Here is a 106,708-nt window from a genome sequence, read left to right as displayed (position 1 = left end):
GAAACTTGCTCGGTAGGCACTAAGAGAGGCCATTCTCTCTGGACAGGTTTTGTCACTTATCATATAGTAATCTGAGATGTATTTTTCTACCTTTATTCCCTTCACTGAGCTGATTCAAAAGTCAACGCTTTCAGCAAGATAGCTATGGATTAAATACAGGTGTGCACACATAGGAGTGATTCCTTATGCCACCGAAAAAGATGTGTGTAATGTGGTGTAATAGAATGAGATTTGCATCTGATTTACAGCCTCAGTACAACTGAATTTGGAACACCTTTTGGATCGCTTAGATTTTGCCCTGTTGGAGGTCAGGTGAGAGTCTTGCCGTCGTTTGTAATAATGTAAATGATAATAGACTGGCTGTTATACATAAATTATTATAATATTAATATAAGTAAACTGGCTGTGACCTGGCCATTTTTTTTTTCTGAATTTTATTCCACTAACATAACCATTAAAAATGGTAAGCAATGTAATACCTGAAGTAGGGATGTTTCTTAAGAATCCTTTCCTCTGTGTTTGGACTAGACCATCTGTTCTGCCCAAGGATGGCTAAGATACTGAAACAGAATCACGGAATCATTTAGATTGGAAAAGACCTTTAAGGTCATCGAGTCCAACATTAACCCAGCACTGCCAAGGCCGCCACTAAAACCGAAATACCGAGGGGTTTAAATACTCCAATAGTGGATTATCAGCTTCCTTGCTAATAATCATGGCAGGTTTCAATAGGATCACTGAGGTACATGGGAGCTGACTCGCCATCCTCTTAATTCCCATCATTCCACACTTAAAGCTAGACAGCTTCTAAGGAGTATTGTGGGAAGGAGAAAAACCAAACCCACCTTTGTGTTTAATAGCTGACTAGTTAGAAACTAAGGCTCAAGCGTGGTTAACTTAGACTCGGACACGATCAAGGCAGCAGGGTTGAACCTCACGCCAGCTATAGTAACTGTACACAAGTGGACTCCACATCCACGGTGAGAGCAGGGCTGTGTGACTTTGCTTCCAATACTGCTTTCATTGGAGGGAAGAGTGGGTAAGGAAATCCATGGAAAGGCTCTTTAGTTCAGCAAAGCAGGCAGCATATGGACAAGAAAGCCTCTGAGATGTTCAGCATGGATCCTGCAGTGAGCTGCTTAGTTACAATACAAATTTACTGTATTTTTTTCCCAAAAGTAACTTTGTGAATCCCCAGTCAGAAGCTGGGAATTTTCCAGCCCCCGAGCTTGAAACAAGTTCTCAAGGATGCAAGTGATTCACTAAAAGGAAGCCAGGAAAATGATGATATATGTGTGTACAGAAATACTGACTTTGTGACTGCAAGGGTCTCTTTATAGGCAATACTTACATAGATACAACTGAAGGTGATGGGGGGGGGGTAGGCTTGCACTTCATAAAGAGCCAGTTTGAGGGCTGGGGGTCAGAGGAGAGAGGAACCTGGAAAGATGGAGCCACCTGCAGTGCTGACCAATTTAGTGTAACGTTTGCCAAGCCCAACAAGACAAAAAGGCCAAACTTGATGTTCTCTTCCTAGAGTCCATAACTTCCTGTCTGAGATCCCCAAAGGGAGGGCTGGTGTTAACCTCGGCTGTGTCATATTTAACTTGGCTATCGGAAGGCTCACTTGGCTCTCTTTGTAAATGCCACACCTTTAATGTTTCTGACTCTCCCTGTTTTAATACTGCTGTTTTGCTACGTGGAGATTTCTTGTCATAGCTGTGTGAATGTACATGGCTCATCCTCCTGTCTGTTGCTGGACTTCTAATCTGCAGACTCTCAGTGGGTGCTGATCTTGTCTCGACATTCAGATGTTGCACACGGGGGGCGTTACTGTGTGGTTTCGAGGCTGAATGAAAACAAGAGGCTTGGCTCAATACTGTGAGCTCTCAGCTTGTGAGGGAGAGCTCTAGGGGCACTGCTTGTAATTCCCACAGGGACTTTGTATTCAGCAAAGCAGTGAGAAGCCCGATGCTTTAGTCTGCCTGAGGACTGTACTGCTGGATTCGTAAATACTCATTTTGACAGCTTAACTGCATGTGAAACAACTGACAAGTTGAAAATAAGGCTTCCCTCAAAACCACAAGCTTTGTTTTGCCTTCCCAGCTGCAAAATGCCCACTTGGCCGCCTCCCTGCCTTTTACACATCCACCCTGCCTCGTCCCCTTGGCCATGCCCATGCCCATACCCTAGAAACGTACAGTTCTGCAGCGAGCAGACCGCAGAAGAACTTGCACGAAAGGCAAGAGTAAGGGCCCTTTCCAAAAGCCTCCTGCTGCCTCTCTCCTCCTTGATTCCGGAATTGTTTGCTTCACTTTCATCTGATCATGCCTACAGCTGATCACATAAGAAAGGAGACTCTCACTACTTGACAGTGAAAGCCCAACGCTTTCAACTCGCGTGCGGTTGCTTCAAAAGAGCATAGGAATAATAAAAGGGCCATGAACATCTGCTAGAGACCGTTTTCTAGTGATGCTTGAACTGGTCTGCAAGAGGCTGGCAGTGCACCCTCCAATGTTCACCAAGGCTGTGGTGGGGGCTGGACGCCTTCCTGCTGGCTCCCAGCAGTGAAGACAGACGTAGACCTTTTTGGCAGTTGGTGCTTTTGCACTCTGTAGCTGTTCTGGCAGCAAGAGTGGTGCTCCGAATGTGTCCCAGAGAAACCTACCATCACAAATCATCCCTCTGCCCCACATGGATTCTCTTCTTGGCCTCAGAGAAACCTGCTGCATGGGTAGACAGCATCACCCTGCTTTCTTCCTAAAGGGCAGATGCTTTGAGAGGATACCAGGCCTCTGCAGCTGTTGGGACACTGGGCAAGAGACATTTAAACACTCTGCTTCTTGCAGATCAAATGAGAAGTGGGGCTTTCTGCTGCTGCTTTTCTAGGGTTGTTACACTCGGGTTCCTCCACTGCCTGCCAGTGACTGTAGCAGCAGCAGCAGCAGAACTCGCTTTTATTTGTGCATCTAAAATGGTGAGGACCGTGTTAATGTGTAGGTATTTGTGCCAGGCTGTTCAGCATCTTGGTTTACAACTAATCTTGAGGTTCTGGTCACATTTTGCTATATAATATCCTCAATATAAGAGGCAGGAAAAAAAATAATCATCTAGTAGAAAAGTCCTGGCAGTGAGGCTTCCACTGGGACCACTGCTGGAGTTTGTCAGTGTTTCTGCTCCATGGGCTTGGCAGTGACCTTTGTGGAAGGGTAGCTGCTCACGTGGCCACAGAGCATATGTGGGCTCTTGGATGTCATAAATTATAGAATGGTTTGGGTTGGAAGGGACCTTAAAGCTCACCCAGGTCCAACCCCTGCCACGGGCAGGGACACCTTCCACTGGAGCAGCTTGCTCCAAGCCCCTGTGTCCAACCTGGCCTTGAGCACTGCCAGGGATGGGGCAGCCACAGCTTCTCTGGGCACCCTGTGCCAGGGCCTCAGCACCTTCACAGGGAAGAGCTTATGCCTTAGACCTAACCTGAACTCGCCCTGTTTCACTTTGAACCCATCACCCCTTGTCCTGTCGCTGCAGTCCCTGATGAAGAGTCCCTCCCCAGCATCCTTGCAGCCCCCTTCAGACACTGGAAGCTGCTCTGAGGTCTCCACGCAGCTTCTCTTCTCCAGGCTGAACAGCCCCAATGTTCTCAGCCTGTCTCCATAGGGGAGGTGCTGCAGCCCCTGAGCATCCTCGTGGCCTCCTCTGGACTTGCTCCAACAGCTCCATGTCACCCCATAACTAATGACAACGCTGCCCTTTTCAGTGTGATTGGTGTGAAAGCTGTAACTCGTTAGACCTCAGGCTGCAGTAGGGCTCCTGCACGCACACCGTTTGTGTTAGGCAGCCATCTAGAGGGCCTGCTGCCTGCGCCGACTTCACGCCGGTGACCAGAAACCGCAGAGCTGCAGGAAAACGCAGGCTCTGCTGACCCTTAGCGGCTGCGGTGCCGAGTGGGAATGGTTTTACACAGCCAGGACTGCTGCTCCTGGGCTGTTCTGAGGTGGTGTCACATATTTGTCTTTTCTAGGGGGTAAGGGACTGACTAACTTGTCGAGGGCAGAAACTGGGGGAGCGGTGTCAGCAGGGACGAGGGTCTGGGTATTACAGAGGCGAACGCACCTGACCTTGAGATTTTACAGCAGCTCCACCGAGCAAATGCAGTGTCCACCTAGGGGCCGTCACAGCTGGCACTGTAAACTGGAGGGGAGTCATTCCCTGGCAAAGAGAGGTGGGAAGGAAAACTGGAGGCAAAAGACAAAATGCTTAAGGACCACCACGTGGCTCTGATGGACAGATGTGATTCTCAGAGGCGCCAGAGGTGCGTGTCTGGGTTCAGATAGGGAAGACTTGACCCTTGTACTGATGGGACTTCACCTGGAGCATCAGACATGAGCCTGGCTTTCCAAGATCAGGAATTGGAATAAGCAAAGCAGGCCTCAGGGAGATCAGGGGTGCTCTTTTATAGGAGGATCTTGAAGGTCTGGCACAACAGCATCCAAAAGGATATGAACTGTTTCCCTCATTAAAAATTACTGGATGCTCCATCCCTGGAGACATTCCAGGCCAGGCTGGATGTGCTTCTGGGCAACCCGATCTAGATGAAGGTGTCCCTACTCATTGCAGGGGGTTGGAACCGGATGAAGTTTGAAGGTCCCTTCCAACCCAAACTGTTCTGTGAGTCAACCTGTTTGCAACACTAGGAGCAGTGAGGTTTGTTAGCTGCCTGTGAAGTGCCAGGAGGAGGGAACCCTTGCTAAAACGCAGGCTGATCCATGAAGGGGCTGTCAGTCCCAGCACTTCCAGCTTTGGCGATGCTCTTCAGCCTCGCCAGGAGCTCAGCTTGTGTAGTGGTGACTGTAAACCCAGCATCCCTGCGCTAGGGTACCTTGCTCTCCGGCCGGCGGGCGACCGAGCGCAGTCTGCGAGCGGCTGCCGCACACACCCGGTTGGTCTGGTCCCAGTCCTTCGTGCTAGCTCCGGTGTTAACGGGCACGGTGCCGGTGTTAACGACACAGCTCCGGTGTTAACGGGCACGGCTCCGGCGCCGCCCGGCCGCGCTCTCCCCGCAGAGGCCGCTACGAGGAGCGGCGGGGCCGGCGCAAGCGGCCGGGAGAGGGCGCGCAAGGGCCGCAGCTGAGCTCCGCCCCGCTCCCGCCCTCCGGCGCCGTCCGGGCGCTCGCGGGGGGCCGGCGGGGTCGTGCCGCTGCCTGCGCGGCTGAGTCTCGGCTCCAGCGGGCCCGCGGCTGCTGCTGCTCCTCCTTCGGTTCCCGGCGGCGGAGCCCTGCTCAGGTGAGCGGGGAGCGGGGTCCCCTCTCCGTTCCCCTCGGTCTCGGGTCGGCGGGAGCAGCCGGGGTACGGCCCTGGCCCGCTTCCTCCCCACCGGGCCTGGGCCGTGCTGAGCCCTCGGCCCAGGGGCCTCCCGGCGGGGCCCAGCAGCGCGGCGGCCTGAGGGGCGCTGGTTGGCGGCCGCCGGGGTCCCGGTGTCGTGGCCGTGCTCCGTCTCCCCGCAGGGAGGCGGCCGGCGGGTTCGCCGGGAGCAGCAACCAGCTCGATGCTGCTGCCGGCCTGGGAAATGCGCCTCTACGGGCTCCTCGCCGTGGGCTCGCACCTCTACGCGTTCTACGAGGCGCACCGAGCGTCCCGAGGTAAGCCCGTGACGGGGGTGCGCGCTCCGGAGCTCGCTGGAGTTGTTCTCCGAGTTGGGGTCTGCTTTGGTGCCCTGCACGGAGCGCCCGTGCTCCTCCTGCCTGCCAGCCAGCCCTGTGCGAGGAAGCAGCGGCAGCAGCCATGTGCCAGCGGGGCGGAGAGCTTGGTCCCAGGGCTCTTGGCAAGGGTGTCGGGGGAGAGGGGGGCTCAGAGCCTCGTCTGTGCAGCTTTGGGGTCGGTTTGTTTCCAGACACCTGCGTGTGCCTCGAGTAATTTCTTGGTAGCTGCTCTAGTGGTTTTGGTTCGGTGGGGCTGTGTTGTGCGGGGTGGGGGTAAACAAGTTATGTAGAGGTTCCGTGTGAAAAGCAGCTGTGTTCTAGCCCGTTGGTGTTTTAAGGTGGTATTACCTGGTAGGAGTATAGCTAGTTAGAGAGCCTCGTTAGGGGTATTGCCTGCTGTTCGGGTTTAATCAGCCAGGTGTTCTACGTTAATGACCCTAGCTGGCTCTCAGAAAAGCTGAAGGGAAGAACAGGAGTGCCGGAAAGGCAGGGCCCTGAAGGAGGTGCTGGGTACAGGGCTCTGCACCCACCCATGGCAACAGGCTGCATGCGGGTGGGTTCCGGAGGTGGCTTCTCAGAGCAGCTTAGCCCAGCTCTGCTGTACTGGTCAGTGTCAGGTTTGTGTGTCCCTTTTGCTCTGCTGGGAGAAACCAGGTAGCCCTTAAAGAGGGGAAATGAGGATTAGCACAGGTCCCGTGTGGCCAGGGGCAAGCATAGCTGTGAGCAGTTCAGTGCCCTTGCCTTTGCTGCAGGGCAGAGCTATGGCTTGGTTGGGCAGCTCACCTGGTGAGCGGTGACACGGTGAAGTGCTTCAGTGCCTCCATCAGTGGAGGCCTTGCGGGAGCGTGCAGCAGAGGCCACAGCCCTGACCGTCACATTAGGTGAGCCTTGGGTGACATGGTGTGGTGTGCCGGGTCCCTGCCCATGGCAGGGGGTGGAACTGGACGATCTTAAGGTCCTTTCCAACCCAAACCGTTCTGTGATTCTCCCTGCTCTGGCTGCTGTGTCCTTAGCAAAGGTTTACTCTTCTTTGCAGAGTATGAAGCTGCGATGGACACGGAGTTTGGGCTGGAACCAGGGACTCTCTTTCGGGGCCTCAAAAAGGTAGGATGGGTGACAGGTAATAGCATCTTTTATTTTGTGGCAGCAAACACGTCTCCATGTTTTCTGCTCACCTGAGCTTCTGATCTAGCTTCAGAGCTTGTAGTAACTGTGCAGATATGGGTGTTCATAGTCAGTTTCAGTCTGTGTCTCCTGAGGAACTTACCAGGTGTGTCTAGGTCTGAAAACCACAACGCAAGTTTGACTCCTTGACCCCTGCACTAAGCATTTCTCCTTTGTTAATTACTGAATAACCTTCTGGTTTGCTGTTTGGCCTTAAAACCTATCGTCCCCTTTGGGGTTTCCTGCAGCCTTTCCCTCTTTTTCCTCTCGCTGGGTGTTCTGGGTAACATCGGCTTAAGATCAGTGAACACACGTTTTCCTCTTGCTCAGTCTGTAGTACAGCATAGAGGAGAACAGATTTGTGAGGCATACAGGCTTAAAGAAACATGGCTGGTATAAAAAAAACACCCCAAACTAATAAGAAAGCCGAAAAGCAACCTCACCATGTGCTTTTGACCTCACGTCCTTCTGAAGTAGTGCTGATACATGTTACTAATACTGAGTGATTTGCACAAGACCAGGCACGCACAGCTGTGGAAGTATTTTGGTGTTCAGGCCCTGGTGAGGGACCCTTCACATGTGCTCTCAAGGAAGCCATAAAGCCCTTGTGGAGATGCACTTTTGGTGGGGCTTTGTATAGGACACAAGGCCACCAGCTGCTCCCTCTTAAACAATGTAGATAAAACCCCCATGTCGCAGGAACCTGCAGCTGACCTCACTTCATGTGATCCCACCTGGGCTTTGTTGAAATGGGGAGCGAAACTCCACTTCCATCAAGGTGCCTTTTCAGCCAAGTTGAAATAAATACAAGTTCCTGGCTAAACTTTGCACGGCTTCAGTGTAGCTCAGAATGTGTTTGTTTTTTTTTTTCCTGTGTACATGGAAAAGAGAGTCCTAACATTAAAAGGATGGGAGCAAGCAAAGACCTGACTTTGTTGGCTTTGAAGAGATGACGCAGATCAGTGGTAGCACACTGTAATTTGTTGTTGCCTGAGAAGCTTTCTAATGAGGAACCCAAGTGAGGCCCTGCTGGACAGGAAGCCTTGAGGACCCTTGCTGCAGTCTGCATCTCTGTGCAGTCACCAGCCTGTTCCCCATGTCCTGGGGAGGAGGTGTGTGTGGGGGGTGCCTGTCTTTGTAGTTAGGAAACTCCCTGGCATCTGGGAGGGGCAAGGCAGTGATTACTGGTCAGGTTCATCACCAGCTGAGGGGCTTAGGAGTTGTGACACCACCTAAAGCTCTTTCTCTGCATTTCACACCATTGGAAGTCAGAATGATGCTGTCAGAGCTCGATGCTGTCAGAGCTCACTGCTGTAAGTGATCCAGTTGGATTGCTGAAGTGACATTCTGCCGATGCGGAGGTCTGTGGTGTTGGGTAATGGACCTAGTGTGTAGGTGTTTCCTGTAAGAACATGCTTTTAGGGCCAGATACACACAGTGACCGGTTCCCTTGGTGCCCCAGGACCCCCTGGACTTCGAGTGGAGCTACTGGATCGAATGGGGAAGGGAACGTATACTGTGGCTTCTGGCTGGTCACCTGCTGGTATCACAAGTGTCCAGGCTCTTGGTGGAGAAGGTATGTAAGGCGTGTCTACGCAGCAGGGGGTTTCTGTGGGTTTCGGTTTACTTGGGCATGGGAAATGTGGCACTGAGCCCACTGAGTGTGAAAATCCCATTCTGGGGGGTGAATTGTGTGAGTGGGTCTATGATGATGTTCAGGTGAGAGCGTTGCCTCAGTGTCCAGAGACGTGAGCCTCCAGCCCATGAAAACCTGTGCTTTGTTGTGAGCCGTTAACCAGTGTCATTTGACCTCTGCACCAAAGAAGGTGGTAGGTATTCCTTTCCAAGACTGTGAGGTGATGACTGCTTGGGTTTTGGCATGGTTGCTCAATGAATGTATGATTGTGAGAAGTGACTGGCATGTGGTATCCCACTTGCTGGTCTGGGGAAGGAAAGGAGGAACTCGTGTTCTCCTCCAGATCAGGGAGACTCTGGATTTCATACATGCTGCTACAGAAACCCCTTCTGGAAACCCCATCCTTTATGGGTTCCCTATATGGCTTCCCAGGCAAGCGTTGGAATCGCCGTCCCTGGAGGTGTTCATACGAGGCCCTCAGTGCCATAGGTTAGGGGTGATCTTGGCAGTGCTGGGGAGTGGTTGGACTTGATGAGCTTAAAGGGCTTTTCCAACCCAACTGACTATGATTCTATGTTTGTTCTTAACCTTGTTGACTGCATTTGTTTCCACTGTCGACTCTGTGTAGGACAGCCCAGATACTGAGGGGTTGGTTGGTTGTTTTTCATTAGAAATAATCAAACTAAAGCCTGTTCATTTTTCTTTGACAGTATAAACCATGGTGCTTGATGGTTTATGGAATGGCTGCCTGCTGGTTGCTACTGGGAATCAAGGGCTTTGCTGTCATCCTGTTGCATACAACCATTTCGTTTGCTGTGGCTCAGTTTCAGCTGTCGGTCCTGACGTGGTTGTGCTCCCTTACCCTGCTATCCACCTTACGTATACCAGCTGTGGAAGAAGCCAAGGTAATGAGAGAGGGACTGATTAAGCATTGAATTAATTATGGTGGTGGGTGCCCATTATGGCAGCTCTGGTTTGACAAAGTACTGGTTTTATTTCTCAGTCATGCTGGTCAGTGCATTGAGATGAAGTATGTGTAAGTCGTGTTCAGCAGAGCTGATGTATGACAGTGCTTTACTAGTGCTCTAGTAAATGCATCTCCAGTTCTTTGAAGCTGTAATTGTACCAGTTTAAGGTGCTAGCTTTTGGGTTTGTATCCTTAGTCAAGCACAAGGTTCAGTAACATCTTTCCAGCTTTGAGCTTTCTCAGGAGTGACTGATTCTTTTCGGATCTGAACTGCAGCCTTTGGCTTCAGCCCTAGCGGTCCCTTTGCTGACAGCAGTGCTGCCAGCTGGTTTGGGTATTGTAGTACTGGGCCAAATCTGAGGGAGATAATGCCGTTCCTGTAAGAATAGGTCTCCTGCTATCACAATTATGCACAACCTGAAACTGTTGGCTCTTTATGCTGGTAGCAGTAGCTCTGGAGGCCCCCTTTCTCCATCAGTTCCATCCTTCCGGTGCTGCTTGTTCATGTGTTAATGCTCACTTCAGATGCTTGTGCCAACTGCTGTTAAATGTGGTTGCTTCCTGCTGCTGGTGACCCTGAAAGGGAGGATGTGGGTGGCCATCCCTGTCCAGCCATACAGAAATCCCAGACTTGCCCCATCAGGTTCTGGCTTTATTTTGTGTTGCAGAGGAAGTGGTACGACACTGAGAATGAGTATTACCTGCTGCTCTTCACCCTGTCTGTCCGCTGCCTCTTCTGCACTAGCTTCAGCCTGGAGTACTGCTGGCATGGACCTGCCCAGAAGTCATCCCACTCATTCCTCTGGATGCTGGCATATGTCTTTTATTACCCCACCTTCCACAACGGGCCCCTTATGAATTTTGATGAATTCAGTAAGCAGGTAAGAGAGCTTTTTTAGATCACAGTTACTGATTTTTAGTGTGTCTGTGCCTCGAGTGAACTGGGTGAAGAGCTATTGGAAGTGGATGGTGATCTCTTTCCAGCTGCCAAATCTAGACGCAGACCCCATGCTTTGAAGAATAGATTAAAGCATGATAGGGTGATCTTGAGAGATTCTAATACCGATCACGAGAATGTTAGGTAGGCAGGTTCATCCAGTTTTCCATGAGATGCTCTTTTATGGGTGTGTTTTGTAATGCAGTTTACTGGTAAGCCTGAGTTTCTGTTTATTTTCTGGTTTCCTACTTGACAGAAATTGATGCAGATGAGACTTTCAGACAGAAGGTGTTCCTAGTGTTACTCTTTATCTGTTGTCCTTTTAAGTGTTGAAGTACGCTGCATGCGAAAGGGAAGGCCATAGTTGGAAACCAGTCTTGGGTATTCACGCTTGTATGGCAGCCATGGCCCAATGAACTCGCTTTGGGCTGGTAACTAACATATTTAGTCAGCATATGTTGTCCAAAGTGTTTATATCTAGTGCTTGGTTGGAGAGGGGTATGTTAGACTCCAGTGTTAGAGAAGGTGGAAAGAAAGCCAAGCAGCTTTTCCTGGCTGGCTGATAAGTTTCCCCTATCAGATTGTGATAGCTGTTTCTGTCTGAAATAGTTTTCCCCTCAATGAGGTACTTTGGAAACAGAAAAAACCTCCAGAAAAGCAGTTTTCAGTCCTGCCCGTTTTGACTTCAGTACAGACATCTCTAATTGCTGCTGTAATAGCTTTCCTCCTTACTGATGGTTTGAAAGATCTCAGTTTTTACTTGGACTCCTTGGAGGTTAAGAATTGTTTGGGTGTCTAAAGCTGTCTTCAGCATGGTTTTGAAAATACAAAATCACGTTCTAGGAACGACTTTGAGTGTAGCACTGGGAATTCAACCGTCTCCTGGGTATCAACTTGAGGACGAACCTTCCTCCCCAAGTTCTGCTTTACAGGATGTTTTTTTGTCCAACATCAGATTTATCCCTTCAAGCAGGAACCCAGTGACACACGTTGTTAGAGTCTTCAAATGCTCATAATTCTAGCTTGCAGCTGCTGGGCTGGATTTTTGTTTGCCTCTCCTCAGTTAGGCAGAAGAAGGTAACATCGTCAGCAGCATCTGGCTGTTAACTCTGAAACAGGTTCCAGAGCCTCAGAAAGCTGCTGGTTTATGTTGGGAGTTCCTGAGTTTCCCATCTTGGTGGTGTGAAAACAGCTGATGATTACTTGGAACGCTTTTCTTCAGGCTAAATGAGGTGGTTAGCATGTTAAAATGTGAAAGACTGACCTAACTTACTGAACGTCTTCTCCTAGGGCCTTGCAGGCTGCTTTTCAAGCCTGATTTTACATGACGAGGGAAAACCCCACGTTTCCGTGTTGTTTAATGTTTTCCTGGTTTTCTTGCACACTTGAGTAAGAAGTGGAATCACCACCTGTGATGTGTGACTTCCCATTCGAAGACAGGCTGAGAACAGTGGGGCTGTTCAGCCTGGAGAAGAGAAGCTGCTTGGAGACCTCAGAGCATCTTCCAGGGTCTGAAGGGGGCTGCAGGGATGCTGGAGAGGGACTCTTCATCAGGGACTGCAGCCACAGGACAAGGGGTGATGGGTTCAGACTGAAACAGGGCGAGTTCAGGTTAGATCTAAGGCAGAAGCTCTTCCCTGGCACAGGGTGCCCAGAGAAGCTGTGGCTGCCCCATCCCTGGCAGTGTTCAAGGCCAGGTTGGACTGAGCCTTGGGTGATACCATCTAGTGTGAGGTGTCCTTGCTCACCGGACATTGGTTGATCTTAAGGTCCTTTCCAACTCAAAGCATTCTGTGATGTCTGTAGCTAACATCACTGGGATAAAGTGGATGAGCAGACATGCACAGTAATAGATGTACAAAATGTGAATAAGTTTTTAGGCAATCCTATGTTTCTGTTGTTTGAGCATATTCTGTTTTATTGTGGAAAGAGGGTAAAAGCATGTCAGTGTGTTTACTATAGTTTGGGACATCGTAAGAAACCTGCCAGCAGCAAACCTTTTCTTACCTGGTGTTTAACTTGTGGTTAACTGCCATTTGCTCAGCACATCATATAGGTCTGGCAGATCTTGGCAATGCTACAGGAGAAGAATGGAGAGCTGTCCTGAAGTCAATCCCATGTAGTGAGTAGAAGTTGGAGGTACTTTAACAGCCAGCAGTTAATTGTTTGTGTTCTGGTAGGGCTGCTGCTTGGAAAACCTTCTCCTTCATAGCTGTGTTTTCTTTAAGCTTCTTTTGATCATCTCTAAAGATTGATCAAGTCACAGGAGCTAAAAAGCGTCTCGTGTCTGGATCCTATTCAGGTTAACAGCACTTGGCCTTTCCTGTAACAGTTAGGTGCAGTTTATGGCCATGTGTGATCTCTTGATTTCTGCAGCTTACTGAGATTGAGAATGGAGAGGCCAGGTCAGGAATTAGCAAATGGCACTGTCAGGTGGTCCCCTTGGGAATGAACAGCAAATGAAATTTAATCAAGTTCTCGGGGGTTGGTATGTGAGTACCACAGTTACGTGCCATATCACCTCTCTGGGTTTCTTTTTCAGATGAGGAGCCAAGAAGCCTTCAGTTTGAAGACCAATCTTAGGATCTTAATGGTGGGCGTGATGCGTATTTTCTTTTGGTGGTGCCTGGCTGAGCTGATGATTCACCTCATGTATATCCATGCTCTCTGCAGCAGTGCTCCTCCTTTGGAAGCTGTATCATACTGGGCCTTGGGTGAGTACAGAAACAGCAGCAGAAATCTTCTTCCCCCCCCTGCTTCAAGACCCCCAGTCTACTTCTCTCATGTCCGTCTGTTGGAACTTAGGAATAGTACATTATGGCCAGTCACTGTCAGAAAGGCAGTCTTCTGGACTTCATGTAGCATGTAGAACCTCTGAGAAGCTTATGGTTAAACTGACTGAGCTGCTTCCTAAATTAAAAACCATTCTGTATATTTTCCAGCCTAAAGTGTGCGTCGAAACTTTGGTCTAAAGTGGTTTCCCATAGAACTGGACACTTAAAAGAGTTTTGGTATAGGGATGGAGGAGGGCAGATGTTAGGAACTAAAGTGTTTATTGGCCTCCTTCTGTTTGATGCTTCAGCTCTGTATTCATATTGAAAGATAAAATGACAGCACTCGTGAAAAGAGCAGGGAGAAGGAATTGCTCTTCCCCTGCTTCACTTCGCCCACTTCTGTCCCCTCCCACCTCTCTGGTGTTTCATTAAAATGCCCAACTGTGATGGGAACTAAAATGAGCACTGATAAATGTAACTGGAAAGGGCTTAGAGTGCTCCATAGGTGTAGGTTAACCCGTAAGCAACTGTTGCATGTGGTTAGTTTGATTCTTCCCCCCCCATCACAGAATAGTTTGGGTTGGAAAGGACCTTAAAGCTCATCCAGTTCCAACCCCCTACCACAGGCAGGGACCCCTTCCACTAGAGCAGCTTGCTCCAAGCCCCTGTGTCCAACCTGGCCTTGAGCACTGCCAGGGATGGGGCAGCCACAGCTTCTCTGGGCACCCTGTGCCAGCACCTCAGCAGCCTCCTCACAGGGAAAGGCTTTTCTTTGGATCACCAGGTAGGAGAAACCAAAGTGGAGAAACCCCAGGCCTTAAAAAATTGTGTTCTGAAAAAGCCTTGGTGATTGCTGAATAGAGCGAGGCGCCTCTTCCTGTACCAGCAAGTACCAGGAGCTGATACCAACACTGTATGGTCCTGGCAAACATTCATTGCACATCATGTATGATGATCAGTGTGTGTTGGAGGGCACTTGTGGATTGGACTTTGGTCAGCAGAGGGCAATGTGTGCACTCTGTGTATGCATACACAATCTATATTTGTGTATTTATATATATATATATATATATGTAAAAAAAAAAAGAGCAAGAGCAGATGGAGAGCAGAAAGTGAGAGGTTTGCCTCTATGGTTTGTTCTACCCCTCCTAACTCAGTCACTGTATAGAAAGTGGATTCTGAGTTTTCATCTCCTATTCTAAATGTCAGGGAATTGATGAGTTAAATCTGTTAGCTCCTGGTGTTGTCTGTATGTCCGACAGAAAGCTGGCCACTGGATAAGGCAGGCAAGGCTGCAGAATTAGGGACAGAGCATTCTGGCTTTGGTGTTACTGGCAGATCTCTCCTTCCCTTCAAGGCTACCAGAGTTGATGTTAAGGGGGGGGGAGTAACTTTCCAGGCAGTAGCTAAGTAGGCTGTGTGTTTATTTATTTGAAAGCAATTAAAATGTGTTTTGAACAAATGATTAGGAAAGGCTGAGATGCCTCAAAGCAACAGGTGATGAAAGACGGTGTTCGAGTAAGTCTGGACTCTGAAACCGCCTGATTAAAATATGATCATTTGAATTAGTCCTCTGGGGGATCCCTGCTCTTCAAAGTGTGACCCTGCTCTAGGTGAGCTTTGTCTTTTTAGCAGTGAAAGCCCGTGGTTAAAATACATTGCAAGTGAGAGTGAGGCAGAATTTGTCACTTCTGACAGTGTGTTCTCTGCAGGTTTTGGCACAATGATTATACCGGTCTCAGACTCAAACCAGTGACAGGCCACTTGCTTTAGGGAGCCACTGATATGAGAGTAAGGATACTGGTTTGGGTTTCTTTTCTGTTGATCCTTACCTGATCCTTACGGATCTTCCCGTGCTTCTACGGCAGTTCTTGTGCACAGCCAAACACACCCCTCTGTTACCTTGCATTCTCTGTTATTAAAACCTATTGCATCAGATAGCTGAGTCTTGAGACCAAGGAAGCAGCTTGTTGTTGGCTCGGGAGGATTAACCACATGGTACATCAGCCTTTCTGTGCTGCTGGGCTTACTGTTCATTTTGGGTTTCTTATTTAACTACAGCAGCTGCAAAGCAGTACGGAGCATCCACTTACCCTGTGATCCCTGGCTGCCCCCACAGCCTGGGAAGCTTAGGTGTGAGGCTGTTGTGCAGTCAGCCCTAACTGGGGAGACTAGAACTGCTCCTGCATTTTTCTTCTGGAGTGTCTTTGACAATAAATGCCAGCGGTGTGGGTAAGGACAGCAGTGCTGCGAGATCCTGCTCTCAGCAGCTCGAGGGTAATGATGGTCAGTCTACACCTCAGAAGTGGGAAGCTGTCCTGTGTTCCGCAGCACTTTGTCTGGTGTACCTGTGAGGTGAGACAGCAAAGAAGTAAAACCCCAAACCCTGACTTGAGTTGCAGTGCATGTTTAAAAATGTCATTGCACAATGTTATTTATGGCTGTGTAGAGCAGAAATGCTGAATTTACCTAAACAAACATTACTGAGCGCACACAGGGATAAAAGGAAGAAGAAACAGTACCTGGGAGAATGCGTTACCCAGCAGTAAGAGAAGTATTTTGTGTAAAAGGAATTGGGAAGAGAGGTTCTAGAAGCAGCAATATACAAAACAGTGCATGGGTGGCTTTGAAGCCTGTGTATTTAGCTGCAACAGAGGTGCAAGCTGCCCTCAATATCACTGTTTAGCGTTAGCTACTGTTGATACAGTCTGTGAATTATATGGTCGGTTTTTAAACTTTCCTTTTCAAACTTGGGTCCTTTTGCAACCAAACCAAGTACCTTCTTAGGTCAGATGTTCAGATTCTTCTGTTCTCCGTGCCCTTTAGAAGCCGGTACCCGAGTTGCTATAAGCGTACTCTTACCCTATAGGTTATGTTACCTCATTCCTTCCAGTTCACTTGCAGAGGCCCGGTTCTATATGTTCTCCTGCTCTTCTGAATTTGAGCATGTCAAAGGCAGTGCAGAGTTTCTCCTGTTTGAGAGGAAGGCACCTTCTGTCCAGGTAACCCCGCTGGGCTGTGTGCTTTTGGGTTACCATGGTGTCTGAAAGGCTCTAGGGGCTCTGTAGCTTTGCTTCCCCCTTTGCTTGTTGAATATCCCCCTTGTCTCTTTATCGGCTATGTAGTGTGGGTAGGTGAAGCCTGTCCCTTGAATAAACCGATGGAAGAACTGCTGTGATTGAAGTATCTGTGCAATGTCTTTAATTGCTGTTATGTATAGGTTATATTGGGAAGTGGCGAGTTTCAAGGTCATTAATTGGGTGATAAGCATGTTGGGAATTGTGAACAGAAGGGTAGCTGTAGTTCATGTCAAGGTAGAACCTTCAGTTCTCTCCTGGTCATATCTTTTCCTGGATTACTCCTCTCCCTGTGTTTCCTAACCTGGCAGCGGTCAGTAAGGACAGTTTATGTGGATCAAGGAGCTAGGAAAGTACATGGTTAGTGGCCTCCTCTGAGAGAGACCAGGTTGCATCCTCTGCGTATTGATCCTTTAATGAGTAGGGAAGCGTCATATTGCACCGTGGCCCCTGGAGTTTGAGGGGTTTCAGTCAAAACTGTTTTTTGTCCATAATATGGGAAAAAAAACCCAAACTGGCTGCATCCACATCTTCCATGGGCTAAATACTGTAGAAAAACATGGTCATGGAATACTAGCAGCAATCTGTTGGTTTGTTTGTTTGTTTTTCATCCTGCAAGATAATGATGGGGAGACTGATAAAATATTTGGCATCTTGATGTCAGTTGAAAACTGGAAACACAAACGTGACTCAGAAAGCTTAGTAAGATTTTTATTCCCTAAGCCACTGGGTAGTTCACTGCTTTATACAAAGAAGTGTGTGTGTGTGTGTGAATGGTTTATAAGCATTCCTGCAGGCTAAACTTCCAGTATTGGCTCCTTTTCTTTTACTCATGTGCTGTAGCTTAACCCCAGATGGCAACAGAGCACCACGTAGTTGCTCAGTCAGTCTTTTGATAGGACTGGGGAGAGAATCAGAAGGGTAAAAGAGAGAAAACTCGTGGTTGAGTTAAAGACAGTGTAACAGGTAAAGCAAAAGCCATAGTGCATGGAATTAATTCCCCCCCGTTCCCCAGGGCAGGCAGGTGTTCAGCCATCCCCGGGACAGCAGGGCTCCATCACATGCAAGTGTAACCTGGGAAGACAAATGCCATCGCTCTGAGCATCCCCTCTTCCTGCTTCCCCAGCTCTATATGCTGAGCATGGCCACAAATTCTGGGCTGTTTTAAATGTCTTTGTCTCCCAGACTTGTGCCATGTGCCAGGAACCCTTCTGAAATGTCTGTTTGTCTCCGAGATGAGTGTTCTGCGATCATTAATGCCATAGGGTCAGTGTAGCTGCGGAAGGGGTAGGTTTGTGCTGCTGTGCTCATCATAAAGTTGCCTGCTAAGGCACAAGTCTCGCCCATGAGTTTTGGTGATGGTAATGGACAGAAAAATGGCAAGTGTGGTTTCTGATACCTGGATCCAAATCGTCTGTCAGTTATTTAGGAGAATGTTCTGCTTGAGAGCCCCTGTCCAAGGCAGAGTTTTGAGAATGTGGAAGCTAAAGCTAATAATAATAATGCTGCTATGCTGTGGATATGCTGACTTTTAATTACTCTTGAAGCAAAGCCCTGTGAAAGTTGCAAAATGCAGCTTTGCAGTAAACGTATGGAAGGTAAAACTGTGAAGGCCAATAGAAAAAGGCCAATTTATACAGCATAGGAAAATGTAGAACGTTCTAAGGGTTTGCAAGATGACAGACTGAAAATACCCGTTTCTGTACAAATTGGTTAATTTAGTCTGGGATGTCAGCTTCGCTGCTGAAGTGCACGGGTTTAAGATTGTACCAGTGTTTTAACTTGGTTTTGGTTTTATCCCTTAAAACATTTCAGCTACAAATTAACCCTGAGTGCTTTGAATTAATTTACTCTGGGGAAAAGAGAGCATACATGTAGAATTTCTTCCCTCACAGGTATTTTTAATATACACTTGCCATAGTGTGTTTCTAATTAAAGGTGCTGCTTCTGTGCAAGTTCTTGTAAAGCTTGAAATTCAGAGGATCCCAGAGTGGTTTGGGTTGGAAGGGACCTTAAAGCTCATCCAGTTCCAATTCCCTGATGTGGACAGGGACCCCTTCCACTAGAGCAGCTTGCTCCAAGCTGCTGTGTCCAACCTGGCCTCGAGCACTGCCAGGGATGGGGCAGCCACAGCTCCTCTGGGCACCCTGTGCCAGCGCCTCAGCACCCTCACAGGGAAGAGCTTCTGCCTTAGATCTAACCTGAAAACTCGCCCTGTTTCACTTTGAACCCATCACCCCTTGTCCTGTCGCTGCAGTCCCTGATGAAGAGTCCCTCTCCAGCATTTACGTACAGTGATGAAAGACTCCAGGTTCTCAAATACAAAGTTATAATAGGTAAGTTTAAGAAAAAAAAGAAAACAACTGAAAACCAACCATCTCTATTAACATACACCCAAGTTGTCATGACCATTCCCTAGCAGACAGCTTAATACCACTGGTATCTTAAATACATGTAGGCATCACATCACAGGTCATTACCTGGCAGGCAGTAGCTACTCCGTGTGTGGCAATTCTAAGACTCACAACAGTGAGGGTGCCTATCAAAATATGTAGGCTAAGTCCTTATTGGTCTTCAACTCATGCCAGCTGTGTGAGAGTTCTGGCCACACATGGAAAATTAAGGGCAAAATTCCAGCATCATAACAGCCGGGCCGCCTTGGCAACAGGCAGACTTTAACCCTTCCTGCGTACCTGAGACGTTCCAGCTGCTTTGCATTTGCTCCCTTGCAGCCCAGAAGTGTGCACTGCTTCACCTGAGCTTGAAACATGGAGCACAAAGGGAAATTTACCATCAGGGCTCAAGTTCTCAAACACCCAATATCACAGAATTTGGTCTTTAGTGCTCAAGTCGCTCCATTAATGCCCCATCCCTGGCAGTGTTCAAGGCCAGGTTGGATGCAGGGGCTTGGAGCAAGCTGCTCCAGTGGAAGGTGTCTTTGCCCGTGGCAGGGAATTGGAACTGGATGAGCTTTAAGGTCCCTTCCAACGCAAACCAGTCTGGGGTGCTGTGATTTTTCTCAGGTCTCAAGAGAGTGGTAGTCTCTTCCTGTAAATCTCATTCCATCATGCACAGCCAAAGGGGTTTTGGATTTTACCGGTGCACAGACAGCTGTGATCTTCATAATTGGTTTGTGTGGGTGTCAGCATTCAGCTCTCCAATGAAATTTGTCAGAAGAGAAGTGAGAAACTGAATTGAGATGGGAATTAAAGCAGAAAGTTGGCTGTGTAGATGATTTAGCAGTAATCTAATGTGTGGCTAATTGGCTGGTATCCAAATTGTGCTTCTGATTGATTGTTTTCCTCTGGGAAGAATGCTACTGAATACTAGATGACTGCTTCCCTGCAGGAAACCACCATGAGCTTCATGTCTAGGTGTTTTGTTCTAACATCAGTTTTCATCTTGCATGGCACAGCTGTTTCTGATTGTGCGCATGGATCATGATATTAAACGTAAAAACGTTGTATTGTAGTAGCAAAATGCTGGCCCTGCCTAGGATGGTGGGAGTTTTGCAATTTGCAGTATTGGTGCCAAGGTTTCACCCTAGGTTGTTATATATACGGCATGAATTTTTAATGCTTAGCTTTTGGGTGGCATCCATAGTGTACCCATGAGTCAGCAGAATGCAAGAGGGATGCTTTGCCAGCGAAAATCAAAGCAGATTATTTAAGTGATCACGGCCTTGGACTGCTGGAGTCAGATTGAAAGCTGTGTCCCCAAGGAGGGGCTGCTGGGCGGTTCTAAAATCACATTAAACATCCGAGGAACTGCACTCAAATCACTGGTTGGTAGTGTCAGGGAGGGAAAGCAAAATACTGGAAAGGAGGTTTAACGATTGTATTTTACAAGTTTGGGTTTTTTTTTACTCTTCCAAGCTGTAACAATTTTACTTCCCCTCCTTTGGGATTAGATTTAAGTGATGTCAGCTGTCAGCTGGAAAAGCTCCCCAAAATCAGTGGCACTTTAGGAGTGGGCTCTCCCCGGTTTCAATAAAGGTGTTGGCCACTGCTTTATATGGATTTTTTTTCATATGATTTATTGGTGAAATACCATTTTATTCAGCAGAAAACATTTAGAGTGTTAATATGAGTCACTGTTATTTATGTGTTCTATGGTTGTTACTCTTCTGAGAGGAATACCTCTGAGAGTAGCCAGTATGGTTTTCATCTCACACCTGTGCAAGATGCTGCGTTTTGGGCCATGCCCCGGGGTTAAGCTGTGGGCAAACACACTGCCAAAACTTCCTTTGGCAATCGGGCAGCTAAAGCACCCCAAGGAGTCCTTTGTCTTGGGGTTTAAAACCTGGTACGTGCCTCAAGCATTCTGCCAAGTGGAGTAACAGTCTTCTGTGCTTCAGCTGGAGCAGGAGGGGTCTTGTAGGGGGTGTTTTGGGGGACACAGATAATCCTGATGGTGCATGAGATGGGTGTGGAGCAGGTCAGGATAAGCTGCAAAGATACCTGTGCGGGAAGAGCAAGTGGAGCATGGTTGGTTGGAGTTACTTGCAGAGGTAACATTTATCCCCATGCCTGCTTTGGTATGTTCTGATTTTTAGCTCAGCATAAGTCACTGTTTGTTTTTCACAGCAATAAATAACCACACAGGCCAAAGAATTTTGAAGGTGGAGCTACAGGTGCTTACTTACTCCTTCATATTGGGATGATGGTACTGTTCTCTGTGTGCTTGTGTCCTGTAGCTGTTGCAAAAGTAGGTATTGTATATCCCATCGCCTCATGATGCTTGCTTTAGGGCTTGGAAGTAAGTCAGTATTAAGAGGTTTTAAAACAGTTTCAGAGCTTGGTTAAGGCATGATGTTGACATTATTATGTTGTTTTAGGTGGCCTGGCTTTAGCTCAAGTGCTGTTTTTTTATGTGAAGTACCTGGTTCTGTATGGTGTTCCTGCCCTCCTCCTTCAAATGGATGGACTCAAACCCCCAGCTCTGCCTTGCTGTGTGAGCCTGATGCACAGCTTCACTAAAATGTGGAGGTAAGTCGTTACTGCTTTTCAGACAGCTTATTGCTGGTCTGTGGCAGGGAGGAAGTAAGAACATGCCTGTGTGTTGTCATGGTCGCATACATGCTGGCTTTCATGTCCTTGTGCTTTTTCCCCCTCACCCCCGTGATTCATCTATAGCGCTTTCTAAATGAACTTCAGTTTGAGGGTTACTCTCTTGCCACCGTGGAGGGTAGGGGCAAGCATTCCTTTCAGCATTTTCATCCTCTTAGTTATTAGAACTACTTAGCTTCACTAACATAGCAATTATTTTTTCCAGGTGCCTCTTAAATGGTTCATTTTCTGAGTCTTGGTCTAAACCCCACTTTCCAGCTAGGTACCCTTCCAGAGAAGGAAAAGAAATGCTTGATTAATCACCCTATGAGGAAAGCTGTAGTTGTAACCCTTCAATATGTAGAGTCATGAAGCAGACAAAGTCTTCAACACATGAAAAATACTATGAACAGTAGTAATTGTTTCTAACGTAGGGTGAACTTCAGGATCCCCTTTGGTTTGAAAGGGTTTCAGCACAGTATTTCTCAAAAAGAAGTGCCAGTTTTGGACCTTATGCTTGCTTTAAATCAGTGTTCACTGCAGTTGTTTCCCTGAAAACTGTCTCCCAGGTGGATCCTGCTTGGCGTTTAGCCTGTGTGTAACAGTGGCTTCAGTTGACGTCTCCCCTCCGCTGTTTTCCTCTGCACTGTCTCTGATGCTTTCAGTCCGTGGGATGCAGTGCCTCAGACTTCTAGAAACATTGCCTAAAATGATTTAGACTCGTCAGCTTTTTAGTGCAGAGACCTCTCTTGTGCTGTGTTGGATGCAGAGCCTCGCACAGTGGTGCTTACCCTGCTTGGTTCCCGACTGCTTTGCAGTATGAATAAAGCTTTTTCATGTTAGTCATGAAACCAGCAGGCCTGCTATTACCAGAGCTTTATTGGATGAAATTTTAATTTTGCTTTCAGCTTGAAGCTGGTTGTAACAAGAAGGTTTTATAGTTTCTGCAGTTGGCAACTGTGGATATGCGGTATTCAAATGCAGCAGGAGCAGAGTGCAGAAACCAGATGAACTGTTGACAATTATTTGAGCTACTAACAAATAGAATCACAGAATCGTTAGGGTTGGAAAGGACCTTAAGATCACCAAGTTCCAACCCCCCTGCCATGGGCAGGGACGCCTCCCACAAAACCATGCCACCCAAGGCCTTGTCCAACCTTGTCTCGAACACTGCCAGGGATGGAGCATTCACAACCTCCCTGGGCAGCCCGTTCCAGTGCCTCACCACCCTCACAGGAAAGAATTTCCTCCTTAGATCCAGTCTAAACTTCCCGTTTCAGTTTGAACCCGTTACCCCTTGTCCTGTCACTACAGTCCCTAATGAAGAGTCCCTCCCCAGCATCCCTATAGGCCCCCTTCAGATACTGGAAGCTGCTCGGAGGTCTCCACGCAGCCTTCTCCAGGCTGAACAGCCCCAACTTCCTCAGCCTGGCTCCATACAGGAGGTGCTCCAGTCCCCTGATCATCCTTGTGGCTCTTCTCTGGACTTGTTCCAACAGTTCCATGTCCTTTTTACATTGAGGGCACCAGACCTGCACAGGTGTTGGTCTAAATTCTCTTTCAGAGTTTGAACTGAACTTGCGACCTACAGAGTTAATACAGAAATCTTTGGTTTTTACCAGCTTCTCTCTTGAGAGCAGCATCTCTTGACCTGCTGGCCCTTGCAAGCAGAGCTGTAAACAGTGGTTTTTTCCTCCTCTCCGAGCAATCTGGGTCTTGCTCTGGAGGTGCCAAATGAAACTGCACTTCAGCACAAATCCTAATGACGCTGTTGTGTCAGGTAGTTGTAACACCATCAAAAAGTGCCCTGTGCCTGCAAAGGTGGGTGGTGAATCACAGTAAAAACATTGGGTTTTCTTTAAAAAACGATTCATAACGCTAAAGAAAATTGAAACTAGGATCTAAGGAGAGAGTTCAGTTAGATTTTTTTCCAGAAGGAAAAAATTCAGCTGCAGATATTCACCATTTACCCAAGTACTCCATTCATATATGTATCTGGAATCCTTGTAGCCCCCTTCAGACACTGGAAGCTGCTCCGAGGTCTCCACGTAGCTTCTCTTCTCCAGGCTGAACAGCCCCAGTGTTCTCAGCCTGTCTCATATGGGAGGTGCTGCAGCCCCTGAGCATCCTCGTGGCCTCCTCTGGACCTGCTCCAACAGCTCCATGTCCTCCTTATGCTGAGGACACCAGCACTGGATTTGTTTATTTTGAAGGTTTAACAAATCGGTTCATGTTCAGCTGACTTGGTTTCTTGCTCTCAAGGCTGTGTGGATACTGGAATTTCCTATGGCTGATAGTGAATTCGGGGTCATTGTCCATTATCTGAGTAATCTCACGTAGCTTGCCCTCTGAATCCCTGAATTACAATGCCCTTATGCCTTTACAGTTAAACTCTTTGATCGCTGCTACCCAGGGGTTTTGCAGTCTTTTTATGTGTTTTGATACGTGATATAGGAATGTCAGTGTTGAAAGTGGGAATAGCCTTTGCTTCTATCCCATATGGATGTCTGAACAGGACAGGAAGTGTGAAAATGATGGGTTTAGTATAAAAGCAAGCAAAAAGTGGTGCAAGTCAGTCGTTTGTGTTGTGACGCCTTACAAACTCTGTTTCCTTCCTTAAAGTGCTAAATAATTATTTTTGTACTTTGTGAATATGTGGACTTTTAAGTGAATGATCCCAACTTTACCAGAGGCCGTCAGATTTAAATGTCGGTAACCCAGTGCCTAGTTTTCAGCTGGCAGGCTGAGGAGATTTGCATCAGGCTTTGTTTCCAGGTAGCCTGGTAAAGCTTATTAAAGGCTCCTTGGGTCAGGTTGGGAGTTCCACCCCAGGGGAGTGATGCAATGAGCCGTGACATGGAGTGCACCACCGGTACCTCCTGGCTGGTCCTGGGGAGGCTGCTCGCAGAAGAGTGCTTGGGCGTGCTTGGCTTGCTGCTACCCTTCCTGCTCGTGTCTGCTTTAGGGTCCTATTAGGTTACTATCAGAGACGGGGTATTGTGCTAGCAGCTAGGCTTTTGGAAGGTCCAGTGTTGCGCTTTTTGTGTGGCAAAGTTATTAGTAATGCAGATTTTGAAGGGGAGAAGGTAGCCTGGAGAGACAGACAACATCAATGTCATAATGTAAGGAAGGCAAATGCACTGCTAAGGAGTCTTCCACCACCACCTGGTGCCCTTTGAGCATAACAACAAAGCTTTTGATCTCATGCATCCACACCACTGTGTATACTATAGACACTGTCTATAACCAGTACATGCTGACATCTTTCGCTATGTGATATTGCAGATAGAAGACCTTTCATTCTGCAAGGTAAGAAAAGGACCATAGTGTGTCTAAAGTATCTCTAGAGCTGAAAAGCAAAGCAGGTAATGGGAATAACAAAGCAGGTACTCTGCCTCTCTGGTGGTGGTACTAAACAGCAAAGCAGATTGTGTCCATTCAAACTTAAAAATAACAGGCTTTAATTAAAAAGGAGTTATCAGCTTTATAGTGGATTCTGCCTAATTTGCATTTTATTTAATCAAGACAGTCTCTTGAGTTGCAAAATCATCAATCTTACTTACTGTCTGAAGACAAATAGAGGAATTGAATGTATTACTGTGATTCCTTTTACCAGGATATCATTATCTTGCTAAATCTGCAGCTGCGTATCTAGTAAATGCCTGATAAATGTATTACTGTTCAAAAGCTTGATTATGGCTGTGAAAAGGAGTTTCTGAGCTCCTGGTTTCCAGAGAGGGCAGCAGTTCCGTGACACACCACCTCAGAGGTTTTAATGTCTGCTTCATCTTAATTCATGAGGAATTAAAACTTGGGTGGTGTTACCGAGGCTAAAAGCAAGGGAATGAATCATGAGAGAGCAACCAGTGGTGTTGGGGGCTTGTAAGTGCTTCTGAAGAGTTAGCCAAGGCTGATGTCTGGCATACAGTTTATCGGGTGTGTGTGCAGGGAGCTAGAGCTGTGTAGTGCAGCTGGAAATAGTCCTGCTCCTGCTGACACCCTGGTGTAAGAATCAAGGTGTGGGAAGTACAGAAACAGTTGCTAGCACCTAACTAAATCCTGTGTCAGTGAGGACATCTCACCAAGTGACTTTGGCAGTGCATTCCACAAAGAAACTTGTCACTTCATGCATTAGGACAACGTTTAGCACAGTTGCTGTTTATGGCGGGGGGGGGGGGGGGGGGGTGGGGGAAATCATGCTTCCATTTGTAGGTGTCTGTACTATGTTAGGGAGTGTAGTGAGCGCTCTCCTGCAGGGGTGTTGGACGCATTGATCGGATGGGTTTTGACGTGGTATGGGAGCAGCGTGGTGTAAGAAACTGGTTATCTCTGGTCATAGATTGATAGGGAGTGTGCAGGAGCACAGCTCCTTCTTGCCCTCCCACCTTAACATTTGTGCATTCCCAAGTATCTTATAGAACCCCAGCCTGATTTGAGTTGGAAGGGACCTTAAAGCTCACCCAGTTCCAACCCCCTGCCATGGGCAGGGACCCGTTCCACTAGAGCAGCTTGCTCCAAGCCCCTGTGTCCAACCTGGCCTTGAGCACTGCCAGGGATGGGGCAGCCACAGCTTCTCTGGGCACCCTGTGCCAGTGCCTCAGCACCCTCACAGGGAAGAGCTTCTGCCTTAGATCTAACCTGAACTTGCCCTGTTTCAGTCTGAACCCATCACCCCTTGTGCTATGGCTGCAGTCCCTGATGAAGAGTCCCTCCCCAGCATCCCTGTAGCCCCCTTCAGACACTGGAAGCTGCTCTGAGGTCTCCACACAGCTTCTCTCCTCCAGGCTGAACAGCCCCAATGTTCTCAGCCTGTCTCCATAGGGGAGGTGCTGCAGCCCCTGAGCATCCTGGTGGGCATTCCTCATGGATTATCCCAGAATGATTTGGAGGCAAGTGTGCTGGGGACAAATGAGGGTAAACCTGCATGTGTTTCATATAGGTTAGCCTCAGCAGGGGCGGAGGTTCTTCAGGGAGGCAGTAAGAAGCACTATTTGAAAAGTGGATTTCATAGGGAACAGAATTTCATGCAGAATAAAGCAAATGGAGTTGAAGAAATGCTGCCGGATAAAAAGGAAATAGTGCAGTGATGGAGAAGATCTGGCCGTTTCCAGCTTCCCTGTTGTAAGTTCCAGATTCCACCTCCTATTTAGCACCCCTATTCTTGACCAGACAGGAACCTGACATAAGTCAACGCTCCCATTTTCTCACACGTTACTGGGTGGGCTGGCAGGGCTGTACGTTGCCCCTACAGACATGACTTAGATGAATGCAGTGCGAGTTTATTCATGTGATTGAGTTTGCCAAGTTCTGGTGATGTCGAAAACTGGTGTGGGTTTGGTCTGACAGAAACTGCAGCTTGAGATGGGGGAGAGAGGGGTGGCCATGAGGGGTAAGGGCAGCAGCTGTAGAGTGTGGGCCGCTATGGGGGGAAGATGAGGGGTGGCTGCGAGGGGAGATCATGAGGGGAGGGAGATCTTGAGGGGGGATCAGTTTGCCCTCAGTGCTGTGGGTCAGTGATGAGCTTGGCAGTGCTGGGGTAATGGATGGGCTTGGTGATCTGAAAGGTCCTTTCCAACCCAGCTGGTTCTATGATTCTGTGATTTCTGGTTTACCTGCCTCGTTACTGCAGGAGTACTGCTTCCGTTCTCTGAGAAAAGCCGTCTCTGTGCAGGGTCTTGGTGAATTGCTTCAAGTTATGGATTAGAATTTTGCCTTGGGCTAATCGCATTCCCGGCCATAACAGTGCCATAAAAATACCGTCTCCTCTGCCCCTGTTCCTTCCTCCTCCTCCTCCTCCTCCTTTTTGTCTACCTTCTCCGTTGTTCTTGGAATCCCCCCTCCCTCTGGAAACAGTTCCTTGTGTCTGTCTGTCAGAAAGGACCATACGAGGCATTCTCCTTTCCTTTCAGGTTCTTTCCTAGGAAAAGGCAAGCCTGATACTGATGTTATGTGTGAGTGTGAGCACAAGAGATCAGTGTGGCCACACGGAGTAAAGGTAGAACGAGGAATAGCAGCAAAACCTCGCCGTCAATTATTTCTGGCTTAAACACTCGGTACCGTTTGCATCTAATTGCCTAGGCTTAGGCTGTGGTCAGGACTGGAGCAGGTTTTTAAACAAGGAAAATGGATTTTCTGATCTGTAGGGGAAAAAAGTAATTATTTAAGTTCATTGACACCTGTGCTCCGTGCGGTCTCAGCCTGGTTTGTCACGTATGTTGCTGCTTTGGGATCCTGATGTTTTGCATTGGAATAAGTAATTTAGGGAGTTATTAAATACATCAAGATGGGTAAGCTGCCGAAAGGCTTTCTGTTGTAAGATATCATGAAGGAAATTCAGGATCAGAAATAGTGCTTGTGTCAGTGCTTGGTTTGGGAATCTCCTCTCCTGAAGTTCCCAGATAGCCCAAGTTAACACGGGCTCTATTGTCAAACCATAACCACGCAACCCCCATGTCCGGGCAGGATGGCACCCCTGCCTCTGGGCTCAGGAGAAAGTGCCTTTCCAAGTTCAGGGGGTTCTACTCTTAAACTGCTGTAGAAAGCTCTTGCTTTCTGTTTGAGTATCGTGGTGCTCTTTTGCTGTGGTGTTTCTGCTTTAGTTGATGGATGGTCTGAAATTCGAGAGAGCAGATTTTCTCTCTGATTTTTCTCCTTCCTATGAATTTAGTTCCCCGATTACATGCTAGTAATAACAGCAAATTGCTGTCATGCAACCTGCCATTTGGAGGCGATTACAGGGGAAGAGTGAAGGATGCTAAATGATGGGTCATAAACTTGTTCCCGTGGCAGGTATCCTCAGGAGTCAGTTTAGTTACAAGTCCTCGAGAAATTAGCGCATAGAAAGGGGCAGTGAAGGCAGTGAGAAGGAAATCGACATCTCCATGGCAGCGTGAAGAAGGGATTGGGCGCAACGGCACATCTGAATTCGTGGCTCAGATCTGCTGCTCACGTGGCTGTGGAAGGGGTTGTGACGGTACCAACAGTTATAGGAGGACCTTTACTGGGGTCCTGTGCCTGGAGAGATGATGCTGTCTGGGATCAGAGCGGGGATGCTGGGCCGAGCCTACCTGTGCAGTGAACAGAGAGTCTCATTTTCAAGTGCTATAAACGATCTAGCAGTCAGCTTCAACAGGATCGGGTATTTTGAGGTGATTTGTCTTGTATCTGTCCTATAGTTCTAGATACTGTGTTTTTGAAAGCTTTCTACTCCGTGCCTCCGGTGGGACTTGCCCAACAGCTGGAACTGAGACACAAGGAAAGGAAGGAAGGACAGGCTTATGCATGTTTTCCTTTCCTCTGGAGACCAAGTGTCACTTCTGGTGTATTTTCAGCCTTCATTTTCAAAGAAACAATTGTCCAGTGTGTTTCAGACAGTTTATCAGGTAAAACAAAAATGTCTCTTAATGCTCTAGCATCTCACTGGTTTTAATCATAGAAAATGTTAGTGCTGCAACATTTCTATTTAAAAATCAAAAGATCCGGAGGCACTTTCCCCCCACCCTGTGTTTGTAGGCGATGTCTTAAGTCTAAAAAACCAAACCCCAATTCCAAGATGATAGCTGAATTAAACAGAATTACATCCACAGTGTTGAAACGGCCTGGTGCTCATGAGTAAGGGGAAGTAGTACTGAAATCTTAATAATAGAAGAAATCGAAATTGCTAAAGCATGCAGAAGTCCAAATACATCAATGCCCATGAGCCATGTTAAGCCTTCTCTTGCAGATTTTAGCTCCCTGAAACTGTAAGATCTGAGCTGTGTCCTGTCTGGGCAAGGGCACTGAATCGGGTCCCTAATCCGTAGTAAAAATAACATGCTTAAGAACAGTTTTGTCAAGTAAAACTTGTGGTTTTACATGTATTTGTGGATTATGTACTTTGAAAAACTGAAAGAATACTAGTTTTCATTCTTGAGAAGCTTGTTACATGGTCTTTGAAGACGCTGGGTGAGAGTCTCAGAAAGGAAAGGGATCTTTGTTTCCATCTTGGTACGTAAGGACAAGGGTTGGATTAAGACGGGTCTTGCTATATGTCCTTGCCATCTACAACCCCTGTTTAAATGTTACACCTGCTTGCCAGTGTGAGAATACTTAAGCTCCTTGCCCAAAAGCTGGGCATTTAATTGCGGAATTAGTGCATGGCTTTTTTCAGTTGTGGAGTACATGTTTCCAAGTTGAAAAATAACGCTTTTCCTGATTTCCTTGTTATCTTTTTTCCTAACTATTGTGATGCTTAAAACTGAGCATTGATGTGTGACACATTATTTGTAGCTAACAGGTCACCCGAATGTATGACAGGCCCTGTAGTTCTGGACCGGTTAGTCGTTTTCTCATTGCTAGAGACAAAAGGTTTAACTGCTTTTGACATCAGCCGAATCAGTGTATGCTACAGTTCTTATCTACTGTACAGCTCAATTTGCTGGTTAGATTAAAGCTTTAAAAGGCTCCTTAAATCTCTTCAGTACGCTCTTTGGAGTATAAAAAGAGGCAATAATGAGGCACCCTAATCCTTCTTGGGTCTAAATTGCATAATCATTGGGAATTTATTTGTGTAGCGACTGCTTTGTTACCGTAATGTGCAATTGCTGGGCTTTTTTAACACACCAGCTAAGCCCACCTGCTGCTGATCACCCATGAAGCCCGTTCTTCACAGCGTTCGACGTGAGCTCTGCATAGACAGAAACTATAACTGCTGCTCCCGTTTGGCAAACAGCACTCTGCCTGCTTGCAGCCACTGTAGAAAAAGAGTAATGGCTGTTAATAAACTCCCTTGTTCTGTTTGAGGTAAGGATAGGGATCTTACAGTAATTGGGCAGTCATACTGCGTTGCGAGAATCTTACTCGAGGAAGAGTGAAGGAGAACTTGCGCTATGGGAGTTTGCCACTAATGGGCATTAGGTTTCATCAGCTCTCCATGAGCTACCACCGGCGTCTGAAGAATCAGGGAAGGTGTAAAATTAAAGTAATACTTCTTCTGAAGGGTTCTAGGAGACATTAACAGACTACAAACGAGATTTGCTCTGTCCTAAAATGTGTCTGCTGAACTGAATCTCCAAGATCCAGTGTGGTGGGCAGGTGAGAAGCAGAGTTAGTTTTGTTGTCTTAAACCCTCCTAAGCAGGCAGACCCGGGTCTGCTGTTAACACTGGCAATGACTGATGCCTGCTTAAAGTTCTGCTTGTCTCTCTGGCTGAGAGATCGTGGGGTGGGGGGGGGGAAGTGACTGCCTAGAACCATTAAAACTCCCCTCAGGCTTTCTGATATAATAGGAATTGTGTGTTTAAATTGAGATGAAGCCACAAAAGATACTAGAGCATGGATCCAGTTTGTAGGCTGGAGGCCACTCGCCGTTCGTGAAGTCTTTTTATGCTGTCCACAGAAGAGCTTTCTCCTTGCGGCTATCTTACTGCAGGCTATTTTTGCCACGCAGGTCTCCAGCCTGAGCTCCCAGCTAATAACTGAAACTGCACAAATGAAGCTTTGGGACTTACTGATCTTTTCTGCTTGGAGTTGAAGGTCTCTCTGACAAGCTGTATACCAGAGTTGGACTGTATCCTTCATTCTGCATGCTGTCTGCAGTCAGTGCAGGTATTTCTGCTTCCACTGAAATCAGGGTTTTTGCCTGGTCAGGGTTTCATGGTGGCTTTCCACCATTCTCATGAGTAAGGGAAGCCCTAGCTTCTCCCTGTGATGCTATGCAGCAGTTATTTTGCAAGTAAAAGGTTTAGGGTTTGCCCTGATCAACCTGGAAGTAATCCCATACTTTGCAAAAAGAGTGCTTTGTAAGTAAGGTGAATGTTTATGCATCAGCTGTATGGGTGCTGAGGAGCTCTCCAGCACAGGCTGCATGCAGTAGCAGCTTTGGTTGTCCTGCTAATGGAGGAAACCAGAAGGCACTTGGTACTTTCGAATCATTCCAGGGAAGACCGGAACAGAAATTCCACATGTTTTTTATCTAAGCAAGAAGTGTTAAAATTTTAGTAAGTCCTTAAGCAAGTGTCAAAGAATATGATAGATCTCTTCATGTATATACAAGTTCTGCTTATTATTGCTGTAACAAGAAGTTACTTGTCAAAGATGCGGTATAAAAGTATTTGACAGTCTTCATATTTTTCTTTCAAATAACATAGATGTATCTTTTTTACTCTTAGCTGTCTTTTTACCTTGAGATAAGAGCAAGCTGCTACTACAAGTTTGCTGCTTGGCAGATGGTTCAAACTTAAAACCAAATCTTGTAAAGAAAAGACAGTCCATTAAAGCTTGAGAACTAGGCTCAAGCAGGTTCTTAAGATCTTGATGTTGAAAAGCCCATTGAATTCATTTAAACAGTATTTTTCTCGTTGGGATGAGCCAGAGTTTGTGTCACTGTATGTGGCATGGTAAGAATGGAGATGTTTTTGGTTTTGCATAGAAAATGATGGGATTTGTTGCTGTTTATCTTGAAAGAATGCCAAAAGAGCTCCCTATATATATATATATATATATATATATATATATATATATATATATATATATTTGTTCCTGATTTCAACACCGTGTTAGTGGGCAGACTGTAAAATCTGGATGTGGGTGGAATTCACCAAGGTTCTTACATGAATTTGGAAGGCTCAAGTGAAAAATGAGAGCTCCAAGAACAGGCTTGTATGTGGCAGGAGTGCCCAGAAAATGTTGCAATGTGACTTTCAAGGCTTGGGGTCCAAAAGTATATTCCATAGCATGGGTAACGGATGCATCCAAACAAGTTGCTGTGTTGGATTGGATCTCCCTTTTCTTCATGCATCCTCCCATCTTTGTTTTAATATCTAACAGCACTAAACAGTCTGGGCTCTTTACATGAATGTTTTCAGTTTGCTTGCTGTATTTATTTCTACTGTAACATGTCCTCTGTGACATTTTAATTGTTGCTTTTCTATTTTAAGTTGTGCATCTGCTTTCTAAGTAGTGTATCCTAGCGTGGTGGCAGCGATCCTGTTGAAGAAGGGTGCTGATAGTTGCTGAAGAGACGGTGAAGGTGTAGGTTTCAAGCAGACTTGCAGAAAGCAGGTTGTCTGAGTCAATGGAAGCTATAAAGTGTCAACACTGCCTTCTAAAAAGATGGATGGCTCTCCCAGTTCTTTAATAATGAAGATGATAATGAATCAATTGGTAGCAGTCACTGCTTGAGAAATACTTACTGTGCTTGGTAGGCAAGGCCCTCTATGGGATTTGCTTTAGCAAGTTTTATGGTTCATTGAGACATTAAATAATAGCACTTAGAAAACCAGCATATAGACTTTGCTATCTGCTTTCCCTGTAGTAACCTTACTCTTCAGGCAAGACGCTGAACCGCGTTTTTAGATTTATGTTGCACGCTTGTGATTACTTGTGATTTGGAAGCTCTCATCTTTGAGGCATTGCCAGCCAGGGAGGCTGCCGCAGGCAGGATGCGAGGAAAGATGAGCGGATATAGGAGGATCCAGAAAAGCAGTATAGAACCGTGAGATGCTGGGGTGTCTGCCAGGGGAATTCTCTTGTTTACGCAGGCTTGGGGCACCCCGCCGTGAGACATTGCGTGAGAGAGAGGGACAAGGAAGCGAGTGAAGAGCGCTGTGTCAGTGAAAGCAGCTGGCCTTCAATAACCTCTCGGTTTCCAGCGCAGAATGTTCTGGTGCGGGAGAGACTCCGAGTCCAGCCGCTCCCCAGCAAAATGCCAGATTGATTTGCAGAGACTGCTAATGGAAGTGCTGGTCTTGCAGGCAGTGTTCTAGGGTTAAACAGGACGGGCTGCTCTGAGGATGTGTGAATGAGTTAGGATTTCCAGTGTCAAGTTTAGCCACATTTGTAAAGACGAGGCCCGAGAGCCGTTGTTGGAACATTGCAGCAACTGCAATGCTTCTTTTAAGAGACGGTGGATCGCCACAGGGGAGAGAGTAGTGAAGCTGCAGTAAACAACCCACTAGTTGGATTCCATCACCACGATAAATGGCAGGTAGTCTAAGTGATTTGAAGAGATTTAAGCGCTATCAGTATATTGTTCGCTCCAGCGAAGTGTGAGGTAGTGCTGTTGCTTGAACTGGTTTTCCTGTAATGTGTAAATTACACCGTTCCTCTCTGCATTCAGAAGTGGTTATGTTCTAGCAGCAACATGACTGTTCTGAAGCTGGCTGGAATATGTCTGTCTACACTGCAGTGTGTTCTCTGGGCATGCAATATCACATCCGCATGTCTCCATCCAGGTTACTGATTTTGAGCTCTTTACAAATGGCAATCTATCTGCCTAGATCTGTGCCCCTGAAGGTAGTGCCCAAAGTTAGAACCATGCCGTGATCCGCTTTTCAGAACGGTCATGAACAGCCCCAATGTTCTCAGCCTGTCTTCGTACAGGAGCTGCTGCAGTCCCTGATCATCCTCATGGCTTCCTTTGGACCACGGCTCCAACAGCTCTGTGTCCTCCTTAATGCCAAGGACACCAGAACTGTACACAGTGCTCTTTTAGGGAAAGCACAGCTTTGTGGAAAGCAATCCATCGGGTAATGCATGCTTATAAGGAGTGTGGACCAGCGTGGGCATTTGGTTGGTGACGCTCGGGAAACAAGAGTCTGTCGCTGCATGTAAGCGTGTAGCTCCAGTGGGAGGCACCGTGTCTGCTGAGCTCAGGGCATGTGGCCAGGAAAGCGTGAAGCAGCTCCTAGGAGAAGGTCCTGACTAGTTTTTGGTCCTGATTTATATGTTTATTTGCCAGCCTGCGCTAGGCAGCTGCAGTTGGAGAGCCATGTGCTACAGCGCTCTTTAGCTAGCATGTGGTGGGGCACAGGATTTCACAGTAAGGTCCAACTGTAAGGAAATGGGATAGATGGAAATCTCAGAGCAAGTCCAAAGTATCCATTACACAAGGGGGAAACGGGTGACTGGCTACTCTGATACCCCGATTGCACGAACAGGAGCTTGCACCAGTCTTGCTCATTGGGCTTTCAGATGTATATAAATGCCTTTTTGCATCCTGGGGACAAAAGGAGGGGCTTTGTACTCTGTTTTTCCTGGGAATCATCAGGATTACACTTTCAGTGCATGTGCAATTGCTGCTGACTGTGGTTCATACCAGCGTGTTTCAGCCCTTTCATATCTTTTCTATAAAAGAGGACTTACCCCCCCCCACACACACCTCCCAGCTTTGGGCTGAATGCAGACTTGGAGGCAGGTTGTTGCATTATGCATTTAGCTTTCAAAGCAGAAACTGCGTGTCTGAAGTAATTTTGAATATGTACCTTGAGGAGAGGATTTCAGAGGTTGTGTTTTGGAGAAGGTCCTTGTTGGTTTAGTCTGTGTGTATTTTTGGACAGCAGTTCCTAGTTGATGTACTGGGAAAAGATAAATTTGATTAGGAAGGATTACATGTGTAATCTTTTGCTGAAATGTGTCAAACTGAAACCTCCATGCTTACCAAGGGCGTTAAAGCTGCGTGCAGAACTGTGGGTCAAAACTGCCCTTCAGAGGAACAGAATTAAAGACTTTTGGATAAAAGCGACCAAATTGCCTGCAATGAGTAACATGATTATGAACTGGAGGTTAAGTATATCTCCCCTTGATTGTTCCACTGACTAGTCAAGATTACGCCCTGTTTAAAGACTACCATTACTACTTTGATAAACCGGATCTCCTTTCCCGTGTTATTTTAGATTGGAATTAAACCCTTCATATCAGAAAATTGTGCTCATTATAGGATTTCAAAAAGCATTTGTGGAACTTCAAGGCGCTTTAGGATGCCTTAGGAAAGGAACCCTGAACTGCAAGGGCTATCAGCTGGCTCCTGGATTTTGCAGAGGGGCTCAGGGTTGACCAAGCGAAGTTCATACCAAATAGCAAGTAAATGTGGGTGTGCTTTATAGCAGTAGATAATCATGTGCATTTAGCAGGTCTAATTCTGAGTGATTGTGACGAGGTCTTGTCATTGCATGTGATGTTGAAGGATTCACTGAAGTTTTTAATATAGAACTGCAGAATAATAGAATAGTTAGGGTTGCTTCTTCTACCCCCAAGCTGCAGTGTGAAGAGTGCTACGCAGACCCTCTTTACCCCTTGTTAACTTTTCCATCTGAGAACAGAGGGACTGGTTACATCTAGCACATCTGTTTCCATTGCTGCTTCACTGTATTTTCACTTCCCTTGCAGCCTTACATGCCGCCTGTATTTAAACATGAGTAAGCAGAATGGTTGCAAGTGGCAGTGGTGGCTTTTTGTCAAAACCAGCCTCCCATAATCCTGGCTTTTCACTGTTTGTTGCCTTGTGCAGTGTCTCTGTTCATTATCCTACGTGCTTAGGAGTGTACGTACCCAGTATCAGTAGCCTTAAGTAATGCAGCTGTGTCTCCTATTTACAGTTTGAAATTGTTCTTGCTTTTGGACCTGATAAACGATACTGTCCTGAGGTGTCTTCAAGATCTAAGTGCACGCTGATGCTGCTCAATGTTCTCCTAATTTTGTGGGTCACAGTGTAGTTACATCTTTAACTGACAGCTTACACTGTGGGGAATTTAGGATCAGTTGAAATGTATCGATGCAAACTGGGGAATGATGGAGCCTATCTGTCTATGCTAAGTTATACCTAGGGAGGCTCTGAATTTTTTCGTCCTGTATATTTATTCTACTAAGTTGGTTCTGTGCGTGATCATTTTTAATACCGATAGAATATTTTATGGAAATATTTTAATACTTAAAGCCTATATGCAATAGACTTGTAAATCTGTCTTTAATAGAAAATACATTATGTTTTGGAAAGAGTGAAAAATGAGAGATGGCATCTCTGTCCACAGCAAACTGTCTCATTTTCCCTCCCTGTCTGAACCCACTCTGGCTCAGCTTTGTCTGCCCCAACCTTCTTCATCTCTGATCACCTCAAGTTAGCAGGACCAGTTTCTGTGCTTGATGTAAGCCAAGGCCTTTGGCTTTTGGTTCAGTGTCAAAAGTGATGATATTTTAATACTCTGCATCCTTGTCCACAAGAAGTTCAGCTGTTGTGTCCCCTCAGAGACAATAGCAGATGGGGTCATTGCTATAAAGGATAGATGGGATAACTTGGAAAGATGAGCTTGGCTGAAGATGTGTAAGGTGTCTGTTCAGCGTGCAGCTGTTCCCTGAAACTGAAGTTTCTTCTTCTCCCCCATCCTAGAACAAACATCCTGAAGTGCCTAATCCTAGGGAGCAAAGATGTTCAGAGCTGTAAGCGCAGACTGTGGGCAGCTCTGCTACAGAAGAGTGTATGTACAACACAGAATCATGGAATCCCAGACTGGTTTGGGTTGGAAGGGACCTTAAAGCTCATCCAGGTCCAACCTCCTGCCATGGGCAGGGACAGCTCACACTAGAGCAGGTTGCTCCAAGCCTCTGTGGCCAACCTGGCCTTGAACACTGCCAGGGATGGGGCAGGCACAGCTTCTCTGGGCACCCTGTGCCAGCGCCTCAGCACCCTCCCAGGGAAGAGCTTCTGCCTTAGATCTAACCTGAACTTGCCCTGTTTCAGTTTGAATATTTTAGTGAAGAGGGGGGAGCAAATTAAGGTGTGTCCCCAGGCAGGGGGAAATGTAGAAAGATAACTGAATGCTCTTCATGCACTGTAATTGCGCAGTAATATAGCAATAATGTAAAATGGGAAATGATTTTAGGAAAGGAATATGAATATACAGGTTTAATTAATATTTTTTGCTGTTGCAAGGCAGCTTTTAAGCAAGCCGGTTGCTCCTCTCCTCTCCACCCTGGTGAACCAGATGTCTTTCCCTCCCTGTTAACTCCTATTTCTATAGTCCATTGCCTATCGGCCATTACCAGGATGCCATTAACTGTCTGCTGACTTCTCTCGCTGCTTCAGGTAGAAGGCATCACACTGCAAGCAATACTGTTAAAATAAAACCTTGTTGTACTCAAATGACCAGTTAGGCTCTTTTTTTTTTTGCATCAGGATACTCAAGAGCTTAGTATGTGCCAGAATGTTTTCTATGTGCAGAATGTAAGGCCATTTCAGAGCAGGTCCAGCACTGGGAATGAGCCATTTGCATTCACCGGCTATGCCATTATGCGCACAGTTAATCTGGGATGATATTGATAGTGCCATAAAACTAGCACGTACTTCAGCTCGTAGGTAAATGTCTCAAATCAGCACCTACCTTCCTCTGGTGTCATGGATTTGCTGGTCCTTTGTTCATGACCTTGATTCTCCTGAGCTGTCTGAGCGATGGAGGCAGTAGGAAAGGGAAAGAAACAGTGATGCTATCTGCCCACGTACGTTGTTAGGGCTGAGGTTTTCAGGCATGCTGCTTGTAATTTAATGTGATCTACCTTGTCCGTGCTGTCAAAAAGTCCCAAAGTGATTTTCCTCACCAGATCTGAGCGGAACACATTTGCAAGGCCCAGCTATATTCTGTGTATCTGAAAGAGAAATAACGGGGCTCCTTGATTATTCTGTATTATGGAGAGAATTCACAGCAATCCCTTCCATCTTAGTGCAGTTCAGAGCAGAAATGGGCAAAGAAAAAGGATTCCACAGTAATTTTGCAGAGAGGATCTACCTGCATGTGGCAGAAATAATAGAGTATTTGGAAAGGACCTTAAAGCTCCTCCAGTTCCAACCCCTGCCACGGGCAGGGACACCTTCCCCTAGAGCAGCTTGCTCCAAGCCCCTGTGTCCAGCCTGGCCTTGAACACTGCCAGGGATGGGGCAGCCACAGCTCCTCTGGGCACCCAGTTTGAACCCATCACCCCTTGTCCTATGGCTGCAGTCCCTGATGAAGAGTCCAACATCCTTGCCATTACAGAAAGGAAATAGTATATTTCACTTCTGCTTCTGTTTTATCAATGCTAGTAATTTTATAGTTATCTTTAGCATTGTTGATTGGTTTGAAATGCTCTGCATGTACAGTAGTAATAATTTTTAGTAATTAAAATATGGTGACTCTTTCCTTACAGAAGCTTTGACGTTGGGCTCCATCGCTTTCTGGTCAGGTAAGCCAATACTTTTTTGGATTTGGAATTCCATGTCAAGAAGCATTTCTGTTGTTGGGAGTACAGGTGGCCATGTGAACCTAATGCTGCTTGGTGTTTTCTAGAGCAAGATCCTCTTTTGTCTTCCATTTACATATTAGTTTCTTCCGTTTACGTATTAGTTTGAGAAACTTTAACTCTTTGGCTTGGCTGTCTATCGGAAGTCACTAAGGAACGTCTTCAGGCGTCCTCCAGGAGAACCTTGACTTAGGAATTTTCAGTGCCAGTGTCCTACTCGCTCCTGAGGAAATCTGTTATTTTCTTGTACTGAAGAAAACCATTCAAGTGTTTTCCACTGCTAACTCGAGCACCTTCTTACTTTCTAACCAGGACTTGAATTGTATAGAAGAATGTCACTACGGAGCGTAGCATTTTCCTCCATAGAAAACCTAATTGATTGGATACACTGTGTTCTGAAAATGAATAAGGAAGGTGGAATAATTGTTGCATGCTTTGTTTGCTGACATTTAGCGGAATGCGGTGATTAAAGCAGGACACTTCAACAAGAAGAGGGAGGTTAATGCATTTGAATGCTACACCGAGGAACTGGGTTTGCAGTTTGGAGTTCTTTTGTGTGAGCAAAGCCATGGCTGTTCACTAAGAATGGGTTTGCGTTCGTTTTTAATAACATGTCTATCACTGTCTACTGGTCTTTACAAAGAAGTGTGAAAGGTGAAGTTTGTCTTCAGGCCCTTAGAGAATCCACTCTATCCGTTGTTTCATCCCACGAAAATGTTGCAGTATCCATCTGTGAAGAGCTTTCTTTGCCTTGGAAGAATGAACTCGGTGTGTGAGCCAGAGCATGCTGTTTGGGGCCCGCTGTAAGCATCAGGTGATGGTAGGTTTTCCTTAATTTGCCCTTGCTACTGAACTCATTATTTCAGGCTACTTACAAAGACTCTGTAAGCCTTCACCCTCATTGAGTCCTTGTGGCTGCAATGCAGAAGGTCTGGTACTGATTCACAGACTCCAGAGCTCTAACAGGTTGGTTGCTCCTCTGAAGCATTTTCTAATGTTTCAGAGCCCTTCTGCCAGAAAACATGCTTTCACTTGCTTCATACAAAGAATGGAATAAGATACTGTTTTTTGTTGCTGTATTGTTTTTCATTCTGTGGAGATGCGGTAGTGGAGTTGTATGCTCGTGCAGTCCTTGGACCACAAATAGCCACTGAGTCCGCACGAGTTGATTCTTGACAAGCCAGCTGTGGGTTCTCTGCGGTGTGGTGTTCTAGCCCTAGCTTTAAATACTTCATTCTCAGTCTGTCACCCCTGTTAGCAGCTTGGGGAGCCAACAGATACCTTCTCTGTAAGTGTGCTGCGAAGGAGGAAATACTGTTCCCTTCTGTTAGAGCAGTATGAGTTTTGCTTGGGTTTCCTTAACTAAAAAAAGCATTGTTTTCCTCGTTTAGTGGATGACTTTTGGACTAGGAAAGAGGGGAGTTAGTGGTATCTCTGCTGTTGGTCTGCCGTGTGACCTTTCAAAAGTTACTGCCTTTGGTTTTGCCAGTTGAGGCAATCTCTGCTCCTGAGAACCTGCAGATCTTCTCCTGCGTTCATATGGTGTCTGTCATAAATTGACTTCTTTACAGCTTGGTTTTCTATGTGTGAAATGCAAACAGTGTGTGTGGGGGTAAGAAAACCCCAAACCCTAACAAAGCAGAGTTGCAGGAAGTGTTGAAAAATCTACAAATCGAGGTCTGAGCTGTTGGAGAGATCCTATGTTGTTTTAAATACACGGACAGCACCCTGCAGTGGAAGGGGAGCCCGGTCTGCTGCTTTCACATACACAGTGTGGGGCCAATGAAACTGAAAGCATAGTTAGAACTCTGCTAAAAGGACAGTCTGTGCCTAATTACTTACGGAAGTGCTGCTGGAAGGGCCTAGGGCTGTCCGTAGCCTGGTGCCACACAGTCAATGGCTTGCCCGAGTGAAGCGTAACACAAATACGACAGGGAATGACAGCTCCACGGCTTCTGTGTTCTTAGCAAAAACCAAATATGAAATCATTCCTGTCTATCCATCTGGCTGTGGCTTGAACTGTGCTGCTGATACGGTTTTTAAGATGGCTCAGGTATGAAAATCCCCTCTTTTTAAATGTATTATTGGAAGCTGTAGATACACCGAAGTGGTGGTTACTGGCTTGGGCTGAACTGGGCTGTGGGGCTAGACTCCTCATCACTTTGCTTACATGCTGAAATCGTGCTGGCGTCATGGAACTACTGTTTGTGAAATTAAAGTGCAGGAGAGTATGGCAGGGTCTGGGCCTTTGTTAGCTGCACCGTACTGTTTGAAGCAGGGAGTCTGGAAATCCATGGGGGAAAGAAAGATCAGTAATTTTGTGGTGAAGACTGGAGTTTGATATTACCCATTAAAAAGGTGCTGCCATACTCGGAAGGTCATTTGCCCATTGTTTTCACACAATGATAGAAAAGAAAGTACTTTGTGCTACTTTTAGGATCAGCAAATGTATTAATCAGTGTTATTTAAATCACACGTGTACTGTACAAGCAGTGATATTTTCTTCCTCGTTGTGACTACAGGGAGAACAGCCGTTTCTCCTAAATCTGAGTGATCTCAGAGTGGAGCAGTGGGTGGATTTTCACATTTCAGAATGCATGAAAATAGCCTTTGGGGTAGTGCTCTTAAAGGGGAAAGAGCAAGAGAGAGACTGCCTGGTGCTGTTTGCTCGCTGGAGCTATTTCACCCAGGCATTTCATCCAGTGCTCAGAACGAAATTGCAGGCATGTGAGAGTATTTACTGTCCTAATGGCAAAGACTGCTTCCTTTAGGGCAATGCTGGTGAGGGCAGTGGAGAAGAGTGACAGTTCCTGGAGGCATGATCCTTTGAAAACTCTCCACGCTGTCAGCACTGCTGTGCCTTTGAAGGGCAGTGAATTGTGCTCCTCTCAGTACAGATCTGGCTTTGAAAAGAGCTGCAGGACCATGCACCCCCAGAGTCTCCCAGAAGCATCCATCTGCTAACAGTGCTCGCAGCTCACCACATGCTTTGCAATTGCTTTGGCTTGTTTAGAGCTGCAGGTTATTTGAGTTGAGCTTATTACCTGGTGCAAGGGTTCTCCGAATACAAAACTGGAAAATCATCCCCTTCTCCAGCTTTTTCAGGTGAAGCAAGGCACAATTGAGCTCTGGGATCCACACTGAGGGTATGTGGCCACCTCTAGTTATGTTTACCTAGAAACATCCCCGGGTAAGGGCAGTACGGTCCCATGGCATAAGAGGGGTTATTGTTCTAAATAAGGTACACCCATGGAAGAAAGTAAGGAAAATTCTGTTCATCAGCTGGCTGTTTTCATTCTCTGTGGAGCCCCTCACAATTCCGTGGTACCCAAAGGAGCGCCAGAATAATGTTAATGAACTGATAGCTGGGGTTTTTAAAGGCAGGTTTTTTCCCTTGTTATTCTCCCCTGTTCAGAAGGGAGCTGAGATGATCAGTTGCTGTGAGGTCAGACCTTTTCTAAAAGAGCAGAGATTTGCTCCCAAAAGGCATTGCAACTTGTTACTGAGATGGTGAGGAGTGGCAATATAAGTGTAACCCCTATGAGAAATGTAGACTCACTGAAAAGCTCAACAGTATTTAAGCCACCCCGAGCTGAAGACATCTGTGCCCCTGCTTAAAACCCCAAGCAGTTACCACAGTTTTGTTTCTAAAAGCAAAGCCACTCAGTCCCCCAAAACCTCACAAGAAGAAGAAAAAACCCCCAAACCAAGCAACCAGAAAAGCCCCCCTGAAACTCAGTTCTGAGATTGCACATTCTCTGTAGTGCACCCAGGTCTTTGAAAGTCAATACCTGAGGCAGCAGTGCCTTTCGCTCTCTGTTTCATCCCTCCTCCACTCCACTGCTAGGTGTAATCACCAGAGGTAATGCTGGGCTCCAGCAGTTAGACACAGATTCCCTGCTGGGGTGCCGCATGGGATGTAGCATAGAGCATTGCCCTCTCTTGGGGGCCAAATACCAGTGCTAATCCTATACAGTCTCTCTGCTGCTGTGTTGAATGTGGCTGCCCATAAAATACTCTTCATGTTGTAATATACTGGAGTTGGGCTAGAGAGCACAGTATTAGAGATCCCACTTTTCTTGGAACAGGGTTGATAGAAGTGTGTGGATAATCACTTTTGCCTTTGAGATCACTGGGTGTGAAGTCTCACAGGGATGCATCCTTCCTTCTCTGCTCTGTCAAGAAGTTTGTCTTTCTGGTTCACTCAGTGTCCTGGTCACCAGTCATCCTTACTGCACACGCAACAATGGGAGAATGGTTTGGATTTAAAGTGACCTGTAAAAGCTCCTCTAGTTCAAAGCCTTGCCATGAGCAGGGACACCTCGCACTAGAGCAGCTTGCTCCGAGCCCCTGTGTCCAACCTGGCCTTGAGCACTGCCAGGGATGGGGCAGCCACAGCTTCTCTGGGCACCCTGTGCCAGCGCCTGAGCACCCTCATTGTGAAAACTCTTCTTCCTTATCTAGTCTGAATCTCCCCTCTTTTAGTTTAAAACCATTACCCCATGTAACATTTCTCTTTTGCCATAAAATGGCCACAGTGGTGCCTGCCCATGCCTGCCTTCAGACACCTTATGAAAACTGTGGTGTATTCAGATTGAGATCAATCCTACCCCCTTTTGCCAAATCTTTGTACTGCTTTGCCTGCGAGTCCCAGATGACTGGGTGGAAAGGATGTGTTTGACTTTTAGGTGCAGGCTAGGGGCACCCGCTGAATAAGGAATACTCTTTAATGTAACCTGCAGTATGTCTCTAACAATTTCTGTCTCGTTTCTCTGACTTGGATCAGTGGTGGCACAAAGGTGCTGTATTAATTAAGCAGCAGCATATATGGGTGAAGGCAAGCAGGTTATTTCTATCTGTGATTATCAAAGTAACATACAGGGTAAAAGACTGCTGGAGATGTGACACGCTGCATCACAAGTGATGCACTAACAAGTGATAGGACAAGAGGAAACGGCCTCAGGCTGCCCCAGGGCAGGTTTAGATGGAACTGAGGAACAATTCCTGTCCCAGAGGCTGCTCAGGCATTGGAACAGGCTGCCCAGGGCAGGGCTGCAGTCACCGGCCCTGCAAGTGTTCACACAGCGTGGAGACGAGGCCTCAGTGCCATGGGGCAGTGGTGGCCTGGGCAGTGCTGGGGAACGGTTGGACTGGGTGAGCTTAAAGGGCTTTTCCAGCCCAGTTGATTCTGCGATCCTTCCTGAGGAAGGATTGGGTGGTGCTGGTACTTAGGTTGCCACGTGCGGATGTGTGTGGGATATGTGCAGCTGCTGTACTTGGATTTGCCTCTGGGTCTTTTCTGCCTGCAATCCTATGCCTTTAAACCAAGGGAGGTGTAGCAGGACATGAGACTCTAGCAAGTGTTGACCAGTCTTGGCTCCCGTGGACCGGCGTTCTCTTCTGGCACAGTGCAGATAAAGCCAGTGGCAGTAACAGAAACAGAGTTTTCAGTCAAGGGTGTCCGGCTGTGACACAAACTTCAAAAGCAGACTAAAACCGAGGCAGGCTGTTTCCAAGGTACATTATATAAACCTCCTTTCTGGGCAAAAAAGCCCCACTGTAACAATACTTCCTTAGCCAAGAAGCTAAGAAGAATAAAAGGTGATTCTTACTGTCTTTTGTACGTCTGGCGATGTGGATGTGCTGTGCTGGAGACAGCCCTTGGAGAGACTTCTCTGAAAGTTTGTGATGAAGTTAGCACATTGAGAGCTCAAGTACGTATTCTTGTTGCTAATAAAAGCAGTTGTAGTTGTCACCAGCTGTGATTCAGTGGCGTTGTGTCCAGTTCTTGTGTAGTGTTAAGGTTCAAGTGTTGATTCCTTTGAAGAGACGGTGGTTTTAGCTTAGGAATTATTTCTTCTTCAAATTTACTGTCAATATGGGGCCTTAGGGCTTCTGCAGACATCGTTTTAAAGTTCCAGAATACAGAAGAGAGCAGCCGTGTGTCAAGACCTCTCCATGGAGAGGCTGGAAGGTAGAGCTGCTCTTACGCAGTACAGCAGTTAGGTCCTGGGAGCCGTGTGTCGGACCCGCTGGGGGTTTTGAGGTGTTTGCTGGTGGGGGTGAGGTTTGAAGGGGGGTGACTTGCTTAGAGCAGGACTTGGTCTGACAGTAATGAAGAATGATGCTGAACTGCCTCAGAGCAACTGCAGCCTCCCAAGCACCTTCTCAGAATGGAACCTTGTTTTTGTAAGTAGAGCAAACAATCTGGTGTTACAAAACAAGGCACATAATGTTGTTACATGAGCATCAAGTGTGCTGCAAAGCCGAGGCTGGCTTTTGTATAAACAAACCTGAATCTTTATGTAAATGGTATGTAAATGTGACATTTAACTTCAGCTGTTGGAGTGGGGAAGTTGGGCTTAACTATGTACAGAGCTCCTCGTGTTTAGGTGTTGCAACTGTGAATTAAAGCAGTTTGTTGTTTTTGTTGCAGGGTGTTTGAGTCCCTGTCTATGAGCAAGAAGTAAGTTTGTGGAACATGAAGTGTTCTGAAATCCACTTCAGGCTGCTCTGAAATAAGTGAGTAGTTTAATGGAGCTGGATCAAAGGTTGTATTTCAGTATGATAGAAGCGGTACGTGCCCCGCAGTCGTGAACCACCTGCGCTTGTAAGGATCCTGAATTTATTCCTTTTGAAGTCCAGGGAATTATGTCACTGGAACATCTTTGTCCCTGACTGACTCTAAGGGCCAGAATTTGGCTGGAGTTTAAGTGTGGTTTCAGTCTGAGGGACTTTACACCTTTTGTAACTGAAGCAACCTGTATTTCACAGTCACACCACTGGGTATGTAAGATACGTCACTTAGATTAAAAATACTCTTTATGTAATACTTCCTCTTTAGTGTTAACTACACCAGGTGTAAAGGTTTCACATGACCTAGAGTATAAATTCACAGGTTTCTCCTCTCCTTAGTTTTTTTTCTCTTTAATTAATTCTCTTGTCTTCCTCACTTTGAGTGTTGTCTTATTTTCTTCCACATGTTGTGATTTGTATTTGTACCCTGGCATGCTGAGAGCCATGCTTACAGCTTCCAGATGGCAGGAGGTGGTTGGTATAAGCTTCAGTCTCAAAGTTAGTGCATGTTTTATGTTTGAGCCATGTTTCAGAAAGGCACGTGCTGTTTCTGTGTGATGGTATATGGGAAATAAGGTGGAGAGCAGTCCCGGAGAAAAATGTGGGGGGAAAAATAGGATGGGAGGAGCATTCTTTTCTACTCTAGCTTCTGGCAAATCAGCTGTAGGTGGCACGTCTTAGCCAGCACATGCCTCGGACTCAACCACTGTCATCTGAATCGCTTGCTGCTCTGAGGTTACCTTTCATCCTCCCCTTCAGAAGAAACATGCGAGGAGCCTGCCGCCTGCTTTTCCTGCCTGCTCTGGTGCGTTCTATCTAAGCACATGCATAAGAGCTGCCTGGCAGCATCCACAGTGCTGCGGTTTGTCTTTGTCTTGCACTTGACTTATGCCTGGCTAAGCTTGGAAATGGGTGAAGCTTTGCATGTTTCAGCTATGTTTTTCCCTACAACATCTTTCTCTGTGTCGCAAATGTGTTGGGGAGTGGCATGGGAGTCCATAAGGCTACCACTGTGTTCCTTGGAAGCCAGTATCATACTAGGAAATGCGTGTCCTAGAGGATGCAATCTGTTATGTGACTGCCTCTGCTTTTGTGCGTTCTCTTCCTGACAGTACTGGTTCAGAAAGCTGGTGGTTCATCTGCTATATGGGATTCTAGGAGCAGCTGTTCAGAATAACCTATCTGGGTCAACAGTGGAATACAGAATGACTTCCATTCTCCTTGTGGGCAGGAAAGCTCGCCTGCGTTTCTATGCTTTGGCTACTTGATTGTGCGGTGTGTTCTGAATCGTCTCCTGAAGAATCCCAGCTCTTCGGCTCATCCCTGTGCTCAGGGTCAGCTTGCTTGACTTTCCCTGGGTCCAAAGCATTCTTGAGGTACTTGCTATGTAGTATGTCAAAACAGTAACACCTTAACCTTAATCTGAAGTCGTAAGTTAAGGTTTTTCTCAAATCATCGTGTTTGGATGGTACATTATCTGATGTGCTACTGAAGGAGGTAGCTTTACTGCTTATTTTATGGCTGTATGGTAGCACACAGCATTCCCAGTCAGATCGATGCCCCAGTAACCTGTGTGGCCATCAGTACACAACCTGCTTTCAGTCCTTGTCCTTCCAAGCGCCAGTATTGGCTCTAGGTTCTCTGGCTAGGCCAGGAGAGTTTATAGAGTTTAGGAAGTCTGTGGGTTGAAACAGCTGCCTTAAAGCAAGGTACAAAGAGTGGGTATGAGAAACAAATCTAGAAGAGGGGAGGAAAAGCTGACGGCAGGAGGCCTGACAACTCCTGTCTGGTGACACACAGACCAGGGGATTTGAGGGCTCCAGTGTGGATGTAAAAATACTCTGAGACACCTCAGTGGTGACATGAGACCTTGATCTCTGTGTATCCGTCTGCAGCTGGATTGATGGCAGTATTAAAGCCCAAGTAGAGGACTTGGCTGCAGTTACTTACAGCAACTGATGGCAATGTTTGTGTATCTGGAGCAGTAAAGAAGGATACCTGGGAGAAGGCAGAGAAGGCTTAAAAAGTGCTGCCCATGTGGGATGGGAGGCGTTTTGGTGACTGTCAGGCTGAGTAAGATACCACATTGAGAGCCACATTATCTCTGCAACGTTGCCTAAGTGGTGCGTGGAGTCGGTGAGTGGAAATCACAGGCCACTGGTGTTCCGGACGGCTCTGGGGTCTGTCCTTGGGTGCTCTTCTGGCTGACTGGTGGTGTCGTGAACTGAAGTGCAGTCCTGGCTTCACTGTGGTCTGTGGGAATTTGGTGACATCCGAATTTCACCCTGAAGATCTCTCTGTTTTGTTTTTCCTTCCGTGGATGAAGCAGGATAATGATCATCCTTTGTAAAATGCGTGGGGATCTATGGATTAAGAATGCTGTATAAGAGCTCAACGTTGATATTTACTATAAGCTCTTTACGTAACATCAAGAACAGATGATAAAACAGGACAGGAAGTAAGGATTGGCTCGTTCTATCACAGAGGTAAATTTGGGTTATGAAAAGGAAATAGTGTGATTTGTTGCAGGCTGTATGCGCTCTTCACTGCATTTACTTGGGCGGATTACAAGTATAGAAAGGGAACTGGTAGTAAAAAGTGTTCTATTGAGCAGCTGCAGTAAACTAGATATTGTTTATGAGGTGCAGTTTAAGGGGAAGCACTCCTCCCCTAGCTCCGAAAGAAATTAGGCCATGTGAATGAAAATCTCATGCAGGCTTCCATACTAAAGGTCACAAATAATTGGGTAGAACTTGTTTTTGAAGGAATGAGGGGTCAAAACCTTAAGCCTTCTGTTTATCTTGCTGTCTCAAATAAGGGAGTGAAGGAACATGCTGTAGGCTTCCCGGTATAGCCTACAAATGTAATTGCAGTAACACTGTGGAGCGCTGCAGAATGAGCTAAGGTCGTGGCACCCACAGGATAATCCATTTGATCAGCTGTCATACAGTTCTCCTGGAGAAGATTCAGCATTTTCTTGCAAGCAGCATAGCTGGACACTTGCAAGGTACCTCCACTTGGCAGGCAGGCTCTGCTGCTGTGGCCTCCGTGAACAGCAAAAGGCACTTTGCTTGCCTGAGTTAGGCGCTTAGCCCACCCTGAAAAAGCAGTAAAGCAAGCAGAATTCCCCCTTGAATGATGTGGAGAGAATCAGGATGTATAAGGAACAAGTAGTGCTCTCCTTTTTTTTTTTTTTTTGTGAATATTGATATTATATAATGAACATTAGCTGTAAGGATAACGGCATCCCATGTGCTAGTGCTTTTCAGGGCCAGTTCTGGTAGATTTAGAGATTATTGCAAAATGTATCTAGCATTTTGGTTCAATGAATTGCTTTTCAAATCTGGATTAGGCTATTGCTCTGAAAATATTAAACAGTAGACCTTTACAGCTTGCTAGTAAGGTGAGGTAGTTTTGAATACTGACCTTAACTGTTTGACCCGTGAGAGGGGGAGCCAACATTGCAGTATAAACTTCAGTAGTGTTTTTCTTCGAGTTCTGCCAAACTCGAGTATCTCTAGACAAGTATGGATATGGATAAAAATAGATCAAATACCCTTTCCTGGCTGGCTAGAAAAGGGGAGCCAGAACAGGCCATTTGATGCCCTTACTGTGTAGTAACATCTCAGGAGCAAATCTTGTTGAAAAGTAACCTAAGTGAAGTCGATCCTGCCGTAGAGGAGAGATGAGCTGACCTCTGCAGGACTCTCAGTTGCCTAAAAGGGTAACAACTGTGCTTACTGATGGGAACTTGAGCAAACAGGCAGCAGCAGCAATGACATGCAGAAATTTGCCTGTAGGATGATAGACAGGCTGGTAGTGTTGAAGCTGCAGTAGCAGTTTCCAGGACACTTCTTGGCTAGGACGCAGCAGGAAAAACATTGCTGCTTGGAAAAATGTGTCTGTCTGAGTCTCCGTATGCTATTTAAATAGACGGTACTGTACTGCTTGAGTCACCATCCCTGGTGGTGTTCAGACCATGTGGAGATGTGGTGCTTAGGGACACGTTTTAGTGGTGGACTTGGCAGTGCGGGGTTAACAGTTGGACGCAGTGAGCTGAAGGGTCTTTTCCACCCCAAATGATTCAGCGGTTCTACGTACCACCGAATTCAGTACTGCGGGGCTGCTTTCGCTGTTGGAGTTGGTTTCATTGCTGTGTGATAACTATGCATACAGGACTTAGGGTGAAGTGTTGCCTTTAGCTGAAGGAAGCTGACAGCCAAATACTTCAAACTTTCCTGCACTGGGGACTCCGTGTAGAACTTTGGGGCTTTTGACTGTGAGTCTGGAGCCTTCCCAGTACTAGTGGTAGCAAAGTTTCTTGTCATTCCTCCCCCTGACAATAGGAAGCCTGTTTCTATAGGAGGTCAAAATAAAAATGGCCTGATTTAGATGACATTTTTTTTTGCTGCAAAGTGCTGTTATGCAGCTTTAACCTTTCATTTAGGGTGATGACTCAAGAGGAACTCCTTTTGCATTGGAAGTGATTAAAGCTGCAGCTGTTGGAATGGACGGAGCTTGAGAGCAGCCTGTGATGGTCAGTTAGTCAGTTGGTCCGCTGACAGCCAAGCAAGAGCTTTTCCTTCTGAGACACTTGCAATTTCCGTATTGGTCTCCAGGCAAAGGGGTCATCTTCTACTGAAAATAAATTATAGATTAAATATTAGTAAATAACCCCCCGTGTACGTTCAGGAAGGGTTTGTTCTGTGTAATGCCCGTGAGAGCACCAGGAGCTAGTCGATGTCGGCGTGTCTTTTAGAGCTTCACTGGACAGTCAGCTGATGAAACAGAAGTGACATCTGGTAGGAGCTTTCTGGAATGTAGATCTTAATAAATATTTCATTTCTTCTTGTTTGTACTGTCTTGTAGTTGTTAAACTATATAAACAGCAAACTGGAGATGGTTAACCCAGTAACCATGGAAACCTGCTTCATCTTCTTTCTCTCCCTCTCTCTGTGGAAGTGTTTTTCAGTGGTATTTATGGTCTCTTTTCCTCACTGTGATTTGAACTGAACCAACAAAATTAACCCATAAAAATGTAGTTTAAGTTGTTGGTTATCTAGTCACAACCAACAAGCCAGTGTTTGTATGATCAGTATAAAGAGTTTGTACTCATACTGTTTATTTGGGGTAGCACCACAAGAATAAACTGATACCAAACAATTGGCACTTGCTATCAGCAAGCCGTGATTGGATAAAACACATTTCTGCAGCTCTGAAGAGTGGCATCTTCAAATTGCAGTGCCTTTTTCCCTTCTGAAATGCTGGATGAGCAAAACAGATAAGCAATCATTTGGGGGGTTTATTGCTGTTTCAAGCATAGGAGAGCTAACTTGGCTACAATTAGAGCATCATCAGGCAAGACTATTGTACCTTTTGAGGGGGAGGGATTCTTAAATGAAGTAATGAACTCCACTTGAAGTAATGAAGGTCGCCTGAAGTCTTGTTTAGTTCCTTAGATTTTGGGAGACCTTCTCACGTGTGATGGTCTGTAGCATATGCTGGCTCTGTGGGGTTAGACTGGAATTTCCCCCGTGCAGATGAAATGCCCCCTGAGGAGAGGGCTGCCTGCAGCACTTGGTTCTTTTTTGAGCAATCCCAGTAGGAGCAGCAGGCTCTTGGCACTTGTAGTCACTGAGCAGTTTGTAAACGGGAGATGGTTGCTTGCTTTCGGCATCATACAGCCTAGTGTCAAAATAGAGGCAGGTTCTGCAGAGTTGGGCATCCCTGAATGTAGAGAACTGAAAGAACATGGGACAGGAAATAACATTTTCTGGTTAGAAGTCATTAGGCTTTATACTGGAAGAAAGCAGACTGGTACTAGGTATAATTTCCCTTCTCATTAATTCCTTACAAAGCAACAATTGCAAATATAAAATATATATGTTAAATAATGGGAGGCAATTTAAGGGAAGTTTAAGTATGTAAAACTTTGACAACGCTTCAGATTCATGTTTTAATTCTGGGCTCTTATTTCAAGCTGAGTCTCTGGATGGTGGCATGGCAGTAATTAGCTTCAGCTGAGCAGAAGGGCTCGGTGCTCTTCAAGTTTTGTCACACGGAACGACTGACTTCAGTAATATAAAACCAAATCTTTTCTTGGATTAAGCTTCAGTGATTAGATAAAATGAGACATCAGTTACCTGAAGGCTTTTATTGTCCCTTGACTTCTCCGACTTGGAGTTGGAGAAGAGTGGTCTTCCAGTGGTTGGAGCATTACTCTGTTTAATACAGTACTGGTTGTGCTGCGTTCAGTCCGGTTTGGGGAATTTCTGTTGCCAGGATTTCCATCACTTTTTGTCTCTGCTTTTAGAATCGTAAAATCCCAGACTGGTTTGGGTTCAAGAAACCTTAAAGCTCACCCAGTTCCAAGCCCTGCCACGGGCAGGGACACCTTCCACTAGAGCAGCTTGCTCCAAGCCCCTGTGTCCAACCTGGCCTTGAGCACTGCCAGGGATGGGGCAGCCACAGCTTCTCTGGGCACCCTGTGCCAGCACCTCAGCACCCTCACAGGGAAGAGTTTCTTCTTTATATCTAACCTGAACTTGCCCTGTTTTAGCCTGAACCCATCACCCCTTGTGCTATGGCTTCAGTCCCTGATGAAGAGTCCCTCTCCAACATCCCTTATAGGCTCTCTTCAGACCCTGGAAGCTGCTCTGAGGTCTCCACGCAGCTTCCGTCTCTTCTCCAGGCTGAACAGCCCCAATGTTCTCAGCCTGTCTCCATAGGGGAGGTGCTGCAGCCCCTGAGCATCCTCGTGGCCTCCTCTGGACTTCCTCCAACAGCTTCATGTCCTTCCAATCCTGAGGACACCAGCACTGCACACAGCGCTGCAAGTGGGGTCTCACCAGAGCAGAGGGGCAGGATCACCTCCTTTACCTGCTGGTCTCGCTGCTGGTGATGCAGCCCAGCACATGGGTGGTTTCTGGGCTCAAGCCCACACTGAAGCTGGATTGTGTTCAGTTTGTCATTGACCCACCCCCCCAGCTGTTACAGGTAACAGTTCTAGTTTATTCAGATACCCTTCTTTGCAAGGTTTTCCCTGTCTTCTCCGATTCCTGATTCCAGAACTGAGTATTTGTTAATGCTTTGAAGTGTCTGCTCAGAGATTTGCCTGACTGAAGAGCAGTTAAGGAGCAGAAGTTATAATGAGTAATTCTGCTATTTCTTATTCATGGCTTTGCCTTTGGTTTTGGTTTGCGGTACTGCAGGGCATTGTCTTACACAGGTTTCTAGTTGCCTTTATGAGTTGTTAGACAGGAATTAAGCCTGATTTCAAGTGAAAAATTGCGTAGAAGCAATCAGTGCTTCCCTTCTGTATGAGAAATAGCCTTAATAGGGACAAAATGTTGACGACACCATGCAGAAATTGCTCCTGCAGGCTAATCTCATATCTGTATTCTCCTATAGATGTAATATCAAGAGTATCTGTGGGGGTTATTTCTGTTCTCAGAAAAGAACAGCGTCAAGCTAGCACAGCTATAACCACGGGAGAAGCTGTGATTGAATGGTCTGTGGCTGAATTCCTGGGCACGATTTGTGAAGAAGAGTTATGGCATGTGCCAAAACCCCTGCCCGTGTGGTGCAGTGATCCATGGATTGCTCAAAGTAGACATGATCTTACTTGCTTAATGTTAACCCAGTTAAAAGCTATTTTGTGCTAGGAGGCAAGTATCTATATTACAGAACATTAACCTTTGCTGCTTCTTGGACAATGCTTAGGGCAGGGTGTGCAAAGCAGAGGCACAGCGCTCAAAAGCGGGTTTCCAAAGGTGAGTGTCTGCTACCACACGTGCCCTTAGTTCCTCCTAAATGACTTTTGTGCCTCGCATTACAGTTTTAAATGGGTTTTTGCTCCTCTTCTCTCAGAGCAAAGATGAAAACTGGGTGCACCTCAGACAGGGAGCAGTGACACAAGCGTTGATGAAGTGCTGTCAGGGAAAGCCTGGGATTATTGTTCTCAAACTCCTTTCCCCTTAAGCGTGGTTTATAACAAAGGGCTCAGGAAGCAATATCCAGGCAGGATGTGTCTCGCTTCAGCTCATGGTGTCTCTGAAGAGCTCACAGGTAAATTACAGGTACAACGAGTGCTTTCAGTAAGGTGTTTCAGCTGCAGAAGCAAATGCAGTGGAGTTCCATGCTCTGCTCTGCAAGTCAGTCCTAGGATCAGGCAGACAAACCATTTAATCACAGAAGCATCGAATGATTTGGGTTGGAAAGGACCTTAAGGTGATCCTCCTGCCATGGGCAGGGACACCTCACGCTAGACCATGTTATCCAAGGCTGGCCCTGAACACTCTCAGGGACGGTACATAATTTCTCTTGCATCCACAAGTGCCTCACAAAACATGATCCAAGAGCAGCGGGCTTTAATTCCTCTTCACTTTACAGAAACTATAGCCACTAAATGTGCAAATAGGCTGAGAATGGCCGTTGTTTCCTTTTGGTGGTGTTTTTTACCCATGCCAGAGGGTAAACTGTAACACTGGGCACTGGAAAAGCAATTCCTCTGCATGCAGGGGAAGAGTGAAATGGTGGAGAGTAGGAAGCTGGTGCGTGGATTGAGTTCTGACAGCGTGGCAGGCTGGGCTTCTTTGCAGCAGATGGCATTAAAATGTCAGAGCATTAAAATATGCATGTCAGGAATAGGATTGGGCATGTACGAGGTAATTATTCCACAGAAAAGTGGTATCTCTATGAAAGAGCTTCTGAGAGGATTTAGGATGGTTGCGGCTGTAATTAGCTATGTGAGGCTTATCACCCTGTCTTTCAGGCCTGGCAGGAGACTGCCACAATTACTGTAGTTAATAGGCTCTCAATTATTTAAATAAAGGCAGAGATGAATAAATCTTCCAAGCCTGCCTTTCTGATCTGGGAACAGAAGACCTTTGCTTGGAAAAGGTCTACAGAAAGTCTCCTTCCAGGTTACTCAAGACCTGCTCTGAAGCAGGTTTCTGTTGATCATTTCAGGCACGAGTATTCTTCCCAGCTGCTGTCCTGCATCTCTGCACCGTGTGCTGTTAGAGCAGCACCCTCTATTTCCCTGGTCCTTAAAGCTCACCTCCGTTTTGCTGTCAGTATTGTGCTAACGTCTGGGTTCTGCAGTCCTGGGAAATCACGCAGGCTGGCCAAGAAGCGCTGTATGAATAGAGAAACGTGATGGGTTTATCTTGCAGGCTCAGCAGGTGAGTACTGCGGGCTGAGTCCTGGCTGGCTGTGCTCCTGGGTGCCCAAACTGATGGGCCTGCTGACTCTCACAGGAATAGGTGTCTGTGTAGGACTCTCCAGTGTGTTGCCTATAGATGCAGTATCTGCTTTACTTACTTGCCTATAGATAATCCTTTTTTCTAACGCAACACACCAAAGGCTGTGACTTTGCATCTGACTGAACCAGGTTTTTGGCTGTGAATCCTCATCTCAGATCGGTGCCGTGGGACAGTTTTGTGTCAGGAACATTTGGCTCCGGTGACCGGTTTTCAGCAGTCTGGCTGTTAAACTCTGTTCATCCATCCTCTCCTGGTGCTTAACTCATTCTTTTGTGTTATGATGGGTCTCTAGGCCTTCTTGGGTGCCTCCTCCCTAAGCCCTTGTTTTGATCCAGAATTCCTGTCTAATGAGGCCAGTGTGCTGACCTGTGTTACTATCTTCTGGACTAAGAAACATGAAAAGCCAATGGATCCTCCTTGTCCCTACCTTTCCTGCTATTGTGGATGCTCCAAAAGAGCTGTATAGGATTTGTAAGTTGATTTAGGAGATTTTCTACAGCGAGGTCTTGTATTCTTTGGTTATTTTTAGTATTAGGATCTCAACTCATTAATTACTTGTACTGTTAGTCATTGAAAACCTCTCATTGTATCCTAAGGAAGGTAGATGCTAAGCATTTAACTGCAATAGCCCGCCTTACTTTTAACTCAGTGTTCATACCAGTCTTTTCAGCTACAGACTGTATAACTGAGAGTGAAGCTTTCAGTGTTTTCCAGTCACCTTATGACTGTTTGCCTTGCACTAGCTGAGAAGTCCTCCAGGGACCAGTTTTCATTTGGTTTCTTGCCTCCTTGTTTGGCCAGCGAGTTGCACAGAAGGGGCAGTTCAATCACTGCAATGTGGAAGCCATGGGAGGAAAGGGGAAGGAGTTGTTGGCATGAGCATTGTCTGCTCCCTGGGTAATTACACTGAGTTCAAGCTCGGGTTGCTCTGCTTGGTTCTCGAGGGTTTCACGCTATGTATCAGAGACTGAGATGAAAGAGGTGAAGGATGTTTTAAATGTGACCGTGTTGTGAAGCATAGACTCGTAGAATCAGCCAGCTTGGACAAGACCTCTAAGCTCATCCAGTCCATCCATTCCCCAGCACTGCCAAGGCCACCACTGCCCCATGGCACTGAGGCCTCGTCTCCACGCTGTGTGAACACTCGCAGGGCCGGTGACTGCAGCCCTGACCTGGGCAGCCTGTTCCAATGCCCGAGCACCCTCTGGGGAAGGAATTGTTCCTCAGCTCCATCTAAACCTGCCCTGGGGCAGCTTGAGGCCGTTTCCTCTTGTCCCATCCCTTGTTCCTTGGGAGCAGAGCCCAGCCCCTCCTGGCTCCATCCTCCTGTCAGGCACTTGTAGGGAGCCATCAGGTCCCCCCTGAGCCTTCTCTTCTCCACACTGAACCCCCCAGGTCCCTCAGCCCTTCCCCATCACACTTGGGCTCCAGGCCCTGCACCAGCTCCACTGCCCTTCTCTGGCCCCTCTCCAGCTCCTCAATGTCTCTCTTGTAGTGAGGGGCCCAGAGCTGAACACAGGATTCAGGGTGCAGCCTCACCAGTGCACAGCACAGGGGACAATCACTGCCCTGGCATGAATGTAAATTAGTTATATGGAGGGTTTTCTTTTATAATCATACTTCCCTTTCTTAGACTTTTCCAAGCCCTCTGCCTATTTATACTATTAAATAGTAGAGATGCCTATAAAGTGCCTTACCCTGGGTTTAAGAACTGTAGCTTCAATATCCTACTTTTGATGTGTTTACAGAATTAGCTGAAATTCTCCATGTTGAAATAGGCTGTTTTCACTGAGGCACTTAGTATTACAGAAAACTTGGGACCAATCATCATTTTCTGCTACACGATGAAAATTTGCTAACGTCTTCTTTGCATCGTGTACATCTACTGACTAGAATTGCAGAAAATGGGATGCAGAAGCCTTTGCTTGTGGACAAGAAATAGGATTACAGCATGTTTACATGATAGAGAATTCTACACAGCCAGGCATTATCATCTTGTGCCTCCTTGCTGTCAGTCCCAAATTTTGCCTGAGACAAAACAGGTTTTGAGGCTTTTGGCTTGAAAAAGGAAAACTGCCAAGGAAAATGACTGAAAACTGTAGTTTTGTATCATAGCACTGAGGTGACTTTTCCGTTGCAGCGCGAGTTACTTTAAGCTGCTTCTGTAGCTTGTGTTCCTCTGATAGCTGCTCTATCTCTGCCTCTTAAACCAACTTGAATTCTTTAGCAGAACCTGTTCCAGTGCATGTAACAGCTTGGGATTTTGAGGGTAGTGGGTAAATTCATTCGCTGTCTCTTTAAAACACCTGATCACTTAATCTCTGTCTTTCTCTTTTCCTCATTCTCAGTCAGCTGGGTTTTTTTTCTAGCCTTTATCATTTCTGCCCCTCAGCTTTTGGTTTTGCCCCTTAGCTGGTCTGCTTAGTGCTGTGGTGCCCTTATCTAGCCACTGTCTCAAAATAGTTCTTGATGATGGCAGCGTTCAAGGCCAGGTTGGACGCAGGGGCTTGGAGCAAGCTGCTCCAGTGGAAGGGGTCCCTGCCCGTGGCAGCGGGTTGGAGCTGGGTGAGCTTTGAGGTCCTTTCCAACGCAGACTGTTCTGTGATTAAAACAACAACAGCAGTAAAGGTGGGCAGCAATTCCAGCTCATCCCAGTGTCTGCTCCGTGACAGTGGGTCATTCTTCCCAGTCTGGTTTCTGACTTTCCACAATTCCACCTCATTATCTTCCATGTAGGGAGCTGCAGCGGGTGTAGCATTGAGGGACAGCGGATGTGGCATTGTGGTGGCTGTTCTGGAAGCATTTGTTAAGTCCCCGTGTTTTCTGTGATACCCTAGGGGAAGTGTTCCTATATCCTGGTGAACAGTTCAGAGTTTCTCTACAAATCCCTGTGTTGAGCGATGTATAAGCATCCAATGCATATGAAACACTGAAGATGTAAGCGAGGCTCCATAGGGTTCATGCAGGTTGTTTGCTGTTAGTGCAGTGGCTGGTTTGGGGGGATCATAGGGGCAAGCTCTGCTCATTCTGTCAGTAGAAGGTGTTTCATGTTTTCCTACCTCCAGGATAAGTGTTTTAGATCCAGTTACAAACGATGAATGATTGGTTTTACCCCTGGAAGGGTGACTTTGAGGATGGTTCTTAGTATCCCTGCAGCAGATTGATTTAGGTTGTTTACAGCCTCCTTGTCATCTTTGTTTTTTTCTCCAGTGAAATAGTATGTTTATAGGCTGTCATTATGCTACGTTTCATATCCATAGATGGCATCCCTATTTTCATACATAGTTACAGAAGTATAATGGGTAATATAATAAGCAATTTCCTCCTTTGGTGCAGCCAATTACTAGCTCATACAACTCAAGAGTCAGGGGAGGACAGGGTAGGGTTTGGAACTGGATTCTAGGGCAGCACTGCTTGATTTTGTGCAGGGATTTTTCACTGATTGCTTTTTATATCATGCAGATAGTCCTTAGCTAAGCTATCTTCAGCAGCACAATGTCTCGTGCCATTGGAATGATATTGTTACACTGTGGAGTGTTCTGCCTCATAACTTTGGTTCCTAGCTTGGGTACCACAGTGGGATGATGTACATGCTGTGGCCCGTTTGGCACTGAATACTCTAGCGTGGTTTTCACTGCCATGGGCTTCTACTGGCACGCGAGAGCTTGTCTGCATTCTCTATACTTCTGCCCTCCTAAGCGCTAGTCAAGATCAAGGGTTTGAGCCCATTATAAAGCTCTAGAAGGCAGACCAGGGTTAGTAACCCTCATCCTCCAAGGTAATGAATCCTTCGGGGTGCAGGTTAAAGATGATCTTTCCAGGAGATTATTCTCTGTGGCAATATAGCCGTGGTTTTGTAGTGAGCACCTCCCCAAACGAAGGGCCGTGGAATCACCTTTTAGTCTGTAGGCAGAGCAGGGTTCTCAGACCTTACTTCGTTCCTATCCAAATGCACTTTGCAACTGTGTTTATAGTCTCCCTCCATGCCACGCTGCTATGCTGTATTGCACACATTCCCTCTGTGGTGAGTGAATGAACTGGGGTATAGTGGTTCTGGGGTTTTGGTGGTGTGTTTTTGTTGTTAATACAGTACCAGAATGAATTCAGATGCTGGTGTGATGGGGATAGGCTAAGTGGTTTTATAGAACAAGCAAGCGTGTGGTTCGACAAGCACAGACTGTTTCACATAAAACACAGAACACGTACCAGTGCCTGAAAACAACTTTGGAACAAGCAGAAATCATTGGAGTGTTGTTTTTAATAGCTATACTATCCTGGCTCCCACACGACATGTAGAGAATAAACAGCATGTTAAGATGATGTTCAGTGTAACTTTCTGAGTGTCTGAGTGATGTAAATGGAAACAATAGAATCTGCAATGGTAATCGTTACAGTTCTGGCAAATATTCTTTTGCTTACCTTTTAATCTGATTGGAATCTGATTTCATATGGGTTTGCACGACTGTTTCATGCAGGCAGTGTAAGGGAAGCTTTACCAAACTTTCCCATGCTGAATGTACAGAAAGCTTTACTGAAGAGCTCAGTAAAGAGAGAATGTGGATGAGCTGAGTCCTACCAGATCAGGTTGCATACTTTAAAGGTATTTTCCTATGCCTTTGGAGAGTGGTTACAATGTGGAAGTTTATCTTCCTTGCAAGCAGCTCTCCCTTCCCAAGTGTGCAGAAGGAAAGGGACTGCACAGATTTTAACCGGTGCCTCACGTTGCTTCCAGTCAGCTCATTCTCGCTGGGCCAGAGCACATTATTTCTCGGTATGCAATTTTTCAGCATAATCAACTTTCAGCTTGCAGGCAGTCTAAAATCTGCTCTTTCGAGTGTACAAGCAGTTCTTAAGACCTACACACGGCAAGGTCACTTGCGTTGGAATAATTATGGTATCATTTGAAAATATAATTACCATCTGGGCAGTAAAACCATTTCCATCATTATGGGTCAAGTGGCAGATTTCGGAGATACACTTAATTTCTGTGTCCCATTCCGTCTTCATCTCTGCCTTAATTTTCATAAATTAAGGCTTGCATTTAATTGCATAGGAAGAAAAAGATGCTGAAAAGGACCAGAAAACACGGTGGGTGCAGTTCGTTTCCACGTAGAACCCTTTTCATATTGTTTTCTCCATTTCTGCAGAACTGCTGATGAAAACAAGAAGGTGCTTGCAAATGGTGCCAGCACACTTGGCTATGTCCTTATCTGTGTTTGCTTTCAGGGATGCGTTCAATCAGTTACTATTAGATGAAGCTGATCCCAGTGCAGTGCGGTAGGGGTTAAGACTTCGGGACTGTATGTCTATATAAAGTAGGTTTGGATATTTGTTTAGTCATGTTTTATCTGTCGTTAATGTTGGAATCATCAACCCTCAAAGCCGAGCATTTGACGGTGAACGTGTCAGGCAATTACTGTCTCGTTACGATAGAGCTCTTGGTCACGTTTGATAACTGGAATATTTTGTGTGTTTGGTCATCTCTTGCCAGCAGCAAACGTAAGTGAGAGGCACAGAAGTGAGAGGCGCTGCTTGATGCCTGCCTCTGGACTGGTCAGGCGCTGTCAGTAAAACGTTCTCCACTTTCCTCTCGGCCCTTTTTCCCCTCTCACATGCGCACGCAAAAACGTGCATGGACTCAACTGAATGGTAGGTGGGGTGCACAGGCCTTGCTGTGCTCCATGGTGCTTTGGTAAGCCCAGTGCAGCGTTACCTGGCAGTAAGCCGGGAAGTCTTCCTCTTTGTCAGAGGTGAAACCGAGATCGCACTGTAAAATCCTGCCCAGTGCTTTCCTGCCGAAGCATGAGAGATGGTGAGCGTTGAGCCAGGGATGCAGGGTATGTGTCGGGGCTGATGTTGCTGTGTTGTCTAAGTCATGCTGTTGTCCTAGTCTGTGGCCTTTTCCGAGGCAGAGGTGGGACAGTTGAATACACCAAGTGCTGGATCTGGCTGTGTGCTTGAGATTTAATGCCTGGTAATCCTAAGGTTTGGGTTTTGAGGGAATCCTCTAGGCATGGTAACTAAAAGGCAGGTTTGCAGCGTGCAAAAAATACTGTGTCTGCAGTCTAGGAGCCTGTAAGAAACAGGAAAAGTGGTGAGTGTTGGTTACTACTCCTTTGAAGTGGAAAGCTTCTTTACCAGATTCGGGTACTACATGCTGGTTTAGTACATGCCTGATGTTAAGTGTGTACACACTGTCCCAGTAAAGCGAGGTGAGCCTGTGCTTGACGTGGGATCAATGGAGCTTAAATATGCCATTGCTATGGAATCACTTGTTTGTTCACAGAAGGGCTCTTGGAGCCAGTGACAGCAGAACAGCATTTGTACTAGAATGGCTTTATCTGAACTGGCAAAATGCTAAATCTAAGTAGAACATCACATCAGGTGTAAAATCTGCAGCATGGCCAGGACAGGCTTGCCTTGCATGTCAAGCTCTCTGTCCAGGCTGCTGCTGGAAGGTGGATATGCTGTACAGTCAGTCTTCCTGAGCCTCACGAGGCTGTGTGGTGTCATTGATCCATGCAGGATTACGTACAGAAAAGATGAGGTGCTTGGATTCAGGAAAGAACTGTTTGCTGCTTTATTTCTCGCTATAAGGAATGTGGGAAGAGGACGCTGTTGTAACTACTGAATCTCAATGACCTGACTAGAAGTGGTACTGACATAAGGCTGGGATGGTTTTTGTGTTCCACTTCAATTTTAACTAAAGCAGCACTGATGTGGATTGATTGCTGGTAATAGATAACACAGTAAAGAGGTGATGCAGCCCGTCCCTTTGTCTTGTTTGCACCCAGTGCAAAAACCCCAAGAGGCAGGTATCAAGCCTGCACGCTCTCAGGCTCTTCTGCCTCTCTCCTAGCAGTCTGACCTGTTACAGCTTATTTGCAGTATGTTTGTGTCACACTGCCAACCAGCTCTTTCCTGCAAGGGGCTGACTATTGTTAGAGTGTATCAAACACCATTATCAAGGAAATAAATGGCTTTTCTTTCCCTTCTCTCTCTTTCTTGAATGGAGGACTCGGCCCGTACTTCCTTTGTCTTTGGAGCGTACACAAAGTATTGGCTGCGTGTTTTGTTCACAAAAGATTGGTCATAAATACATTTTCTCGATAATCTCACCTTTCGGCGTTAGAATGGAGCAGCGTGGCGGTGTTTTGTATTGCTGTTTTCCTTCAGAACGTTCACAAGCAGAGCAAAGGTGCATGAGGGACGAGGAAGAATGCACTTACCGTTGGTTTAAACACTACCTACTCAGCAAAACAAAGAGTCGCGGCTAGGCTTCCTTCCCACAATGTACTCCTATGTAACATTAGACTCCATTAACAAGGTTGAAAAATGCTGTATGGTAACTAAACGGGTTTTCTTGCTCACGTAACAGCTAGCAAAGAAGAACACTGACCCTGTGCAAAGATCCTTTTGCTCGCACGGGTTATGGTAGTTAAGAAATGTGTATTACGGAACTGAGGGCTCAATTTACAATTTAAATGTTGCCTGCATTTGCTTGTGTCCGCTCTTTGTTCTTGTTACATTAGGAGCTAAAAATCACCTCCTGCTCCCAGAGGCAGCAGCCTCACCTAAAATCCTCATCCTTCTGCCAGCAGTGGATGCTCTCAGGGTTTTAACGCCAGCTCTTAACAGCTGGCTTTATGCTGTTCCCTGTAGCTTTAAAGGGAGACTGGAGATGCTTAAATGAGTCTGGGATCAGATCCTTTGATTCCAGCCTTACTGCTGGGTTCTCCTTACTGCTAGGCAGGAGCAGGAAAGCCATGACCTGCTGGGGTCTCAGGAGTAGCCCCAGCAGCTTGTGCTTTCTGGCTCAAAGGAGAGGTGAGGGAAGAACAACTATCCAAGAGGGATTACCTCAGGAGGCTCTGTCATATGCTCACTTGTCCCATAAAGGCACAGAAAAGAGTGTGAGATACAGAGAACAGTGTCAGTATATTTGTTGTTTAAATAGAACCTAAGCTTACCAGTGACACCTCGGTGCTTAGCAGCAAAGTTAGTACTGTGCATGTGCTCAGGAGAGGGTGTAACTGGCAGGCTTGATGGATGTTGGGTTTAGTTTGCACTGTTTTTCTTGATGCTTTCTCCACCTTATGGATACGATTACTTCTCAGTCAGTATGGAACTAGAAATATAAATTGATTAGGGGAGCATAGGAGGAGTTCTTATACAGGAATGCTTAGAAGAGTAAAACTGGCCAGGCAGGTCCGAATTCTGGCCAGCTATTCCGACCAGGATGGGATACAAGAAAGCCATTGTATCTTGCACGGGGTAGCAGACTTTTAGAATGAAGAGGTCGTAATGTAGGAGACGTTCTTTTTAACATTAAAATGGCAGTCCTTTAATGAGCATCTTCTGGAAGTTGAACAAAATAAAATCGCATTGAGACAGGAAGAAATGAGTCCAGTTCACTCTGTCAGTCCAACCTCCAGACAAGGTTAGTGGTGAAAGAATTGATTTTTGTCTTGCTGCTCTACTAAGCATCCGTGCATCCACAAACTCCACAAACCAGGGCAGCATCCAGCCAAAGCCTGTATGTAAACCCACACAGAAAAAGAAATACAAAGACGCCATTATTCACTGCTTTCTTCTCTTGAAATAGCAGTGAGCAGCCATGGAAGGATCGAAACATCTTTGATTCTTCAGGCCTCAAATAGTGAAGAGGTTGGGTTTGGCTGGTTTTAGGGTTGGAGCAGAGGGGGCTTGGTGCAAAAGGTACCCTATGAAGATGAGCACAGAGCACAGATCCCTATCCATCGACTGATAAAGAAAATCTTGTTGGCAGTAAAAGAAAATCTGGTCTGGCCTTTTGACATGCGTGTGCACAAAGTGATGTGCAAATGCAAAAGACTCATCAAGCTGTCCACGAAGGAATCTGTGAGGGTTAGAGAGTCTTCTCTGTTACCTAGCAAACTGCAAGGGCTGTTCAGCTTCATCCCCTTGTCTCTAAGGAGAAACATTTTAGTAAGGAAAATACTAGAGATTCTCTTGTAGTGACTACATTTCGTGCACTCCTTGGGCACAGGTGGGCTGGAAAAGGTAGCTGTTAAGCGCACAGTGATGAGTATTTTAAGTATCTGAAGGTAAGATGCAGATGGATCTGCGTTTTGGCTGATGCACCTGGCATGCGAACGTCAGCAGGATGGCCAAATAGCTTATGCGTTACACTTATGGAATTAGTAGTGGCTTTCTAAGAGGGGGAAGAAAATGTAGTGCTTCATTCTTGACATGGACAAAGCAACAAATGACATGTACCTGACAGTTTTTCACTACCTCAGCCACAAATAGTTCAATATGTGCAGTCACGAGCACAGGAAGAGGTGGTCTCTTGCTTTAGCTGTAGTTGAAACCTGCTGTAAAATGTGCTGTGGTGAATGCATGCATGCAGATGGCAAGGGAAAAGATTTGCTGCAAAGGCTTTATTTGTGTGGGCAAATGATGCCGATGCGGCCTCTGGTGCAGGTATATGCAGAGCTCTGAATTTTGAGCTGGGCCCTTAAGTGTCGGAGTCAGGAGAAGTAAAGAAAATGAGGGGGGAAAGATAATCCTTTAATGCATGGTGTTGCTTCTCCGTTTTGTGTAATGGTTCTTTGGGCAGAGTGAGTGACTCGTGGTGCAGAAAGCAGGGCTGGGGTCTCTGTGCCTCTGGGTTATGCCCTAGCTGCAGAGCTGGAGCTTTCCTGCATACTCACTTTCTGAATCTCGTTTTCTTTTCTGCCCGGTGGCAGCCTGGTAACAGGGAGCTGGAGCACTCCTCTGGGAGACAAGATACGTTGGTCTCCCTGGCAAAGAGCCTGACCTCTACCGTGTTATAAGCCAAGGGTGACAGTGCTATTAATAGGTGCCTCCTCCAGCCAGGTTTTCAAAGGCACGCAGCTCCATTCCTGCGCTGCTGCCCTTAGGTCTTACCAGCACAGTAAGTGCACGGTAAGTGCATTGAGAGTAGCTGGAATGGATTGGGCCCCTCAGGGGAGTGATGTTCAGAACAGCTCCAGGGAGCCCTGCAGGCTCCTCGTGGAAGGAGGCAGGAGGTGCCTGCTTCCTGCTCCATCACCTGGGGACACAGCCCCTTCCCACCCAGGAACTGAGCTGTAGGCACTTAAGGCTCTTTTGGGAATCTGTTAGCTAACATTTAGGCTCCTACCCTCAGCACTACGCCTGGGGCCCTGGTTTGGACTTAATGATTTAACCAGTCTTGGGGCGCTTTGATCATCGGGAGCCTCTCCCATTTCCACTGGGATCAAAGGCAGCTGACTGATAGCTCTGTGTTTGAGTGCACGCGCGTGCCGGTAGCCTTGCTTTCCTAGATGTGGCTGGGAGAAAACTGAATGCAGCGCTCCATCAGGAATGAAACTCTTCCTATTAAAAGGAAGCGTTACGATTTCCATTAGAATTCCATTTGAATTTAATGAATCTCTGCAAACATGAGCTCCCCTGGAAGAGTGAATTCAAAATGATGTGTTCAGTGTTCGCCAGTTACCTGTCCCTTGACGTAGGGACTTGGATCGTTTTTTGTGTTGAATGCAAGGAAAGAAACATCCAATGAAGACATCTCAGATTTCAGTAGGGAGCAGCACGCTCGGTCTTTGCTGGGAAGCATGCTAGCAACTGGGAGGGGAACCCCAGTTCAGGTCGTATTTGTAAAGCCCAGTGTTCTTGCATGTGAATATTCTCATTAATGCTTTGTAACCCAAATGGCCTTAATTTCTCATTAAACCTTTTTGAGCTACTTTAGCAAGGCTTGCCTAGAGCCAGCATTAGCTTCGGGATTTTAAAGGGTCTGTGTTTCTCAAAGTGCCTCTAAACACTGCATTAAGCTGGGGAGGTGAGAGGACCTGACAGAGCTTAAACCGCTGTGCCAACAGCCCAGCAAAGTTATTGCACCTTGGAAAAAGCTTGACTTTCACAGTAAGAATCTCTTCTATTAGAAGTTTTTCCCATGGTATTCCAAATACCTCTGGTTATTTCTTTTACGTCAGGTGCAAATTCGTGAGGCTCAGCCTTTAAAGTCACGTTTACGGGAGATGTTTCTGTGATCGAAACTGGATTTATTCGTGGAATCAGAATCAACCAGGCTGGAAAAGCCCTTTAAGCTCACCCAGTCCAACCGTTCCCCAGCGCTGCCAAGGCCACCACTAACCCATGGCACTGAGGCCTCATCTCCACGCTGTGTGAGCACTTGCAGGGACGGGGACTGCAGCCCTTCCCTGGGCAGCCTGTTCCAATGCCTGAGCACCCTCTGGGACAGGAATTGTTCCTCAGCTCCACCTAAACCTGCCCTGGGGCAGCTGGAGGCCGTTTCCTCTTGTCCCATCCCTTGTTCCTTGGGAGCAGAGCCCAGCCCCTCCTGGCTCCATCCTCCTGGCAGGCACTTGTAGGGAGCCATCAGGTCCCCCCTGAGCCTTCTCTTCCCCAGCCTGAACCCCCCAGGTCCCTCAGCCCTTCCCCATCACACTTGTGCTCCAGGCCCTGCACCAGCTCCGTTGCCCTTCTCTGGCCCCTCTCCAGCACCTCAATGTCTCTCCTGCAGCGAGGGGCTCACAGCTGAACACAGGATTTGAGGTGCAGCCTCCAGTGCCCAGTGCAGGGGCACAGTCACTGCCCTGGCCCTGCTGCCACACTGCTGCTGTTGCCCTTCTTGGCTGCCTGGGCACAAGGTGGCTCATATTGAGCTCCATCAATGGGCACCCCCAGCTCCTTTTCCATGGGCAGCCTTCCAGCCACTCTTCCCCAAGCCTGTCATGTAGGACGCAGTCTTGCAAAGGCTTAGAGGTGTGCTTTATTTCTGCCCTCTGTAGCTCCATCCAAGTCAGTGAGAGCTCAAACTGACAAAACGGGAGTCTTAAGAGCTCACCCAGAAGCGTAAATTTGTAGAACCGGGCCTGAGATCTTTTTATGGTGCAGCAGAGAAGAAGTTTGAAGTCAGGGGCCACAAGAAGAAAACACAGGATTAAAAAGGACTAAATGGAAGTAGCCCAGCTCCAGCTGTAGAGGGAATTCCCCTCTGGTTCTCACCCTGTGTCCTGCCACGCTTTCCGTTTCAATCAGATCTCTTTTGTGGTGACAGTCCTTGGGATAATTTGGGTAACAACATGAGTGGAAACTTGGCTGTTTATCCTCAAAGCTGTTCAGGCTCATGCTGAGCATTGCTTTCACAGCTGATGATGAAGAACTTTTTATCCACTGAAGGGTCACTTTCATTGTATACACGTCCACAAATGGGCACCCTCAGTTGAGGTCGAGAACCTCAGGCGACGGCTGTTGTTGGGATGTGAGATGGAAGACTTTAGTGGTGCTCTTTTAACGTTTCCTCTGTTGGCTCTTCTGCTGTCCAGCTCTACACAGTATGGTTAACCCTTGAATGCTCAGAAATGTAGAGAGGCGTTGGCATTTCAGGCATCAAATTTGTGCCCTGAAACAAAACACACACAGCTCAGGAGCTGATTTGATTTACAGGAAGCTTGCCGTTACAAACAAATCCACATTTCACCTGGTTCTGGACAAGACGTTGCAAGAGCAATAGCTAAGGAGAGAGGAACAAAAATCATGGCTTCCTCCAAGGAAGAAATGGAAGCAAGTGTTGAAGGCAGCCCCTGCACAGAACTCCATTCAAACAGGTGCTTTACTTGCACTTCAAGATTTAAATATGGTTAAAATTGCGTGCATGGGGAAGTAGGAGCAGTGTATTGAGGCCTGGAGGAATAAAAGCCCTTTAGAGCGATTCTTCCCTGGTTATAAATGCTCCTCTTAGTGTTTTTCTGAAGTTCTTAGAGTAAAATCTTGGTAATGTAAATGTCATTAAAAGAAAAGCTGTGTTTTCCCAGGGCATGATTGCCAGCTCTCCTGTGATTGTTCTCTAGATTCCCACTTCAAGAAAACTAACAAAATGGTTATTGGATTGAAAAGTTATGCTTTGTAAGTAAATGTCACTTTTAAATACCTCAGCTATTATGTTTGTGTTTGCATTACTGTAGGGATTTAAATGGTACCATTTACGTATTTAATCCAATTCTCAAATGTTCACTTAGCGAGCTAAAATTAAGATCAGTTGTGTAAGTGGAACAGCTTGCTGGCTGTGGAGAAGCTGATTGAAGCTGCTGGACGGGGGACTAAAAGGCAGACACACCAGGTTATGCTTGGCTTGTGAAAGCAGCCTGTTTAATAGCATGTAAGTTTTGGGTTGAAATCAGAATGGAGTCTGTGGAAATATGGGACAGGCTGGCAGCATCGTTGCCAGGGAAAGGCTAAGGACAGGTACTCGGGTCAGGTGTGTCTGTGTGTGTCTTCAGGTAATTCTTACTATGCATAGCATTCTCTCAGTATTTGTCTGTATTTATATCTCCCAGATGTTGTGAGATATTTAATGTGCACAGAGTTCTCTTCCCCATTCTCTTCTCTCCATCTAATATGCGCAACTTTTTCTTCTGACGACGTGAGGTCTAGCCAGCCTAGGAGTGGTTGGCAAAGCCTGGCCTAAGGTGTTCCCGAGTTCCTCTCCACAGCCTGCCTAGAAATGTCTGTTCTTTCACCTCTGGAGTTCTGGTAGGAATTGACTGTAGATCCCGTAAGTCGATGCTTTATCTTTAGATACTCTCAGCCTGCATTTTCTGATGCTAAGCATCTTCCGTAGGTCTGATCTTCCTGTCTGTAATTTCTGCGGCTTGTAAGGGGCACCAGTGTTACCCATCCCTCCCAAATAACCTGGAGGGATGTGACCAATGATCATCCTCAAGTCTACTTGCCTTAATACCCTTTTCTCTTTAAAAACCACTTTATTGCTTTCCTTCATTTATCCATCTTTGGGCCATTGCCTGCCTTTCCTGCACATCGATGGTACATGTGTAATCTGCTTGTGAGCTGTTAAATTCTGCTAGGAGGGTGTCCCTTTGAGTTGTGGTAGTCTGCCATGAGGAGCCGTGATGACTTTTATGTCCTCGTAGTCCCTGAAATGGGCGTTTTGAGCTTCTCTGTGGATTTTCTGTGATTAGAGATGGGAATAGTCTTAACTGCTGCGTGGAAGCTTAACATGAGATATTTATGTAATGCTGTGCTGCATGTGGTGCAGCAGATCCGTGTGTTCTCCAGCAACCTCTCTGTTTGTGTAAACCCTGAGTTTGCAGTCAGGGTACAGAGGGACTGGGGCATAGCTTGCAGGTAGATGGTAGTGTCAAGAAGAAGGAAAAACGTTGGGAAGATTCTGATGGTCAGATGGAGAAAGCAAAACGCATTTCTGTAACAACAAGGGCTCTTGTGGTGGTTCTTTTGCAGGCCAGCTTGGATTCTGTCAGAGCACAAAGTGCCAGGCGTGGAGGCAGGTTGTGTCCCTGGCTGCACGCTGAGCTGCCTGTTACTTATCCACAGGACTGCCCATGCAAGCGTGTGTGCACGCGTGGATATGGGGGAGGTAGGAAGTGGATCACAAGGTGGATAGTGAGGCAAGAAGTAGGTTTGCTCCTGATGTGTTCTGTGATGTGGTAATGGGGTTTTCCCACTTTTTTCCTGCACAAACCCCACAGGCGCATGCAGAACTGCTCTTCACCCTGGCTGAGAGAAGTCATTCAACATCCATCAGGCCTTGATAGCTACTGAAATGGTGGGAATGCACTAACCAGGGAGGGCAGAGCATGCTGCCTGAGGGCAGTTAGTGCCCTTGTGTCAAGAAGGCACGATTGTGTCAGTTTGTCTTTATATCTATGTGCTGAGAAAAGAGTAGACCTGAGGAGAACATAGGGAGGAGAGGGGGAAGAAAGGCACAACAGAAATGAAAACTATTGATCTTAATTTCTGTTTATTTTCATATGCCTAGTAAAAAGCACACTGGTACCGAAAATGGCTATAAACGTAATCGCATGCTCCCTGTAGCAGGCTGAAGTGCTGTGTTGATGTTAGGCTTATAGAGAAATGGGACAATTTGAGAGTTGGTTTTTTTTTAATGACTCTTCTGTTTAGGTTTTAGTCACTCTCATCAGTTTGTTTTCCCGTCATTGAATTTTCTTACTTCCTAACATGAGGAATAAAGCACTCAGATTAATTTCCCCTTTAAATTTTTAAGCTGGTATTTATCTCTGAATGTAAAACCTGATAACCAGAAATAGAAATCTCATTGCAAAAAGATTTCCTTTCATTATCTTAGCAAGCAGAAATAGTCTCAAATACGAGTACAGTGCGTGATGCCAGAGGAATGACAGCTCAGGAGGACCATCGCCACCAGTTCACCTAGACTTCATCTCCTTGCTGGTACCCAGCAGCTGGGTGGTGACTCTGTTGCCTGATGATTTCCAGGTGTTAACAGAAATATGTGACTGGCTGGCGAGTGGCCATGCCTTACTTGGAAAATACCAGGAGTGGCTGTAGCTCTCCAGGCAGGAAGAAGTGACCCCAAAACCAATGTCAGCTTTCAGAATGACATTGCTTCTGGTAATCTTACTGAACGAGCACTGGTGTCTGGACACTTACAAGCATCAGTTAGAGACTAAGGTTCTGAATCCTGGATTTAGTTTAAATACAGAATATAATTGCGTGCAGGGTGCTTCATATAGGATTGCAGGGGGTGGGCTGGTACATGAGCTCTGAAGGTCCTTAGGCAGGCATAGAACCCCAGACTGGTTTGGGTTAGAAGGGACCTTAAAGCTCATCCAGTTCCAGCCCCCTGCCACGGGCAGGGACCCCTTCCACTAGAGCAGCTTGCTCCAAGCCCCTGTGTCCGACCTGGCCTTGAGCACTGCCAGGGATGGGGCAGCCACAGCTTCTCTGGGCACCCTGTGCCAGCGCCTCAGCACCCTCACATTAAGACTACATGTAATTTCTGTGTGTATAGGAGTTAACTTACAACTACTGCAGTTGAAAGACCTGAACATTTGTCTTTCGCACTTGAGAATGGTTTATGATAGGTATTTGCCTAATACGGAGTTCCTGTGACTACAAAATTGTCTCTTCACCAAATGGTACGTGCACATACTTTGTAAAGCAGTCTACAGCTTTGGAGAAACTAGGGCAGGTAAACGGAGAATGTCAGGTAATTGTTCAGATTCTCTCTTTATGCCACAAAATAGCAGATCTGTTCTGTAGCTGTCGTTCTTCCCAGATTTATGTGAAATCCCCAAATAATGCCACTGATCTGTTGTTTCCCCTACAGGTACATCTATGTTCCAATGGGAGGATCTCAGTCCAGTCTGCTGGGAACACTCTTCTCCACAGCCCTCACTTTTGCCTTTGTCAGCTACTGGCACGGAGGGCAGAGCTACCTGTGGTACTGGGGAGCACTGAACTGGCTTGGAGTAATTGTGGAAAGTGGCATCAGGAAGATACTTTCTATTTCACCTATTCAAGATTTAATTGTAAGTTGAATCTTTCTTCATTTCATAGAATCGTAGAATGGTTAGGGTTGGAAAGGACCTTAGGATCATCTCGTTCCAACCCCCTGCCGTGTTCTTGTTTCCGTGCTCCTCTGAAGTTTCTGGCTGCTAGTTTGATTCCGTCTAGATTAGAAGTTGCAGATAACAGCTAAGAGTTAGCATTCCCTTGCCCACCCTCAGTGTTTAAGGAAAGCCATGTAACTAGAATTCTGCAAAGTACCAGCAAATAAAATGCTGGAATACGGTCTTAAAAGCTTCCTCTGCAGTCCTGCTGTAAGAAGCTGCTTGTCACATTGCCTGAACAGAAGCCAGTTTTAACATTTGTATTTGGATTTCACTCAGGATGCCCTTAAAATAGTCATCTTCACTAAAATTAGGAGTATGTATTTCTAACCATGTGTTTCCTGGACAAATACATATGGAGCAGCTGCTTGCATCTGGGAACAAGCTTACACTGGGAAATCTTACGCCACTCAAGAGCCAAGTAATGAAAATATTATTTTGCTTTAAAGGCCTCTGATATTTATAATTTTGACCTTCATGATGTCACTTCCAAAGGACAAAACTGTCCTTGAAGCCCAGGCATGTGCAAAACACAGTGTTTTTAATCTTGAGGGTCCTTTTAGTCTGCAGGTTTGCTCACCCTTAAATCCCAGATCTTCTAATGACTTTGTAAGGATAAGTAATTCCTGTGTCTTGCTTCCTTAGTAGTGATAAGTGCACATAATTTGTTTTCCTATATAATGTGATGGTGGTGGTGGTGACTCACTCTGCAGCCTGATAAAGTCCTGATGCTCAAGTAATTCTGCTTGTTGTCCCTCCTGCCCATCTCAGTTTTCACTGTTGTGGCATCCCATGTGTGGCAACTGATAGAGCAAAGTCATTTAGTTGCTAATAACAGCCAGTGCTAGCTTGTGTCATCCAACTGGCCATCACTATGAATTCAGCGACAGTCTGGAAGCAGCTTTTTTCCTTCCTAGAGAATGAGTTTATCAGACCCATTAATCCTCCCTCTAGGGTGAAAGGGAGCTTCAGCTGCATACATTTGCCTCTGGTCTGGAAGACAGCATAGTTTTTCAGGCCTGCAGCTGTGAGGAAATCCGAGTGTTGAGGCTCTTTGTATTTGATGTCACTGTATCAGAAATTTTAAAAGAACTCTTGATTAAGTGCTTAAATTCCATAGAAATGGGAAGGATGTTGCATTATGAGGGGGAGGTTAGATGTGTTGGATTAATTTCTAAAGCATAGTTGTAATTATATGCTGGCAGTAGGGCTCTTTCTTGTGTAAATGAATTCCCTAACAATGAACCAAATGCCTTTTACCCTTCCCCTTTGTTTTCATCCAGTGTTAAGGGCCTATCCCACGTCTTCCATGTCTCCTTCTTTCCTGTTTCTCTTTGGAAACATGGCTGCAGGCCTTCCTTAGAAGACACGTTCCCATCTTTCCCTGAACTCTTTCTGACACCAGTATTTGTAATATGAATGGTTTGGCATCTGCATTACGCATTAGGCAGATCTTCCTGCATTCAGTTGCGGTTGAATCATGCTTGCTTTGCCTTGTGCCTTGAAGGTTTCTCTCCAGCAACATGAGCTCCAGTCTTTGCATACTTTCTCCTCACACTTAGAACAAATACCCATTGACTTCTTGAGCGCTGAGACTGGGGAGCAGACGAGCGGTTGGACTTTGACCCTTCCCTGTCAAGAGGTGATGTGGCATTCGCATTTTATCTCTTGGCCAGGTGAAATCCTTTGCATTCTTGTGCTTCGCTCCCTTGCTCTGTTTGCTCTTGCAGGCTGTTTTTAAAAAGGAAAGTTCACTTTTGTCCTCAGAATAGCAGATGAGTTTCTGAAGAACACACAAAGCCCAGGTTTCTGCTTCTTTTAACCCCTTCTGTTCCCCAGACCTCCTCATCTATGGGTGTTCATGTTGAGTTCCATAATTGAGTTGAGCAGCAGATGTTTAATCAGTAAAATCTAGTTAAGAAAAGCTCAAAGAGTAAGTTGTATTTTAATCTTGCTGGGTTTAAAATGGAGTTGATCCCAAAGGATGACAATAATTGTATCAAAACTGCTTCCCCTTTTTCCCCCACTATATTGGGTTAATTCTCTAGCCACAGGAAGATACAGAAATCTAAAGGAAGCACATTTGAGTCTAGTCCTTCACTGAATCCTTGTGCTGACTAAGAATATATATAAAAAGAATTGGACCCTATATTGCTGCAGATTTTCTGGTAGTTTAAATCTCGGCACTCGAAACCCAGCGCAACACAGGTAGCTAACACTCGTGTAGCAGTCCGGCAGGTTTTAAATGTCATCTCAGGCATGTTGAGCCAGAGTGAACAACGTGGCATGAGTAATATTTACTGAAAACGCTAAATATCCTGACCCAGAAGGTTGGAGCTGAAACTTCACTTGCGCTGGCTGCAAACCAGGGCTGGCTTCCTGATTTCAGCTCGTGTTCCTTCTTGTGTACTTTTCAGCTTAGGCTGCTGTGAGCTTCTGTGTTTCAGTGAGTTGTGTATCTTCTTTCCCCTAAAGATTACTTGTTAGCTATCAGTAAATTAGATCTGAATTACCATCTTTTCATTAAAACATTGTCTATAAAGCAGCAATAAATGCTGAGCATCATAAGCCAAGGCATATCTGGGAGCTTTATAGCAAACTGGAGAAGTTTAGTTTGGTTTTATCAGTTCTTTTGTTTTACTTTTTCAGAAGCTATTTAGACCTGTATTGAGCAGAGAAGTGCTTTGTTTCACTGCTTCTGTGTTTCTTAGAGATGCACAGTAGTAACTGGTTCAAAATCAGTGTCAGAATTTTATTGAGTTTTAATAGATAATATGTCAGAATTCAAAAAGGAAATGCTAATGGCCATCATCCAGTGATTTAAATTCCTTCTCCTTTTTCCTTAAGGAAAGCAAGCTACAGATCTATACAAGAAACTAGGTGTCAGTATAAAAATAGATCTAGAATGATTTAAACCTTAGAAGAGGTGACAACAACATTGAATCAATGGATTTGTAAACCAGAAGTCTTTGGGAATCGTTCTAAAGAAGGTGGAGCAAAGGAGTTGAAGTTGGCAGGTTGTTATGATCAGTGTTTGAGTTGAAACACCAACATGGATCTTCTTAGTTCTTTTGGAAAGTGAAAACACACCATTCAATCCAGCCAGAATTTTTAAGTTAAGACATAAAGATCTCCCTTCTAAGAATAATGCTATGAGGAATTTCTAGTCTCCAAGTCTTATTTCTAGCTTTATTTAGTAGGAAACTAAATACACCAGAAACGATTCAATTTTTGAAGCCAACTAATTTTAAGCATGGCTTATTTTCCAGTCATTTGAGCTATCCTTGTGAGTGCTTTGGGTTTTTAAAGTATAAAATGCTTTGATTTCTCCATTTCCACGCCTGGCTGTAGCGAGGTGCTCTAATGAAGTCCATTTCAGTGCACTCCAGTTGCATTCCCACCCCATGTTTTGTATGATGCCCGTGCTTTTGGTTACTGTTAGATTGCTTTTTTCCCCTCCAGAAGCATGAATCCGTGTATTTGTCTCTGTAGTTAAATACCACCGTTGCTTTGGGTACCAGAGATGTGTTCAGTGACCACAGGCATCCTCAGCTTTGCAGAGAACAGAATTGTAGATGGCTTTTAAAAAGTTGGGTGTGGTGAGGGGGTTTTGTCTGGTTTTTCCTTGATTTGATTTGATTTGCCCTGTTTCCTCTGCTAGGTGCATTAAAATGCCTACAGTTAATTCCGAATAAGTTATGCATTATGCAGTGATCCTGCAGCCAGCTGGTGCGGAGCATGGCAAAGCACTGACTGGAGAGCCTGACCTCTGGGTTGTGGTCCCACAGGGAATTAAGCTGGCCTAACAGCTCCCTGCTCCTGCAGGGGAAGAGGTTCCATCTCTTTCCTCCCTCCTTTGCAGTCTCACCGCTTTCTCCTCTGCAGATTTCCCTGCTGGAATCTTCATGGAGCTGACCTAGCTCTTTACCCCAGCAGAAAGCTTTATGTCCTCTGGTTATTTTATTGGAAGGTGATGTGCCTCATGGAGAGGAATCTGAGCAGCACCCCAGGCAATACAGTCTATGAGACAAAAGCTGAGGGAAGAAGATGGAAAAGGAGGAGCTCAGCTACCTGTAACCTCCCCCTTGCTGATGTGCATAAGCAGTCCAGGGTAGTAGCTTGAGCCTCCGTATTTGAAGTCGGTGGGACAGAGAAACCAAGTAGGTTCTGCTGCAGTACCTATGTTGGGGCCCAAATTCAGCCTAGCCAAGGTAAAGGCTGTTTGAATTTCACATTGACCAAATGTGGAACCATCTCCTTTAATGACAGAATTTCTCTTAGCAAGTAGAACTCGCTCTGAACTGTAAAGCTTCCTCCTGCAGCTGACTGAGGCAAGAAGGGGCCACATATTAGGAACCTGTTCAAGGGAATTATGTTTGTTGACCACCTTGATCTTTAATAAGATCTCTGTAATAACAACAGACCCTTCTCAGCTGTTCTTCAGTACAGACTAGGCTTTGGTCTCTGTTTTGCTTCATTTGGTGAGAAGAGTATTTGTATTACTGGTTTACTGCTGTTAAGCCTGTCTGGCCTTGCCTTTTTTACCAATAGTTTTATGTAATTCATGCATGGTTTTAGGTGCAACACGGTGATTATATTTAGTGGCAAGCATTGCCAGTGATATTCATAACATTTTATGTGCTTGCTGTAGACTTCTGCTGGGTTTGTCATTTCCCTCTCCGAGAGTCTGTAAGAATGGAAAGGGAGGTGGTTGAGCAAAGTCCCCTCATCAGACTCATTTTCTAGTGCAGAATTGGCTTTTGAGATATAAGTGTCGCCCGTAATGTCAAACCCAGACCAGGGGATGAGGCTTGTCCCCCACCCCAGCCTTGAGTTCAGCCATATCATTGCTCTAACCAGAAATCCCTCCTATCCAAAGGAGATACCCTCTGTCTCAAAACCAATGGAAACTGCTTTCCCTGGATGTGAGCATTAGCCAGAGCAGGCTTGTGCCAGCTGTCTTTGTGTGTGGTACCTGGAAGCAGCAAGCTGAGTGATCAAGGTGCTGTTTTGTACCGAGCTGTTGAATGACCATAAAGGTGAATATGGGCTGGCTGATGCATCCAGGGATTTTTCCCCTAGATGCTAAAAGTCGTTTTAGCTTTGCCAGCAATAATTCTGACTCAGGCAATAGATGTCAGCATTTAATGGAAATACAAGTTAAAAGTGCTGAGGAGTGGTTGCACTCTGGTCTTCCTGCTGTGCCGTATGCTACAGAAACTTACCACGGGGAAAGCAAGTCTGTGTTTGCTGAGAGTCTCCATAGGGATTGTTCCTGTGTAGTATTTATTTGTTCACAGTTTCCCCGTGGCAGTGTGGGAGGAGCACGGGGGCAGAATCACCATGCAGCACCAGCGATTGGTGAACTTACATCCTTTCCCAATTGGATTGCAGTTTAAAAGGTAAACCCGTTAAAAATGTGGATGAAGGAACCGAGAGAGCCAGAGTGGGAACAAAACCAAGGACGTCAAGGACGAGTGTGTGGCACTCTCAACCTGTCCTCCTTGGTGAGAGCTGTGTATAGGAGCATGTACATTGCCATCACTTGGTTAAATTCCCTGCTTTAAACAGAAACCACGAAGGAGGATGGTGCCTTTCCATGCTGTTCATTTTGTACTGTTCACAAGCTGTCACTTCTTAAAACAAAAATATGTTTGGGCAGGTTCTTTGAGGGTGAGGAGCGAGGTGGAGGAGCAAGTACAGAAATTTCCTTCAGTGTATGTCAAACTGTCACACATGCATCTCCAAGTGTAGTGCATACATACGAGCTGGTAGGAGGCTGTCTTCAAACAGAAGGGGGGGTTGGCTCTTGCTGAGAGATGCTATAAATGCAGATCTTCTGGAAGATCTAAAAATGAACTGGTGCTAGTGCAAGACAGCATTTTGTCGAGTGAATGTTTAGTAAGGCATCAATACAGAAGATGAGTAGCTTCTCAAAGACTATATATGGCATTTATTCCTAAATTCAGAAACAAGTTCTATTTGTGAGACTAGGTCTTAACTGACAGCTGCTTGATTTTAAATACATGGTCCTCTTCTTCTGGGAGCGATGCAGGCAATTACAGGTCATTTGCATCGTCCTGTCCCTTGGAAAATGTTGCCGGTTCCCACCTTCGTGTGTAAACCTTCCAGGAGCTCATTTTTGCCTTTGCTTTGGAAAGGGAAGTCTGTGCCTTGGAAAGAAACAGGAGGTGACCTCCGGTCAGTTTGGAGAGAAGGGAGGGAACGACTGCAAGCAAAATGAAAAGCCAGAACAATAAAGCAAAGTAAAGGGGACTGGCTCTGGCTTAGAGCTAGAGGAAGGAGGAGCAAACAGGAATGATTGCCGTGAATACTGAAGGGTACAGGATCTGTTGGTGGGAAATGGTATTTATTCTTCCATTCGGTGTGGCAGTTGTTGATGGCTAAGATCTGGTAGCACATCTTGTTCACTTTCTGCTTGCAGCCTGTTCCTTATCTTGTTACCGGTATAGCGCTGGGGATTCCACAGTTTCTTTTGGATTCTCTCATAAATGGCTGTTTTGTCTGTGTGTTCAACCAGAAATCTTTATTTTTGTTGCTTTTCTGTGGTGTGGTACAGTCGCTACTCATATCCTACTCACCGTCTGTCCCTCAGCTTCAGAGTGCGGGAGGAGGCTTTATATTGCCATGCCAGCCCCTCATCAGCTGGGTTCCCCTTGCTCCTGCTGCTTTTTGAGCCCAGCTTGCCCAGCGTTACTGAGCACGTGCACTCCCTCCCTTTGTTTCTGCGGTCTCCCAAACACGCTTTTGTGGCTATTACCCGCTGACAATGTGTATTAACAACGGTTTGTGGAAGTTTCCCCTCTGCTTGGATCCAACCCATCTTCCCTTTACTGCTCACTTTGGAATTTGAAGACACTGACGTTCTGTTTGGCAGAGCTCTGTCACAATTTCCAGCCTTTCCTCCCTCCATCCCATCTGCTCCCCCAGCTGCTCAGTCACACCCTGCCCTCCACTTTGAGTGCTCCTAACTGCAGCTAGAGAAAATAGCCAGGAACTGTTAGTCAGGATGTGTTGCTTCCCTTCCCACCACCCCATCTGCTCCTCGCTCGCTTTCAGCTTCTCACCCGTGCTCCTGCCTTTGTGCTGCATTGCGGCTGACCCACATTCCAGGGATGCTTGAGGTGTTCGCTCTCGTGTGATGGGGTGATCGCCAGGGTTGGGGATAGACACCGAAGAGTTGGCCTGTCATTTATCTAGCAGCAGTTTCTAAAAGAAAGCAGCCCTTAGAAGTGCTTTCTTAACTTCTGATGCTTAGAAGTTAACATTGGCTGGTTGGTTTCTATTGCTTCTGCAGAGAGAGAAACAAATTTGGGCTGTACTCTTCAGCTGTGATGCAGTGGAGGTGAAGAACAGAGTTCACATCCTTAAAGAGCACTGGGAAAACCAACACCAGCAAGGGATTTAAGCTTTTTTCCAAGCACTTACCTGATAGGCATAATGGCACCAACAGTGCCTGTACTTGCAGTAACTTTACCCACAAGCATTTTACCCACTGTCCCCCCCCTCCACCAAACCCTATAGAACAGAGCATTGCAAAGAACATTGAATTTAGGTTTTGTGACGTGAAGGTGAGTCGGCATTACATCAGCTTTTAAGCATTGCTGCTCTAGTAAAAACCTTCAGGAAACTGAAAGGCTGGAGCTTTAATAACTGTTGGAAGTACACTTACTCCCCTCGTACACTAGGCAGTGAAAGATAATGCAGGACTAGGGGTTATAGTCGTAGTAGTGAATTTGCTTGCTTTCTTCAACCCAAAAAAGAGCGCGGTTTATGTATCTTATTTTAAAGTTACCGTGGCTAAGTTTGCTGGTAGGTTTAGGAGGAAGAGGATGAACTCTGTAGGGCAGTGTATTTAAAAAAGACAACTCTTCTAAAAACTGAGCTAGTTTATTCTGACCCTTTAAAAACCAAAGGCAGATGAGCCTCGGGATAATGTAATTTGTAGTGTTGCAGTTTGCAGCGTCAAGCACATTTCATGTCACTCTGGCCATAGTATCTGACACTCTTATTCCACAGTTCATGCACTCCCATAAGAAATACTCAACTGCTTCTCCAGTTTTACCACACCCCCTTATTTTTGCTGCGTGCTTGGATTATCCCGTCTCTGGAAGCGTAGTTCAAGAAAAACTCAACGTGTTGAGTCCCTGTTTTACTCCATGAAGACGGCTGCTTTTTGACTTGCAGCCAATTTAATTCTCTTATATGGGACTTGATAAAGTGCTTTTAGTAAGCAAGTTTGAGAATGGCGCTGATTTTATGTAGAAGTTTTCTCTCACCTGTCCCAGGTTGATCTTGAAGGTCTTTTCCACCTGGTTGAATCTATGGTTCTCTGCCAAGTCACCATGGTGTCACTGCTGTCGATAGACAACTTGGCAGAATGGCCACTGTGGGAAGATGTAGGAGTGGGTCCTCGGGAAAACACTGGGGAATATAGTTCTGTAGGACTGCCTGGTTTTGACTACTGTGCAGTTTGGTCTTGGGTATCTCCTCAACTTCCACATGGGAGGGTGGATGACTTACTGAGGTCAGGATTCCCCAAAGTCTTTTCTGTGGTGCTGGCTAGCTAGGAGATGTAAATGCAATTAGGAAAACATTTCTGGTCCCTTGACTTCATCTCTCATGCCATTCAGTAATGTCATTTAGACTGCCCTGTAAATCAGTGGAAATGGGATATATTGCTGATTAGCTCTAACTCCCCTTAGGAAGAAGCTCTTTTAAGAGACGCCCTGCTGTCTGAAGCCCCTTCTCCTGCCATGCTTTCTTGTTTCACGCTCATAGTGGTTTAATGGTCTTGCAAAGCTAATGAAATGAGTCTTTCCTCTCACATCCTCTCCGACTTCAAAATTCCACCCCGTCCTCTAGCTTGACTCTTAATTCTAACCTAAATGATCTGTTCTGGCACATGCTCTCCTTCATAAGCTATCTTTTCTACAAAAACAGCCACTACACAAGCTTCCTGTGTCTGGCTTGGCTTGAGCTCGGAAGCTGAATGTGACATGCAAGTGTCGCTGGAAACGGATTTAGGGATGGGTATGTTTGGACCATGCAAATCCTTTTCAAGCTTAGTTTCGTCCACCCCTCTCAACCACGTACACAGGTTTACTTTCCAAGGTACCCCACTACATGATAGTATCATTTATTTTTGTAGGATGACTGAGGAGGCCCAGTTCAGAGAGCTCTGATGGCAGCCAATTGTGCTAGACCCAGCTGTGTGCAGAGAGAGGGTTTTCCCAACATCCCACTATAATGTCTTTGTCCTTTTAGAGCAGGAATTGGATTGGAATAATATCCCCAACTCCATTCAGTCCCAGGAAAGGTAGCCTGAGCCAGCCTGTGTAAATCACCTCCCACGTCATGCTGCATACCTTTGGACAGAGGGTCTTGACAGTGGCTTTTGTGTAGTTTAAGTGTTACAGGCCGTTTGTTTCGGTGTGTGTGGAGGTGGGGGTGTCCCTGAAAGTAAAGCATGACGAAGAGTTGATGTGGGATTGCAAGTTAAGGTGGAGCACGGAGGAAGGATGCAAATACAAGGGCTTCAGCCAGCAGCCGTGGCTTCGTTGTCATTTTAACACAAGGTGCTCTTTTGCCACCCAGTCTTCTGGCTGTGTTTCCAACAGGAAAAGAAGCAGCAGTAAAATCCAGAGAATCCTCACAAATCTGTGGCAACTGCTTCTACCGTTGGAATGGAGCATTGTTAAATCATTGTTAAGTCATTAAATAGCATAATGAACAGTTGGGGGGGGGGGGTGTGCGTTGAATTTTGTCTGCTTTGATGAAGCCAGCTTGCTGTATACTCTGAAAAATCCATATGTGGGGAGCTGTTTAAATCACAAATGTTGTTCTGGGTTATCTAGAGTAGCCTTATTCATTTTCCGTGGGTAAATTAATGCTTTCAGAGTATTAATGTGAGCACAAGAGCTGCTCAGGTGCATTCAGAGTTAGCTTGTTGTAGATGACATGAGATGTTTCAAGCATGTTGTCTTCTTTTACCTTCTTTGCAGCTGGGTAAAAACTGCATTGACATCAGGGACTCCCAGGAAAATGTGTACTGCTTTTTGGATCAATGCCTAGCAAAGTTAATGGAAATTAACTGCACAAAGCCCAGAAAGGATCCAGTGTTTGTCTAAACTCTTTCTGTCTTAGTCTACTCTCTTAGACTTTATAAATGACTGAAGGCTTTTATGGTCTGTGCCGCAGTTAGCTTGCCTTGTTTGACACAGCATTTTTGTAGAGAGTGATGTATTGGATGTGACAGTTTCATTTGTTCCTTTTAGTGACTGTATTAATTCATTTTTTTTTCAATGGCAGAGCTTTTGTATCTGTTCGTGTTGGTTCAGTCGCACTGGTTCGGGTTGTAAAGCAGGCAGACCTCACAAACTTCCTGGGTCTAATCCGTGCCTTGGTGGGGAATGCAGCCCAGCACCAGCTCTACCTCTTTCTGCAGCATTACCACAAGATTGTTCCCTTCCTCTTACTTAAGTAAAGCCTTAAGTTTCTTAAACTTAAGTTTCTCTGTAGGGTTAGTGGCTTAGTTTGAAAGACAAAGGGAGAGGTATAAGTCCATCCACTGGTAGGCTGTGTGCTACAGATAAGCTACAGCTCAGGCGCAGCTCATCAGCATGCTGTAAGAGGGTAAGTTTGGTGATTGTTAAACAAAAGCTCAAGTTAGCGTGATCGTAACTTCTCTTTGTTTAAACTTGGTTGATCGCATGGGTTTAATAGCAAGATTTCAAACATTCTGTCTGTGTGCATATGCTTGCACGTTCCTAAAAGGCACGTATTTTTCACATATGGGACCACGTATTTATGATTTCAGGAGGAGACAAACTGAAGAGATCCCCTCCCTGTTGTGAACTTAAGGAGAATGCTTTGGAAGTCCTTGGGCAGCTTTGGAGGTGCAAAGGACTAGAAAGGGGAAAACTTGTGTCACTGAGGAACTACTGGTGTCTGTGAATGTTTATAGACTTGGGGTACAGCGTGCAATTCTGGCATCTCCAACATAAGAACATGGAGCTGTTGGAGCAAGTCCAGAGGAGGCCATGAGGATGCTCAGGGGCTGCAGCACCTCCCCTATGGAGACAGGCTGAGAACACTGGGGCTGTTCAGCCTGGAGAAGAGAAGCTGCGTGGAGACCTCAGAGCAGCTTCCAGGGTCTGAAGGGGGCTACAAGGGTGCTGGAGAGGGACTCTTCATCAGGGACTGCAGCCATAGCACAAGGGGTGATGGGTTCAGACTGGAACAGGGCAAGTTCAGGTTAGATCTAAGGCAGAAGCTCTTCCCTGTGAGGGTGCTGAGGCGCCGGCACAGGGTGCCCAGAGAAGCTGTGGCTGCCCCATCCCTGGCAGTGTTCAAGGCCAGGTTGGACACAGGGGCTTGGAGCAAGCTGCTCCAGTGGAAGGGGTCCCTGCCCATGGCAGGGGGTTGGAACTGGATGAGCTTTAAGGTCCCTTCCAACCCAAACCAGGCTGGGGTTCTATGATTCTATAATTATATATATTCTCTTCCCTTATCCTGTCATGCCCTAGTTTTCATCTAGAATTTTCAGAGAGAAATCTCAGTCCCTGTTTTCATATTTTAGTGTTTTCCATAGCATTGTCTGGGGGATTGACTGTTGCTGCATTGCTCACACAGATTGACACAGAACGCTTTTCCTTGGAGCTTGTATCTCCCCATTTTTGTGCTGGCTCACGCTGACTCATACACTAGATGTGGTTCTGATTGGGGCTAACATTCAGTTTAACAGAGATTTGCTTTGCAGTAATTTGTTAGAATGGTGGTTTTATGCTTGTAAGTGTCATTTGTTTGAAGAATTGTCACTTTATGTAATCTAGTAGTTGAAACATTTATTTTGATGCTTACGAAACTAGCAGCTTAATTGTCTGGGGATGTATTTGTAGGTCTGGTTTGAGCCTGTTTGTTGTTTCAGGTGTCTGAGCATGAATCCTAGTCTGGCTGCAGCTATTAAAGATTAATTACTGGTTTGATGCTGCAGTCACACGACTCTTCCCTGCAACATCCCCGTTCATGACATGAAGGCTGAGCAGCTCCTGATGTTTTCCTTAGTTCCCATTCCTTGCCAAACGCTCATTACTTCACTCGAAGCATGCAGTCTTTAGGAGATTCAGGCGCTATGTAATGAGGCTTTCAGCCCGGGACCGTGATGAACAAGGCATTTTACTTCATGCAGTAATGAGGCAATATTTCCTTATGAGGTGCTGTAATGCTTTGGAAATTTGTTCTAACAAGTGAATATTGGAGGAAGCTAAAACCTCCTCATCCTTCTTCCACCATCTTCTTGTAGTCTCTGTGCTGCCCTCACACCTCAGGTGATAATGTGAAATACAACAAAAGCAAACTAGTATATGGTGGAGAGAGACCTCCTTTATTTGCGTCATTAGAACAGCAGCAACCCAAACTTTACAACATGAGCAATAATGTTTGCACTGAAAAGAAGTATTGAATATGAATATATCATATGAAGATAGGCTGAGAAAGTTGGGGCTGTTCAGCCTGGAGAAGAGAAGGCTGTGTGGAGACCTCAGAGCAGCTTCCAGTATCTGAAGGGGGCCTTATAATGGTGCTGGTAGAAGGGACTCTTCATTAGGAAATGTAGTGGTAGGACAAAGGGTAACAGGTTCAAACTGAAACAGGAGAAGTTTAGATTGGATCTAAGGAGGAAATTCTTTCCTGTGAGGGTGCTGAGGCACTGGAATGGGTTGCCCAGGGAGGTTGTGAATGCTCCATCCCTGGCAGTGTTCAAGGCCAGGTTGGACAGAGCCTTGGGTGAGATGGTTTAGTGTGAGGTGTCCCTGCCCATGGCAGGGGGGTTGGAACTGGATGATCTTAAGGTCCTTTCCAACCCTAACCGTTCTGTGATTCTCTGATTGGATTTTGTGTGTATTTGCATCTTCTTGTCTTCTATGTGGAAGCATCTGTTTCCTAAGGCTTACTGTGGTAACCAGTTCTGATCTGTCTCTAGAATCTTTCAGTGACGTCTTACTAATCAACCAAAGCACGAACGACTTCTCAAGTTGTTTTGTACTGGGGTTTTGTGCTGGTTTTGTACTGAAGTGCTTTACTCCATATTGGAACCTAGTGTACAGTATTATCCTCCCCAGAAGCGTGTTGTTATTCTGTACATCCCTCGGCAAAAACTCATCAAGGAGTATGTTTAATAAGAAAAGAATTAAGACATAGAATATGTAGAACTGTGTCCAGTCCTGGGCTCCCTACTACAAGACAGACATGAACGTGGCTGGAGTGAGTCCAGCAAAGGACTGCAAGGGTGGTGAAGGGACTGGAGCATCTGCTGAGGCTGTTGAGCCTGGAGAGGAGAAGGCTCAGGGGGATCTTGTCTGTGTGTATCCATACCCAATTGTAGGGGGGGAGGAAAACAAAGCCAGATTCTTCTCAGTGGTATTTAGTGACGGGACAAAAGGCAACAAACACAAACTGAAGTACAGGAGATTTCATTTAAATGTAAGAAAATCTTTTTTTACTGTGAGGACCATCAAACACAGGTTGCCCAGTGAGATGGTGCAGTCTCCATCGCTGGAGGTGCTCAAAACCCCACCAGACCCAATCCTGAGCCCCCACCTCTAGCTGACCCTGATTAAATGACCTTTCTAGGTAGCCTCCTAGAAGCATCCTTCCAACCTTATTCAGCACCCCATTTATCATGAATCATAGAATCACAGACTGGTTTGGGTTGGAAGGGGCCTTAGAGGTCATCTAGTCAAACCCCCCTGCAACCTTCAACTAGATCAGGTTGCCCAGAACCACATCCAGCCAGGCCTTGAATGAAGTCTTAGCCAAACCTCCATGGCATTGGTGAGAGTTCTGCTAGATATATTAAAAGCTTTGGGATCTGGACCATAAGGATTTGAACTTCTGTATAAAAGCTGTTTGTTATTAACTGCGCTGTCTTCTTCTAACGTTGCTTGGAAAACTGCAGGGGCTGTTCACTTCATCTGTGCCTTTTGTTTCCCCTCAGGAGCGTTCCTTCTCGCCAAGTATTCGCCGTCGACTTCACGCTGGCCTCGCATCTGTTAGCACTTCAATGCTGATTTTATCAAATCTAATATTTCTTGGAGGAAATCACGTTGGAAAAATCTACTGGAACAGGATCTTTATGGAAGGCAAGTTCGGTTTTATGTGCTTTCTAGAGAACAGAACTTTGCTGCTGTTGCCTTGGGTGGGCTGAGCCGGGTTCTTCTGCAGGCTGTGTGACTACAAAGAAACATTGTCTTTCTCCCATCAAGTCTCTAACGAGAGTTACCAGGCTCCTCTGTCAGTGGAATCACTGAAGATTGAATAATAAATGTGTGACAGGTTAGCCAGGTTGGATTTTTTCTCTCTGCTTTGCATTGCATGTACATCAGTGAGAACAGGCAGACTAAAGCAAACCTCATAGCTTCTGTGGAAGCGTAGTGAATGAGCTCTGCAGAACACAGCATAATTGAGCAGTTGAGGTGGGTTTTGTAGCGGGCCTGTCAGGGTAGGGACCTTCTGAGTGTTGAGAACAAGGCCTGAGGACAGGGGACCTTGGATGACAGCGTCAGCCTGTGGTGTTGCTGACTGAGCAGTACGCAGCAGTGTGGGAGCTGACTCAGGAGACAAAGCCAGAGCTCAGTGTAAGCAGGACGAGCTTTCTTACTGCTGCCAGAGGCCCACGTTGTCAAAGAAGCGTCTTGTAGAGGAGTATTTCTTCCTGCTGAGGGAAGTTGTAGTAGGGTTCTGTGCCTGGGAAGAGCCACCACTGTTGATTGCTCCTTCACGCAGCATTTCCTCCTCTTGTTGCTTGCAGTGGTTTAGAGATCAGCGCTGGGGTTTCAGGGTTCTATGTAACGTCTCAAATACTGGAACTCTTTTAAGTTGTGCACAGAAAAGGAGCAATTTATCTTCTGAGCTCAAGCAGAAAAACCCAAAGCATTCAAACAACTCTAAGAAATGTACCTTTTTAGCATAAAATACAGTGAAGCTTTTTGTTGGTATTGGGCAGGCAAGATGGGGTGAAATACTTGCTCGTGTTTGGGTTTTGCTCCTAAGACTCAAAATGTTTGGGTTTTATTTTCTTTAAAAGGCTTGATGTTCCCTTAAATTGTTTCTTCCCAGTTGGAAGAAACTGTTGGCAAATAGTTTCTTGGAACTATTGGAAGCTATTAGTATCTTATTATTATCGGAACTATTTTACTATTACTATATCATTGTTATTGTTACTCTTGCTATTGTATATTATTATTGTATATTATTATTATTAATTATAATATTATTATTGTTGGAACGATTATTATATCGTTATTATTGGAACTAAATGGGAAACTCTTGGCAAATAGTTTCAGTAGAAGAAGCAAAATAGCTGAGAAATAAGTTTGTCTCTTCTTTCCATCGACAACCAAAAAAAGCACTAGTGAGACTGTCCATTTCAGGTTTGTATCTCGATTTTCATCATGCAATTTGTGTATTAGTAATGGAGAAAGTACGCCTTCCTCTTCAGAAGGGTTAGCAGTTGGCAGCATGCTGGGGTTTGCATCTGGTGGACGGTGTTGGAGCAAGCAGAACAGTATTTCATTAAACTAGATCAAGTACTGATTGTTTTTTATTCCTAATGCTTCTTTAGTCTATTGCTCTGCATATAGCTTAAGTACGTGTGGCTGCTTCAGTATGAGGTACCAGGCGTCTAGGATAGGAGTAGCAAATTAGTTCAGTCATTTGCAGCTTTATCTCCATGATGTGTTAACCAAACTTACTACTTTTAGAACATAAAAGCTTTTGCTTAGTGCAGCTCACATTCTGCTGTAGAAATCTCAGTGTTAAGCTTTATATGCATGTATCCTTAGATCACGCAGATGACCGTGAGGGTATTCTATTGCTGCGTGATTCTTATGTACTCATATGTACAACCTGAAATCTGCTAGGATTTTATTGCATCAACACTCCTGCTCCATTGGGATTTTCCTACTCTGGGACAAGTGCTGAGCATTGAAGGCCAGACAAGGACAATACAAGCACTGACAATACAAGGACTATTCAGAACGATGGTGTTCAGTTTAAGGTGAATGTACCTTATCTGCATCTCTGTAGGAGATGTAAGAAAAGTCTACGCATGTATTTGTAGAGTGCAGTGCTAAAAGATAAATCTGTGCCTAGTCTGCACTGTTTTGGTGAAGCCAATTCTTCAGTATATTCAGACCAAAGTAAATACTAGAGTATGCACTCTTGGGTCATTCCTTTGGCAGCCCACCCAATGACAGATGAGATCTAGCTGCTTGTCCTCAGTTTTTGTCCTTAAGCTCATAAAGAATTAAGTGGGAATGTGTTTGACTTCCCTCGAAGAAGGAAGGGTGGTGGCAGTGGGTGACTGCTCTTTGGGGCACAGGGTGTTTGGGAGGGGGTATTTTTGTGCTTCTTCTCTGGTGTGATGCAAGCAATATGAAGTTCCCAGGCACGAAGGTCTTCTGTTTGTGCAATATGATGTTGAAGGGCTTTAATTAGAGCAGATGCTGACCTCCTATCATCAGTGTTATAATGTTAAGTGCATTACTAAGATGTGCTAGATACCCATCTAGTTACTTTGAGTCAATGATTGTTAGCTTTGGGTTGAGAAGAGAGAAGTTACTTGGTGAATTTCAGGTTAAAATGTTAATATCCTTGTTGTATTTATAACCTTTTGGATCTGTTTGAAATTCAGTTTAGTTTAGGAAACCTGAGCAGGGTTTTGCACCACCCTGAACCAAATCTAGAGAGTAGACATTTGCATGTGGAGAGCACGTCTGCATTCTCAGCAGCCTGGGCAGCAGGACTTGAGCTGCGTGGACCGAGGAGGCACAGGGCTCTGGAGCAATAGTGTGACATAAACATCCCTGTAAGGTAAAGAACAGAACACTGAGGAAACAAAGCTGTCCACCTGCACATCAGCTGCAAAGAGTAGTCGGTTCCTTTGTTAAATCCCACAGATTTCTGTCACAAAGATAGAGGTTATACTTGGAGGAAGAAAGTGGGAGAAGGGGTGTGCATTACCCAGTTTGTAAATAGAATTGGCATTTGTAGAGCACTACAAAATTAGTCAAGAACATACATGCTAAACTCGAGGAGTAAAATGCACCTTGGAGCAGAAGTCAGATCTCCAGGGTTAGGTATAACTTCAGGTGTTGTGCATGGCTTTTTCCAAGTCTGGCAAGTAAGTAAATCACAGATTATTAGTATTTTAAAGCCATAAATGCCTAATGTGTAGCACTTTATAGTCAGAAATGGAGTTCTGTTTTATAATACCTAAAACAGTGCTTGGAGAGCAGCTTCCCATTAGCACGGGTGTGACAGTGGTGCAAATCTAACATGGCTAACTCTTCAAAGGAAGCTTTATTGAAGCTGGAGATGTACAAAACGCACTCTTAGTTTTGCTTTTTGGCTGCTGAAGAGGATCTACTGTGTTCTTCTGCAAAGACTGAGTATTAGGAAAGACCTGGACAGTTGTCTAAGCATGGGGAGGAGAGGACATGGGGATGAAAGCAGTTAAACACTAGGGGTTAGACTGAGGAGGGGTTCTCTTTGGAAAGGTGCTCTCCTGGGACCGGTGTTGTGCACTGCTTTTGGTTAAGAGACTGAATTATCTTAGCGAGCATGGCCAAAGGCATCAAGCTGGAAGGGCACTCAAGTATAGTGGGTGATAAAAGTATAAAATGCTTCCTGCTCTTCTCTGGTTTGTGAGGAGCAGAGCCCAGAGCAATGAGGAAAGCACACAGTACGTGTCAGGTGTATTTTACTTTCAATAGCTCTCTGAAAATGGGACAGGCATCGTTTAACTTCACACTAAATGGTACTTCAGCTATCCAGCTTACCTTGCTACATCATGAGGAGTGCCTTTCTTGAGGGCAGTTCATCCCATATACATCTACAGTAGCATGGGATGGGATGCGTTGTCACTCTTTGCTCAATTCAGGAGCCTTTCGTACAGGTTAGCTTAGATGTCCTGCATTTGGGAAGATGTCCTTTAGGAAGCTATCCAGCTCAGAGTGAATTTCACCTTCAGTTAGACCTGATTCACCGTAGGAGTACAGAATGCCTGGCTAACAGAAATCCTGCAGTGAAGGGTATCTGCCTGTTCTACCACACTGCAGACTTGATGCATCAACAGCATCATTCCACTTAGGACAGAAATAAACCTTACCCCAGGATGCATTGACAGCACTGTAAGGTGCATAAAATAACCTCTTCTAGTGATGATCTGAAGGCTAAAGTTTTAATTTGTGCAGGTTTTGTTACTGCAATTGAAAAGAAATTATAATCATCATCTGACAGCAACGTGGTCAGATGGGAAGCGGAGGAGCCAAGATGATGAAATAAATGGCATTGTTTTGCTCTGAGAGGGAAGTATGGAGTGGGAAATAGGTACTTAGAAGTTTCTACAAAGGAAATAGTAACAACTATAGGTCCAGAGAAGACAAAAAACCTCCTGTAAAGTGTAACAAGGAAGCTTTAATTGAGGCAAGAGAACCTTTCAAGCTGTAAGACATGGAAAGCATTGAAGCACTAGGTGAGCTGTGTTGGGTTGCCATCTTGGGAGAACAGTCTCCAAGCAGACAAAAATCTGTCAAGCAATGTAGAAAGTGCTGATTTCCTCGGGGTGTAGGAGGAGCTTTGGCATGGCCTCCAGACCCATCCCGAGCCCTGTTCTCCCTGGGCATTCAGCAGCAGATCCAGCTGCTTACGTGGAAGGGAAATCTGCGCAGCACAGCCGGCTTCTTGTTTGGCTTTTGATAGCTCTCCAGCAGGTTGGGGGCGATGGGGATGCTCAGAAATGCAGCTTCAGTAACATGTTCTAACAGTGCCGTTCTGAGTTTGATGGTCTGGGTGTGGGGGAAAGCCCAGAGTGCTGTGGTTGAGGTGCACCTCCGTGGGAGTCAAGGTGCACTTTCAAACTGCTGGTGGTTACAGCCATGGACAGCTTTGAAATGATTTGCTGCTTCATACTTCTAGCATCGAGGGCGGAGTGCCTAGTGTTGTATGTGAGTATTTCATTAGGGGAATTTCTAGGAGCATTTAAACCCAATCGTACTATGCAAAACTAAAGCTTGTTTCTCAATGTCTGTAGTGTTTGAGCGCTCATTGAGATGGCGAAGCGCTTATTTGGCCTCTGGTTTTCTCTTTCAGATTGCTTTGAAGCAAAATCAGGTTTTGTGCTAGAACTCCTTTATTCGGTTCATTTATAGGGAAAAGGTTTTCTCATCACTACTAGGCAATTACCTGACCTACTTTATGGAGGCAGAAAAGCCTTTGGACTTCTTCAGGGCTGTGCAGCCCTAGCTCAGAGTGTGCTTCATGGGACATCTTAGGCATTGATTCGCAAGCGGGAATTTCCATGGTAATGGCATACAAGGTTCAGAGGTTTGAGTGCACCAAGGGGTTTAGTGTGGCAGGTTTCATGTAGCATGCATAAACTTTGGCTTGCCTTGGCAGAGACCGCCAAAGAAGGTCTTTTGGCATCATGTTAATTTAAGGATGCTGTTTGCTAATTACAGTATATGACAGTATTGGAGATTATTCTTGGAATTCTTATTTGTTTCATTTTATATAAACATGCCTCATGTGCTCCAATAATAAGAGCAGGAAAAACCTTTCAGGTGGTTCAGAGGTTCATACAACAGCATATCTCCCTTCAGAAACTATCTGAATATTGCTAGTTAGTTTGAGTAAGAGATCTTACACGTTTTAAGGAAGGAAGCTAACAAAAAGAGTTGGAGCAAAGTAGTTAGAACTTCTTATTAAGTTCTATTATTGTTATTATTGGTATTATTATTATGAGAATTCGAATTACCTGGTGTTGCCAGGTCATGGACAATGATATTAAAATCATGGAATGGTTTGGGTTGGAAGGGACCTTCAAAGCTCCTCTCGTCCAAACCCCTGCAATGAGCAGGGACACCTTCAACTAGACCAGGAGCACTGATTAGGAGCCATGTTGCACTTCAGCAGCTTCTGAGATGGGTAGCAGCAATACCTGTGAATTCCTAGCTCTGAAGGGGCTTTAGAAGTGCAGGAGGAACGAAATGATGCAGTGAAAGGTGTCAAAGGAGGCCACAAGACCTGTCAGCTGAGGTGTGCGATACTTTGCTGTCCTTTCTGTGCCTCTCTTGCAAAGCCTTTATTCAGATTTCTTTGCAGCTGAAAGAAAGAGGAGGGTTGCTTCAGTGGCTGACGGTTCAGAGTTAGTGTTTGTGTTTGCAGATGGCCCTTGTTGTGGTTCAGATGCTCCTGCTGGAGGGCAGCTGGGATGCGCTCTCCCAGTGTCCCTGTTCCTCCAGGTTTGCCCTCTCACTGAGAAATCCCACTTGCTGCTGTGATGCAGAAACTCACTTAAGGTCATTTTTTCCCAGTGATGCATTTCAAATGCTATCTTGATGGGTTGCATAATTGAGGGAAATACTGCAGAGTGGCAGGAACAGCACTGAAGATGTCACGTTCCCTCCCATGATTCATTCCTCTTTGTGCACAAAGGAAGCTTGTGTTTACAATCATTCATGTGACCTTGCTTGGTGGGTGCAGGTCATTGGGAAGTGAACTGGCAAAATACCAACAGAAATGGATTTTGGTCTGTAGTCATACGGAGGCAGGGATTTGTTTTTTTCGCCTTTCACCTCCCAAAGGATGAGAGCTGTATAAAAGAAATGTTCGCATGTTTAGGGGATTTCTTTAGCGCTGAAACAATCAGGCATATTCTGCCCTTTTCTCTTGAACCGCTTTGGGTTGAGGTTCCATTCTGTGTGAAAACTGTTGGAGCATTGCTGTTTAAATGCAGCCGTTGCTATTGAATCTCAGTAGTTTACTGTTTGGCCTTACGGTCTTAGGACCTGATCCTGCAGTCGTGTCAGTGCAGAAGGATTCTTCTGTCTAGAAGGTCCCAGGACACATCTGCCAGGATCAATATGATTGCAGTCACCTCTCATATACCGTGTTAAAGACTTCATTTTACATACGGCATGTGCAAGTACAGAAACGCAGGGGAGTCTGTGCTGTGAGTGCACGTACGGAGTTCGCTCTTGTGTGTTATATCGCACATGACTTACAGAACTAAGTCAACTTGCACTGCACCCAGGAAATGGGGAGTTGTTCCTACGTCCTGCTACCTTCTTGGCAATCCTTTCTAAAAGACAAGCTTGCTACTTAATGGGTGTGCTGATCACAGGCAAAATGCCCCCAGATTTCAATGACTTGGGCAAGGTTCATGGTTTTCTCGTCACGGAGACATTCAGATCCCATCTGGACACGTTCCTGCGTGCCCTGCTCTGGGTGGTCCTGCCCTGGCAGGGTTTGGAATGGATGATCTCCAGAGGGCACTGATGGTTCTGGGGTTCTAATGATGCCAGTAAAGTGATGGATGTTGAGCAGTTGGTGCAGTGGGTTGGCCAAGACCATCTTGCAGCTGTAACGTTGCTGGTACCGAGGTGGTGGTGTGGCAGCTGGAATGAATGGTACAGCTAACTGTGCATGTTCTGCCAGTGCAGCAGGTTAAGAAGGTGCTGAGTTAGCACAGTCTGTCAGAGCCTGAAGCAGTTTGGATCAGCGGAGTCTTGATGTATTAAGCGTAGTGTGAACATAAAAAAGAAAACTGGGTGGTTTTTTTTCCTCAAAAAGCTTCAAATTGCTGTGACCTCCTGACAACTCGTCAGCTGTAATTCAGGTTGTAATTCCCATAGCAGAGCTCAGCAGAGAAGTGGGAGGGTGGGAAGGGTTTCAGAATTCACAGGAGAACTCTTCCAAAGAATTAATCTTGTAACACCTCTAAAACGTCTGTCGTGTTTGGGTTCTTTATGCACGTAATGTACAATGACAGGCACATGAAAAGGCCATGTAGGAATACCCTTGGAAGCATGGTTTCTTTAAAGGGCTCTCTGGGAATTGCTAACAAGAGAGCAGCAGCGTTCCTCGTTTCCTCCATGAGTTGTAGATTACCTGCAGGGCCTGGGGCTGAGAGCTGCCAGAAGGAGCCACGTCGTTGCTTCCAGAAGCAACCCTGGAAGATGGGAGTGTGGCTGCAGTTATGCCACATCCTTCTTTTTTGTGGAGCTGAGGAACAATTCCTGCCCCAGAGGGTGCTCAGGCATTGGAACAGGCTGCCCAGGGCAGGGCTGCAGTCCCCATCCCCGCAAGTGTTCACACCCCATGCAGACGAGGCCTCAGTGCCATGGGGCAGCGGTGGCCTTGGCAGGGCTGGGGCGTGGTTGGACTGGGTGACTTTAAAGGGCTTTTGCAACCTGGTTGATGCTGTGGTTCTGTATTACCAGCAGGAGTAATTGTTGAGGACCATTAGCTTTCTTTTCCAGCCAAGAACCTCAGGAGGGCAGAGGACACTGCAGGTTTCACCTTCCCGTTCCCCTGCGGATTTGCCATACGCAGCAAAAGTCTCACAACAACTCACAGTCACTTAACCTGGTAGAAATGACTTGAATTGCTGTTTTATGCTTACTGTGTCCCTGTGCTTATTGGGAAACTTACACATCTGTGAACTCGTGGATGCGGTGGCGTGTATTTAATGATCGGTAAGAGCCACAACTTCAGCTGAGACTTGCAACCATCGAAAAAAGCCTGAAAAATGATGCAATCTTCTGCTTTTCCCTAATTCAGAATCTCCCAGGAGTCTTGTGGCTGTTTTCTCATCACTGAATCCTGTTTCTTCCTTCTGTCAGCTCCTTTCATCTGTCTTCAGCTTTGGACCCATCCTGACTCTTGTTTCAAATGCTCACTGAGTTCCCAAGTGAACTTGGCCGTGTAAGAGCAGGGCTGGAACAGCAGCTGTATTTAGCTTTGCAATCATCCAGACTTGCAGCCCAACTTCCCGAGTTGTTTATGGCCTGCGAGGTGATGTGAAAGCAGCATTGTGGGGTTCCACAATCGCTGCCACTCGGAGCCTGCAGGAGCAAATTTGCTCAGCTGAGAGGGGAAAAAAAGCCCCCTTTTCTCCAAATGCCAGCCCTGCCTGCCAGCTGGGGATGGCAGATTGAAGCTGTGCTCCTTCTGGCTCCTGCATCTCCAGCATCAGAGTCAGAGCTGGCCTTAACGGTTCTGCTGTGGAGGTGCACGGGCTGCAGAGGAGGCTGATCCCCTCCTAGAAGTTGTGTTGCCTGTGCAGCAGGGGTGAAAAGCAGTTGAGAGCTCATTTTTCTCCCTGAGAAGGCTTGACAGGAAGTTTTCGTCTGCTACAGCACGGTTCTGCTGTGTAAGTAGGCAACGTTTTTACACTCAGGCTGTTTTGTCTGTGATTCTGTTGCAGGTTTACAAGAAAGGACAGATGTCTCAGACTATTACAGGAGCTTTCTTTTTATATTCAAATGACTTGACTTCAACCATCCTTAAATAGCCACTGCTTTAAAGAATAGGAAAACTAAAAGTACAAGAATCCTGCAAAAACCTCATTGCTTATTGTCTCATTTCCTTGACTGTGGGCTCTTTGGATAGGGCTTGCAGCTTGGGCTTTTAATGAGAGGGAAAGCAAATTGTACCATATTCCATAAAACTGATAGACTTGCACCTCATAAATGCTGACTGTCCTGTGAAACGTCTCCTAGCTCCTGTCATTACATCTCCTGCGAACTTGCTGTGGCATGTTTTCTTGGTGCTCTTGGTTGCAGCCCGCAGCTCTGAAACTGGGCAGAGCTGGGCTTTCGGTTCATGCCTGACTTGGAATGCGTCAGCCTTTTACGTGGACTCGATCAAATTGTGTGAGAAATGGCACCATGTGGTGCAGCAAGCTTAGCCCTCGTGTCCTTGAGGAAGCCCCATGAGCATAGGTGTGTGTCTCCTTCCTAAACAGCTGGGGTATTTTGCCCAGCATTAGGCAACTCCTTTGGTAACCTTGCTGGTTAGTGCGGTACCTGTACGGGATGGATGAGCAGCGAGGCACGTGGCTCTACTGCTTCTTCCTTATCTCTTTGGGCACTGTCTTTCCCTGGAAATGGAGAGGGACCTCTCAGTACCTCAGAACCCTTCAGCTATGCCTGCCGCAGAGGTTGCACCCCGTACCCATGTGGTGTTCTCTAGTGCTGTTGTGTGGGTGCCTCCTGAGGACCGCTGAATACGTGGCTTTGAAGTGCACGGTCCGGGTCTGCCTAAGCTCTGTGCGACCATTCGGGGAACTCAGTGGCACAGTTCCAGCCTTAACTTCAGTAATCGTGGAGCGGGGACGTTTTTCTGTTAGCGTGTGTGTGCGTGTGTGTAAGTAACAGACTGTGGCTGGGGTACTAAATGCAGGAAATACAGACTCATAGAATCACAGACAGGTTTGGGTTGGAAGGGACCTTAAGATCATCCACTTTGAACCCCCTGCCGTGAGCAAGGACACCTCACGCTAGACCATTCATGTCTTAAATGTAGTTGTAAAGTCAGAGATCACAGTGAACGTTCCCAGTGCTTGTCACAAACTACATCTGATGCTTACGGTTCAGTCTGCAGTGAAAGAGTTTTAAACTTCAGGGCAGGGAAATTCCTTGAGAACGTTTCTTCCCAGAAAGCAAGGGGCTCCTAACGTTAGGGGAGTTTGTATTCCTTAAATTGTCTTCTGTTTTGGCTTCCTCTTTTCTCACTTACGTTAGGGAATGTAGAAATAAGAAGGCACTGAAACCCGGCGGAGACTTGCTAGTTGGGGCTGTCTCCCTAGGTGTTGAATTTTCCCTCTTGGTAGCTTAGCTCAAAAGCTTGCTACAAATGCCTCAGCCCTCCGTGTTTTCACAAGATCTGTTTTATTTCTCACAGTTGTTCAGATGCTTTCCCCAACCCCCTGTCAAGCTGCCAGAGCTGTGTATTCCTGCCCATGCTACTCGTTAGCCGTAAATGGTGTGAATGGTTTGGAGCTGCAGAGCAGCACGCCAGTCTTTAAGTGTCTTGAGCAGAAAAAAGGCTTTGTTGATAATAATTTATGTTGTTCTTTTGATTTGTTGTTGTTGTGTAAGGCTGCTTCCTTATTTTTGCAGCTCACCTGTGAAAACTGATGAGTAACATGATGGGGTTTTCTGTCTTGTTAACATCCGCGCTCCTAACCGTATAATGACGTTGGACTTGTGACTTGTATTACTCCTGCCCTTTTCCATGTGGTTTTTATTAGAGCCCGAGGTAAGCCTTCTATCAAATAGAATAATCCTCCTGCAAATTCTACCTCAGGCTTTGAAGCAATCGTGGGAGAAGAGTGACTTGTATTATAATACAAGCTCTCCATAAAAACTGTCCCGTTTTATGTCTGAATAAAGATTTATATCGCTTCTGGATTAGACAAAACCTCTCACATCCTGGTGTTTGCTGGGCGTACTGTTGTGGGAGAGGGTTGTTTGTCTCCTTAGAAACAGTAGTAAGGTGTTAGTTGAAGTAGTTGTGTTGTGCAGAAGGAAAAGCATCATCTTTAGTAGTTCTTGACATGGAAAGAGAAGTATATCGCTCCATTAGCTGCAGGTTAATTTGCAGCCCTGAAGTGAGGAATAGTTTGCACCTCACTGAAAATGTTTTCAACTTGAATCTCGTGACCATAATGCTTTGGCAGCCCCTGTCTGTTTCTGATACTTACAGTGAAGGCATCTTGTATTTAACAAGCAGTTTGTGTGTAAATAGTTAAAAACCAGCTTGTCAGAGAATTGAAGGTTACCCCGCTTCCTGTTACCATTGATTTTAGATGCTTAAAACAGTGTCCTTGTTCTGGCATGTTCTGGCACATGCAGCTCAGAATGTTTGATACGTTCCTTCATTGCCCTATGAACAAACTGCCTCAGCTACATGCTCAGTGTAGCAAATCAGAAATGAGTATATCTGCATGGAATGGGATAGTCTTTGAGATATGGGCATCGTTCATTTCAGATGAAATCCGACTTGTGGGTATCTCATTTTTCGTTCCAGTATCAAGACAGGAGACCACTTGCTCATTCCTGCCCAGATAGCGTGTTTAAGTGTTCAAGAACAGTCAGTCTGGCCAAAGGTGGAAAATGAAACGGTTGAAAAGCTCGAGAGAATTGCTAATGGCGTGTCCAGTTTTTCACCTTAGCTTTAGTCCCCGTGGTTTCCAGGTCGGGAGCAAGTGGGAGTTTGTACTGTCTGATAGTTTTTTCCATGCCTCCGGTGTACAACCTGAGAGGCAGAGTTTGGATGAAGGTGCCGTTGTTTAGCAGAAGCTCAGCAGTATCAAGGTGGATCTGCAGACTGTTCCAGCTTGGAAGCTGAACTTCTTCCCCAGTCAATAGGGGAGAGACCTATTTGAGACCGCAGCTATGGCATACAAACTATGAAAAAAGAGATTCCTCTTTGTCGCACCCCAGGTGTGCCAGAAGCAGTATTTGTGTGGCAGATCAGATGCTGCTTCCAGAGGCAAAAGCAATCTCACTCTAGCTGATCTTATTCCTAGCCTTGCTAAAGATGTCCTGGCACAACGAGATTCCTTTTTCCAGCATTATTCTGACACAGATGGGTTAAAGCTTCATCAGATATAATAGATCTGCGTATCTGCACAAAGGAAAGTGCCCCTGTGAGTTTATATGGAGCCAAAAGAAGGAAAAACCCTCAGGGGAAGCCCATCGGTATCCCCAGAGAGCCTTTTAACATTATCTGACTCCTAATTCTGAGCACAGGTTACTCTTTCAGCACCCCTTCTTTCTTTGTCCACCTGCCAAAAGCCCTCCTGGTTCTCACCCAGGTGTGTGAGCAGTGTTGTGCCCAGCTAACACAGCCCTCAAAGCGGGAGCTGGCCAGTGTTGCGATTGAAATCAAGGGCACGAGTAGGTGATGGATTCGGGAATAATGAGTCCTGTTCCCCGAATCCTCCTTCCATGGGAACGTGATGGTTACAGCTTGAAGTCTGTAATTAACATCTCGCTGCAGACCAGCCGTGCGATAGATACACTGGGAATGGCTGACTTGGCCAGTGGAGATGTTTCATGCTAAATAGTGAGGGTCTGTCTTCATTTTTCTGGGCTGAGCCGGCAGGGGAAGCAGAGAAAGCCGTATTTGGGAGTTAGATAGGGCTGATTCGGGTGTCTGTGGTTAAAGACCCTCAGAAGGCTTTCCAAAAGTGCAGGTATTCTTTCAGCATTGTGGCAGACTTTGAACAGACGTGAACAGAGTTTTAGTACGTTGGCAAGTCTTAGCATAGTCAAAGGTCTGTCTCTTGTGGTGTAGTGCGTCATGCTAGCACCTACTACCAGATGCTCGGGGGAGAAATGAGTAAGGAACAGCCCTGGTCTGGAGAGCGCAGGGCAGCAAAAGCTTTAGTTACAGGGAGAGCCAGTGCACACCTCGGTCTGAGCAGTGCAAGCTGGGGGGAGGCAGGGTTGTCTAAACATGCTTCTCTTTTGGTGGGCCTGGGGCAGCTCTGGGCAGGGATGGAAGCTACTTGAGCATCATTGAAAATCTGATTAGTGCATGTGTTGCTGACTGACTACAGCAAGTACCCTCCTCCGTAGGGCTGGGCAGTACCGTGGGATTGCATAGAATCATAGGATCCCAGCCTGGTTTGGGTTGGAAGGGGCCTTAAAGCTCCTCCAGTCCCAACCCCCTGCCACGGGCAGGGACATCTTCCACTGGAGCAGCTTGCTCCAAGCCCCTGTGCCCAACCTGGCCTTGGGCACTGCCAGGGATGGGGCAGCCACAGCTTCCCTGGGCACCCTGTGCCAGCGCCTCAGCACCCTCACAGGGAAGAGCTTCTGCCTTAGATCCAACCTGAACTCCCCCTGTTTCAGTTTGAACCCATCACCCCTTGTCCTATCACTGCAGTCCCTGATGAAGAGTCCCTCTCCAGCATCCTTGCAGCCCCCTTCAGACACTGGAAGCTGCTCTGAGGTCTCCACACAGCTCCTCTTCTCCAGGGACAGGGCAGTACATAATGTTACACCTTCCTGAAGGAGCAGGATTTATTTACTCTCATGGAACTACAGTCATTGTTTCTTTATCTTGCAAATACGTGTTTGGTCTCTGCAGTCTTCTGCTGTTGAAAGAGGAGTTAGGTATTTTGGCTTAAGTACAACTAAAGCCTGAGAACAAGAAAAGACAAAAGCTAATTAGTGTTCTTTAGACTGCTGCTCTGAAGGAATGGAGCTCTATTCTCTGCTCCTTCTTAAGCTCCAGTGGAGATCAAAAGACAATGACTGCATCCAGCCAAAGAAAAAGGTCTTTCTTCACTGCAAATTCATGCAAAATAAACCTTGTCTTCAAGGCCTGCCCTGGTGCCTACTCTGTCTTTGCAGATTTCTCCCTGGCTTTCACAGGCTTCCTCTCTTTGCTTGGAGAAAAGCTGTTGTCCAGTTCTTTTAACCGGTCTGGTTTTTGGAGCAGATAGTCCCACTACGAAGCAGCACAAGGTACATGGGTGATGTCCTGTGCAGTGCTAGGTACCAGTGGGATCAGCGCCTCACTGCAAGAGCACGTTCTGTTGAATCAATTAGTTGCACCTACTTAAAAATGGAATGTGGACCAGCACAATACATAACCATGAATTCTAGTTAATGAATGCAGTAGGTACCCAAGAACACTTCGTTTGAAAGACCACTTTCTGTGTAAAAGCTTTAGTTTGGATTAATACTGGGCTTGATGTTTGTGTTGTAGGTCCTGAGAGGCCAAAGCACAGGGTGCATTAGTGTGGTTTATGAACTGCATGGATGCTGACTTTTATTTGAAGTGGAAACGGAGTATTCCAGATCACTCTTAATGTCACCTAGAGAAAGGAAGCCAGCCTGTGAAAGTTGCTTCAGCAACCACAGCTCTCGTGTCCATTACAGCTGGAAACGGGTTTTTTTCTTGTCCAGGTTGATTCTCAAAGGAAGTTGGATGGCTGGGAGAGAAACAAACAGCTCTTCGGTCTCTCTGGTAATGAAGACAAGGTTTTCATTGCTGGTAGAGGTTAGAGCCCCTATAAAGCTTTTCAGTTCCTGCTGAAGTCCATAACGTACAGCAGCTATCAGCAGGCTGGAGACTGCAGAATGCAGTAGATTCTACCACAGTTGAATGGAGTCCAGCTATGGTGTAGCAAAGGTGCAGAGCCATCAATTCTGCTTGAGCTACCCATGACCATTGGTTCTTTTGCTTTATTTCTAAACAACAAGAAAATGTGTTTATCACGTGTAGGGTGACTTGTTTCTCTGCTGTGTCCAACATTTTGAAGTGGAATGTAAGGTGTAACACCTTTCACCTGTATTTCTCTTTCATTTACCTTAGAGGGAATACAAAGGATCAAAAAGTACGTTCTTTCCTATAAAACAGTGACATCTAGAATACAGCTCAATCATCTGGAATGTTTCCAAATTTACACTGTCCCTGGCAATATCTCTTTCTGTATGTGCTTTCCCTAATTCCCTCAACAAACGGACAGCTACTGGGGTGAGCCTTCATTGTCATCATTATTAGCACAGCTGGCTCCAGGAAAACACCCACAACTTTGACTTCATCACCACTTAGGTTTTACTGCAGTACCACAGGGCATGAGCGAGGCTTTGTGCTTAGCAGGCAGCGTGCTTGCAAGGCATGAAAGCAGGCACGGTGCCCTTATTTTGTTCGTTTGTTCATATTTTAATCCTTTAAAGTCCTTTCTCTTAGTCTTTTCCAGGGAAGAAAGAAATGCTTGACTGGCTTTGTGGCTACTTTTATTTCTGCTAATTCTGTGTCAGCTTGCTCCTTTTGGCCGTTTGGGATTTTCCTGGTGGTCACTGAAAGATGTCGGAGTTCACTCTGGGCTAGAGCATGTGTGATGGGTGGTCTGTCACTGTAATAGTGCTCTTCAGTCATTGTCGCAGCTCAGTGACCATAGAGGATATCATGGGGTTTGTGGGTCATCCCCTCCCGATCCCGGTATCACCCTGGTATCACCCTGAACATGGCTTGGTATAGGAGAATAGGAGGTCTGAGGACATTGAAGAGCAGACAAGTGCCTGAGCAGACTGAGTAGCATACAAATGATCAATGAAATGCTGCATTTGGCACCACTAGCATTATTGTTTTGGCTAATGTATTCGGGAGGAAGTAAATCAGTAATGGGATTTCAGAAGAACAAAAGGAGATTTCAGTATAATGAATTACATTCACAAAGGTGTCACCAAATAGCTATAGATATTACAGGAGCAGGGAGGATTTTTGTGTGAGCTGCAAACAGCATCCTCAGATCTTTTTAACTCTGTGGAGCACTGGATAGGTTTCACCATTCACTCTATTCCTGCAGGGCCCTCAGTAGGTTTCCCCATGGTGCGAGAAAGACCAGATCTTCTTTAGTCCTTCAGTGGCTCCATGAAGAAGCTGATAAAGCAGACGGCACCAATGTGAAATCTTCAAGGCCTGCGGCTCGGTAGTTCTCACAGGCAGGAATTGCTCTTCCCTCTTTGCATTCAGGCTCTGGACAGTTCTTTCTGGTTTCAAACTATGTTGGTTTTCTGCTGGACTCCTTAGGGTTCTTCAGTACCTGCTTGCAAATCCCCTTATTGAAAGTCTTCTGGAAGCCTATACCTGTGAAGTATGGCGATCGGGTTTCCTTTATTCACTGTCTTGGTGTTGTAATACCGATGACAATACTGTTATATGAAACCATGCTGCATTAATAAGTGGAAATACCTGGAAAACAGTGAACCAAGAGGTTCAGTTCACTGGGTACGTATTTACCAGTGTGTGACTCTGCAGATTAAACGTGTTCTTCTCCTCCTTGTTGTACACGAGCGTGTCAGGTGAGGAGAGGGAGAACTGAACTGAGTGCAGACACTCCATCACAAACCAGAAAGTGTAATTGAGAGTATGCATTGAGTAGATAGTTGTAACTGTGTGTGCTCTCTCTGTGTGGAGCTGGCTAAACAGGCCTTGGCAGGACCTTCAAACAAATGTACTTGCTATCTGCTGCCCCAAGCAGCATGCGCATCCCTTTCCTAGCTAACTTGGAGCTGGTACTTGTACAAGGTACTCCCACAGCCCTCCAGCACTGTGCTTCCAGGCTGCTCTTCAGGCTGCTGGAGCCTGCACGTCCTAGCATCCTTTCTGACGCAAGGAGCTCTTCTTCCCTGGCCCCTACAAGCCAATAGGGCAGATTATTTCCTTCTGGTTGTAGGTGGCCTTTTACAGATTTGACTGCATCCCTCCATTATTTTTTCCATGTGTCTTTCCATCAGTCTTTCTTTTATGTTTCCTCCAGGTCCTTAATAATTCTTACTGGCTGCTTTCCAGCCTGCCCGCATGCTCAGGTGGGGTAACGTAGTGATGCTGCAAAAAGACAGTATTTGTATTTCATGAACATCTCAGCGGTATGGTCTGGCCCAGTTACAGTGGGGTCATTTCAAGATTGATATCTCTGCCCACACAGAACTGGTTTGAATACAGCTGCCCTCCCACGAACTGAAGAAGGGTAAAATGCTTGCCTGGCATCATTGTACCACAGGCTAATTTCAGGTAATGAAGGTAAACCAGGTTTACTTTATGAGTGTAGTCAGGTACTTCGTTTGGAAGAAGCTTTAATCACAGTCCCAGAGCTGTTGTAAAGAGAGGCTGACCGAGTACTTCATATTAGCCTGAACAGATTAGGAGCAGGTTTGCATATGCCATTGCTGGCATCGGTTTTACTGGGCTAGGGTAGGAGCGCTCACATGGTCATTACTGCATTTGCTTAACCAAAATGAGCTGAAAACATCATTAGGCTGATATCGAGCTAGAGTTTTGGTTAGGTAAAATTAGGCATTGAATATCAGCACTGGTGTAACTATGATCCAGATAGATATATTTGGATCTATTTGTGTTTAGAAATACACAAGATCTTAAACTAAAATGGCTCTCCCATATTTCCTTGTACTTATCATAAACTTGGAGTCCTTGTGGACAACACGCTCAATGTGAGTTAACAGTGAGCAGCTGAAGCAAAGAAAGCCAGCAAGGGTGCTGGGTTACATCAGCAAGGGCATCCCCAGCAGAGGTAGGGGTGTCATTGTCCCATGCTGTGCAGTGCTTGTCAGGCCACACCTGGAACACTGTGTTCAGTTTTGGTCCCCGCTATACAAGAGAGAGGTGGACAGGCTGGAAGAAGTCCAGAGAAGGGTCACAAAGATGATCCAAGGACTGGGAAGCTGTATGAGGAAAGGCTGAGAGAGCTGGGACTGTTCAGCCTGGAGAAGAGAGGGCTCAGGGGAGACCTTGTCGCCATGTTCCTGTATTTAAAGGGTGGCTACAAAAAGGATAGAGACTCCCTTTTTACAAGGAGTCCCACGGAAAAGGCAAGGGGTGATGGGCACAAGTTACTCCTGGGGCGATTCCCACTGGACATAAGAGGAAAATTGTTCACAACGAGAACAATGAGCCACTGGGATAATGTCCCCAGGGAAGTGGTGGGTTCCCCGATGACGGACACTTGTAACATTGGGCTGGACAGAGCGCTGGGGCATCTAGTCTAGGTCACGCTTTGCCAAGAAAGGTTTGACTGAATGCTCCTTGAGGTCCCTTCCAACCTGGAATTCTATGATTGAAACTGAGGGAAAACTCACGAGGCCACGCACTAATGCATTCCCAGCCGCTTTGAAGGGTTGATCACGTGTCTGAGATTACCCCTGTGCTCAAGTAGGGTACAAGTCTGCCTTCAGTGTTGGCTGAAAATCTTTGTCATGCTCAACTTGTCAGAGAAAAGGGGTGTTTAAATGCTCCATGTGTTTGCCGAGATGCCCTGAAGAAACCTTCTTGCATGGAACTTTGCTTGGCTCGGATGTGCTGGCCTTGCTTTTTACATTGTGTGGTCTCTGTGTTTGCTTGCTTTCTGATAGCCTGACCTCCTGCCTTATCGGTCCTTCCCAGATCTCGCACGGAGCAGTGGCCAGTGGGGAAGTCACTGTGCTGCTTGCTACTTCCACATCACTCAAGTGAAACGTTATGGGCATACTTGAGGAGTCCATCTTCCTTTATGAGGGAAATTAGTTTTCTGGCTTCATCTCTTAATCTCTCACGCTGCCAGTTTCTGCTTCTTAAAATAAGCATTCTGTTGCAATGGTTTGAATTTCAGTGGCTCTTTACATCCCGTCTGTGTAGAAATGTAATGACACAATTCCAAACTGAGGACTCAGTCTGGATTTACTAGAGAATAGACCGCTCCTGGTCAGTGCTCCTGAGCAGACAGCTCTCCGTTCTTTGTTACATTTGAGGTGAAGCCCAGACAGTGTTTGGCCTCCAGATCGTAAATGTAAACTGCTTTTCTGGCAATGGAGCTCTAATAATGTGGCTTTTTCCCCTTGACAAAGAGAAAACAGCTTGCTGTAGACGTGACGTGGAGCTTTATATCTGAACAAAGAGTTTGATATCCCGGAACACTGAAGGACTCGCAAAACCGGTACGTCGTGGTCAACCTGGTTGTGGCAAGTGAGAAAAGTCACTTGACAATGTAGATGTGGGTGAGGGACGGTTTGTGGGGATTCTTGAGTGTGTTCTTCCTGCTAAAAAGCATGCTTTAAAATGTATTTCATTAGAGATTTGGTTGTCTCTGTCACTCCACACAGAGGGCAAGTGTGTTTTTCTTGTAAAGCAGAGTTCTATTCTGACTGTTGGAGCAATACTGAAGGAGCCCTATAGCTACACCACAAATAGATGCCCATGGTAATGCAGCCAGTTTGGGGGTTTTGTGGGGTTTTTCCCCCTAGGCTTGCCAGCATACAATCGTTCAGAATGTGAGTTTAACATAAAAACAGTTGCCAAGGATTTGGGGCTTTCACCTGCGGCGCATCTACATGTCAGGCATGTAGACAGTGGACAGTAGAACCTTAAGGCGTTGAGCCTGCTCCCCCCCAGTTGTGGTTTCAACTTTGGGTACTGTTTTCCCTTGTAGTGCAGAAAGAACTTGCTAGGGGATGGGAAAATGAGGTTGGTCCTTATGCTAAATGGATGTTAAGCGAAGACTGTACACAAGAGCACATACGTTGAAGTCATTCATTGAGGCCGTGCTTTCACTCTGTCTTCATATTGCAATCCAGTCTGTATTGCTGTCAAAACCATAGGCTGGAAGTTCATAGCAAAAATAATATCCTGTGGTGGTTTTGTTGAGATTTTTGTTGGGTTTTGTTTTTTTTTTCCCTTGACTTTTACTTCTAAAGCAGGCAACAGTTACTGTGAGACCATTTAAAACCAATTAGGTACATATACCTGCATTTTTGTCTGGCTAGTCACATTAAAATGCACAGATGAAATTGAATTGAAGCTGAAGTGAAATTGTGTTGAAGAACGAGATCTCATTCCATATCTGAAACGAAGTAAAAACCAGTTGTTCAGCTTTGCATGCCAGTATGGTCATTGCCATGTTGGGGTTGCTCCAGAATCATAGAATCCCAGACTGGTTTGGGGTGGGAAGGACCTTAAGATCATGGAGTTCCAAACCCCTGCCACGGGCAGGGACACCTCACACTAGAATATTGTATTACTATCTGAATTTTGGGGTGCCTGCCATTTATTTGCTTTGCTTACTGGCAAAATTGAAGAGACAGAATCCACTTTCCTTGTGCTCTCATCACCATCCCACTATTTGGTGCAGTTTTGGCCTGCAATAACTAATTATAGTTCTTTAAGGACACTTAGGAATTCTTCCTCTGAGTTTCTGTTGTTTGGAGTCGAGGATAACCTTGTGAGGATAGTTTGACATTTCTGCAGCTGCACTCCATCCCACTGTGTTTTCCTCATGAGCAGATTTAGTGAATATCCTATGTTCTTTATCCAGAAAGAGAATAGATTTATCTGACATGATTAGTTTGGCTTAAATCATAGCTGCTTATCACTCGTACCTTTGTCATCACAGAGGTTTTGTTATCTAAATATTTGCTGCGCTCTTCTGCTGACTATACTTGCCAGAACTTACAGCTGCTCTCCATTAAAATGAGCCTAACCTCTCTGCAGCCACCTTTTCATCCTTTAGGAAAGACTGGTTTGTGATTTGGAAGGGGGATCAACTCACTTGGCGCCCTAGCGAGTGTATCAACTAGCTCTTTGGAAACTCAGGGCTCAGGTCGATGGAGCAGCATTTGGGTATGTTAGCAAGGATGTGTCTGTTGGATGGGTCAAGCGCAGAAAGCACAGCTTCTTTTGACTGTTTCTTGTCTTACTAGTCACGAGTGCAGCTGAATAATGCAGTATCTGATGAGTGGCAGGGACCGATGCTGTCTGCATGCCTAAAGGAGAAAGCTGAGCCGATTGAGACTCTGATTCACAGGGAGTTTTCCCCCTATATCTCTCTGCTCCTGTTCTCTATCAGTACAAAGAGCGCCCTGCATCTGCAGCCAGCTCTGTGAGTATCTTAGCTTTATTGCAAAGGTAAATGAATCCAGAAACAGGCATTGCAAAGGATTAGCGATGGAGTGGATTGCAGTTATAAATAGTCACTAGGGCTCATGATTGTGAGCTGCGTTTACACACCTTGCCTCCCACAAAGAGTGACAGAGAGGAACTGAAAGATGACAGGAAGGTGATGGATGGAGAGTTGATGGATGCACCTGCCTCGGTTTCTTTGAGAGCAGGGGAGGAATTGGTTTATGTTACCATCTTGCACAAAGCCCGCAGCTTTCCCAAGGAGCGGAGAAAAGGGAGCACAGCTTCATATGTGCAGCTCTGGCGCTGGGGGGCCAGGCAGTGCTTCGTTAGTTCACGTTGAGGAATGACAGTTCAGGGCAGAAAGCAAATTAGCTTCTATTAATTACTGCAAATCCCTTACAGCATCTTCTGTAGTGGAATTAATAAACAATTAGTTGCTGCTGGAAGGTACTGAGATTTTCAGCCTCGAAAAAGTAGCGATGACTCAGAACTGCATCACGGGAGGTTTGGATTAGTGCTGAGGTCAGGGGTGGCCACGAAATTGTGGCAAAATCCCACTGGCCATTTAGACGAGTGCCATATTTTTAATTCTCCTTAATTCCTATCCAGAACCAATACCGAAGGGGTGAGTTTGCATTCAAGGGTGTGTTTGTCGGCTGGCTCCTGGAAAGGTTGTGCGGAATGGCTTATTTGGGCTAATGTACTTCAGCTTCTTATGGCTTACAGCTGAACTCCAAGTGAATAGTTGTTTAAGTGTGCTGCAGTGCTGCTGGGCATGCTGTCCTTGGGCTTCCTGCACACAGCCTGGTGGGGAATGCCTGTGTCTCCATCAGCCG

General features: G+C 46.0%; 1 protein-coding gene across 3 annotated transcripts; it reads left to right on the top strand.

The window, feature by feature from the left end:
- Positions 1-5,507: 5,507 nt before the first annotated feature.
- Positions 5,508-84,834, top strand: HHAT (hedgehog acyltransferase). 3 transcript variants are annotated; one of them, XM_057398491.1, is made up of 10 exons: positions 5,508-5,642; positions 6,739-6,806; positions 8,329-8,442; positions 9,213-9,407; positions 10,138-10,350; positions 12,949-13,120; positions 21,095-21,245; positions 38,237-38,272; positions 70,310-70,511; positions 84,610-84,834. In XM_057398491.1, exons 1-10 carry the CDS (start codon positions 5,549-5,551, stop codon positions 84,817-84,819), a joined length of 1,455 nt encoding a protein of 484 aa, XP_057254474.1. In that variant the 5' UTR covers positions 5,508-5,548; the 3' UTR covers positions 84,820-84,834. The 3 variants fall into 3 exon arrangements, with proteins under 3 accessions (XP_057254474.1, XP_057254476.1, XP_057254475.1); XM_057398492.1 differs by lacking the exon at positions 5,508-5,642 and adding an exon at positions 6,244-6,319; XM_057398493.1 differs by lacking the exon at positions 38,237-38,272.
- Positions 84,835-106,708: the final 21,874 nt, after the last annotated feature.

The sequence above is a fragment of the Pezoporus wallicus genome, unplaced genomic scaffold, assembly GCF_028554395.1.
Source record: "Pezoporus wallicus isolate ANWC-B61680 ecotype Strahan unplaced genomic scaffold, APGP_CSIRO_Pwel_v1 contig_11493, whole genome shotgun sequence".
Taxonomy (NCBI): Eukaryota; Metazoa; Chordata; class Aves; order Psittaciformes; family Psittacidae; genus Pezoporus; species Pezoporus wallicus.
Note: the sequence above shows the minus strand (reverse complement) of the source record. Positions and strands in the feature narration are given on the sequence as shown.

Coding starts and splice junctions, on each gene's coding strand:
- HHAT (XM_057398491.1), top strand. CDS start 5,549: ATGCTGCTGCCGGCCTGGGAAATGCGCCTCTACGGGCTCCTCGCCGTG. Junction 8,443..9,212: donor CCAGGCTCTTGGTGGAGAAG/GTATGTAAGGCG, acceptor TTTCTTTGACAG/TATAAACCATGGTGCTTGAT. Junction 10,351..12,948: donor TTGATGAATTCAGTAAGCAG/GTAAGAGAGCTT, acceptor TTTCTTTTTCAG/ATGAGGAGCCAAGAAGCCTT.